General features: G+C 43.2%; 4 protein-coding genes across 8 annotated transcripts; 1 reads left to right on the top strand and 3 right to left on the bottom strand.

The window, feature by feature from the left end:
- Positions 1–10,856: 10,856 nt before the first annotated feature.
- dnai3 (dynein axonemal intermediate chain 3) lies at positions 10,857–50,005 on the bottom strand. 2 transcript variants are annotated; one of them, XM_079506831.1, is made up of 24 exons: positions 49,865–50,005; positions 49,232–49,306; positions 49,070–49,117; positions 48,414–48,473; positions 43,212–43,396; positions 42,531–42,635; positions 42,235–42,390; positions 40,576–40,775; positions 39,774–39,890; positions 38,977–39,167; positions 37,843–37,967; positions 36,803–36,892; positions 34,840–34,932; positions 32,173–32,292; positions 25,961–26,034; positions 25,526–25,676; positions 25,150–25,246; positions 20,284–20,408; positions 19,956–20,019; positions 19,040–19,170; positions 18,013–18,217; positions 17,391–17,482; positions 16,401–16,523; positions 10,857–12,222 (listed from the first exon to the last, which is right to left on the bottom strand). In XM_079506831.1, exons 2-24 carry the CDS (start codon positions 49,278–49,280, stop codon positions 12,007–12,009), a joined length of 2,817 nt encoding a protein of 938 aa, XP_079362957.1. In that variant the 5' UTR covers positions 49,281–49,306; positions 49,865–50,005; the 3' UTR covers positions 10,857–12,006. The 2 variants fall into 2 exon arrangements, with proteins under 2 accessions (XP_079362957.1, XP_079362956.1); XM_079506830.1 differs by having other exon boundaries at positions 32,173–32,295.
- Positions 50,006–50,238: 233 nt separating this feature from the next.
- Positions 50,239–58,019, top strand: mcoln3b (mucolipin TRP cation channel 3b). 2 transcript variants are annotated; one of them, XR_013790495.1, is made up of 15 exons: positions 50,239–50,448; positions 51,248–51,459; positions 52,090–52,257; positions 52,834–52,987; positions 53,598–53,676; positions 53,810–53,906; positions 54,225–54,324; positions 54,455–54,567; positions 54,702–54,851; positions 54,958–55,059; positions 55,502–55,624; positions 56,036–56,242; positions 56,335–56,471; positions 56,583–57,694; positions 57,734–58,019. XR_013790495.1 is itself a non-coding variant. In XM_079506834.1 (14 exons), exons 1-14 carry the CDS (start codon positions 50,367–50,369, stop codon positions 56,620–56,622), a joined length of 1,764 nt encoding a protein of 587 aa, XP_079362960.1. In that variant the 5' UTR covers positions 50,239–50,366; the 3' UTR covers positions 56,623–58,019. The 2 variants fall into 2 exon arrangements, 1 of the variants encoding a protein (XP_079362960.1); XM_079506834.1 differs by having other exon boundaries at positions 56,583–58,019.
- A 303-nt stretch (positions 58,020–58,322) lies between these two features.
- Positions 58,323–81,409, bottom strand: LOC306927154 (G-protein-signaling modulator 2-like). Of its 3 annotated transcripts, none has more exons than XR_013790493.1 (16): positions 80,963–81,409; positions 71,274–71,495; positions 70,749–70,884; positions 70,013–70,152; positions 69,080–69,203; positions 68,411–68,526; positions 67,136–67,291; positions 66,798–66,906; positions 66,014–66,176; positions 64,870–64,940; positions 64,211–64,396; positions 62,528–62,690; positions 60,042–60,227; positions 59,816–59,913; positions 58,611–59,230; positions 58,323–58,370 (listed from the first exon to the last, which is right to left on the bottom strand). XR_013790493.1 is itself a non-coding variant. In XM_079506833.1 (15 exons), the coding sequence occupies exons 1-15, from the start codon at positions 80,986–80,988 to the stop codon at positions 59,063–59,065; spliced, it is 2,082 nt and encodes a 693-aa protein (XP_079362959.1). In that variant the 5' UTR covers positions 80,989–81,400; the 3' UTR covers positions 58,465–59,062. The 3 variants fall into 3 exon arrangements, 1 of the variants encoding a protein (XP_079362959.1); XR_013790494.1 differs by having other exon boundaries at positions 59,816–59,931; positions 80,963–81,400; XM_079506833.1 differs by lacking the exon at positions 58,323–58,370 and having other exon boundaries at positions 58,465–59,230; positions 59,816–59,931; positions 80,963–81,400.
- A 1,914-nt stretch (positions 81,410–83,323) lies between these two features.
- Positions 83,324–89,201, bottom strand: LOC306926159 (fetuin-B; the record flags this gene model as incomplete). Its single annotated transcript, XM_079505422.1, has 7 exons — positions 83,324–84,151; positions 84,712–84,792; positions 86,367–86,474; positions 87,278–87,444; positions 87,754–87,841; positions 88,024–88,134; positions 88,977–89,201. 7 exons carry the CDS (start codon positions 89,199–89,201, stop codon positions 83,636–83,638), a joined length of 1,296 nt encoding a protein of 431 aa, XP_079361548.1. The 3' UTR covers positions 83,324–83,635.
- Positions 89,202–144,179: the final 54,978 nt, after the last annotated feature.

Consider the following 144,179-nt stretch of genomic DNA (forward strand, 5'->3'; position numbering starts at 1 on the left):
ATACGGACACCTTTCAGCAGCAAATGGTTTTCACCATTTTGTTATGTGTACATACAATAATATGCTCATATCACATTTTTATGGCTGTCACGTCGGCCTACTAGTACTACTACAGTATGATGTTCCATGGAAAGCTTCAGGGTACATAATGTACCCATGAGTGCAGTGTGCATGCCTGCAGGCCCTTCTTTGTTTTATATCCCTTTTTTTTATATCAGCAGCACGCGCCCTCAGTGAACCTACGGTACAGAGTACAGACTGGAATTTCAGCGGAGACGGAGCCAAGCATCTCATTGACAATCTGAAGGAAGGTTCATGTGATTTTACATCGTATAATGTTCCTGTCTGTCAGGCACCATTAGTCTCAAGGTCTTATTGAAGTTATAGACACAGTTATGCAACCATCAAAGAAAGAACTATTAACCTGTCTCAGTGCAATGGGTTAACTGAAACCAGGTAACTGTGTAACAGTAACACCTATTACAAATGTACAGAAGTCTTCCTCAAATTGCTGTATAATATTTATATACAGCCATTTGATGGTTAAAAAATATACAAATAAACCCCTAACCCTGAACAAACACTGTTTGGTTTGTTCTACTGAAATCCCATATGAAGACACAGAGGTAGACATAATGTCATGGAGCCTGTTTAGTTACTCAGCTATAGCCGCCACTTAATATAAGCCTGTCTGTCTGTGAACTGAACTGAACTTTTGTTCATTTCTAATTTGGGAAACAGAAGAGTAGAGACTAGAGAGATACGAGTATGTCTCTTTGGGTAAACATCCTTGACAGCCACCTGCATGTGAAACCAGACCTTTTCTCCCCTCCTCCTCCATTCTATCCCCTTATTGTCTCTCTACTGCCCTTTGATTCAGTATCAGTGCTGTAGTAGTAGCCGACCACTGGACCACACTGAGGTCTGCCACTCTGCCTACACAAACACCTCCCTTTTTCTGACATTGTTGTTATTTCTGTTCTATTTATTACATTTCTTTCAGCTTTACTGGACACTAGTGTGTGCAGAGGGACAATAAAGGTTTGATTCCAGGCCTTAGCAATGTGTCGAAGGTTTATGAGCAAGACTGACGATGTCAATGAGTATCATGGCCAGTATCATGGTCAGTATCATGGTCAGTATCATGGCCAGTATCATGGTCAGTATCATGGTCAGTGTCATGGCCAATATCATGGTCAGCATCATGGCCAATATCATGGTCAGTGTCATGGTCAGTATCATGGTCAGTATCATGGCCATTATCATGGTCAGCATCATGGTCAGTATCATGGTCAGTATCATGGTCAGTATCATGGTCAGTATCATGGTCAGTATCATGGTCAATATCATGGTCAGTATCATGGTCAGTATCATGGTCAATATCACGGTCAGTATCATGGTCAATATCATGGTCAGTATCATGGTCAATATCACGGTCAGTATCATGGTCAATATCATGGTCAGTATCATGGTCAATATCACGGTCAGTATCATGGTCAGTATCATGGTCAGTATCATGGTCAGTATCATGGTCAATATCACGGTCAGTATCATGGTCAATATCATGGTCAGTATCATGGTCAATATCACGGTCAGTATCATGGTCAGTATCATGGTCAGTATCATGGTCAATATCACGGTCAGTATCATGGTCAATATCATGGTCAGTATCATGGTCAATATCACGGTCAGTATCATGGTCAATATCATGGTCAGTATCATGGTCAATATCACGGTCAGTATCATGGTCAGTATCATGGTCAGTATCATGGTCAATATCACGGTCAGTATCATGGTCAATATCATGGTCAGTATCATGGTCAATATCACGGTCAGTATCATGGTCAGTATCATGGTCAGTATCATGGTCAATATCACGGTCAGTATCATGGTCAATATCATGGTCAGTATCATGGTCAATATCACGGTCAGTATCATGGTCAGTATCATGGTCAGTATCATGGTCAATATCATGGTCAGTATCATGGTCAGTATCATGGTCAATATCACGGTCAGTATCATGGTCAATATCATGGTCAGTATCATGGTCAATATCATGGTCAGTATCATGGTCAGTATCATGGTCAGTATCATGGTCAGTATCATGGCCCCTCATGTGAGAGGGGCCATGTATGTGTACAGACATGTATTTTCTCTCCCTGCAGGGAAGTAGGCTAATAATTAGGCTACATAATAATCACATACTAACAGTCCTGTTTAATGTAAAATCTGATATTTGGAAATCGATGAGATGTTTTGGAAATCTTATAATAAGCAACGCAAAACATAATAAAAAAAGAAAATCACACCCGTGTGAAGTGAGGGGCGATCTTATCATCGTACATCATACATCAGTCATTGCATAACTGTGCCTATAACTTCAATAAGACCTGGAGACTAATCAATAATATGTGTAGGTGAAGAAATCACACCCGTGTGAAATGAGGCGCGCTCTTATCTTTGCTCAGACACATATGACGTTTGTGTAGGACAAACATAGCCAATTTGCTCGTCCACATATGACGTAAATTCTCCCTTCATTATCAATGAGAATTGAATGTTTGTGAATGACGATAATCTACACTAATAGCTGAATATAGGAGGGGCTAGCACCCCTCAAAAACAACATGTGGAGATATAGTTCTTCTTTGGCACAGATTGGACTGGCAGTTTGTGGGAGAACACACACCCACACACCCTCTTACACACCCCCGGTGTGTAAGGACCTTTAGGCTTAAGATTTCTGTACTTCATTGACTCCGTATACTATATGAAAAACAAACTCTCACTATACGGCGTATAGTGAGAGTTTGTTTTGGCCCCAGGGCAAGAAGGTATGTGTTTACAGATGTGACATATTGTACGTACATCATAAGCATATGGTTTGTGGTGTCTGCTGATTCACGTCAGGATTACCATTGCATACAATTAGGTATTAATTTCAAAGAAATACTGAGCATGTTCGATCTGTCAGTGAACATGTTCAGGTATAAGCTTTTGTTGATTCAAGCTATATGTATCCCCAATTAATACATTACTAACCATGCAATTGTTATGAACATGTGCTTGCTAAGCCTATAAGTAATTGCTGGGAACCTGTAGGCAACAGCCCTGGACAGACATTCCATACATGCACTGCCCTTCAATGGGAAGGATATTAATCACATTTTACCAAAGTCCCAGCCTTTCTGATGTGTTTTTTTTTGGGGGGGGGGTCTTTTGTTCCCGACAGGCTGGCCCCTGTACTTGGCAGCTCATCTGAGGGCTCCGGGGTAGATCTGTGACGTAGCGATGACAGATCCCCCTGCTAGAAGCCCTGTTCTGGACCGCTATGATGATGAGAGTACCAGAGGGAAGGCAGGTCGGAGGGGAGAAGACAAGGAGAGCGAGAGGTGAAAGTGAAGAATGGAGGGAAGGGGAAAACAGAAAAGCGGCTCCTTAGATGCCAGGGGCCAGGCCTCGCACAACATGCGTAGGTGCACTCTCTCCACCACCCCACTGCCCTCCACCTCCATTGCTCTGTCACTCAGGACTAGACTATTTCATTTTAATAAGGCTAATCCCTCTTAGAAGTAAGCTGCTCATCACCTCTCTCCCTCCCTCTCTCCCTTTCTCTCTCCTCCAGAAGAGAGCAATCTCCTTTCAATGTGAGGACAAGATGAGGGTTTGGGTTAGCTCCGCTTGATAGGAGAGAAAAATGTGAAAGGTGAGACTGAGGAGAAGCCTTGATGGCAGCTGTGCGATGGCTCAGTGAGAAGATTGGGGCCTTCCCCTGGTTTGATAACTTTGCAGGTGGCACACCTTCACCCATGCTCAGTGATTCATCATCCATCTGTCCTTTAGCGTCATGCTGATGTGAGACTGAGCGATAGCTTTGTTCTCTGTAGAGGAAGTGGAGCGATACTGTTGGTATTTTAGCATGATATGAAATCAGCTGCGGCCTCTCTGAGTTTTCCTCAACCTCTCAACAGAACTGCATGGTTTCTGTCTTAAGGGGTAAAAAAGAAAGAAAGAAGATAAAAAAGAAAAAGAAAATGGAATGACAGCTTCTCAGGGAGAAATTCCCCTGAAACATTGACCAGGAAATAGGGAGCAGCTCCCCTTAAAGACGAGCTGAAACGACAAATGTTTTTCAAGCTTTTAGGTCATAATTCAAGGTTCAAGGTTGTTACATTTTGTGTACAGATCATGGTGACAGACTGCTGATTAATTTGTTTTATAGCTGGTTTATGTTGATATGTGCTATTTATGGTTCTCAGCAGGAAACCGATGGATTGTGCAGTCCAGGTAGGGAATGAGACATTACCCCAGGTGAAGGAGTTTAAATATCTTGGAGTCTTGTTCACGAGTGAGGGGAGGATGGAGAAGGAGATCAGCTGTGGCAGGGGCGGTATTGCAGTCGCTGTACTGCACGAAAAGAGAGCTGAGCCAGAAGGCAAAGCTCTCTGTCTACTGAGCAATCTTCGCTCCTACTCTCACCTATGGTCATGAAGTGTGGGTCATAAGGTCGCAAATACAAGCGGCCAAAATGAGTTTTCTCTGCACCTCCCTAAGCTTAGAGATAGGGTGAGAAGTTCAGTCACGCGAGACAGACTGGAAAGGAGCGAGCTAGGTGGTTCGGGCATCTGGTTAGGATGCCTCTCGAGCGTCTCCCTAGTAGGCCTAGGCCCTCGATGCACGTCCCACTGGGAGGAAACCCCACCCCGGGGCACAGTGGCGTGCCGTGCACAGATAGACACTAGGGGGTGCTAGAGCACCCTGACGTCTGCATAGAATATCTGGTTGGGGCATGCATTTCCAACTTGCATCGTTCCAAGTACCCGCGTGACCGACTCAACACCGGGCACGCGTCCTGTGCGATGCACATGCAGAGTTTGAAGTCAATCGGTCAGACAATTCTCAAGATGCATTCAAGTATAGGTATACACAGATATTTTATAGTAAGCTGTTATATTGAGCAGAAAATATTGTGTATATAATCAGATATTTAATGTTATACGTTGTATATGTTAGATGACAGATTATTTATTGGAGATGCAAAATGCACCAAATGCATTTGGTGGGTGCCCAAGAATCCAAACTGTTCAGAGCTTTCAAATTAGAAAATGAAGGGAGTCAAGAGGGAACATTCCAAAGCAGTGCCCCAGCCACCTGATCTCTTATGAGGTCAGGGGTCAACTAATGAAATCTACCACCAACCTCTCCAGGGTTTTAAAGACAGACACAGCTTTAGGATACATGGTGAAAACACATATTGCATGACCCCAAACTTACTTCATTTTTGCAGGATAAGTGGTTTCAGAGAGAATAGTGCCTATTCATCACATAACTGTACATATTCTGAAAACGTCTGTTGTACTTCACCCTCTTCAAAATAAATTGCATGTTGATCTCTCTCTATCTCTCTCAGTGGCAACCACTCATATTTGTCTCCACCAGGCCGAAGGCATGGGGAGAGAGTATGTTTTACACTCCGTCCGTGTGTGTGTGAGGGAGTCTGTGTGTGTGTGTGTGTGTGTGTGTGTGTGTGTGTGTGTGTGTGTGTGTGTGTGTGTGTGTGTGTCCGTCCGTCCGTCCGTCCGTCCGTCCGTCCGTCCGTCCGTCCGTCTGTTACCAGCTAATCTCCGGCACCGTTAACCCGGTCAGTGCCACATTTTGCACACACACTCCCTGGATGCCAACAATGAACCTCTGCCCCAAATTTTCCAGAACGGCCTTTTATAGCGCCACCAGGAGGCCGACTTTGGATTTTTTTTTTTGATATTTCTCCTCCAGATTCTGTCCAAGAATCCCGCAAATCGTTACACACTATCTCTATAGTCATGTGTTCAAAATCAAGACGGATCTGTCCGATATTTCCTATTCCATCCTAATTGGCTAACATTGGCTTTCAAAGTTTGCAGGATTGTCCCGTTTTGAACAAAACGCCTCAAATCATGAATGCAGCGTTCAATTTACATGAAATCTTTCACTGACTTTCCTACTAGGCTGAGGAATATATCCAACCCTTTTCACATTGACCTGTTATATCACCACCAACAGGTGGATTTCTGCAAAACACATTTTTGGAACAAAATGCCTCAAATCATCCAATTGCCATCCCAGGCGTAAGAAGAAATGGCTCCCTTTTCACATTGGCCTATTATAGCGCCACCAGGAGGCCACAACCTGACCTGCCCTGGTGGAGACCTGTGCCCCGAGGGGCACTTTATCTAGTTTGCCTTTGTGTCATATGGGCTGTTTCACGACATAGCCCGGAGCGAGCAGTCACACCATGTGGCCTCAGATGTTGGTCGGAGGAGGTGTGTTTGACTGTGCTGTTGTGTGTTTGCCCCCAGCAGTTGGGGTGAGCTAAGATGAACATGTGTGAAATGTGCGAGTACCCGTGCAAAGGGAGATTTAGAAGACCCCACCCCATAACCCCCTCCTCCCCAGCAGGAGAAGCTAGGAGGCCAGGCCTGAACAATGCCCAGGCAATGGCTTAATTCAGCTGGCCAGATTTATAGCCCCTTCTGTCCAGCACCTGCTTGCATTGTCTCCCAGGATTTGGGGTGAAAACCTTCAAGAATTGGTGATAAAAATTGGAATGTAGCCCTCCTCCCCCCCCCCCCCCCTACACACACACGCAGTGCCACGCACGCACGCACGCACGCACACACGCACACACGCACACACACACACACACACACACACACACACACACACACACACACAACTCTTCTCTTCTCTTTTACGTTTGGGAAATCTCGTGGGTTTAGAGATGAAGAAATCAACTGCGGAAGGTCTGACACTATGAATACCCTCCTCACTAGCGGGGTCAGTGGGTTTAGGGCCGTGCTACTGTTGTGTGCTGCCTGCCTTGCACACTGATTGTCAACTGAAAAACAGTCGTACGACAAAGTCGTATAAATTAGGCTTAATCCAGCCAGGGAGCACCTGCAACAGCGAGGGTGAATCCATCGCATATTACGGTATATGTCTGTTGCCTTGCAGAAGGGAAAGTGCACATTCCTGAGTTTGGTCTGGGAGAAAGAGTGGGGCGCCAGAGAGGAGAGGGGCCCGCAAACAAAACTTCCCAGAGAGGTCTGAGGAGAGGAGCGGAGAGGAGAGAGGCCCCTTTTGTCACCATGGCCTTGTTGGTGCCTCAGGGGCCATATGGACGCCTGGCCTGGTTTGCGCTCTCATAGGCAAAGCCCTTTCCTTTCCCCCTCCTCTCGTCTCCTCCTCACACCACTCTGTGACAGGTCTGTCCTCGTCAATGAGTTATGGAGGGAGTGAAGTCAGCCATGTGCCGTTTAATCTGTTAGACACTGGCGTATCACACTTCCGTTCAGGAGGGCCCCCCATCCTCTGTTTTCTTTCTCTAACGTTTTCCCTTCTCTCTCTCTCTCTCTCTCTCTCATTGTGCACCCAGTTTCCACTGTTATCTCATTCTCACTCTTCACTTTTTGTCTCCACCAGGCCGAAGGCATGGGGAGAGAGTATGTTTTGCACTCCGTCCGTGTGTGTGTCCGTCCGTGTGTGTGTCCGTCCTTCCTTCCGTCCGTCTGTGTACAGCTAATCTCCGGCACCGTTAACCCGGCCGATGCCAAACTTTGCACACACACTCCCTGGATGCCAACGATGAACCTCTGCCCCACATTTTCCAGAACGGCCTGTTATAGCGCCACCATGAGGCAGCTTTTCACATGTTTTACCTAAAACTGCACCGATCTGCGTGAAACGTTGCATGCACACTCCCTAGAGGCCAAGGACAAACCTTTGACCTGCATTTTCCGCATCTGCCTTTTATAGCGCCACCAGGAGGCCGACTTTTGTAAAACACATTTTTGGATATTACTCCTCCAGATTCTGTCCAAAAATCTCACAAATCGTTACACAGTATCTCTATGGTCATGTGCTCAAGTCGGATCTGTCTGATATTTCATATTCCATCCTAATTGGCTATAATTGGCTTTCACAGTTTGCAAGATTGCCCCGTTTTGAACAATAGCCTCAAATCATGAACGCAGCATGCAATTTACCTGAAATCTTTCGCACATTTTCTTACTAGGCTGAGGAATATATCCCACCCTTTTCACATTGGCCTGTTATAGCGCCACCAACAGGTTGATTTTTGCAAAACACATTTTTGGAACAAAATGCCTCAAATCATCCAATTGCCATCAAAGGCGTATGAAGAAATGGCAATCGGTACACATGATCTCTGTAGTCATGTGATCAAGACGAGTCTGTTGGATTTCTCAGATTGTACACTGATTGGCTAAGATTGCCTTCCAAGGTTTTCAGGAGTGGCCCGTTTTGTACAAAATGCTGCACATGTCCTGCTCATCCAGAATTCTATCCTCAGAGATGCTATGAGTGATCTGGCTCTGCATTTCCTCAACAAAATGAAGAAAATTGTTGCAAAAACAAATAAAAAAAAACATCTCCTAAACATTTTGCCAAACATCACACACACTCCTATCCTCCTGGTGGAGACCTGTGCCCGGAAGGGCACTTTTTCTAGTTATATTTTATTCCATCCTGATCCTCTGCCTTTCTCACTCACCAGTGCTGCTCACACAAGCACAATTATTATGCTCTTCCGCCTTGCGGCTTTTCAAGATGGAGTGCCGTGATTCCACCCACACACACACACAACTTGATCATCAGGTAGGCTACTATGATTATACTAGGTCCTAGTAGGCATATATCTAACTGCACACTTTTTTTAAAAACAAGTTAACAACTTCCTCCTAGTAACTAGGAGGCGATGTTTTTCAAAAAAAGTTTACAGAAAGTGTTAAAATGTTTTTTTTAATGTGGCCACACCAACCAGTTCATTAAGCATACCTGGGTTTCACCTTAGCACCACCCAACTGAACCTCGCCCACAGCTGTTGTTGTATGATCATGGGGGAGGGGTTATGATGTCACAAAATGTGGTGTATTTACTATTTGACACATACAAAACAGGACAATTACAAAAATCACGGCACATACAGTTTCCTCCCCATCACCCTTCACAATCATCTCCCTTCACCATTCACATCTCTCCAGTACCAATACTGCAATTTAGAAGTAAAAGTACGGAATTGAAAATGTACTTGAGTAAAAGTACAAAAGTATCGTCATCAAAATACTTACTTAAAGTACTAAAAGTAAAAGTACTCATTGTGCAGAATGTGCCAATTCACAAGTTCAAAATTTGTACAAAATCTATTGAAAATAGCAGATCTACAAGCTCACAAGCTCATTGTGAGCATTGTGAGCTTGTAGATCGTCTCTTTTCAAATGGCCGAAACGAAATGTATAGGGTTGAAGTGGTTAATGTATGTTTTCTAATCAAAATTAAAATCGCCAAAGTAACTAAAGTTTTCAAATAATTGTAGTGGAGTAAAAGTAAAAATGTTGGCTCTGAGCTAGTAGTAGAAGTAGAAGTAGAAGTACTGGAAATTGAAAATGAAGTGAGTACCGCTTCAGGTGTGGGTAGACGTTTGACACAGCTGCCAGTGGAGTGCTGAGTGAAAGTATTATTTTTGACAATGCAACCTATCAGTTTTCTTAAGTTTCAGGGGCTATACTGCATTGGTTATTTTGATTACAAAGTGAAGTGAAGTACAGACTAGTATTGTAACAGAGAGGTCACTTCCCTTTATTTATTGATTAATTGCATAAGCACATGAGCACAAGGTGGGCTGTTCCGTTTGCCAGTGTAATTTGGCTGGACCAAGTCAGAATGGCAGAGGGGGGTTGTAGAGTTGCTAAGCATATTGTTGTAGTAGTGCATTGTTGTAGTAGAATCATTACTGGTGTAGTTCAGCTCAATGTGTGGGCGTGGCATTCTCTTAAAATGTAATAATTGATGTAATATGTATATTAATCTACCCCTTGACATGGTTGAGTCCAATGTCGAAACTAATTGCTCCAGCTGAGTATAAAAGGCTGCCAGCAACAAACATATTCATTTGGTGGGAGGATTTTGTTGGTGTAATTTCCGTTGGTGAATCAAGCACTTTTTGTTGCACTTTACAAGCGCCTCAGTACTGCTTCCAGATGCAAAAATGGCCCATCTAACAAGTACATAAATGAAGATCCTGATGACCACCATGCAGTCAGATCCTGATGACCACCATGCAGTCAAGCAACACTGCTGAGATCCTGATGACCACCATGCAGTCAGATCCTGATGACCACCATGCAGTCAAGCAACACTGTGGAGCGTAGTGCTACAGTTATACTGTAGGCCAGTGGTTCCCAAACTTTTTCATGTCAAGGACCCCCAAATTGACACCAATTTCCCCCCGCGGACCCCCATTTGAAAAGATATGCCAGGGACCCCCATAAGAGAAGATTTTTATGGCTCTAGCAGTGATTCTCAACCTGTTTAATTTCAAGGGCACCCAGTTTGACATGCATTAGTCTACGAACCCCCATTTAATGGCATTTCTATCTCTGGGACCCTCAATATTGTAAAATCAATGTTAATTTAAGAGTATACAAATTTGTACACTGAGTTACAGACCCATAAAGGTCCATTTGGTTCCTAATTATCATTTAGCTGGGGACCCCCTGGAACTCTCAAGGACACTGAGTTACAGACCCATAAAGGTCCATTTGGTTCCTAATTATCATTTAGCTGGGGACCCCCTGGAACTCTCAACTCTAGGGGTCCCCGTACCCCACTTTGGGAACCACTACTGTAGGCTACACTATTTACCCCTTGCAGTGTTTCTGCAGACTGAAAAACAATGTACCTTAAAATTGACTTTTTCGCTCCACTGATTTGGGGGGGATAATTTACGATGTGTCAGTCGTGTAGAGTGCCCTCCCTGTGCTATAGCACTGGGATGTTTCACAGAGTGCAGCAACAGCATGAATCAATGGTGTTTAATCAATAGCAGGCGAACAGGAGCCAATTAATATTTCATATGACAGCCGAGCCGTGAAACTAAAGCACTGTGAATAGATTTCCTGCCAAGTTCAGATCCTTGAGATATTCCAGAGTGTATGTTATCAGCGTGACTCCAGGGGAACAATGGTGAACAGGGGACGAATGGATGGCATTACGCGGTAATCAGATCTCACGTGGGGACATGAAAAGTCACTCGCTGATGCTGAACCTTCACCCCAACACTGTCTAAACTGGACATAATATTCCCACAATATGCAAAATACTCAAAACCTTGAATTACCAACAATAATCTTACTAATATGTCAATGTCATTAGGCAAAACCTTTTTTAACAGAAAAACAAAACAAAAATCACACTTGTGTGAAGTGAGGGGCACCACTTTAAACTTACATCGTACTCTGTTTTGTTCTCTAATTCGAAAATACATAGACTTGGCCACATGACGTCACGTTGGGTGCTGTTTTTTTAGGTCATTAGATGTCTATAGACTTAATTGGCTGCCATATGACGGAATTTTACGAAAGCCAGACGTTGGAGGGGCTAGCACCCCTCAAAAACATATGATACGTAGCTTGCGGAGTTAGTTCAGGCAGGCATACTTGGCTCCATGCTGTGCTCAAGGGTGCATACTTATACTCAAGGGGTTAATATGCTGCATTACCATGTGGGTGTATTCAGTGTTTGCAAGACCCACATGTCATTTGCTGATGTGGCAGTCAGCTGACCAATTGGGCGGAGTATTTAAGCTCCCCTAGACTGCATGCTCTTCCTGCCTTCCGTCTGCATATGGTTCCTGGTTTTTATGTGATGTGTGCTCCCACCACCACCCCAGCACCACCAGGGCCCTGCTATTTATGTTCCCCATGGGGGGTTGTTATTGTATATCTATCTCCCTGCTCTTAATGTTTAATGATGATGTTTAATTGTGCCTAGCAGGGACACTTGTATTCTCATTCTATAGGTTAAATCTATTCGTGAGTTATCTGACTGAAACTACGACCTAGCATAGCGTCGCATCCCGACCCTTTGTGAGCTCGTAGATCGACTATTTTCGTTGCGCAACATCGGCTCACAGTCACACAACTGAGTAAAAATCAGGCTTAAAGGTATTCACAATGTCCGGTTGTGTGTGTACGTGTGCATGTGTGCATGTGTGTGTGACGAAGACTGCAAGAAGAACAGGGAGAGGTCAGATGTGCTATTCAGTGTGTCTGACGGCAGAGCCATGTCCCTGAGAATGGCCTCCTCCAGACTGCAGTAGTCGTCATACTCCTTAGAGATCTCCTGTTCCATCTGTTCCAATGACTTCTCTGGCACGATGGCCTCCTGCACAGAAAAGGCAAGAGTGAAGCTGGATCAATTATTACTTATCTTAAGTAATGAAGTGGTTAATGTATCTTTTGTAATAATAATCTAAATCTATAAAGTAACTACTAGCTAAAGTTTTCAAATAATTGTAGTGGAGTAAAAGTACAATATTATATTTGCCTCTGAGATGTAGTGGATTTGAAGTAAAACTACTGACATTTTGAAATACTCCAGTGAAGTAAAAAATACCTCAACATTGTACTCATACAGTACTCAAGTAAATGTACTTAGCACTTTCCACCACTGCTTATCTTAACCACTTTCAACCTTGCTTCCCAATTTGGGTATGTCAATACTGTACAGTATATGTCAACATAAAAAAAGATTGTACAATATTGATCAACTATTTCTCTGTATGGCAACGTGTATAGGGCTTACTTTAAGTGGTTAACTGCACATGAAATGTTAACTATTAGAATATACTGGAAAGACAATCGCGTAATGGCTACTTTATACAGTACTCTGTCGGAACCAAAAAGAGGTTTTCAAATACATTTTAGTTGAAATGTATATTTCAAATTAGTCATAATGTATCATAAGATCACGAGGGTAACAATGTTAGTTCATGTGATCACATTATCACAGCTGAAAAGCACAACTAAAATAAATTCACAGAGGAACACAAATGCACACTCAAGAATTTTAATCAATTCTCGAGATGCAGTGCATTCAACTCTGGAATGTAGTGTTTGTTTGACATTCCTGAGGTGTCTTGTCATAAAGTATTTGACCTCGTATAGTAGTTAATTAGTGTGTTCACAACTTCAGCTGAAATTTGCCAAGCTATAGTTGGGACTTGGGAACAAGAATGAATGATTGCTGTTTTGCTTGAAAATATGTGACTTTACTATACTCATGTTCAATCATATTGTCAAGCTCTGTGAGATAAGTAACTCTCTTTTATTTCAGAAGACCACGAGAAAATTACAGAAACAACAAACGTGGGAACAAAAATAGAACCTGTGTTATTTCACATGACTAACTAGTGCATGGAATATTAGGATAATTATTCATAATCAAGCTTGATTTATACGACAACTGTGTCACTTGCGGAAATAGCAAGACAAATAGCAAGCCAAAACAAAGTCTGGCTAAAAACACACAACAGTGAACACATCGAATTACCAATTGCTTCTAAAAAGCTTCTAAAAACATACCCAACTAGAAAAAGTGCCCTTCTGGGCACAGGTCTCCACCAGGAGGATAGGAGTGTGTGTGATGTTTGGCAAAATGTTTAGGAGTAATATAATCATGTTTTGTGTGTGTGTGTGTGTGTGTGTGTGTGTGTGTGTGTGTGTGTGTGTGTGTGTGTGTGTGTGTGTGAGACACAGCTTGGCCTGTTGTAGCGCCACCATGAGGCTGATTTGAAAACTGTCAAGTGGCATTTTTTCCTCAGCCTAGTGGGAATATGCATGCACAGTTTCACCGAAATCGGACGCTGCGTTGAGTAGTTGTGGCGATTTGTACAAAACGGGTACCAAGCGGGCTACTCCTGAAAAGTTTAGAAGCCAATCGTAGGCAATGAAGGTGGATTACATGACTATGGAGAGCATGTGTACCGATTTGCGTGAAATTTGGATAACATCTGAAGGAGTAATATTAGAAAATGTGTTTTACATATGTCGGCCTCCTGGTGGCGCTATAAAGAGCAGATGTGAAAAATTCCAGGCAAAGGTTTTTCCTTGGCCTCTAGGGAGTTGGCATACAAAGTTATCCACAAATCCGTGCAGTTGGAGGTAAAAGCACTTTTGGGCCAGTTATAGCGCCACCATGAGGCTGAGTTGAAAATGTTCACGTGGCATTTCTTCCTCCCTAGTGGGAATGTGCGTGCGCAATTTCACAGAAATCACACGATGTGTTCATGATTTGCAGCATTTTGTTTGAAACTGAACACTCCTGCGAACTTTGGAAGCCAATCTTAGCCAATCAGGATGGAGTCTGAGAAATCTGAAAGACCCGTTTGGTTGAATGGCTCTAGAGAGACTGTGTACCAATTTGCGTGATGTTTGGACAAAATCTGTAGGTGTACTGTCCAAAAACTTGTTTTGCACAAAGCGGCCTCCTGGTGGCACTATAACAGGCCGTTCTGGAAATTTTGGGGCAGAGGTTCATCGTTGGCATCCAGGAAGTGTGTGTGCAAAATGTGGCATCGACCGGGTTAACAGTGCCGGAGATTAGCTGTTCACAGACGGACACACGGACGGACACACGGACGGACACACGGACGGACGGACGGACAGACGGACGGACACACGGACGGACGGACGGAGTGCAAAACATACTCTCTCCCCATGCCTTCGGCCTGGTGGAGACAACTAACAATACTTTACCCAACTAACAATACTTTACTCAAATGAGTAGACAGATATACAAAGAGGACATACATTTCCTACCAAAATGACGGTCCAAAACAATAGCAGCATTATAATGTATGCTGAAAGTCATCCCAGACTTTAAAGGTCTGAATACTCCAATGGAGATGTAGCCTCAGTTGGTTTAATAAGGGAAAAACAACATTCGGATAAACTATCAGGCATCGGCTGTCAATAACCACGCTCTCCATAGTACTGAGATCAAATAACCATCTGAATGAATTAGTTATGAGAGAGAGAGAGAGGGGGGGGGGGGGATGGTCTTTTCCTCCTTTTAAAGTTTCAACTTTGCAGAATTGGCCTCAGCACTTTTGACTGGGTCGATAGAAGCCATTATTCCGAAGAGAGGAGAGGAGTCATGCATGCAAAGGTTGTGAAAGTGGAACGCAAGAGCTAATTGCAAATTTATACTGGTTAATGCAGAGATTTGTTTACAGCTGCCGAGGGAATTCAGGCAGCCCTCCAGTCCTACTGTCTGATGACTGGGCTGGCATCACCGCAATAAGCCTGAGGACTAGTATGAGTCATATTGACATCAAATATTCCAATATGTTTTTTTTTACCACAGAATTTAATATCAACAATGTTGTAACAACATTTTTGGATGACTATTGCTATTGGTTCTATCAAGACATTTACTCAATAATATTCCGAGAAAAGATCATTAGTAATGTGGATATGACCAAACAGGTAGAGGGGATTTGTTGTTCATTTCACTCAGCTAGAAGTGAATTAATACATTCAGTAGATTATTATTATTATTATTATTATTATTATTATTATTATTATTATTATTATTATTATTATTATTATTATTATTATTATCATTATTATTATTATTATTATTATTATTGCGACCGGCCAGCAAATCTACATCTCACCATCTTCGATGGCGGCCCCAGTTATTAGTTATTAGTAGAGTTCTCAACAGGGCCGAAAATTAAGGCCCGGCCCTACCTGGGCCCTCATCAAACCCTGTACACTCAAGACACGCTCCATATATGGCCAGTACAGAATTCATTCCATATGTTGATCTGACCCCCCATCCCAAAGTGCCAGCGCTCGCTCAGCAGTCTGCCGTCACCCAGGCGGATGCGTGCACGTAACTCGCCCTCAGGGCATCTTACTGGTTATTATTACCAGTAAGACGCCGATTACCAGTAAGACAACCTCGCCCTAAAGGGAGCTTTGGCATGGGGGGTCAGATCAACATGGAATGAATTCTGTACCGGCCATATAAGAAGCATGTCTTAAGTGTACAGGGTTTGATGAGGTCAGATCAACACAACACATGGAATGTCAGAACAGGTCCGCTCCATATACAGTATGGAGATCTAAAGGTGGCAGCGGGGGCAGTGTCTTGAGTGTACAGGTCTCTGTTTATTTCGCCATGTGTGGTGTACCTCTGTTTGCATTATGTTATTTTGTAAAGTCCTTGTTTATTAGTCCACCCCTGGTTTCCTGAGTACACTCCCTGGGTCCTCCTGACATTTCCCAGTTCCGTTCCCTGCTGACCAGGTGCCCCAACAAACCTGTAGGCCTTCCACCCGTGAATGACACTCAGTTGTGTGGCCAAGCTGGAGGCACCGTCGGAACTGCAGCCTCAGCTAAATGCCTAAATTATCGGGGACTTGAATAACAAGAGTCTCCACGGTGGTGGGCAGGAAACGTTGTCCCCTGCTCCTCCACCCGAGCACCCAGAAAAGACAACACTTTAAGTTATATATCACAAATAATACCATATGGATCAAATCCATTTCTCACCGTCTTCTTTCGGATTTCCTCAGCCTCCATGTGCCTCTTCTCCTGGGCCTGCATCTTCTTCCTCTTACTGAAATACAGCAGCCTGTCCACGTCCTTCTCAAAGTACTTACTCATACTCAGCTTCTGCAATGCAGAGAGAGAGAGGTGTGGGGGGGGGGGAGAGAGAACATTAGTAGCATGCAAGAGAAAGGTCTGCATGTACTGTATAAGTAAATGAGATCAGGACAACGCTGATACTGCATTCACATTATTACTGGCAACAAAAGCTAATAACAGAGTGGCCGGCGGCTACATTGCTGCAGAGTCGCCGCTGAAGTGTGAAGATGACTTGTAGCCTGTTAATTTGTCACCGCTAGAGTGAACGGAGAGTATGACGCAGTATAAATAATGAAATGATGCTCAAATCTATTTTAATGACATCGTCCTGCAGTGGTTGATGAGTGGCTGAATGCTGATAGCATTCCACCTCTCTCGATTTGTTCATGACGAATGTATATCTGAAAAATCACACCGGTGTGAAGTGAGTGATGCAACTCCGTGTGGAGTTCCAGACCCACAGGAATGCGCCCAGGGGGGCGGCCCGGTTCCGGAGAGCCGCCCCGGGTCCGAAATGGTTGAGAAATGACTGTTACCTTGTGGGGGTCCCCAGGGGGTCCCTCTACTGTACTGTACTGTCACTGTACTGTACTGTCACACCCAAAATCATCATCAGTTAATATGTGTGTGCGTTAGGCTGCGCAACAATGACACTTGGTGGTGAAAACCAACCAAACGCTATTTTCGTGCTCGGACGGACCCAGCCAGCCAGGGACAGACCCAGGCAGCCAGCCAGGGACACACATAGCTGTCTATAGGAGTGGTTGCACCACTCAAAAAACACGACTTTCCCCTCATACAGTATTATCCTACTCTTTATTGTCAGAGTTTAAGAAATCCTGATCTGTTACGGGTGTCTTTTAAGTGAAACAGGGGGGGATTGGAATGTCTAACCTCATTACTGGAGGGTCTGCGGAGGGTCCACGGGATCTCAAGTATGTGGAGCGTTCCAAGTTCATCAGACGCTGCCAGGAGGTGCTGCTTGGCTGTGTTAGACAAGTGCAAGCACGCACGCACGCACGCACGCACGCACGCACGCACGCGCGCGCGCGCAGGCACACACACACAGGCACACACACAGACACACACACACACACACACACACACACACACACACACACACACACACACACACACACACACACACACACACACACACACACACACACACACACACACACACACACACACACACTTGTATTACTATACTGGTGAGGGTATCGACATTTTAGGATGGTGATCCTAATTTATGAATGCCACTTTAGATGTTGCAGTTTTTTACACCAACACTGAAGCCAAATAGCAGATCTACAAGCTCACAGTGCGTAACGCTGTGACGCATTGTGAGCTTGTAGATCTGCTATTTTCGGTGCACAACACGGGCAAGCAATTAGATATAAATCAGACACGCACGCACGCACGCACGCACGCACGCACGCACGCAGAATGATTTTCGTAGCCGCAGCAGAGGCAATAAGTGACGTTCAGAGGCACCAAGGACACAGGGAGGACTCACAGGAGACTATGCAGGGTTTGATGCAGGTGATCTTGACCGGGGAGACGTTCTGGACCTGCGACGGCTCGTGGGACTTCTCCAGCAGGTCCCACACCTCGACGTTGCCGTCCTCTGTTCCGATGAAGAAGACGGCTGGTCGTGACTGGGACCAGTAACCCACCGTGCACATCTCCTGGGAGCACGACGACCGCATGACTGGGCCCACCTGCAGGGCGGAGGGATGGTTAGAAAATGTCATAACAATTTACAATTTAGGCATTTAGCAGACGCTCTTAAGCGACTTACAGTAAGCAAGGACAAAAACATGGTCATACATCAAATACATAAAAATAGTCATCAAGAAGCATAAGCAAGCTAAGAACCTAACATCCATCTAACAGTAGAATAACTACTGTAGAATATACTACTGTACAAGGAACCTATATGAGTACACGCCATAGAGTGCTATCTCTACATATAATGCTATCTAAATTACACAAGTTTAGCCTTTGCATATGCCTGTAAGGTCGCTGAGGCTAGAGCAAGTGCTACGGCAAGTGCTACGGGCTAATATGGAGTCTGAAGAGGTGAGTTTTCAGACTACGGCGGAAGATTGGGACTTTGGGAGTGAGTCTTATTGCAATGGGACGTTCATTCCAGAGTTTTGGAGCCAGAAGGGAGAAGAGTTTGGGACCTTTGGAGCGTTGTCCCGGCTGTTTTAGTGAAGGTCCTGCCAGCCTCCCTGTGTTGGCTGATCTGATCTGAGTGAGCGGGGGGGGGAGGGTTGTAGGGTCAGCCTTATCAAATGGGTTCAAGCCTTATGTGCTATCCATTTAATCTTCTATGCCTCCAGGGCTCAAATTACCCCAATGGCACGGAAACAATTTAATTTAAATTTAACCTTGGAGGTCAAAAGGGGGTGATATTTTAGAGTCGCGGCGGTTTAGAAATCTCTTGTTTCTGTGCTTTAGAAGTCGTGCCAGGGTCAGTGGTTCAGATGTACTGAAATGCGATGCTTAACGTTGCGGCGGCCGGTCGCTGTCGTTACCGTGACTCCCTCCTTCCAGATGGCAAATGTCCAGCCGCCAACTGTTAGAACGATGTCTTTGAAGAAGGGCGATCGCCGCACGGTGTTCACTGGCCCGTCGTGGACGTTGAAACAGTGAGTAGGCTTGGTACCTCGGAAAGAGACAGAGACGAGCGCCGAAAGGGAGACAGACAGAAAGAGACTATAAAATATAATGCTGTGTAATTCCACACAACCTCAGCACAGACGGCAAATAAATCACACTGGTTATGGACAGTAGTATTCAAGAGGGAATAAATCACAGACAATGAGACAAACATGGATATACAGAGAGGGAGAGAAAGACATGCTGTGTCTACAGTATGTGTTGATCAATGTTGAATTGTACAATATTTTTGATGGATGGTATGCCATGTGTACCAGACACCCTGGCACTCAATGTAATGACGTACTGATAATGTAATAACTGCATGGCCAAATAATAAATTCATTTTAAGGAAGCCTGTACAGTACAATGACATTTCCCATGAATGCTTAGATGCTTATTTTTCCCATCATGAATCACTAATCGAGAGCAAAACATGCTGAGAGCAGTTCATTACAAAGAGCAATTTACCTTCTATGTCCAACTAAATGACCTACGCAAACTGTGTTATGACAAGAGGCTATTTATAATCACATTCCTTTGGCATTCTAAAGCAACATGAGGATATCAACTTAATGATAGTTAAGGTTGATTGGCTCAATGTCTGTTGGAACTTGGGACAGGATATGATTGGTGTATGATGTATAATGCATTGTCCTTTTCAAGAGACAAATGTTCTCATGAATACTATTTACCTCAGTAAAATAAATCTTATCTATGCTACCCAAAACTAACTGAATGAAGCCTCAAACACTATAAACACACTAATAAGTGTAGTCCATGCATACTCACTGTGCAGTCTCCCTGTGTCATTGTCTTTCTCCAACTTCCAGTCAGTGTAAACAAGCCCGCCTTCCTGTTAAATATTGAAATGTAAAACATTAGGATGAACACTACAATTTTAAAAAGAGACTTTTGCAAATGTAGTATGCAATCCCTTTGATTTACTAATAGATATAATGTTGCATTGTGGTTTTATGTTGGGTCAAGTATTACTGTATGCGTTAGATAGCTCAGTCACTTGACACCAGTGTAACTGAATGATATAAACAAGCCAAAACAGTTTAACGACAGCTTAATGTTGCAACACGAGCTGATGCTGATCTTATTGAAGGATCACCTCAGTCCCGACATAGAGCTTGGTGTTGATGTCTTCCAGAGGTTTCAGTGTTTTGGCTGAGGGCGCTCTGAGAAGGCCATACTCCGGGGCCACCTCTGACCTCTCTGCATGCAGGTGGGCCCTGTCTGTTAGGGAACATGTGACGGGAGGCAGGGCATGAGGTCAACATAGTTTAACAAATGCTCTTTCAGTGTAGGTATAAATACACAGATTGTATTTATTCATTTATGTATTAGTTAGTCAATGGAGACTTCACCAGGACACCAATTAGTATAATAAATGGGACACAATAATGAATTAGATATATAAAAAAAGTGATTCTATATATCCAGTTTATGCAATACTTAATACAACATTTGATATTGTTGGAGAGATGGATGCTTGACACTGTTGTGTTAATATTTTATAGTTGTAAGACTGTGTTGTGACAAAACACAAAACCGATTCTAAATAGAAATCAGGACTATTTGACCATTACTAGCGAGAACAGAGGGGGAGTAAGGGGAGGACCTGAAGGTGGGGTGAGGTGCGAACTGGAAAACCAGTGTGCAAGAGGGGCAAGAAGAAGAGAAGGTGAAGAGGGCGGGAGAGATATGGAGAGACGGGGAGAGCAAGGTAAAGGTGAATGGTGAGGGTCAGCGGTGAGAGAAGTGGCCTTTTCCCTCACAAAAGCCCTACTGTCTGTCAGGGACAGTGCAGGACAATCCGTTCACACCCCCTTATCAGTGGGCTGTTCCCGACCACATCCCACCCGGACTCCGTTAGATTAGCTATCAGAGGTCAGATCAGATTACCCCATGCCACACACTCTATATGGACACTTTCCCCTGGTTAAGATGTGTAAAGATACAAATACAGCCAACATAACGGATACAACCCACGTCTTTACAAATGTTTTGCTAAAGGCAGATTTGAAAAATGCAGGGCAGACTTTTTCCCTTAATTGGCCTCTACCCTCTAGGGAGTGTGCATAAAAACTTTTACGCAGATCGGTGCAGTTATGGGAAAAGATGCGACTGGCCTCTTATAGAGCGATATCTACATCCTGGGCCCATTTTAAACAGATTACTATCTAGAATATCTGTGCGGTGGCAAGCTGGTCTTCACCCTTGGCCTATAGCTTCACCAGATTTTATAGACTGGATGTGACTCTGACTCCCCTGGCACATGCAGTTCTCAGTGTTCGCAGTTCTCACAAGCAAGATATCTCACCGAAACACCCTCCTTGCATGATAAGCGAGGAAGGAAAATGCTTATCTTGAATAACGCACCGGGCCACGGAAGTGCCTTATGTAGCACAAACATAAAGGGGTGGTACCCTGCTGACGCCTGGTGCAACCTTGATCCAGCCAAAGAATTGTCTGGATCGCGCCAGGGGGCGCTCTCCCATAATAAATCCAAATAACCGGTCGATATCGTGTCTGAAGGGAAGCAGGGAGGCGGTGGTGTTTACCAATATGCGATATGAGTCAAATGAGGTTTAATCACAAATGGATTCATTAAAAACAAAAACAAAAAACATTACACCGCTCCAGGGTCACTGAAAAATGCAGCCGATTTATTGCCTGAGTAAGTAAGCATATTAATTCTATAACTGCCAGCCTCCAAAGCTTTGTTTATGGCAGCAGACCCTCAGCCAGACAAAGGCAGGTCTCTTCTTGACCAGCCGAGACACACAGGAACATCTTTTGGCCCTGAGGGGCCTCGGGTAGATATTACAAACAGCTGACAGTCAACAAGGCTAATGCTCCACGACTATGAGGGCCTTGTCTGGTAGGTATTACTTAATAAAGTGCTATGAAACCAAAGGAGAGACGAGAACGGGATAAGAAGGGGCAAGAAGAGAGAAAGTGGACTTCGGGGCCTGCTTCACTGATCACGGAGCTCACTGATCCAAAGCAGAATCCAATACCCTATGCACACACGCTTAGATTACAGACGCGCGCGCACGCACGCACGCACAACCACCCACACGCACGCACACACACACACACACACGCTTAGATCGCACGCACGCGCACACACGCACACACACACACACACACACACACACACACACACACACACACACACACACACACACACACACACACACACACACACACACACACACACACACACACACACACACACACACACACACACACACACACACACACACGAACGACAGGGCTGGTCTGTGGTATATTTTGTTGACCCACCTTCACAGTATCTGAGTGTATGTGTGTGTGTGTGTGTGTGCGTGCGTGCGTGCGAGTGTATTGCTGAAAGCAGGAAAACAAGTAGAAGTAAATATACAATAGACAATGCAAAAACCTGGACACTGCAACCATCAAATTAGGTGTATTTTGAGTTTTAACCCTTTTGTCTCTGAATCTAGGCTGCATCCACGGTGGTTGAACAGAACGTGGATGTTCTGGGCTCATTTCAGAGTTTATGCAGCATTGCGGTTACAATATTAACACTTCTGAAGACAAATAATGTTTATTACACAGACTTAGAGTAATATTTTGCTTCCTGATTGAAACGGAAACGGCAAAAGCTGCGGTGAAGACGCAGAGGTGAGGTGAGTGACGTATAATGGGCGACAGCACAGGCATTTACAGAACTTCCGCATACTCTGCATACGTCATGGTCTTTGGCTTTTCGTATCGGACCTGAGCTGGTGTCCACAAAAATGTGCGCTCAACTGACTCACATGTATGTTACAATACAGCAAGCCATCGTTCATATTTGTGATCTAATCTCTGTTCTGGCGGCAGGACTGGTAAACTGGAAGGTGAGTCATTCTTTCAAAAATGAAAGTGTTGTGTTTCGAGGTGATAAAGACAAATGCGTATATCTTGCCAATGCCAACTGAAAGGACTTTCCTGCTCGACTTCACTTCTCTGTCAGGTCAATTACCTACTGTAGACAGCTCCTAAAGCAGAGCAAATAAGAGCACAAGCTTGAGGAAATGGGGAACAGGCCTCGACAGAGTCCGTTTTGCCTTGCGGAGGGGTGAGAGAAAACGCACACAAAAAAGCCACGCAAGGTTATTTAGTCCTTTACAGAGTCCCTGCGTAAGTTACGTCGCTAATGTAGGCTTGCGTCGGTCTATAATGTGCAATCAACTATTCATCCACTAGATGGCAGCTATGACAGATTGTACAAACTGTACTGAAACAAGTGCCAATTTGTTATGAGTTGAGAAACTTGAGATGTAGTTGAAACTGTACTCGTTTTACTAAACTACTAAACTAGAATAAACTTGTTTATTCTAATTGAATTGACCCAGTTTTGCGTATTTTGCTAGTGATGTAATCAATTAATCATTTGGCACCAGCTGTGTAAAATTCCATAGGATTTTTCTTTTAAATCCTTTCATGTACTCTTTAGGCTGCATATGTTGCGTTCACACGGGGCAGATGAAATGATGCAGTCTACCATTCATTGTCAAAGGAAGCCATGCGACATGAAGTTCATTACTAGTGGATGATCATCTGCAACGGAAAACGTTGGTCACGTCTGTCACCAAATGGAAGCATAGGAGATATAGGAGGATGGAAGCATAGGAGACGATAAATGATACACAACTATCAGAGCTTGTACACACTCTGTTCTCCACTGTAATTCCACAGAGTTCTCGTCTGAACACTGCGGCCGCAGATTCCATTCGGGACTGATAATCACCAAGGCTGGACTGGGTCAAAACCTCATCCCTGACATTTGGCCCAAAAAAATATTAAAGCAAGGGGGGCGGCCCATTCATTGGGCGGCCCACTGGACATTACGTCAAGTGGCCAGTCCAGGCCTGATAATCACCGACGAGTTTGCAAAGCTGTGCCTCGAACGATGATGTCCTGTTTAACTTTCAATGTGATCTATCCATGCCGATCGTGTTTACGTTTACAACTCAAGGTGCCGGCGTAAGTGTCATCCTCTTTCAGAAAGAGGGGGTCGAGCAGAGGAGGAAAAGCCTTCTTGCTCTCTGCTGCCAAAGCTCGCCAGGGGTACTTTCCTCTGCTTGCGTCGAGGACCGCTGCTTGCGTTGCGTTGGGGGTCGTTCCCAGACTGACGGATGACGCAAGGGAGGGGACGCAAGGGGAGGAATTTCTCTCACCCTCCGTTGCTTAGTGCTTTCTGCGTCGATTACGTTCGACTCTGTAAAGCACTTTACCTGCACATCACCATTTGCAGCATATGAGTATGTGCACACAGTATGTGATTGCATGTTGCATGTTTCGACAATGAGTCAGTCAGTCAGTCAGTCAGTCAGTCAGTCAGTCAGTCAGTCAGTCAGTCAGTCAGTCAGCCAGTCACAGCTGCACAACAAGGCAGGTGCTCCGTTCTGTCTCTGAAGGCTTGTCTATGGCCTGGGGCGCCCGCTGGCCAAGTGGTCCAGGCGCATGCCACATATAGGCTTTATAAAACATCTATGAAGAAGTGGGGCCTGGCAGACAGTGCAGCTAGCCTGAGCAGACTGTAGAACACATAATCACCACCTGTCCCCTGTACAGACCACCTTCAGAGGCCATCCTCTGATAAGTGGGACCCGAGACAAGGGCGTGGCTACACGACACTGAGTTTCTGAGATTCACGAAAGAATTAAGAACACACTTTTCATTTACACAATGGGCTATACAAATGCATGGTTTTCCCACCTTATTATGTGTGGAATGCGTGGAATGGCAATACGCATGTTAAATGAAAAGTAAGTGATGCATGTTTTGAGAATGAGAAAGTTGGGCAAGGTTAGGAGGTGGGGCCGGGGGCCAGAGTTGGAAATGTAAAGAATGGAGGAATTCCCACCAGTGTGAATACTAAAAGTAAGAGCAGAGGTGGGAGAAGGAGACAGATATAAACACAATACATTTACTCCCTCACCTGCATTGCTACCTGTATGACTGTCACAGCTGTTGTCTTCCAGGCTAAATTTCAAAGGGCTGTATTCCCCACTGTTATCAATCTTTGGCAGAGCAACCTGCCAAGTGTGATGAGAAGAACAATTTTAACTTCTCAAGTATTAACAGGTACACACACGCACGCTCACACACAAACCCGTTGTGTCAGGTTAATCAACTGATCAGACATATACAGACAGACAGACCGAACGAACAGAACAGAACAGAACAGAACAGAACAGAACAGAACAGAACAGAACAGAACAGAACAGAACAGAACAGAACAGAACAGAACAGAACAGAACAGAACAGAACAGAACACATGAATGACTGGCTGGCTATACAGTAGTATATCATACCCGGACTAGTGGTTTCCAGATCAGGTCCAGGTGTCTGAATGTCTCGGGGACACCGTGGGGATTCTCCAGGATCTTCTCGTCAACCCTCTGCTTCCTGTCTGTCACTGGGGTGACCCTCTGGGAAGCCCGGATGTCCCAGAACATCACACAACTTCAGGAGGAGAGACATGGAGACAAAGAATGGAGGGAGGAAAAAGAGAGACAGGGTGGCAAAGAAACAACAACAACACAGAGAGAGCATGAGAGAATACTGTACAGAGGACATCAAATAGAAACACAAGAAATATGAGAGACTGGCCAAACATGAAGACAGATGATAATATTTCAATCAGTATAATGAACAGGCATACTTGTACATCATAATTCAAATCAACCACACATCACTTGCATTAGTTGTGAGCAGACAGTTCTTCATAATGATCAATGTCTCCTTACCAGTCGGGGGCGCAGGTGACAAGTTGAACACATACATTATTGTTGTTCTCGACCGGTACCCCCATCCTTGTCACCTAGTATATGGAGAGGGTTAAGGAATCAGCAAAATCGTAGAACCTACTGATGTTAGGCATCAATAACAAGGCTGTTGCGTAGATTTATGTATGTATGTAAGTACAGTATGTACTGTATGTGTATGTTCCCTGGAGGCACTTTGATGATTGCCTTGTTTTACTTAAACAGATGACTGTCTGTGTGTTTTATGACTCTTTGATGTATGACAGTAGGCCGCACGGTGACAGAATACAAGCTTTTTACGAAACTCCTCAAAATCCCAACCAGCCAAACATCTCAGATCAGTGGTGCTTTCATTGGGGGCGGCGGTGGCTCAGGGGTAGAGTGGCCGGATGGTAACTGCAAGGTTGCCAGTTCGAACCCGGGCTCCCCCAGAGTTAGTGTCTTAGTGTCCTTGAGCAAGACTCTGAACCCCTGATGTGCTGGTTGGCTGGCCTTGCATGGTTTCCGCCCCATGGTTGCTGCATGCACCTCACTGAGCCCCATGGTTGCTGCATGCACCTCACTGAGCCCCATGGTTGCTGCATGCACCTCACTGAGCCCCCATGGTTGCTGCATGCACCTCACTGAGCCCCCATGGTTGCTGCATGCACCTCACTGAGCCCCATGGTTGCTGCATGCACCTCACTGAGCCCCATGGTTGCTGCATGCACCTCACTGAGCCCCCATGGTTGCTGCATGCACCTCACTGAGCCCCCATGGTTGCTGCATGCACCTCACTGAGCCCCCATGGTTGCTGCATGCACCTCACTGAGCCCACCATGGTTGCTGCATGCACCTCACTGAGCCCCATGGTTGGTGCATGCACCTCACTGAGCCATGGTTGCTGCATGCACCTCACTGAGCCATGGTTGCTGCATGCACCTCACTGAGCCATGGTTGCTGCATGCACCTCACTGAGCCCCCATGGTTGCTGCATGCACCTCACTGAGCCCACCATGGTTGCTGCATGCACCTCACTGAGCCATGGTTGCTGCATGCACCTCACTGAGCCCATGGTTGCTGCATGCACCTCACTGAGCCCACCATGGTTGCTGCATGCACCTCACTGAGCCCCATGGTTGCTGCATGCACCTCACTGAGCCATGGTTGCTGCATGCACCTCACTGAGCCCCATGGTTGGTGCATGCACCTCACTGAGCCCATGGTTGCTGCATGCACCTCACTGAGCCCAACATGGTTGCTGCATGCACCTCACTGAGCCCACCATGGTTGCTGCATGCACCTCACTGAGCCCACCATGGTTGCTGCATGCACCTCACTGAGCCCACCATGGTTGCTGCATGCACCTCACTGAGCCCAACATGGTTGCTGCATGCACCTCACTGAGCCCACCATGGTTGCTGCATGCACCTCACTGAGCCCCATGGTTGCTGCATGCACCTCACTGAGCCCCATGGTTGCTGCATGCACCTCACTGAGCCCACCATGGTTGCTGCATGCACCTCACTGAGCCCAACATGGTTGCTGCATGCACCTCACTGAGCCCCCATGGTTGCTGCATGCACCTCACTGAGCCCACCATGGTTGCTGCATGCACCTCACTGAGCCCAACATGGTTGCTGCATGCACCTCACTGAGCCCATGGTTGCTGCATGCACCTCACTGAGCCCACCATGGTTGCTGCATGCACCTCACTGAGCCCAACATGGTTGCTGCATGCACCTCACTGAGCCCACCATGGTTGCTGCATGCACCTCACTGAGCCCAACATGGTTGCTGCATGCACCTCACTGAGCCCCATGGTTGCTGCATGCACCTCACTGAGCCCAACATGGTTGCTGCATGCACCTCACTGAGCCCCATGGTTGCTGCATGCACCTCACTGAGCCCACCATGGTTGCTGCATGCACCTCACTGAGCCCCCATGGTTGCTGCATGCACCTCACTGAACCCACCATGGTTGCTGCATGCACCTCACTGAGCCCCATGGTTGCTGCATGCACCTCACTGAGCCCAACATGGTTGCTGCATGCACCTCACTGAGCCCCATGGTTGCTGCATGCACCTCACTGAGCCCACCATGGTTGCTGCATGCACCTCACTGAGCCCAACATGGTTGCTGCATGCACCTCACTGAGCCCCATGGTTGCTGCATGCACCTCACTGAGCCCAACATGGTTGCTGCATGCACCTCACTGAGCCCCATGGTTGCTGCATGCACCTCACTGAGCCCACCATGGTTGCTGCATGCACCTCACTGAGCCCCATGGTTGCTGCATGCACCTCACTGAGCCCCATGGTTGCTGCATGCACCTCACTGAGCCCCATGGTTGGTGCATGCACCTCACTGAGCCCCATGGTTGCTGCATGCACCTCACTGAGCCCCATGGTTGGTGCATGCACCTCACTGAGCCCCATGGTTGCTGCATGCACCTCACTGAGCCCACCATGGTTGCTGCATGCACCTCACTGAGCCCACCATGGTTGCTGCATGCACCTCACTGAGCCCCATGGTTGCTGCATGCACCTCACTGAGCCCCATGGTTGCTGCATGCACCTCACTGAGCCCCATGGTTGGTGCATGCACCTCACTGAGCCCACCATGGTTGCTGCATGCACCTCACTGAGCCCCATGGTTGCTGCATGCACCTCACTGAGCCATGGTTGCTGCATGCACCTCACTGAGCCATGGTTGCTGCATGCACCTCACTGAGCCCACCATGGTTGCTGCATGCACCTCACTGAGCCCACCATGGTTGCTGCATGCACCTCACTGAGCCCACCATGGTTGCTGCATGCACCTCACTGAGCCCAACATGGTTGCTGCATGCACCTCACTGAGCCCACCATGGTTGCTGCATGCACCTCACTGAGCCCCATGGTTGCTGCATGCACCTCACTGAGCCATGGTTGCTGCATGCACCTCACTGAGCCATGGTTGCTGCATGCACCTCACTGAGCCATGGTTGCTGCATGCACCTCACTGAGCCATGGTTGCTGCATGCACCTCACTGAGCCCACCATGGTTGCTGCATGCACCTCACTGAGCCCACCATGGTTGCTGCATGCACCTCACTGAGCCCACCATGGTTGCTGCATGCACCTCACTGAGCCCAACATGGTTGGTGCATGCACCTCACTGAGCCCCATGGTTGCTGCATGCACCTCACTGAGCCCACCATGGTTGCTGCATGCACCTCACTGAGCCCAACATGGTTGCTGCATGCACCTCACTGAGCCCACCATGGTTGCTGCATGCACCTCACTGAGCCCATGGTTGGTGCATGCACCTCACTGAGCCATGGTTGCTGCATGCACCTCACTGAGCCCATGGTTGCTGCATGCACCTCACTGAGCCATGGTTGCTGCATGCACCTCACTGAGCCATGGTTGCTGCATGCACCTCACTGAGCCCCCATGGTTGCTGCATGCACCTCACTGAGCCCACCATGGTTGCTGCATGCACCTCACTGAGCCCCATGGTTGGTGCATGCACCTCACTGAGCCATGGTTGCTGCATGCACCTCACTGAGCCCACCATGGTTGCTGCATGCACCTCACTGAGCCCCCATGGTTGCTGCATGCACCTCACTGAGCCCCATGGTTGCTGCATGCACCTCACTGAGCCCCATGGTTGCTGCATGCACCTCACTGAGCCCCATGGTTGCTGCATGCACCTCACTGAGCCCACCATGGTTGCTGCATGCACCTCACTGAGCCCATGGTTGCTGCATGCACCTCACTGAGCCATGGTTGCTGCATGCACCTCACTGAGCCATGGTTGCTGCATGCACCTCACTGAGCCCCCATGGTTGCTGCATGCACCTCACTGAGCCCATCATGGTTGCTGCATGCACCTCACTGAGCCCCCATGGTTGCTGCATGCACCTCACTGAGCCCACCATGGTTGCTGCATGCACCTCACTGAGCCCCCATGGTTGCTGCATGCACCTCACTGAGCCCACCATGGTTGCTGCATGCACCTCACTGAGCCCACCATGGTTGCTGCATGCACCTCACTGAGCCCAACATGGTTGCTGCATGCACCTCACTGAGCCCAACATGGTTGCTGCATGCACCTCACTGAGCCCCATGGTTGCTGCATGCACCTCACTGAGCCCAACATGGTTGCTGCATGCACCTCACTGAGCCCCATGGTTGCTGCATGCACCTCACTGAGCCCCATGGTTGCTGCATGCACCTCACTGAGCCCAACATGGTTGCTGCATGCACCTCACTGAGCCCCATGGTTGCTGCATGCACCTCACTGAGCCCCATGGTTGCTGCATGCACCTCACTGAGCCCAACATGGTTGCTGCATGCACCTCACTGAGCCCAACATGGTTGCTGCATGCACCTCACTGAGCCCCATGGTTGCTGCATGCACCTCACTGAGCCCCATGGTTGCTGCATGCACCTCACTGAGCCCCATGGTTGCTGCATGCACCTCACTGAGCCCAACATGGTTGCTGCATGCACCTCACTGAGCCCAACATGGTTGCTGCATGCACCTCACTGAGCCCACCATGGTTGCTGCATGCACCTCACTGAGCCCACCATGGTTGCTGCATGCACCTCACTGAGCCCCATGGTTGCTGCATGCACCTCACTGAGCCCACCATGGTTGCTGCATGCACCTCACTGAGCCCATGGTTGCTGCATGCACCTCACTGAGCCCCATGGTTGCTGCATGCACCTCACTGAGCCCACCATGGTTGCTGCATGCACCTCACTGAGCCCACCATGGTTGCTGCATGCACCTCACTGAGCCATGGTTGCTGCATGCACCTCACTGAGCCCACCATGGTTGCTGCATGCACCTCACTGAGCCCAACAATAAGATTTGCTGAAAAAGCCTGGTGATAATGACATGTCATATTATGGGTTTCATGTGGTTTCCTCCAATACCATCTGTCAGTGTCTGTCAGAGGATTAATGTCACAACTCAGAACTGAGTCAACTGACCCCATGTGGTATTTTGACAAGGAGCAATATTTATAAATGTCAGCAGTGCCACTGATGCCTATTAAGGCAATTGGAGTCAGCCTGTACATCAGAGCATGACACAACACAGCCATCTACCCAGCATCTTTTGATGAAATGACCAGCGTTTAATTTGCTGTGGGTCTATGGGGGGGAGCATGCCTCTGCCCCCTCTCTTGATTTGTTTCACTGGTGGGGATATGACTGAATAAAATACAGTGTACATGCAATTCATTTTGGGAAAATATGTTTATATTTATGTTTGAATTAAAAAAATAATTAATACAAAAATATGTTAACCACATTAACCATGACATTCCTAATGTTTTCAAGATAAAGAAATAGTAGCATAGTCAGTGTAGTATAGGGCCTAAGTGGGTTAAGAAAATGCAAATCGAACCGTGATTATGACCCATCATATTTTTCAATTCCAGTTATGTTCCATAAAGCACACTTTAGTGATTCACACATTTCCCAAACCACATTCCTTTTCAGTGTTGTTGTATAGCCTATCGCCACTGGCTTCTCACCTTTACCACCTCCTTTCATGTGGCCGCTGCCCGCTGGCACCCCACCTTCTGTCAAGATCTTTACTGTTTATGGTTAAGGAGCTTTTAAGCCTGGTTGGATTACAACCACTGAAGTCATTATCCCAAAATTAGATGGAGAAATCATTAGGGGCGATAAGGGACCTGACCCTTTTAAGTCAAAAGTGTTTTACTATCAGCGAATGAATTAGGTGTGAAGGCTGAAAAGCATCTGTTACTGTATGTGTTGAGTTGCACTTGGTGATTAGGAGACGTTGTAAAAGTGTTTACTAGAGATATGATAAGACAAAGCCAAGTGGGCCTGAGATCAAGAAATCACTGAACAATGTATCCAATGTTCACCAGGATGTAGAAGCAGTACTAAGTAGTCCTACAAATAATACACCTTATCACTAGTATATATGTATTTATACTCGACAGTAAAAAAAATAAAAATAAAAATCTACAAAGATATTTATATATATATGGCTAATTCTACTTCATATCACATCTTCCCCTGACAGAAGAACATATTGAAAGTGATCTAATAATCTACTGTAACATTCCATTAATGACTCACGCACCAAGTAATCAGAGTTCCTTCCATCTACAGTAATATTGCTCTCTTGACTCTCCAGGCCCCTTCAGCCCTTCTCCCCTCCACTCCCAATACGACCCCTGTACCTCAAAGGTCTCCGGCAGCCATTGGACATCAGTAATTGGTGCTTTGTGACTGTTCTCAATGGCAGAGACGGCACTGTAGCGCACCACAGGGGTCTCGCTTTCTCTTTTCTCTTCAAAGTCCTTCTGGGAGGGCAGACACAAAGAAAGGATGCAGTATTGAATGTTACAGCATGGATGGAGAGTTGGAGACCTCTGACAATTCAGTCCTAAAATGGAGAGGCTTCCAAAAGTGGTACCATAAAGTACCTACCCCACCTTCCTCATCATGTTTCCATATTTAACCACTTTCAACCTGGCATTTGGGCATGTAGGTGAAAAAAAATCTATACAAAAAATTATATTAAATATTTGTTTTAAATACAAGACCACAACACATCGCAATGTGAGTTGCTTTTTTGTGCTATTCATCATAGGATAAAGTAATGTATATATTTATAGGGATTAAGTTAGAAAAACACTAAAATAAATATTTGTTTATAACCGATCCTTCAAGTGTTTAACCTGTGTAAAATATTCAAAATACCAAATAGTTTCGTCTAACTGGGTATACCATAAAATTGTGCTGTGACCATAGTTTCTTTCCAACAAGACTCAAGACAGGTACAGTATAGCGCAAGCAAGCACTTGCTGTGGCATTGCTTGCAGCTTGGAGTGAAAAGTGGAATTTCTACAATGGCCATATTTATGGCACTGCCACTGCCATATGGAATAAACAGTCAAAGAGCAAGCCAGTGATGGAGTAGATTTCTAGGCACAACTATTACACATTGTCAAATTCACTAAGTGGAAATACCAGCTCAGTCTTTTCTAAACAGCGTTCTCTTGTTGAAAGTCTAAATCTCTGCATGTGATTCCAGTTTGTACTTTGGCTTTTCTGCTGCATGTCACTGTGTCTGCTTCTCATTAAAAGGGATCACTGGCTAAAATCCACCCTAGTGCACTGGAATTGGTGCTGGGTAACTGTGTGTGTGTGTGTGTGTGTGTGTGTGTGTGTGTGTGTGTGTGTGTGTGTGTGTGTGTGTGTGTGTGTGTGTGTGTGTGTGTGTGTGTGTGTGTGTGTGTGTGTGTGTGTGTGTGTGTGTGTGTGTGATCTGTGTATATATTGACTACTAGCTGGGCCATGCTGTTGCTGTTGAGCACCTGTTGTTTGATATATCATGTATGTACAATAAGTGGGAACAAAACAGAAATGTACCCTAGCTGGCTTTCTTCATCTGATAAGTTAGCAACAGGTGCTATTGGAGAGCACCGTTCTGCTGCTCTAGGCGCCTAAATAATGGCTTTTAGAAGATAACACTGCCACTGTTTGCACTGCAAACACACAGGGTGGGAGTGTTGGTCTGATTTGCCCATGTTATCTGCCGTGGGATAGCATATATGGGGGGGAGACAATTGCCTTGTGTAACAGCTGGACAATTTGAGCAGATGATGTTGACTCCGGAGAATGAAGAGTAAATAGGGGCAGAGAGAATGGAAGTGGCTTCTGTGTGTGTGTGGTGGGGGTGAGCGAGGTGAACCGTGAACGAGGAGGATGGGATGCAGACGAGAGACAGCGAGACAGCAGGGAAGTGTGCCAGAGAGAGGATGAGGGAGGAGAAAGATGGAGGGACGGTGGGAGGTTGATAAAGAAAGCGAGAGAAGGAGGGAGAGACAGCTGTTCCAAAGCAGAGGCAATAAAAAACACACAAAGCAAACGAGGGCTGGATGATGGTGGCATATGTGTCTATTTAAGCACAGCAGCCCGGTGGAAGATGTCAGCGGAGGTTAGGCTTTGAGGGACAGTACTAGTTTACTGAGGGCCGTCTTGGGTGGTGCAGTGGGCACATGTCATGCACTTGTGATTGAAAGTCACTTTCATGTAATCGCAATGCTGTGGGTTCGACTGTGGTAAATATGACCGCTTGACACATTTCATCTCCTGACTTTCTCCCACCTTTCCGGTCTTACACCACCCGGGAAAATGAAAAGTAAAAATACAAATACTGATTCATAAGGGGTTTACCGACGGTGACTATTATTACATGCAATCTGTCAAGCAGCTGAACTGTTTGGGTTGTTGGCATTTAGATAATCATACATGCAATAAATACACGACCACTTGTGTTGTTGATTTACTTGAGGTTTTGAGCAGAACCCAGATCAGTGAGGTCCTTCTAGTCTGAGTGAGCAGTTTATGCATGGACCGCTAAAAACAAAGCAAATCAGTGTTATTATTAATACTATTAGGCTGCCTGTAAACTGTGCCGATAGGAGTGATTACAATCCTTCAACTACAAAGTAGCAGAGACGAGGCACATGGCCATTAGTAGTTTAGTTGGAACTAGTTGTGACAGCTGTGGCTGGCTTGAAAAGGACTGTCGGGCACTGCATTCCCATCTAATGAAAGGCTGGGGATGAGGAGAGAGACCAGCGTATCATCAACGCTCCCTGTCATACAGCACCTTTGGAAAGCACAGCCTGTCCTTACGGTAAATATACCAAAATTCAAGTCTTTAATAAAGCCATGATCCATATTGGTATATAAACCAAAGCAACATCACCAGCAGTCGAGGAAGTAGAGTAACAGATGGCAACAGCACGCATGCCGGATGCTGTTACGGGTTACGGCATCACTGTGCACCCCGGGGCCATTCAAAACCAACTCATAGGAGGATGTTGGGTACTTACGAAAGCGTGGGCATTGACAGAGGTGTTCTTTCCACTGCCAGCTTGCATCCCCAGCAGCCGTTCGCTGTGAGCGGAAATGTCCCATAAGACAACCTGAGACGACAAACAATGCAAAGTCAATTACTGGGGATCAATTACCTGCAGGGAAACTGTAGCCAAGCACACATCCTGCCATAAAGCACATCACCCATAGTCCCATACTGTATCCATCCATCATAACTACACCTTGTTTCCGTATGGAAACAATAGAGAGCAGATTATGAATAGCATATTGATAGGGCCTATTCTCTAAATGTAATTCATATTTTTGAGGGGCGCCTCCCATATACAGGTTTAATGTTTGTTTTTAGTTCAAGGTTTGTTTTAAAAACGTCATTGACAATAGAGAGAATTTTTGTCTGTTTGAATGTTTGTTTTGTCTCAATGTTTGTTTTACATCATCATGTTGTAAGATGATAATAGAGCCCCTCACTTCACACAGGTGTGATTTTTTGTTATCTGTTACCTTGAAATGAGAAAATCACACTTGTGTGAAGTGAGGGGCGCTCTTATCATCATACATCACATTCCGTGCTCAGCCAATCAAATCATCACAAATGTCATTCCGGCCAATCACTTTTGGCGTCTTTCTGCCCTCACTTTTATCCTCAATATGTACTTTGCTCAGCCAATTAAAACATCGCTATGGGGTGATCAGCCAATCAAATCATCGTGTTTATGTTCAGACAAACAGACAAAGCTGGGCATAGGAGGACTAGCGTAAATAATCTATTATTATAGGTATGACAGTGATTACTGTATATAGTGTAGGAGGATCGGACAGAGAGACATAATCTGTGTCCTGTTCAGTTTAACCACTTAAACTGGTGTCCCCCATGGGGTCTGTACTCTGTACATGGTCCCCTAGTACAGGGGTTCTCAACGTTTTTGGCCGGGGACCCCCGGAAATGCTTTGGCAATGTCTCGGGACCCCCGCCCCGCCCCCTCCCGACCCCCAATATAAATTGACTGCTACAATAACCTTAAACCATTTTGGGCGGGAACCCCTTTTGGTGTTTTAAGCATTGTTATAATTTAGCTATTGAAAAATAGCAGATCTACAAGCTCATAGCGCGCCACCGAGTGGCGCGCTACGAGCTTGTAGGTCTGCTATTTTTGAAAAATCGTGAAAATAAAATTAAAAAAAAAAACCCGTGGGTCGCGACCCACGGGTTGAGAACCCCTGCCCTAGTAGGCCCTTTTCTTTTTTTTTTTACCTCTAAAGCAGTGTTGTTTTTGGCAGCACATTTTGATTTTAGTTTTAGTCATAGTCTCTTGAATAGTTTTCATTTAGTTTTAGTCACATTTTAGTCACCTGGAATGTTTTAGTGTTTGTCTAGTTTTAGTCTAAATCTACAGTTGATTTAGTCGACTAAAATGTATTTTGATGTCATCGTAACGACTGTTGTTTACACTTGCTGAAAATAGCCGATCTACAAGCTCACAACGCATCGCGCTGCGACGCGTTGTGAGCTTGTAGATCGGCTATTTTCAGCATGCAACCAAGTGTAAAATTACTTATACTGGATCTCTTGTCCACTAGTCCCTTCCTAACATTTTAGTCTAGTTTTTATTTGTTGACGAAATTGTCAGTATATTTAGTCTTAGTTTTATTCATCGTAGCTTAGTTTTAAAAGGTAGTCGACGAACATTCTTCGTCGTTTTAGTTGACGAAATCAACACTGCTCTAAAGTAAATCTCTTTACTGAAAATAGCCGATCTATAAGACAAGATCTCCACAACGTGTTGTGAGCTTCTATATCAGCTATTCTTGGCAAATGTTCACCTTATTTTGCCTATTATAGGGTCTATATCTATGTGGTTAAGAGATGGAAAGGGAGACAGCGAGGGAAGGAGCAACTGAGAGATAGATAGACAGACAGGTAGCTAGACAGGCAAGCAGGCAGAGAGTGTAGGTCAGCACCTGGCCATTCATGCAGCCGCCAACGATAATATTTGGATCCGAGGGGCAGAACTCAAAGGCAAAGACGTCGTCTGGGCACTCCAGCAGCAACTGTGAGCGACACAAATGAGAAACCCGCACACACATTGCAGAGATATTACATTTCAAAGTGGAGACTTTCATGTGTTGGGTCTCTGCCATCTCAAGTATTTATTTATTCTAGTCCATACAAAGTTCAGCTTTTAATCCTGCAAGCCAAGCATATACGCCATGATCCTATTTCACCAGACGTGAAAAAAGACCTTGCAGGATTGTTTTACAAAAGCATTCATTTTTCAGTGCTATGCTTTCATTCTTTTGGAGATATTTAAGTCAGCTGCAAAAATGAACTCCAGTAGTTTAATCCTTTAACGAAATCTTGAACTAAATAAATGTCCCCCCCGCCCCCTATATAATGTCTCTCGTTTCTCTATCCAGGATCTATTGCTATTCTCATAGTCATTACAGACAGTGAAACCTAACCGTGATGCATGCAGCAGTGCAGAGCGTGCATGCACAACTCACATTACTCAGTGAGTAGTTTCGCAGTTCATTTTTATTGATTGAGCACCTCAGTTACTTTTGCCAAACCAAACAATGGTGATGAATGACAGCAGAAAGCAAATCTTTCAAGCCATTTCTTATGAAAGGTCATCTGAAAGCAGATCTGACATGAGAGAGAAAGAAACTGGTTGTAAGCTGTCAGTGAGGATTTAGCAAGAGAGAGAGAGAGAGAGAGAGAGAGAGAGAGAGAGAGAGAGAGAGAGAGAGAGCGGGAGAGAGGGAGAGAGAGTAACTGCATGAGCAGACAAATCTACGTTTTAACCCTGTGGAGTGCATTTGATCTTCTCATCACTGTCTAACAAGGGTAAATAGGATCTTGAGTGTGTTTTGTGTTTTGGTCCCATAGACACCCAGATCAGATCTGAGCCAAGAGAGAGAGAAAAAAAAGACGAAAGAATTAAATCCTTTGTGGCTGTGTAAATATAGACAGTGAAATGAGAGAGGAGTGATTCTCATACCTGCGGGTTGATGGGGTCTGAGAAACTCCAGAAGAGAATGAGGGAGGGGTTGAGGAGCAGCTTGGTAGAGTGGTCGATCCGCTCCTCAAAGGACACTCTCTCTGTCATGGCCACTGCTATCACACCTATAGCACAGCCGAGAGCCGACCACACATCATCGTCAATTCACTGGACAGAACACCCCACTACTATACTCCCACCGCAGTCTTCCTCTCTTAATCTTTCTTGGGAAAGTGGAAAGCGTTCTTGTTCATTTCACTCATTGGAATTACTCACGACCTCTGGTCTCCTAAAGGAACGGCAGGGAACCCACATCACACATACAGGAAGTTATGGCTGTCTTGGTTTTGTCAGGAATTATGGTGTGAAATTTTGAAATCCATCTCATGTGAAAACGTCATGGTAATTTTCCAGCATGTACTTAACTGTATGCCTACTGGCGGAATCACATTTTCTATGTAAATAAAACGCTAGAAATCAATGTACAGTACCAGGACATCGTGATGATAACGTTGACAACGTTGACGGATCCAAGTCAAGTAGCCAACCAGCATGGAGAGTCAATAAGTTCTTTCTTGACCCATGACAAACCATTCCCAGGATAGTAGTGTGCTATAGTTTTTTATAAAGGCGCCATATAGATTGTATCTAGTAGTTTTTTAAATGTACTGTATGGACTGGTAATGGACATGGCTGAAAACATCACAGCTCTTCCTTTTATTACAGTATGATTAGTTTTCTCTGACAGCTATTGCTATTCCCATCCCATGGGAGAAAGAATTAGTGCCATTCCCATGAAAAAGTATTGCACCAAGAACCCCATGACCACCGTGCCTTCAAAAGCATTTCCTTGCTATGATGAGGCATACACAATTGTGTCTTTAAATGCCCAAAAATACATTTCCAGAACAGCTTCTTTCCAAGCGCTACATGTGCATCCATCTCGAATAACAAATCTATAATGATACAGTATATTGAACCTTTTCCAAAAACGGGCACATGGCAGTGCGCATTGCACCACAGCACTTTATCGACAAGCTGTCTCCTACTGAGCATATATTCTGGAAGTACTACCTTTTTATTTGAGCTAGTAGTACGAAAAGAAAGCTTTTGTGACCTGCATGTGTACCTCACCGTTGATGGTGGGGTGCCATTTGATGTCGCTGATGGTCTTCTCCTTGCTGTAGTTGAGGTCTGTGAAGGACTGATACTCCTTTAGGTGAGTGTCAGTCTTTCCTCCGAAGCCACTGTCCTCCTCACTCAGGGCCTTCAGGTCATCGAAGAATACATCCATAATCTCATTCTGCTGAATAGCTATATCAAACCTGCAATAAAAGATTGACAGTCTCATTTGAATGGTGAGCAGACTATTTTCTTCCATTTAAATGTCTTGAGTGTGAAATGAGTAAAGATTTTCTATGTGGATCATGATCTTTTATTTCAACAATCTGTACACACAGTTATGTACATAACACAAAGGGGATAGGGTGTGGTGAGGCCAGATGTCAGTGATTATTATTATGGAACACTCTCTGAGTTACAGACCCATTAGGGTCCATTTGGTTCCCAACTATTCCCTGGCTGGACCCCATGTTGAGAACCACTGTTTACAAAGCTTACGGTAGGCCTACACGGCATTGAAACCACAATGTTTCACCTTTGCAGGCATCATTCTATAGGTCTGGCAAGAATAGACAAGCACATCAATACAAAATGTTTTGTGGCTGGCAAGGTAAAATGGTCTGAGTATATCCTATACCTGTGAATATCTTGACACGGCTCCGATTTTAATAATGGATGTTCATTGGTCCCCTTGAGGCACGTGCAGTAAAGTATACCTTTTTGAATTGGCTTTCACTCAACCCATACATTAAAATATTGCCCCTAAGAAGCTGAAGGACACCATCAATCACTGAATTGCTCCTTTTTACCTAGAGGCCACAGAGTTGATGAAATTCTTCAGATTCTCAGATTGAAGTAGCCTTTCTTTTTCTTCCTCGCTAAACTCTCGTGGCTCATACTGGGTGCACATATTCTTTGGATATTTCCTGTAAAAAGGTACATTTGTTTAGTAAGAATAGTAGAGTAGGAATACAATTAAACAATATAGATAGACAGATGATCGTATTATTAATGCTATCGGGTGAACATAGAGATTATAGGACTATGACATTCAGTTTGAGGGTACAAAAGCAGGAATAAATGCACTGTATATGCATTGCAAATGTCTTAAAGCTGCATTACATAAAAATCATGTCCTATGGCCTGGGCCGTGGCTCAGCGGTCCAGGCACCTTGGCCGGTAGTCCAAGCCTGGCAGTGTGCCGCGGGTTCGACTCCGGATCCCGACGGCCTTTACTGCATGTCACTCCCCCATCTCTCTCTCCCCCATTTCCTGTCAGCCCACTGTCTGTCCCTCTATAAAAAATATAAAATAAAGGCGAAAGCCGCAAAAAACCCCATTTAAAATCATGTCCTATACCCGGGATCTGAACTCCGGTCTTTCAAGTGGGAGACCAACCTTTAAATACTTGATCGTCCAGGGGAGACATAGATGTTAACAGGGCTACACCATGAACCAGGGTCTAAAATGGAATAGTAGGGAGGCCTCTTCCAACCACTGCAGATGTGCTAACTAGTCATATTTAAGCAATAAAACCAGTATTCGATGAAATATGCAGATGATGTTTAAAGCATGAGCATGCGTCATTATTTCCAAGCACACTGACGGTACCACTGTGTCTGCGTGCTGGAGCTTTGGACGGTGGAGATGGCCTGGACCCCACAGTGCCTCTCCATCTGCTTGATGCTGAAGTTGGGGTCTTGGTAAGGAGTACACTCTATGAAGCCATCTTTAGCATCTGCCACATTCCGGTCAGAAAAATGAACAGGCGCACCAAACTCCCTCCTTATCCTGGAGAACCTGTAGCTCAGCTGATTGGAGGCGAAGAGATCGGAGGCGTAAAATGGTACGGAGACAAATGGGAAAATAATCAACTCATTGATTAATGAATCAAAGAATTAATCCATTCAAATAATGATCATGAATATAGTCTTTTGCACTAAACGCTGCATTGTGATTTGTGTGGCTTCATTCACACAAAGTAAGATAGCTACAGACAGGAGGACATGCCGTTAAACTCTACGGCTGTGCTGCAAAAAAGTGTTAATGTGGCCCGGACCGCTACGGCACCTAAGCTACATTCAATGTAGCCTGACAGCGTTGCGGGTTCGAGTCCTGATCCCGACGGCCTTTGCTGTGTGTCGCTCCCCACCACTTTCTCCACATTTCCATGTCAGCCTACTGTCCTATCAACAATAATGTCATAAAGAGCCCCAAAAGTTAAACAGGTGAACTCTCTGACACTCCCTCCCTTGTCAATAATAGAGAAAGAGCTTATCAGAAACCCCTTTAATAAGGGCATCATTTCTGACTTATACTCTATGTTAGTAGAATTCTCTCCCGAATCCTCTGAATCCAAATATAATGCATGGAAGGCTGATCTGCAAGAGGAATTGACACTGGAAGAGTGGAGCACGGCCTGTACGGAGGCTCAATCCCAGACGGGTAACACTCGGTTAAAACTATTGCAATATAATTGGCTGATGAGGGTGTATATCACTCCAGAGAAATTAAATAAATTTAGTGCAGATATTCCAGATACTTGTATCAGATGTGGTAAAGACAAAGGTACACTTTTCCATTGTCTGTGGGCATGCCCAAGAGTGAAAGAATTCTGGGGAGAAGTAAGGAGGGAGATTCAGAAGATATTGTTGATAAATATTGAGCTTGACCCGAAACTGTTTCTATTAGGTCTTTATCCACCTGGCCATAAGATTCAGAGTAGCGAACAAAGATTTCTAGATTTATGTTTACTACAAGCCAAAAGGGCTATAGCTTTATCGTGGAAAAAGGTAGGCAAACCCAGTATTGCTCAGTGGTTTAGGGAGCTGTCATTGTGTCTTCCTCTGGAAAGAATCACTTATACGCTGAAAAATAAACAAGAGATGTTTGATAGGATATGGGGACGGTTTATCCAGTATATTACGGTTAATGATTTGTCTTATTTAATGGTTGAAACTGAAAGTGTTTAATTGTACTCTATGCAGCTATTTGGTCTTGTTGTTGTTACCAGTCTAAGTGCCCTTATTTTGTTTTAATATACTGTATTTATATGTATGTACTGTATGTTTGTTTTGTTTGTTTTTTTTGTTTTTTAAGTAATTGTACTGTCTGTATTATGTATTGTGTATTGTTCTGTTGTATTGTCTGTTTGTTTAAAAAAAGAAAAATGCAATAAATATATTGTTAAAAGCCCCAAAATAGGCCCAAGCGGTTGCCTATCAAATAGTGACACAAAGTGTTAATGTAACTCTTCTTACTGTCCAGTACCTTTGATCTTGACTCTGTGACAGATTCGCCCTCTATCTCCAGCTCACTGCCCAGTGATATCCATGGCTGGGGCTCTGGGCTCTTCTGGACAAACACTTCAGACACCTCATCCTCAACAGCCTCCTCATCTCCAGCCTCTAGAGCAGGGCTGGGCAACTATTGGGGATGAAAAATGAGATATTCAGATTGCTGTTGAGAGCATTACATAATATGCTATTAGCTAATAGAAAACCTCATGTGCTGTAACTAATGTTTAGCATTATTAGCATCATCAGCATCACGCTTGCATGGCTTACACCGAGAATTCTCTCCTTGGCCTCTGGCGTGAGGACCAGGTAGAAGCTTTGTCCATATGTGAAGTCCGAGTCAAACACCAGGAGGATCTCATCTTCTGGGTAATCCTATACAATACCAACAATACATAGATGATACATTCAGCATACGTTATATTATAAAACATATTATATATATACACGCACGCACGCACGCACGCACACACGCACACACACACGCACGCACACACACACACACACACACACACACACACATACACACACACACACACACACACAAATTTATATTTAACATTAATGACCCACACCAGATTTATGTGTTGCAGACCGTGTCTCGCCCCGAAAATAGACAGCTATATTCATTATTTCATTAATAAGCTTTTCTCCGGCCATTAGTTCAAACATTTTTTATTTTATTTTTAAGTTTGATGGACTTGTAAAATATAATGTCAACATAATTGATACATTTTATTTTTTTCCTTTTTTGCCAAAGAACACCTGTAATTGTGCTCTGGACAACTAGTGGTCCGTGGACCACTGGTTGAGAAACGGTGACCTAGATTGTCCGAGTGAGTGGGATGCTAAACTCGTTCCCATGGTCCTCCAACATTAGGGTCTGTGCATCTTCAACATGGCTTAGGGGTTTTGTCTGAGTGGTACTGTGTGACAATGGATGAGTCTTACCAGCACAATCTGCTTCACAGGGCTGAAATCAGACACCGCCGCCCTCGTCTTCATGTCCTGTACTATGTCGTCTTTTCTCAGCAGCTTGTAGGGGTTGTCCCCTGTGACGTCCTCGTCGGCACGACAGCCAAACAGCTCCTGGGTGGCTGAGGTCAGGACCATGGGGAGGATGTCATCGGGGTGACCTTGGTGGTACAGGAAGCACTCAAGCTATTATTAAAGGTATATTCAGTGATTTGACTTAATTCAAATATCACTTATTTTTTCTTTTTTTCTGGATAATCCTCCCTACTATAGAGTGTGCTGACCATATAAGGAGTTCCTCCCTGTCCCCAGGGGTCAAAAAAACCCTAGTTTCAGTTTTGGTGGCAGGTGGCAAAGCCTTCATCCAATCAGGATGAGAGGGGCCTTCCTCCAATCATGATCGAGTGGGGGCAGGCCTTGGTGCACATGCTGTTGGCCTGTTGCACTTCCCCCCACTGTAGAGCGTGCATGTGCACATTTTGTTACCGGGGCGGACTGGGTGGTTTTCCAAATCACCCAAATCACTGAATGCTCCTTTAACGTTTTCTATCTTTCCTTTTCTTCAATAGGAAAATGTATTACATAATCTACTTGTTAGATAGGCTACCGCACAGGTACCCTAGACAGGTGGGCTCATGGAATGGCTGTGATATACTCAAAGGTTATCGGGATTTTAACCTACAATACATGGTTTATGCATCCCAGCATGCTAAAACACCTGGATGTCACAATTGTTGCTTCTTTTTTCCCCCCTTTTTTTTATAATTTTTATCCCACGATTTTGCAACCCATTTTTTCACTCAGTGTCAATTATCTAATCTGTAATCCTGGGCGCTACACTTCCTCTGCTAACCTGGGGGGGCAGCGGACTGACCTCATGCTTCCTTCTATGCATGAGGAGTCCAAGCTTCTTTTCACCTGACAGGGGAGAGTTTCCCCGGCCGGACGTAGCGCGTGGAAGGAACGCGTTATTCCGACCAGTTCCTTTCCCCTCCATCAGGCGCCCTGGCTGGCCAGGGGGAAGTAGTTTAGAGACCAGGATTACTGCATGTTTTTTGTGAGGGTACCTACTCTAGGGGACACAGGGAGAACCTGCAAACTCCCCACAGAAAGGCCCTTTCGCCTCGGGTATGGGCACTGATGACGCGGAGGAGAGAACACGCACCCAGAGCCCACAGCGTCCCCAGCGGGAATCAAACCCAGGACCCTCTAGCTGTGAGGCGACAGCACTACCGACTGTGCCACCGTGCCCCCTTTCAATTGTTGCTTCTGTCTGTTCCTTTGTTTTGTTTTAATCATAGCACGGCATTTCAGCTTCTACAGTAGTTTTATCTTTATTTAAACAAGAGGTAAAAAGAGGTGGTTACAGAATCAGAGCATCTCAACACATATAACGTATGCTGAATGAAGGTAAGAGATTGGAAATCACACTAGAGAAAACAGAATGAGTTATGCCTGATTTATAATCGGTTTCATGCCATGTCGCACACACGAACATAGATGATCTATAGGAGGGCTTATGAGCTTGTAGATCTGCTATTTTCAGTGCGCAACTCTGCTGCGCAACTAATAAATCAGGCTTAACAGACATTTTACAGCACAGAAAACAGTTAACATATGGCAGACTGAAGAAGTGACTACAGATATAAAACACATAATGTACAATAACAATAACACAAAAAGAGAGTTAAATATGTATATACAAAACTACTGCACACCACCGACAGCAACCTTATACGTACAAAGGGGGTGCCGCATAATGCTTAGCCTTGAGAGTCACCCAACCTACGCAAAGTGGCAGAGTCTCACGCCTGCTTTCCTGATCAAACATACAACCTCTGTGAACCTCATCTTGCCCCTCCCTGAGGGATGGACCACCTTGCAATATATACATTACCTGCAATATCATATAGACTGGATCCAATGACTAAAACTAACAATTTTGTGCTGCATTATATTTTTACGTGGGTCAAGATATGGATCTATAATACATAAACTCAATACACATAATCGGCCCAGTTAGGACATTCGACCAGTATGTTGCACTAACGTAAAGGTCCATGAGAGAACTGCAGCCACCGTTTCAATAAACAATGTATGGAGATTCCCTTGGATATATAAGCATCGGCTGGGTCCAGTGCACGCTACAGTAAACAAGGCTTTGCATAATGATAGTTTTCATCCCGCTTGTGGTCTCTTCAAAGTCTTTCCATAAGGTTGCTCAGGGGACGCTGGGAATGCTGAAGTACAGCTTAAGTAACCACTTCCCAACTGGGTGTGTCAGCCTTTTCTACGCAGACCACTAAGGGCCCATGCCAAATCATTGTAGTGGAAACTCACACCCTTCATTTCACACAGTAATGTGTCAAGTTTGGCACTTCTATTCATGGGAAATATTTGCTCGAGAGAATAAAGACAGGATGAGGTGCAATGTGCCACAGCCTTGTATAACACCCTTCAAAAGTTATCTCACACACACGCACAGGGGATCTATATTAGTCTTAGGGCCTGGTTTGTGCTGCGCAGACCATATTTTACTAAAAACATACAGTCTGAGACAATTAATGTTGTTTATAGCCCTGGTAGTGGTGGGCTCTAAGGATGGCTGGATGGCAGTCTTTGGTCCCAAACGATATAATCTCGAACATTACTGCTGGGACTGCCATGGAGATTTCTGGGCACCTTCATGTTTCCCGGGAGATTAATCATAGGCCAGACTTTCCATTTGCACACAAGTTATCTCTAAATCTAAAGGGCAGATTGCCATGAAACTTGATGCACACATTCACGTTCCCTGGAAGATGACCTCTATGTATTTGAGTGACCTCCTGATATTTCCTTTAGCACCATCATGTGTGTGTGTGTGTGTGTGTGTGTGTGTGTGTGTGTGTGTGTGTGTGTGTGTGTGTGTGTGTGTGTGTGTGTGTGTGTGTGTGTGTGTGTGTGTGTGTGTGTGTGTGTGTGTTTGTGCGTGCGTGCGTGTGTGTTTACAGTATGTGTGCGTGAGAGTGAGAGTGTGTCTTCCCATCTTAGCTGCCACCACCACCACCACAAAGTGACTTTAAGAACTCTTCTATTACCATTTTTACAACCAACCCACGTAAAAGCTATATGACCTAATCTGCGGTAAAAAGATACACTGTTCGTTTGACCCGTATTTGACCAAAAGCATATTTTCAGGGCCGGCCCGTTGAATATAAAAGAAACCCCAACAATGAGGAACCGCAAGTGAGTAGAGATATAGTTTACCTGTAGACATGTGCATGTCCAAAGGCTATGCAACCGTATACATGGGCTCACAGCAGAAGAATGCATATATGTTTCCTATAGCTCTCATAGATAGCTCTGATGATTGGGCCGTGTCATGCTCATTACATCACCACTTCATAGTAAAACAGGCTTGTGCCTTAGGCCAGTGGGATCTCAAACATTGTCATATGGGGACAACCAAATTAATATGAATTTGGCCACAGGCCTCCATTTTAAATGATTTTGTTCCAGGTACCCCCATAAAAAAAAATGGGTCAAGATTTCTCTAGGTTTTGAAGAAACATTTTTTTGCAGATCTATAAGCTCACAATGTGGCACAGTCTCTAGAGTTTATCTTCAGTGGGTGACATGACAATGACAAAGAACTACTCACAATGTTTTTTTGTTTTATCATATAGTCTTGACTTGTGGATAATTAAGTTTATACAAGTATAATTCAATATTTGTTTGAAAGGGTTTAACTGCATTTTAGGTCAATATTATTTTTAATTTATTATGGTATGTGGTATAATAATCATCAGACAAAGCAGGTAACTAAACGTCAAAACATCTCAATTTACTATTTTCATCTTGTTCTAGTAGTTCACCTTATAGTGAAAACTGACTGGAGATCAACTGTATTGTTTTCCCATGACTCTTTGTGTTAAAACACTCTGCCGGCCTATTCAGAGAGCAGAGTTCAGGTTGCTAATGGTTTATTGAATTTCATGGGAATCAGTAGAGAAATGGTATCACTGGACAAGAACACTGCAGCTGTATGAACCAATTTAGATTAGAGAGTTTATAGCAGACAGCTTGTTACTGATCCACTCGACATCATAGCAGGCCAGCTGGGCGCAAACCTTTTATTTGCATTATTGTGATTTCAACTTCACTGGACCTTTGGCATCTCATTTCCTTTTTCATTCCCCTCATCTTCCCACTCTTCATTATTATAGTGAGTCATGTTGTTGATGACTTCCTTTAAGTCATCACGTTGACATGACATACTACACAGTAAAACACGTGTTAAAGGAGTAGTTCACACACACAATTACTTATTTTCTTTCAAAAGACAGGCCTCATGAAGACTTGAATTCATGATTGTTTTGTTTGTGTCGCATTCCTGAGCCAATAATGATTGGCCTAGGAATGTGACAAAAGACAAACAAAATCTCAAGGCTTCATGGGGTGTGTAATTGATAGGAAATAAATCATTTTTTTGGGTGAACTACTTCTTTAAGTAGTGTATTATTTTATTATTACTAAATGTTTACGGTATGTTAAAAAGTGAAATACATTTTGAAAATACATTTTCAGGTTGGGATACCAATTTCATCCAATCAGGAGGAGATATAACTCCACAAAGATTATTATCAACTGCATGTTTATAGTGTTCTAGGTCCAAATTGGTTTTATTGAATCACTGCAACGTCACTTACTTATCCTGTATGATATGTTTTTTGTATTATTATCCAGACCTGAAAATGTATTTTCTGATAACTGAAGAGACTGTTATTTAACACTCTATATTGATGATTACTACTGGAATATAGAGCCATTTAACACTTATATCAACAACAACAACAACAACAAATATCACTTACACCACCTGTAACTTAACTCTGAGTGTACAAATGTAACCCTTATGGGTCTATTTGGTTAGCCTACATTTGTACACTTTTAGAGTTACAAATGGATAAAATAACGGGGGACTTTACTGTTACACGATTGTATTGTTCTGCTTTTATTGGATATAGCACAGTGGAAGCAGCATTATTGTCAACCAGAAATACATCTACAGTCAGACATGTGTAACCAGTAAATATACTGGCTGGTTTCACATGTAAGCTACATGGGAAACATAGTCCTAAATCAGATTCAGGAATAAAGGAGAATAACAAAGTATCATAAAAGAGGTTTCCTTACCATACTCTGCAAGACTCCCCATGCCAGAAGGTGGTGTAAGTAGTACATCTTCCTTTTTGTCTAAAGTGGAAAATAAAAGGAAACCACCTTGGTATTAAAGATATTTAGTAGTATATAACAGTCCATTTGAACACTGAGTTACCTAGACCTTTTATGGTCATCGAGGGCTAGCTCTTTAGGCCTGATATGTTTCTGGTAATATTATTGTCCACTCATTTTGTATATCCGTGGCAAACATGCATTTTGACAATGATGACCTGCATTTGGTTGACAGTGCGTTTTTATTTTTGATAGGCCTACAAGCACACACAACCACTTGACAGTCAGATACAATTGTACTTAATGATACTTAATTAAATGTAATGCTTAAGATAACTATATGAAGTATTTTGTTCTACTGAGAGGCTCACCTCACACCTAAATGTATGCTATTGCTACAGGCCCTAGACCTACTAAATCTCAAAAGAAAATACAAATAAATCTATAATCATACCAGGGGAGACATGTAAGCAGTATGATATTGGATGGTTCGTGTGCTCTTTTCGTAACCAGGAAAAAGGGAGAAATTAGCTACCACCAATAAACTAGGCCTACTGTTTTTCTATATGTTAATGTTACAGTAGAGAACATCAAGGCTTCCATTCCTTACCACTTACCAGACTCTGCAACACTCTCCATGTCAGAATAAAAATCTTCCTTTTTGTCTGAGAGTGAAATGAAAGCAAGACACCTTTGTATTAACAATATCGCTTTTAATTGGTAATTGTTAAACGTAATTAAATGTGTATAAATGTTAATGTTATAGTCAACTTGCTCACTTTTGCTTTTCCTTGCACTGACAGCACTCTTTCGTATCTTGGAGGGCATGTTTGTTCCTGTAGGAGGCTTGACTACTGTAAGGGGCAGTAATGACATAATGTTTATCTAGAATAGTCATTCTAATAATGAATGATCCTATCATATATTTTTTATACCCTCTTCTTATGAAAATGAATACGTTTTTACACCCAGCAGACTACCCCACTTTTGTAGTTTTGATACATCAATTCCCAATGCAAGAGCGACATCTTGTGGTATATAATAGAATTTCATGGCCAGTTTACACAAACAGTAGGCTACTTCGACTTCTAATTAAGCTTATATTGCCTTGTTTGTTTGTTTGTTTCTTTAATAACGTCACAAAGTTACACGTTGCTAACAAACAACTGACCTGTCCACATGTTGATACAAACAATAATGTTAGCAATAACAACAGAATAGTAACTAAAAACGCCAATTTCACGAGTTGAGGGGTCTGAGTAGCCCCCTAAACAGTAGGCCTAAACAGCACTGTTTACAGTTAATAAGACCTTAATAAGACCTCAATAAGACCTTTTTCAGAAATACACCCACACTCACAACAGAGAACATAGGCTATAGGCTACGTGGTGCACTAATAAGAATTATGTTACCCCTTCAGATCCTTGCAGTTGCAGATGCAGCACCGTCGTGCCGAGATCCTTGGAGTTGTTTAGTGTGGTTGCTATAGTTACATCGGTAAATTATACTGACAGCTTCAACAGCCAATCACGTCCACCATTAAACTAAGGCACGGCTTGATCTACTTAATTTTTCATGACCCTTTCACTTGCCTGTCTGTGTCTGGTGAGCTTTTGTGGGAAGAGACAATACAGCTTTCAGAACAGGTGCAGCACAGTTGAATATGGATCAATACCAACCGATCAGCAAGTGAAACCCATAATTGAAGTTTTGAGAGGAGTCAGAGAGGACTGGACAGAACAGAAGGAAGGCAGGATCCACAACAGGTGCACAGGTGGAGGCGATCAATCAAATTGACTAACCTGCTACGTCACGTTATAAGGTAAGTGTTACCCACACCACACCACTGTTAGTTATCCACTGGACTGGTGCTGTCAGATAGTGTAGAATAATAGATGACTAGGATTAGACGCAATGGTAGATGAGCATCATGATGATAAATTATCTAACCGCGAGATGCTGTTTATTATTCAGCACAGCTCACACGGAAGCTCAGGTAAGACTAGTGTCCGAATCAATGATTGATGATCAAATAAATAAGTCCTGAAACTTAAGACAAACACTAGTGGAGGTAAAGTTAATTATAGCCTACATCTTTACATTTGCAAAACAACAAACAGGCCACGTTCAACACCAGCTTTTCAGGCCAAGGAAGGACCTCAGTTAGTTAAAAGCAGGGACCCTCACGCTGCACGTACAGCTTATTACTTTGAGGAAGCCTCCCATATGCAACTTGATGAGAGGCTTTCTTTCAAAGTTATCATCATATTTAGCTGATCACTGTCTCACCAATGTCTGTTGAGACTGGGAGATATGAGACCATACCTTGGAAGTATTCCACAGGTTGTTTTTAGTGGATCCAAGTGAACCTGCAGGTGTATTTGTTTGTTTAAACACATCTTGGCTAATATATGTTGGATTAATGTTTGTGTATTTTCAGACATTTACATTAAAGAACTGTTGAACACTGCAATTTAAGCAACAGCCATACCTGATACAGCTGGCTGCCCTCTGGCATTTTAATGGCAATCTAAGTCAACAAAAAGATCAGTTTCTGTACAGCTATGTATATAGCCTACTAGTAACTTATTAACCATTTTGAGGGGTATTTACTTGTTTTTGATCCCACCACAGAGCTACATTCTATATTATAGAATGTAGCTCAAATAACTAAATGTAAACACGTAACATTATAGCCTAGATGTTTAAGCCACGTAGTCCCTCATCACATCATGTCTCCCACATTTGCCTATTTCCTCAAATTGTAATGTCTTCCATGCGTCATGTCATTTCAGACATGGAGGAGTCCAGTGACATGTACTCATCAGTGTGTGGGACAAATGGCCTCCCCGCCTCCTGGGAGAACCTGGACCGTGAGAACGTAGAGAACCTCAGGAGGAAGATCAAATACTACTTCATGAACCCCTGCGAGAAGTACCAGGCTCGTGGCCGTAAACCGTGGAAACTCATCCTGCAGGTCATCAAAATCGCCATAATCACAGTTCAGGTAGTGCATTCTAATGTGGTTTGAGCAAATGGGTCTGTGACTGCTGTTTAGAACAGTGGTCCAGGGACCCTCGGGGGGGTACCAAATGGACATTTACGGGTCTGTAACTCTGGCAAACATGGAACCAAAGGAAACGTTTGAGAGACACTGGTTTAGAAGTAGGGATGTACTGATGAGACATTTTGGCTGCTGTTATCGCCGATAACCGATGTCTATGACCTCATTCTGTATTAAAACATTATAATTTTGTCCATTCTGAAAAAACACTGAATTTGAAAAAAGCAATGCCTCTTTATTCCAAAACTAGAGATGCACTGTTATTGAAATCTTGGCCCATATGCCAACATAAATAGCTTGAATGTAATATTTTTATTTAAAAATGTTCAAACTTTTGAAAGCTTCTCCAGAAAACACTGATAGAATTTGCAGCCTTCATCGTAACAGGCTTTAAAAAAAAAAAATCAACCTAATTATTATAAAATATATCTGCTAAAACCGATATAATATTATGGATATTGCATTTTAAGGCCGATAACGGTAGATACCGATTTGATGACTATCAATCCCATCCCTATTTAGAAGCATAAGTTGAAGTTGTACGTGTTACTGACTCAATTGTTCTCATGCCAGTTGGTGTCTTTTGGACTGAGCAACCAGATGGTTGTCACCTTCAAGGAAGAAAATCTGATGACATTCAAAAACCTCTTCCTGAAAGATTATGTCGATGGAGGCATGGCCACATATTCTCTCTACAAACAGACTGATGTCTATGACCATATCTACTTCGTTATTGAACAGGTACTTGGAGGCAATATTGTTTGGTTTCTTGTTATTGGAACTACAAAATGATGTCATGCTTGTTACTTTTTATTATTTTTTTACACCCCTTGGATGTCAAAGTCTGCAAGTAGTTCCTTATTCCTGAATCTTTATGTTTTGGTGGCGTGACAATACGAACCTTTTGTTTTGTATTGTCGTCAATTATTGATGGAATCGTATTACTTCAGGAGCCGAAACCCCTATAAAGTTCTAGGACTTTGACCTGGTCAGTGGTCACTTCTCACTATAGGCCTACGCTAAAATTACGGTTGAAGTGAATTATGCTCAGATAAGATTATCTCAAATAAAACTACTCTTCAGGATAAAACAATTATTCTGTGGATATCATGTAGGTAGGCTGTCTTTATCTCAGGTTAAGTTTGAAAGGGCATGCTGTAAAATCCTGAGTGTACATTTTTTTTAAACAAATTGATCATAACACTGCATATTTTATGGTGTACTCCTGCACAGTGGCCATCGTGTGTTTTATTTACGCAAGTTTGATGACAGTACTGTACATGCCATCTGAGGGGTTTCTATCATTGAAATTTGTAGTATGGACGGCTTCGCAACATCTCTGTAGGAAATCATGAGTATGAGATGAACGGTGGAATGTACACCCCCATGTCTCTGTGTCAAGCATACTACAGCAATGGTACCATCTATCCTGGAAATGAGACCTTTGAAGTAGATGCCACGGTGGAAACTGGTAGGATATGGATATTTATTAGTACAGAGGTGCTCCGATCGATCAGCCACCAATCGGTGATCGGCCCATTTTCACTGCAAATGACTCAATTAACCCGATCTGGAGAAACCGAGATCGGTATCGGCCGATTGTGAGAAAAACAATCGGGGATCGGTCCCAAGAGAGAGAGCGAGTGCATTTTCCGGCACATTAGTCTGACACCCTAACCTCACAGGGAAGCCACGGGTGATTTTTAACCGACAGTGCATGTTGGGAGCCACGGGTGAGTTTTAACCAGAGATGCTGACGCCCTACCCTAAACCCTAACCCCTAACCTCACAGGGAAGCCACAGGTTATTTGTAACCGGCAACGCATGTCGGGAGCCACGGGTGAGTTTTAAACAGCCACGCATGTGTCTTACCGACAACGTGTGTCTTACAGGAGCCACGGTACCGTAAACTGCCACAGTGTTGCGGCAGGTGCCGGGGAAGGTGGGGGTACCCAAAGAACCTGATCGGAGCACCTCTATTTATAATTGATGAAATACTTGTTATGTATGCATATAGCCTAAAATGAAATAATGGGATAAGTGAAATAAATTATTCCCATAATAAAAATCCGGCCTCCTAGACTGCCTGCAGATTTATCCAATGTCCCATCAGTCTGCCAGAGATGCACTACCGGTACCTTTTGAACTACCTTTTAAAAGGTTGGTAAACACTTTATATTATTTGTGTGTATGTGTGTGAGAGAAACTGGAACATCGTTATCGGTTATTGGTGTATTAAATCGAGTGACAATCCCTGTCTGTCCTAACTTGGCCTGCCTGATTTGACTTTCAGATTGCTGTCTGTGACGATCACATTTCTCCTCAAGGCTATAAACCTGCAGACAGTGAGACACAGAGAGCTGCCAGATTGCTATGACTTCAATGTGACGGTATATCACTTGACCCGTCTTTGTGGCTCGAGTTCATTTGTTTCCACGTGACGCAGATTATTCTCTTGCTGCTTTACAAGTAACAATAGTTTTGTGAGGTATTTACTATTTATACATTCGTATACAATGTGGTATGTACGTTTCATTGCATAATCCATTTAAGCTAACTGGAGGACAACTATTTGAGGGCGCTTTCATGTGTAAGTGTGTGGAGCTACAAGGTTTGGCATGTGAATGTTGAGCAATGGGGTTTGCCTGTTTGAATGTAATCCTTTGTAAAATGATCTGCTTCCCTTTGAATACCACTTTGGGTAACAGATCTTTTTCAACAACCAAGCCCACAGTGGCAGAATAAAGGTTGACCTGGACAATGATGTGGAGATCAATGAATGTAGAGACTGGAAAGTAACCGGGGTATGTAAGTATACACTAGTGTAAGAAGGCATCTGCGGTCTGGCAGCATTTCCGTGTTTTTTATGTAATGTTGCAGTCTTGATACTTGCACATATTATAAAGAACAAAAGTAATCAACATTTCTGTGTTCTCAGATGCTAGAAGCATAGTCCAAACAGTCCTGTTTGACTGCTTCATCATCATAATGTGCGTCATATCGCTAACCCTCTGCACTCGATCTGTGCTCAATGGGCTACAGCTACAGTTTGTAAGTTAACTAAACACGCATGAACATAAGATGGTAGTCACTCCATGTTGTGATTTTTACCACCCCTCACAATGTTCTCTACCTTATAGCAAACTACTTGTTACATTGTATTTTTTCCCCTCTATTCTTCATAGGAGTACACAATCTACTACAGGAACCACAAGGGTAAAGATGTCTCCTGGTCAGACAGATTGGAGTTTCTAAATGGCTGGTATTTAATGATCATCTTCAGTGACACACTGACCATCATTGGCTCCGTTCTCAAAATTGAGATTCAGACCAAGGTGATTCAATGTTGTTTTATTATTATTAGGGCTAAGCTAACTTCTAGGTCCAGTCATTTAAAAATGGATGTAGTAACAGCCAGTCACTGATTGCACTGTCTTTCAGGCACTGACAAGCTATGACGTGTGCAGCATCTTTCTTGGCACAGGCACCATGTTCGTCTGGATAGGTGTCATCCGCTATATGGGCTACTTTAAAAAGTACAATGTAAGACTGGGTCTTTTTTTATGTTTGAGACATTTTTGATATGTTTGCTCCTTTGATATTCCTTTTGAGTGTCAAACCCAAAGCACTCAAATCAATAACCGTATCAATTGCCATAATGATTAGACTAAGGATGTTCACACACTAAGCAGAATACATAAAGACAAGACTTGGTGTGTTCACTGTTCAGCATACCTTTTATAATACTAGACCATAATAAAGCTACTTTGATATAAACAATGCATGCGTTTTGTTCTCAGGCGTTAGTTTTAGCTTTTCATGATTGTTCATTCTCATATAGGCCTACCGATATGACATTTTAATGGTACACCTGTAAAAAATCAAAAGAAGCTTAACATGCAGTATACTAGACACTACAGCTCTGTACTGTATGGGGATCTAGTTCTCTATAGTGTTTTGTTTCTGTTCTGTGAATATCTCCCAGACTCTCATCCTGACGCTAAGGGCTGCTTTCCCAAATGTTATACGTTTTATCTGCTGTGCTGGGATAATCTACCTGAGCTACTGTTTCTGTGGATGGATTGTCCTTGGCCCATATCATGAGAAGGCAAGTAGTGTTCACTATTATTAAATGCATAGATTCTAGAATGGGGACGCTAGGGTTCAAGTAGTTAAGCATTCCTATTCCATTGTCACATGCCACATCCAACCCGGTTTATGCATTTATTCCCAGCTCCATCTGTAGGTTCTGGTTTCACCTGGTGGATTTAGTTTTCCCTGGGTGGGTTGTGTTCCAACTTCTTCTGCTCTGAAATGAGTCTTTCCCAAGATTCAAACTCAATCTACTGCTAGGCCCCCCCTCTCCCCGGTCAGGGTAGATTAGGCTTTTGGGCTTCAGGCTGAGTTACTCTGACAGGACCACAATAGAATAGAAGTCCAACAGAGCTGATGCAGTACTCTGAAAATGAAGCAATGATTGATGACCCTGCTGACATTATTTCTCTTTTGTTTGACCTAGTTCCGGACCTTGAACACCGTGTCAGAGTGTCTGTTCTCACTGATCAATGGTGACGACATGTATCCCACCTTTAAGAACATGCAACATAAAAGCAGGCTGATCTGGATTTTCAGCAGGGTGTACCTCTATACCTTTGTGTCTCTCTTCATCTACATGATCCTGAGCCTGTTCATCACTCTCATAACCAACACCTATGACACCATCAAGGTAAAACATAATGAATTCTAGACAACCATTTAAGCCCCATTTCCTCACGTTCCAAGTTTGTATGACAAGAAGTTTTTTATTTATATCTTTAGCAACAACAGGAGAGTGGAGATCCAACATCTGAGCTACAATGGTTCTTGTCGGAGTGTAAAGATCAACCAAAATCGGGGGTATACAGAATAAAGGACAACACTAAGAGTGGCTGCTTCTTTAACTGCTGCAGGCCTAGGTATGGATAAAGGTCATGTGTTACTTGGTCGAAAGATTGCTTTCAAGGGGTTGGAAATGTAGTCGGGCTTTTTTCTTTTGTCAAAGTGTCAAACATTTTTTTTCTTTCCAGATGCAAGGAACATGAAGAGAGGATGACCTCTGAGGCATGACATCAATTCCTCAATGTACTGGGACAGCAGTTTGTGAACAAGGCGGGCGTGACTGACTTTTCATAATTTAGTTGAAGCTTCAAAGTGATGATATAGTCTGATATATTCCTCACAAGCATCAGTATAGTCTCCATGATGCTCCTCAAACACCACCTCTAGATACATGTGTTGTGCAGAAAGATATACACTGCATGGTTTTGTCTTCTCCTTAAGCTTCCATTCATTCAGCATGTCCAATGTTGTGATGTAGTTCTGAAGATCGCGAGTCTCAGCGTTGAGCCTGTCCAGTTTGTCCACATTGTTTCTTCTGAATCTCCAGTTCATACATTTGTCTTTTGTTATCAGCCGTCTCCCTTGTGACTCTCCAATCCACGTTGCTTTGGCTTCAGTGGCATTTAAAATCATCCCGTTCAACTCCAGCAAGTTCCGTTTGTAATTCATGGATAGTCGTCCAGGCTTTTAAGCATCTCGTCTGCTTGAACTTTCCCTTTCAACTTCTGCTGCTCCTCCAGATAAGCTCGGTGAATATTTGAGTACAAGGCTTCTTTCATTTCATGTGCCTGAACCTTGGCTCTCCTTCTGAAGAATTTCTCTGTTTTACATGTTCTATATACTGTATACTCATCTGCACGCACTTTAAAGAAAGGCCCGTCTTCACTGACTAAGCAATATAATACCTGTTTGAATGTGAATACTGAAAGCCTATTGAAGCATAGTAAGTATTCTTTGAACCGTTTCAGATTTTAAGCTCCAATCAAGCTGTGTAATTAAAAAAAAAAGTAAGGTCGAAGTGCAATAAATGGCACATACCCATTGTCACTCATTTATTGTACTTGTATTGCACTATTGATTTTTATATTCTAAATCTGGGCCATTGGTTTGGGTCTACATGTGGATTCCATGCCATTCTGTACAACTAGGCTTTATTGGTTACATGTGACCAGATTTGACTGAGGGCCTGCCATCGTGCAGCCTCCAGCTTTTCACCTTATCCAAAATGAGTTAATAACACAGGCAGACTCTTCACATACTAGAGCATGTCTGAAATAAATGTCAGAGCTGAGATTGACATGTAAATATGAAATAAATGCTAACGTAGGTGTAATGTTAGAAGTGAACAACCAATGTCAATTTGAAGCCATGATTCCATGCTTTCATACGACATGAAAAAACAAATTAATTCAATGGCAGTCCCTCAGTCAAATTTGGTCACAGGACATCTATAATCTAGCTGGGTCTACGTAGTTAGGCTGGCAAAGAATCACATGACACTTTGCTACAGTCGGCAAGCTGGCTTGCTACCCAGCCACTAAGACTGCAGTGTTGCCTTTCGAACAGGAGAAACCTACTGTATTCCATAAATCAAGGTTGAATAAAATGCACAATGGCTAAACATCCGCAGTTTTTCCAGATAAATTGAGTTTTATTTCTTTCAGAAGTTGTGAATATAAAAAGACATTTTCTCCCTCACATTTTTAATTAAGAAAATCCTCAAGGGTTTGAGCTGGTCAAAAAGGCCAAGCCCCTTTGAACAATTAATTGCACATTTGTGTCTGCATAATTGTATATGGTATTTTCTTCAAAAGAAGTCAACCACAAAACAAATCCAAGGAGTGGAAGATGTAACCTGACTCCGCCAGATGGGGCAGCAGAGAGTGGGAACCCAGTGTACTCTCTGCTGCCCCATCTGGCGGAGTCAGGTTATGGAAGATGGGTCTCAAATTGAATTTCCTAGAGAAGTGCAAGGACTGTCTAAAGAGGATGAGACGCGAAGACCGTACGGGCGACGCCATGTTGCTTATGGTGCTCCATGGAAGGAAATAAACATGCGCAATGGGCTATATGCAGCCAACACTTCCGTGTTCAGCTTCCTTGGTCTCTACTGCGCATGTTTCTTTCCTTCCATGGAGCACCATAAGCAACATGGCGTCGCCCGTACGGTCTTCGCGTCTCGTCCTCTTTAGACAGTCCTTGGAGAAGTGATGAACATGTCCTTCCTTTTGCTTTGAAGGATGCACTTGGGTACTTCCTGAAAGGCTGTGGTTTAATCTTCACCCTGGTTGTGATTATAAATCTTTGCCATCACTTCTGATCTCAGGATACAGAATGAAACCCAAAGAGATACAAACTACATCCTCTAGGTTTGGTGGTTGATCCGAGTGGCATAATTTAACTTGCATAGTTAAGAGTAGAGGCCTTAGTGGTGCTGAGAAAACAAAACAAAGGCTACCACATAAATTAAGTGAGAGTTCTTTTGATTATATAGTCTAAATGTCCATTACACCAAAGGCTCCGGACTGTATTCTTCATAGCATCCCTGAAAGGCATCGGTAGTAGAGATGTAAGCTGAGTGATGTAATGACATGTATGTCAGGAAATAAACGATGGTAGAGCTTTTGGAAGAACAGGAACACTGGATGGATGTAAAAGACGTGCCAGGTCAGTCTGGTTTGGACTGAGTGGAGCCAGGCTGCAGTGGCACCCTCTGCTCTTCTATCCTACTGGCCTGTGAGCGCAGGATCAGGTTGAAAAAGTCCTCATCTGGGACTGTGAGACCCCTAGTGGGAGGAGGTGGAGCAGCACATCGCTGGTCATCTAATCTGGAGCTCTGAAAGAGAGGGAAAGAAGTATGAGCGATAAGAAGCAGCCTCAATGAACATGTTAGATGTCTGTACATATTCTATGTTATGATAGAACAAATATTTTTTTTCCGATAAGAGTGATCGTTTTCACCTCAGGAATAAAGAAAATACCGGTACTACAAAAAATGCTCAGTTTTCACATTTTAGTTTTGTATCCAACAACCTCTACAACGTATCATTTTGCCATTTCTTTAATACTTATGCTGCAATATTGTTTTATTTTCATTATGATTACTCCTTGCGCTCTCGTAAATCTACGGGTTGCTCTGCAAGTGACGTTTGACAGTTTAATAAAGGGTGGTTAGAGCAGGTTAGAGCGTTCAGAATGAGACGCATCTTTAGAAATTACATTTTGAAACCACCTCTGAATTGAGGCTCAAGTCGGAATTGTACAAATCGGATTCCATGTGACTTTTCTGTCCACACTTCATATAACAAATCATATTCCAATCTGGAAATGGCATAAATCTGATTACATTTAGGCTGGATTTGGCTACCAGTCAAAACGGGGCCTATACTAAGAGACACTCAGTCTTGATGTAGGACATTACCTGGCACTTGAGAAGCATATCAAAGAAGACATCATCCCCATCTGGGTGCTCAGAGTCGGCCTCGAGACGCTGGCAGAGGGAGGGTATGTGGGGAGGATCTGTGTTGGAGGAAGGGCCTTGGAAGGCCAAAATATGGATGTTAAAAAAAAAAAAGAAAAAAAAAAAAAGGCAAAAAAAGGAGATAACATTAATGGCACAGCGTACAAAACCCCCGGCCTTTAATTACCTTGTGCATTGCCTGGATTTGTGCTGGAGGTGGGCGGTGTGTGAGGCGGTTCGGAGATGCTGAGTCGCAAACCAGGAAAGTGACTGAGGCTGGCCCTCTGGTCGTCTCGACGACGGGCCTGGGAGCTGGCCACCTGTTCCAGGAAATGGCCGGGTTCCTGGGACGGCGTCTCGCTGCCCAAAATACCTACACACCAGAGATATCAATTAAGTTGTTAAATGCCTGAAAACACACATTTAACATGAATCTAATAGGTAGTGGTATGGTCCCTGCTTCATCTCTCTCTCAGCTTGGCCTGAAAAACGTTGAAGACCTTTGCTTTAGGCCGGGGGCACTACTAGAGAGTTACACTTAACCACTTCAACTTGGCATATTTTGTAACTAAACATTTTAGAAAATGATTCACATGGTGCGTTCGTAAATCCACGCTGAAGCTCTGCTGTGGAATCAGAGTGCTCTCATCAGAATTATTATTTTACTTTATTTGTTTATTTTGACGGGACAAGCATATTAATTAACATTACAAATAAATGCAATGTAAATACACCGGAATTAGCAAAGATGCTAAATTTCATCCGTAGTCCCCCGACATTGAACACTAACCAAACTGACAGTTAAGCAATTTAAGAAATGACAATTGCTTAGCCAGAATGCAAAGAGAAACATCATTGCCATGATACTAAATAATGTTTCTACCCTTTTTACAGTTTCTACAAAACAATGAGGAATATGAAAATGTTATTTTGCAATAACAACAAGAACACACAGAATACTGCAACAACAAGAAAGCACTCAGGAGTGAAATTACGAATGAACTTAATGTATAATCTGGAACATTATGCACACATGGAAAGAGATGAGCAGAGGGACACAAAAACTAAGAAGTTTGAAATTAGAACATGAACAATTCAGTAAATAAATACAGTAAGATATACATTAGCAAGTATTAAAAGTATATTGCCGCACAACTGCAGATGATGCATTCATATCATACAGGAGTAACTGTAAAATCATATTTGAGTGGGATTTGACAACTTGCACTTAGTGCTACTTGACCTCAAAGAATGCTCATGTTCTACATGCAATGCTCTTGCAGCCATATTCCACATTTTTCAAAAATGGCAAGTTTCTACAAGCTCAACATGTTGTGAGATTCCTCTAAGGTGCTGTCCAGACAAGGACGTATTTTGCGTTACCCGCACAAGTACTTACCCGATAGCAAATAACAACAACAAAAAATAAATGATAAACGATTGCCATTACCAGGGATGGAGCTAGACTCTGATACAATTATTTGTTAATGCACTGCCCTTTCTGCCACACGGAGACAGCGCCCCCAGAGTGACAAACTTCGGAGACGCTACTTTGTCATCTCTGTGTGTACAGCGAATGCCGCCTATTTGCTGAAACAGTGACGCATTGTCCCCTTGCCCCCTCCAAACTAACCTCACGTCACCAGGCTTTCCACCTCCAAAACAACTGATGGCTGTGTCCATAATCAGCCGGCTTTTTACAGCAACAGGATACGTACGTTTTTAGAGCCTTTCATAACCACAAGCTCACTGGTATTAATTGCTTAATGGTTATTGATTAATGTGTATATTTTATGTGAATGAATGGTGTTGTTTGACCTGTAGTGTAAAGGGAAGCCTTTAATATTGTTTGTGCATTTGTTCATGAAGTGCTAATGGTTTATTTCACCATAACCACTTACATAAGTATCACAGCTATTTTATATTTGCACATGTCTATAAATCTCTTCTCCGAAAATAGCCGATCTGCAGCCCATGAGCTTGTAGATGAGCTATTTTTGGAGAACAGATGTAAAATAAACATGGGCCATGAGATATGTCTGCAGATTTTCACTATGGAAGCCTTACATGTATAATAGCTTCTCTGACCCAACAAAGCCATTGATTCACCTTCAACTATATCGTCGATCTCTGCTGCATGTCAAGACGCCATCTCCACTGTCAAGTCATCTCCATTGTCTTTCATGTCATGTTGTGTGTAAAGGGCCTTGCAAACGGGGAGCGATAAAACGCGCCTAGAGTTAATTTTCAATGAGACCTGCATTTTTGCTCGAAGAAGACAACGCAAGCGTATTTACATTTTTTACGCTTGTGTTGTTGCGCCCCTCTTCAACAGCCCTGGAGGAGACCTGTCGTTGAGCCAGGCTCTAAATGCATATTTTACAATATAGGCTACATCAACATACATGTCTATTCTAATATAGCCTATACTACTACAGCTTTCTCTGGTATCCGGAGCGCTACCGCTCTCGTCTGGACGACATGCATAATTAACATAACCGCAATGTGGACGCTCGAAACGATGCCGGCTGATGCCGGCTACAAACTTGTGCGGGTAACAGCCCGAGCCGTTCTCGTGTGGAAAGGGTCTAAAGTCAGAAGGTTTACATTTACTCCAAAATGAGGGGAAGGCAGAAGACGAGGTCAGGCAGATTCAGAGGAGGCTAAACTCACACTTTCTCTCAGCTACAGGTGGGGTGGACGAGGGGGAGGGGGTGGCAGGGAGGTGGCTCTGGCCATTCAATAGGGAGCACCTTTGGTCTTCCATTCTGTTGCTCTGGAAACGTGACAGGAGGTCAAAGAAGTCATCCTCACCCAGCGTGTCTGCCGGTCTCGTCTGCAAATAGGTAAACAGTTTTAGTAACAGCAAAAAAAACAAACAGAAAAAAAAGCAAAACACCACACAAGCTACCACATATAATATAAGACAAACCTGTCAGCTATCATACGTCTGTGTGAGCCGACAACAGCCATGCAAATATTTTTTAAATAATTATCGGTATTTCTGCTTTAATACAAAATAAAGTGTGAGTGAGAAAGGTGTCAGATTCTAATTCTTACCAGTTGCACCACCAGGGCACAACAACTAAGCAAGATTTTAACATTAAGAGTGCTCTTCAATATTTTTTAAGTATTTTCTGCAGGGTTATAGATGAAGAAACAGTCAGTGCCCCTACACAACTGATAGATACATTCTGCATCAGAGGTTTGCATGTGGTCCCTGACCATGCATTTACTAGTAATGTAGGAACTTGGAAGATTTGTTTTTTATCAACGACTAGTTGAGAAAGTAGTAGTAGTAGTGCACTACTAAATGACCTGGTGATGTATGATGATGACACGTCAATGTTGTCATTTACTGGGAAGTCGGATGTCAAGAACTTCCACAGAAAAAGGAGTTAGAATTGCAAGGGAAAGTGTACCGGATTGACTGGTTTGGTTGAGTCACCCATATGTGATATGATATAACCAGCAATCACATGTGTTTGCTTGCTCGTCATATATAAGTTGCAATGAATCCGTTCAAGTGAGTTAAATATGGAAGGTTAAGAGAACATAATAGGGGCAACCATGGGAAAGGAATGGATCAGTGGTTTTCTTTCTTTCTTTATTTATGTTTGCTCTGGACCACTAGCTTTATGTTAGTTAAATAATGCCTGTTAACTTGATTTAATTCACCTCAAATTAACCAATTCAATTAAGCCCTCAATATTTCATTCCAAGCCCCCCCCCCCCCCCAACAGAACAGTGCTCCCTAGGTTAATTCTTAGTCTGGGTGGTGATCCCTGGTTCATAATCAGTTGAAAACTCCAGTTCTACGTACATGATAAAGAAAGGGGAGAGTGGACTGTTAAAACCTGGTTACAATTTACAACCTGGACTACTCCTGTCCAGGTTACTCAGACCTACATGTGTCTGCTTGCACCGTTTAACCCATTAAGACCTGAGGCCGATTCTACAAATGCCTTCTAAATCAGTGGCTCTCAAACTATTTTGTGTCAAGGACTATTGTTGGTTGTGGCTTGTGTTGTGCATGTTGGTTTGCCGCGATTGCGGGAGGTTTGGCTGCTGCGCTGGTACAACTGTATCTGGGATCGACGTTCAATTGCCTGCTATGTATTCTTGATGAATGTTGGAAATGTCAAAAAATAGGCAAAAAAAAAAGGAGGAAAATAGGCCCCCCCCAAAAAAAGAGTCAAATAACCGCATAAATCTCATACCTTAGCTTTTACTGAATTGATACCACTGGATATACAGGTAATGAGCTTGTAGATCTGCTAATCTGGCTATGACTATAATGAGTCTGACTTGCCCAACATAGGACTCCAGGTTGAAAGTGGTGAAGAAATACAGTACCTTAGGTGAAGCTGATCTGGCCAGCTCAGGAGATGGAGGCGTGTTGCTGTCTTCCTGCTCGTCTTTGGAAGGAGATTTGCTGTTCTTTTGCATCTTGCTTTTCAGGCGGTGGAAGAGGAAGCGTTTGGTTGAAGCCTTGATCGAGTTATGTTTGGGAGATTTGTTGAAATCATCTTCATCTTGTTCCTGTTCATTGGTTATACACGAAACTTGATCATGTTAAAAACAAAGAACATCTGAACACGGTATGTTAATACGATTTTGATTCAAACAAGAGCTACTGTAACTCACTACTCTACTGTAGTGAGTTGTACATATATTATTCTTCCAGTAGAGCCGAACAAAGTTTGCAAATGTTTTACCCTAAATCAGCCTCATATGGCAATAACAGAAATATGAAACAGGCAAAGGGACTCTTTTTAAATATAAAAAAAAGCTAAATAAAAGCTTGTCTTTTAATCCCTGACATGTAATAATAAGTGGGAATAATAGAGTTCATAATTTAGTCATGTCTTCGTGACATGTTCTTGATTGCATTTTGTGCATCATTAATTTCTCAACATGTTTGCTTATAATATTGCATTGTACGTATTATCCCTTGAGTAGAACTGTGCATCGTGTCTACATACAGCAGGAATATGGAATGGATGAATACATACAGCAGGATTTATGTCAGGGCTTGGTCCCAAGTTTTCTGTACTGTCTCCTTCCTCTGACTGGCTTCCGACACCTGAAACAAAGACACCACACCCAGACCGTCAGGGGAACATCACTGCTACAGCAGTATGTAGGACTGCACCCAGACCTCCGTCAGGGGAACATCATCACTGCTACAGCAGTATGTAGGACTGCTGTAGCAGACCTCCGTCAGGGGAACATCACTGCTACAGCAGTATGTAGGACCACACCCAGACCTCCGTCAGGGGAACATCACTGCTCCAGCAGTATGTAGGACTGCTGTAGCAGACCTCCGTCAGGGGAACATCACTGCTCCAGCAGTATGTAGGACTGCACCCAGACCTCCGTCAGGGGAACATCACTGCTACAGCAGTATGTAGGACTGCTGTAGCAGACCTCCGTCAGGGGAACATCACTGCTACAGCAGTATGTAGGACTGCTGTAGCAGACCTCTGTCAGGGGAACATCACTGCTACAGCAGCATGTAGGACTGCTGTAGCAGACCTCCGTCAGGGGAACATCACTGCTACAGCAGTATGTAGGACTGCTGTAGCAGACCTCCGTCAGGGGAACATCACTGCTACAGCAGTATGTAGGACTGCTGTAGCAGACCTCCGTCAGGGGAACATCACTGATACAGCAGTATGTAGGACTGCTGTAGCAGACCTCCGTCAGGGGAACATCACTGCTACAGCAGTATGTAGGACTGCTGTAGCAGACCTCCGTCAGGGGAACATCACTGCTACAGCAGCATGTAGGACTGCTGTAGCAGACCTCCGTCAGGGGAACATCACTGCTACAGCAGTATGTAGGACTGCATTATTCTTCAACATATGCTATTTTTGTTCTATGCACCTGCCCAAAGAATTGTTTTTATTTAAACTATGAAATATAGGACAAAAACTAGAACTACTACTGTAGATTTGATTAATAAACCATGAGCTAAAATATAGGACATTATGTACTGCTATATACATTTATGTAAGAAACCAAAATCATGGGTCCAGGGTTAGTAGCTAAGTAAAAGAGATAACCCATTGTACGCTCTTGGAGTTACAGACCCTTAAGTGTCCATTTGAACCGGTGTTGGTCCCGGGAGCAGACACTGAGAAATGACACATTTACCTGCGAGGGGGTAGTAACCCCGGTGGCTCGACAGAGCAGAGCTGTTAGTGTTGGTGTTGCAGTGACTGTTGAAGTGACTGTTGGTGTTGGACTTGAGGCTTACAACCAGTCGTAGGTCCGACAGATTCATCGTGGCTGTCATCTCGCCACTTTTGTCTCCAATCTAGAGCAATGACATGATGAAATGTTGATGAAGCCTTGAGTAAGACAGCAACTGAAACGTCAATACAGGAAATTAGACACACTGCTGGTGTCAGTGCCACTGCTTACAGTTGATTTAGGCTTTTCTTTCTTTTTTCAGTACAGCAATTTATTTCATTTATATTCTGCAAGATGGTGTCTTTTGCTTAAAATAGCAAATGAACAAGCTATGCTGTTTTTGGCACATATAACTATAAATCAGGCTCACGGTCTTGAGAATGAAAAACTTTTTAGTTATTGCCACATTTTCACAAATGCTCAACTGAACACTACCAATCAAACTAATAATTTCTGTATCAAGATTAAGAATGTGTTATTGTGAAAGTTTCTGTGTGTCATGGAGCTCTCAACCTTTCCCCACTTCTCAATGTCATTAAAAACAAACACAAAAGTGTTCAAATTAAACACAATGGCACAACATAAGCATGATCGTTGTCACCTACATGCAAAAGCATGTAGGTTATTTTGTCTGTTTGCACTTATTTTCGGTTCCCTGTTCTCCAGATGCCCACCAGGTGGGGTTGTGGCACAGCTGATTCTGCTCTCCTACAGAGAATGCAATGAATAAACAGTCAACAATCACCTCTCTGGCAATTTCCAGATGTTTCTCAGCAAAGTGCATGGCCTGCTCGTGATTCCCCAGGGCAGTGTGAGCATTTCCGAGACTCCAGCATGCTCTGCCCTCTCCAACCCTGCAGATAGACAGAAAGGGGAAATGAGTCAAGTAACTCCCAATTTGGGTATGGGTAAAGCAAACAATGAAGGCAGAAAGGGTTACATACATACACTGTACAGTAACTGAATAGTGAAAGGATTCAAATGAAAATAGGGAACCTGTATGATAGCCGTGCAATGTGTTCAACACTAGGGTCCTGAAGTAACCCTGGAGCAAAATTAATCCCATCCACCTGTGGCATGTACCTGTCTTTGAGGTCCTGGGCAATGACCAAGTGTTTGAGGTGGTAATCGATGGCCCTCTCATAGTCCCGGAGTAGTGTGTAGGTGTTGCCCAGGCTGTAACAGGCCTGGGCTTCCACTGCCCTGTCCTTCAATAGCCTGGCTAGCTGCAGAGTCCTCCTAGGGGGCAAAATTAGGGGGAGGGGGAGAGTAGAGGTAGGTCAGAGGAATGTCTTGGGTGGGGGCAGTGCATGATCAGAGATTTTGTCTTTCTTCCTCTCCCTGCTGACTAGTGACTACAGAGGTATTGCCTGTGTATAACTGTATATAGTACAGATAGTAATGAAGGACAGACATTTTGAAATGCTGCAACTAAGAACCACAATAACAAACTATCTTTACACCTGGGAAAAACTGAATCCATTCTCTTTGGATCTAATAGTAATCTCAGCAAGGCAAATGGCTTCTTGGTTAGAGTGGGTGACAATGTTATCACACGTAAAGATGAAATTACCTACCTAGGTTCCATCCTGGAGGATAATCTTTCCGGTGATAAAATGGCCACCAACGTAATCAAAAAAGTCAACCAAAGAACAAGATTCCTTTACAGGATCTCCTCACTGGTCGACAAAAACACCTTGAAGACCTTAACAGGAGCCCTTGTACAAGGATTCTTTGACTATGCATGCACCTCCTGGTACCACAGCACCTCAAAGGCCCTTAAAACTAGGCTCCAGACCTCCCAAAACAAACTGGTCAGGCTCCTACTTGGCCTCACCCCCCGAACCCACCTCACCCCTGCCCACTTTGACAGACTGGCATGGCTTAGGGTCGACGACAGAGTACAGCATCTTGCAATGGGTCTGGTCCACAAGATTCGATACTCCACCAAGATACCCATGTACCTGTGTAGATACTTCCTTAACGTTAACGAAGTCCACACCCACAACACCAGAGGGAGTGCACCCCCCCCCCCCCCCCCCCCCTCACTGTATATGTTTCTTTTCCCTTTTGACCTCCATTATGATGAATTCCTGTACTGTTCTTTGTCTATATAGAAGTGTCTATTTGTACGTCTCTAAATGTTTTGATGAATTGAACATGGTGGACCCTGTTGTAAACAAGTGTAATGCTTAATTGGGTCATCCACACAGTTAACAGCCTTTGTATTGAGTTTGTGCTTGAAATGTACTGTAATTCTGCAAATTGTTAATAAAATTTTCAATCAATCAATCAATGCATTGAAAATAACCTGTCAATCTTTACCACAAGGGGAGAGAAGAAGTCCTGTAAACTCACTTGTAATGACGAGCAGCCTTGTCAAACTGGGCCAAAAAGATGTAGGCATTTCCAAGGTTACAGTGGGCCCTCCTCTCAGCAGATTTATCCCCAAACTCTTTAGCGATCTGCAGGCGCTGCCAACCAGGGAAAACAGTAGGGTGCACATTACAGTCTACCACTATGGTCAATATAAACTAGAAACATTTTGAGGTACGAAAGAAGGAAAGAAATGCCTACATAGCCACTTGTTTTGGGGGGGATAAAATACTAAATGCATCTGGATAATGTTAGTGATGATGATAAAAAGAGCTAAATTAAAGGGAAAAGGTTTATTGTAATGTAACTTTAAGCAAAAAGAACTAGGTTACACAACAATGTAATGGGTGTTGGTTAGGTCAGGTTCCAAGACTTTTCCGTGACAAAGAGCACCGCTCACTTAGGCATACCTTCAGCCTAGTGTGAAGAAATGGCTAAAAAACGCAAAGCTTTGAATATATTTCTTTGAAATATGACGTCCAAAATAGGGACACCAGGTTGAAAGTGGTTCAACTGGCACAATAATCTAAAAACAAAATGTTTGAATACATACATTTTTAAATATGCTATATAATAATTTTCCTCTCCTTTCCAATTACGGTAGCTGACATTGCAGGTGTGCAACAGACAACACATACATGTAGTACCAACCTTTTCGTGGGCAGCCACTGCGTTTTCAAAATCACCAAGCAGGTAGAAGGTGTTACCCAGGTTCCCATATGTCCGACCCTGAGCAGCATGATCACACAGCTCCGTCACCAGGGTCAGGTTTTTTCTTCAGAAGCACCAACACAAAGCACACAACTATTATCACATAATAACTACTATGACATATACGTGTGTTTTACAATAGTTTTGATACGTTCATATTCAGAACGTTTGCATTATAAACTATATAATAAACAACATTCAAAAATGCAAACAGCTCCATCCAGCATTGGGGGTAATAATTTCCCCCATTTGAAATCAGACCGAGTGACTGAATCGCACCCTTCACTTTATATATTCAAAATGTTTAATGTAAAGGACATTGAGTGGATCACACACCAGCCCACCTGCCATTCTGCTCTCAGCCAATCTGGTTTCAAGTCAGTGAATTGAGTATGCTACATATTAATGCAATCCTAGCTCACTGATTAACAAGCAATCAACAAGCTTGCAACAAGTCACAACACAATAAGTTATAAGGTTGTCGATCTGTTATTTTTGAAAACTTTTGAAAATAATAATAAAATAATGATAAAATAATGGCCAATATATTGGTGAAAAATAAAATGGGTCTTAAGTGGTTGATCAGACTAATCGATTTATTCGTGTATAATTAACCCATTCTGGGTGTGAACCCCTTTTGGTGTTTTAACCCTTCTGGGGCGGAAACCCCCTTTGGGGTTCTGTACAGTATGCAGGATTTAGAAGGCGTTTTTAGAATCGGCCTCAGTCCAAAATGGGATTGCTTTTGCATTGATATATCCTCTTTTTTATGTATTAAAAAACAAACCACTAAGAAAATAATTGATAGTTGGAGCCCTAAATCAAATCAAAATCAGATGTTTAGAACTGGCGTAAACACTGTCACCAACTCACTCATAGTACTCTGTGGCTTTCTTCAGAGCGATCCTGGCTTCTTCTGGGAACTCGCCAGGCTCAGCTCCAATCCAGCAGATGCTCTTTCCCTTGGCGTGGTAAACATTCCCGAAATTATACAGCGCTCGAGCCTGTCCAACCTACAGCATGCACACATGAGATTTTCACTGAATAAGAGTAACCAACATTGTAATTATACACTTAAAATACACTGACGCCAGACCCTCCATTTGCAAGTGGGCTGGCAAGCTATTCAAGATGCTGGTACGCAGCTGTTCCACAGTCATGGTGTGTCTGTGTACCAAAACTATTCCATGGCTGGATGCCATGTTGTGGTATGATTTAAAACAACATCACAGGATCAATTTAATTGTAAAAGCATAATCAAAGCAAATTGGGCTTCTAACCACATGTCCATATTTTAAAAAGAGCAAGATTAATGTGCTTCTTTTAGTTTTTCCACCTTTTACCACATTGCTTTCAGCGTGAATGTTAAAATGACTGAATGCCAACACATTCACTCAAAGCACTCAATTACAAACCTAGAAACCACAGAACTGATGTGCTTCTTCTCTGCAGGACATGGAACATGGCTTGATCAAATGGCTGTTATCTGAACATTATCTGAATTTGAACATCTAAAAAATATCTTCCTAATCCTAAACTAATCCTAAACCAATTGCATTAATGACATTAACTAACATGGATTATTTTCTATAATTTCTATTATACTCACCCTATCATACATGGATCTGGTAATTTCCATGTGTCTTTGGCAACAAACTACTGCTTCATCAAACCTGCCAAGAAGCTTAAATGTGTTGCCAAGATTACCACTGGCTTTGGCTTCTCCAACATCATCCCCTATCGTCCTGGGGGAAAGACAAACTATGATTGATATGAAAAAATGACATTGCACTGGTTTCAGATTACAATGATTACTCTCAGTTACACAACACGATTACTCTCAGTTACAAACACGATTACTCTCAGTTACAAACACAATTTCTCAAAATGCACAGTTGTGTTTCTCGAAACACAACTGTGTGAACAACAAACTATTTATCTTGTAATGAAAGTAAATCATGTCAGCGGATACTATTTATTGTATAAGGTCACTCATGACAATGGCAGTGTTTAGCTAACTGCACCAAGGTTGTGAACTTTTTCTGAAATACGCGTTTAATGACAGGAAGCTTGTGGGACTGTTTACAGCAAGTGCAAGGTTACCCAGTGAAAATAAGGTAGTGGAACTGTTTACCTGGTAAGTGTGAGGTCATGTCGGTGGTACTCCAGTGCTTTACCATACTCCTGTAGGTGGAAGTAGGCATTGCCGAGCTGGCTGTAAATGGCACTGAGGATTTGAAGGTCTTCTGTTCCAACTTGGATAGCAGACTCAAAGAAGGAGACGGCAGCACGGTAGTCACCACCCTTACACAGCCTCTCACCTTCTAGAGCTAGTTCCAGACACGATGCTTCCATCCTGCAGAGATGATGATCAGGAGGGAAAGAGTACTCAGTGTAGCTGAAAGCATGTACAAGTCATTTATCCAACAACAAAACAGTTAACGACGGAAGCAACACAAAATGTAATACTGAAGAAAAACCATAAAGAGAAAATAAATCTTCAGTAATACTTCATTTGATCACTGAGCCGGGAAGACAGGTAACATTTCAAATTTGATACATATTTGTGAGAGTTTGTAAATGTAAGTACAGCTCAGATCACACACTGTACTTTTTCTGACTTTGATAGTATTGGAGAAACGGGAACCAAGCAGTGAGTAGTAGGGGAGTCACATGCAGCATATAGTCCGCTCGACTCCGGGAGTCAAGGTCACATTCAGACCTGTACTTCGGTAGACTCTGTGCGACTGGGAGGTGAAGTTGCATCATTCTTGCATTTTTTATTTGCTGGGTTCGCGTGTCAAGTCAACCGCAGCAGGGAACCACAGAAAGGAACTTTATTAATGTGTTCATTTAATTCATAAACTACACAGTGAAATCTATGGTGTTAAAAATATACTTGGTAACATGGTCATCGGGCCTGGACGTTACTGTGAGTGTGTGCGTGCACTGTTCTTTTGGGCACATGGCGGAGGCACAGCGGAGACGGGAGCGCAAAAATGAATCAGACATTTACAATGTACTCTCATTGAGTTCCGGTGTCCTCATTTGACCACGTCTATCCACGGTAACGCGCTTTGTAAAATATGCCTTCTGCGTCTCCAACTGTGTTTACTCCTCATTCATCTGCCACATTGTTTGCTTAATTTACTTTATTTGAAGCAGACTGCATTCCCACCTGCAGTGAATCGAAGTCAGGTGCACTTGGAAGCGAAACGAAACCCCTGTTTGTTTGGGAAACTAGAATGCGATTGTTTGATGCGCGCCAGAATTCAAATGAGCCTTCACACCTGCCAAACGAAGCACACTTTCCGACAGTACGCAGCAGGATTTGTTTTAATCACAGTATAACATCCTGGTGTGAAGGCGACATTAATCATTTAAATTAAGGTCACAGAAATATCAAAGGATATACAATACATTTTGTTTGAAATCTGTCCAAGGAATCAGTAATAATTGTCATCGGACAGAAAAATACTGTACTTATTCTGAGTTTCCTGCAATGAATACTGAGCCAGCCCGACAGCTTTTAAGACATGCAGGAGGGGTGTCAGAGCAGAGTCTGCTGTAAAATCCCCACCGTTAGCTCCTTTACCTCATTGGCAGCATTCATGGATTCGTGCAAGTAGACATTTGGCAGAAGACAGTTTTTAGACAGTTTGTAACAACAAACAAGAAGAGAGGCTAAAAAGGATGTTCCATTTCCTGTGTAAGGGAACTCCAAAGAATCCAAAAATACCTTGGAATGAAAATGTATGCCTAAGGTTTCACCATGAACACAAAGTAGTAGACTCAGACGTGTTTGTGGCGAGGACCAGCATCTTATATCTTACACGCCCTTCCTGTGGAATTTAAGACCGTTTCTTTTTTTCCCCTCCTTCTGCCCATAAAAAAATAAAATACAAAATAAATCAAAAACAGTTATTCTACAACTCAGTCAGAATTTAAAACAATTCCAACAACAGGCTACGATGTGACGCTCACATTGATCCCCTAGACAAATTTGCAAGTGCTACAGAGGCCAAAAGGATTACATAAGAGGTCCTATCACAAACACATCATACTGGTGTACAGTCGTGGTCCCATGGCACTACAAAGGCTCAGGAGTTGATAAGGCGTCTTAAAAAAAAGAAAAAAATCCCATGACATGCTTGTCATTGGCCGTTTTCTTAAGACACCTCTTGTGAATTAAACTGGCAGACAGATCCCCCACAACTCCTGCTCCATCCATGACACGCGTACAGTACAATTCAATACATACAACAACATCTCCATAGGAGAAGTACTGTGACAACTGTAGACTTGTAATTTATAATCTTTCATAGTTCATAGTGAAAATGTAGGATGCACTACTACGGTAGAACACATTGCGATTCCAAGACACAACTAGATAAAGTGCCCCTTGGGGTATAGTCTCTAGCAGGGCAGGTGAGGTTGTGGGCTTGTGGCCTCCTGGTGGCGCTATAAAAGGGTGGGATATATTCCTCAGCCTAGTAGAAAGGTCTGTGAAAGATTTCACGTAAATTGCATGCTGCAATCTGGAGGAGTAATATAAAAAAATGTGTTTTACAAAGGTGCAAAATTTGGCATCGACCGGGTTAACGGTGCCGGAGATTAGCTCTACACAGACGGACGGACACACACAGACAGACTCACACACGGATGGAGTGCAAAACATACTCTCTCCCCATGCCTTCGGCTTGGAGGAGACAATAAGTCCTACCAAAATACGATACAACTTAAAGTTAATTAATATCTCACTACAAAAGTACAAATAGATCAAATTTCTGACCCACATACCTCTTGGCTGGCCCTGAGCCTCTTGGTCTGATACGTTGTAGACAACGTGATATGATAGACATCTCAAGCTTCTGAATCACACTCTCGTGAAGATAAGAAAAATGCAGCCCACAGCTTCTCTCCTTGATGAGCATACGCAACATAAAGGCACACTACCACAGTGACACACTAGCCCATTAAGAGTTTTCCTTTTCTGCTGCCGTCTGCTGCCTTGCCAACCTGCAGCAAAACAAAGGACTTAATCTGCTGTGTACTTCCAACTCACCTCGACTGTCAGTGAGGAGGCATAGTCTTGTTAATTGTGGCTTAACTGTGGTTTATTCCATCGTAGAGGTGGCCAGAGAGAGACGGGGTGGTCAGATGGGTTTAGTGTGGAGAGAGCTATCATTCTTGACACCTACGCCCACAGTCAGTAGCATGTGTCTCTGAGCCACCTGATGGTGTGTCACTTCCAATTAGCTCTGAGGATGAATAGTGATTATAGTGGCTGCGGGGAGTCCTAATGCTCTTGGAAACAACAGCCGGGCGGCAGTGGCTCAGACAGGAGGTACAACAGCCGCTTGGGAAAAGGTTCCCGGTTCGATCCCAACTCCCCCTGTGTTAGTGTCAAAGTGTCCAAGACACGGAACACCCAACTGTTCCCGATGAGCACGTTGGTGCCTTGCATGGTTTCCTCCACCATCAGCGGGTGAATGCGTGAATGTAAATTGCATGTTGTAATGCGCTTTGGATAAAGGTGCGAAATATAGTAAATGCACCATTTACCATTTAATTTGACCATGTTATTAACAGCCTGTGAAATCATCATACAGTCACTCACCGCCTGCCTGCCAGGGTGGGAGGGCGCATTTACTTTGTCCTGGGTTTGTCATCATTATACTCCTGTGTGATCATATACGGTATAAGATCATTCAAAATAATAAAAATCACACCCGTTTTAAGTGAGGGGCACTCTAATCATCGTACATCATCAAGAATGGTGGTCCCTGGCCTGGGCCGTGGCTCAGCGGTCCAGGCACCTTGGCTGGTAATCCAGTCTGGCAGTATGCCGCGGGTTCGACTCCCGATCCCGACGGCCTCTACTGCATGTCACACCCCCAGCTCTCTCTCCATTTCCTGTCAGCCTACTGTCTGTCCCTCCATAAAAAATAAAAATAAAGGCGAAAGCCAAAAAAGAAACAAAATATAAAAAAAAAAGAATGGTGGTCCCTTATTGGCCAAGGGTTCCCACCGACTTGCTCAGACACATTTGACGTAAATTCTCTATTCATTGTCAATGGCATTTAATGTTGTGTTCAGACAACACAAACATGAACTCTATAGCTGTTTATAGGAGGGGCTAGCGCCCCGGGCCTCAATAATCAGGAATCAGCCTAACATCAGCATGTATTGACCAATCTAAACAAGGTGACTCAATAAAATACAGCCCACCAACACTATGGCACTCACTATGGCAAAGGTAATTAGATTCCAGACCAGTACCAGATGGAGGACAGAGAAACAAAGTCACTCACGGCATTATATAACTCCCTTGCCATGGACGTAAGGGTGGCACCCTTATGTCCATGGCAAGGCCAAGTGGATTTCTCTACGTAGAGCACCCGGTGCTCTACGAGTCTACGTAGAGAAATCCACTTGTCCCAATTAACTAGGATGACAAACACAAGGTCCCCTCCAGGAGAGCTAAAAACACTCTAGTCAGTTCCTTATCATCATACTATAATTAACCAAATGTCTGAATGAATGTCTGTCTGTCTGTCTGTCTGAAACACTGCCGTAGCTCCTCACTGCCTGCACCAATCACTCCCACTTTTCACACAGGCATTGATCATAATAATATGGAGGTCTTAACGAAGCCCTTTTTTAAATTTTACAAATTATTGATTAATAATTAATTTATTAGTGCATTAAAATTACCCATCCACTTACATGGGAAAATGCGAAAACTCACATCAAGTATTTTTCAATCAGAAACCGTCAGAGCTACAGTCACAACACTTGGAGGGGAGGTTCATAATAATTATTAAAATGAATGTAATAAATAATTACATCAGTCGGCCTCATGGTGGCGCTATAACAGCCCACTTTACATTTCGCCTTATAACTCTTGAACCGTAAAATCAAATTTTCACTTTCCCTGAATTCCTTGGGTCATGACTCATCTCCCCATATAGGCCATGCCCATTTGCGTCAGGATAGATTTTTCTTCAAAACACACTTTTTGCTCTTCCACGTACAGCTTTTGTGCAAATCTCACACAAATCGGTACACATGATCTCTGGACCTATCCGATGAAAACGCCACAGCCAGAATTGTCATAGTCCGTATCGTTCGGCTGTAATCGGCGTCCAAAGTTAGTGGGAGGGGCCTGTTTTACAAAAAAATGACAAATCACCAACGGAATGTCCAATCCACCCCAAATTTCATTCACATGTCACGGGTGGTTTAATCAACGGAGAGCCCAAAGCAATTACATTTTCAGCCATAGGGGGTGCCGCAAATGCGGAAATTTCAAACGTTTGTTGCAAAAACATGCTTTTGGGGAGATAAAGCGCTAAACGTTTATTGCAAAAACATGCTTTTGGGGAGATAAAGTGCATGCTCCGGCGAAAACAGCTAATCTACAAGCTCACAACATCACAGGTTGCAAAAGCCATGAGTTTTATCAAGCCAGAGCTCAGAATTGTGCACATTTTGGACACAAATGCACCTATGCTATAACTTCATCTGTGCGACTCACAAAATACATTTGGGAGTATCTGTGCGACTGTCCATACTGTAGTTTCTGTGGTGCATGTCAAACTGGGGGGCCTTCATACTTTTCAAATGGGGGTCTGTGGGCTAATAAGTGTAAATGCTGTGGTCCTTGCCATTATTTCCCTACCATGCATTTGTACGAATAGTTTCATGTTATAGTGCTGTTTTTATTCATTCAAAAAACACACTATATATTATACAAGTTAAAATGAACGGCAATTAAAGATATTTATGGGGGGCAATATCTCACAACGGGTAAGGACTAGTAAAACTAATTAAAGTTATTTTATCATGTTACATAACATGACATTAGCTCTTTGGAGTACTTTACCTGTTTTGTATGTTATTTACTCGTTACAACAAGCTGCCTGAAACTCATCGTGACAGTGGGATTAAACAAGCGGTTTGAATTGAATCTCAGATGACATCAACACAGTAACCTCAATTGACATGATGCCAGCTAGTTCACACAGCCCACAGCTAATGTAGCATGGCTACATTGGCTAGTGTAGGAGCCAAAAAGGGTGTGCACTGGATTGAATTATTGATATGTGAGGGGTAGAGGCTGTGGGTCACCTCCAGCGGCTATAAATAATGGCACTCACCTGTCTCACCACCTGCTCACCTGATGGCTGTTTGAATTTGGAGGTAGGGTGAGCTGGGAGAGCTATTTTGCTGACCGCATTTTGCATTTGATTTGTATTTTTGCTCACTGTTTAACTTATTATTTATTGCATATTTATTGGCAAGAATTGTAATATTTGGTGCACTGAAAAGAAGTAAATCATTGAGATTGTTTTGACACGAGTCTTTTTAGTTGCACGTTATTCCGGTTTTTATCTGCCGGCTGATCAATTCACTGGGGATTGCCATCGGCCGCTACAGCTAGTCTGGCTACAATTCCCCTCTGTAGTACAGCCGAGGCAAATTGGGGCTTTTGTGACCTTTATTGTAAAGCCCTTAAGAAGTAATTGTAGGCAGTCTAGGCACCAAAGCTGCTAGTAGCCACTATTCAGACCATCCATGTCAGTATCTATAATGTACAGTACAGAAGACAGGGTGACTGCATCAAAATGGAATTTATAGGGACAGGAATTCATACCAATGTGCTACTGACTTGACTATACATGCATCCAGTAGGATGTGGAGCTGAGTGACTTAATTTAAGAGTGATTTAATTTGCAGTGAACTGGAAAGATAAATACAGTATAAGACTAGGGTTTTACTGTGACAAACAACAAGATGTTCAATATGGCTTCCTGTAAGTAGTAGGGTGTCAAGTCTGTCAACACAAATATTCCCAAAATATTATTGGCCATTCATAAATTCTGCTGAAAGGCTAATCTATGTAAACTAAATTTATAACCAAACGATCACATAAAGAGTCTCATATCTACTCTGTATATTAAATTCTGACATGATAAAATATTGACATGGTCCAGCCCAGCCTATCATGACTGGCCTTGTAAACAGTAAACACCGGTCAATAACTAACTGGTCGGGGCGCCCGCTGGCCGAGTGGTCCAGGCGCATGCCATAGGCTCTGGGCTGACAGCGTGTCGCGTGTTCGAGTCCCGTTCATGATGACCTTTGCTGCATATCTCTCCCCTTCTCTCTCTCCCTCTTTCCTGTCTATCTTCACTTGAAACAATCAATAAAGGCAGAAAAGCCAAAAACAAATCTTAAAAATTGGCCAATGAGGTATCATCTTACTTAAACAAAGAAAGGTAGATATACTTAAGAGAACATACAATCTATAAATGGATAACTATAATGTTATCCATATAATATAATATCTGTATAAAAAAGATTTACATGTAGATTTGTATAATAAAACAATGACCAGCAACAGCAATAATGACATTGTCAAACCTTTTCTTCTTAGAAATTATCTAACTAATAAAACTAATAAAATCATTCACGCTAACAAGGAGACGCCATACTGCAGTGAGTATTAGTATAAACCAGATACTTGAATTGTAATTGAAGCTAAAATGAATATCAAGGAACTGAGAGACAATAGAGGGCTATAAGACTTCCAACACATTGAAAGAAATAAGCAATGGTCAGCTAAAACAAGGCTTAATGTTAATTGTTGGGGTCGGCAGTGGCTCAAGGGTAGAGTGACCGGATGGGAACCGCAAGGTTCCCAATTCAAACCCGGGCTCCCCCAGAATTAGTGTCGAAGCAAGACGCTGGACCCCTAAATTGCTCCTGATGTGCAGGACCAGGTTGGTGCCTTGCATGGTTTCCTCCGGCATCGGTGTGTGAATGGGTGAATGTAATGCACCATCTCTGTAAAGCAACTTGGATAAAGGCGCTATATAAATACACCATTTACCATTTAATAGTCATTGTGTGTACAATGAAAGCATAGCCTAGTCCTGTCGAATCTCACACCTGATTAACTAGTTTTTTTTAAAGTTTTGTACAACACCAGGCAGAGAGATGCATAGTCAAGTGCCACTGCCTACCTGTGGCGCGCATGAAGTTTGTGCTCCCTCGCCTCCCTGTCCAGAAAAGTGCCACTATACATGACAGTATATTGGGCAGTTCAGCAGTCCTAGTGACACCCTGAATAAACACAGCCAGAGGACACACATGAGGCATCCCTGTCAACGGCAATGCACACGACAAAATGAGTGACCAAAGTGACTCTGCTGCTTTCGAAGTAGACCGATCTCAAATTCATTGAAACTAAGCCTTCCGAGTGAAAGTTGAACACCACCTCCAATGGCAGAGTGGGAGGATCTAGACTAGAGTAGACCTTAACAACACACCTGACACCTCAATCCCTCTCTATCCCACCTCACTCTAGAAATTGGAGATGAAATACGAGAAAGGATGTGTTCACCGAATGCCGGTAAATGACAACTCATGGCATTACCCAAGTTACCCAACCAACACAAACAGATGAAGGAGTAATAGACAGACACCACTCTGACACAACTCAGGGCCACTGATGTAACTGCATGTAATATTTCAATTCAATTCAAACTAAATTTTGTCCCAGTGGCCAATTTACATCTGAACTAAAGTCAGTAGACTCTTATAACGTACTAACAGTCCATCAATACATTTACTATTAGCTGGTCACAGCCCTTAACAGGAAATGTTTCTGTTTTGCATTTGGTCATCTTGTTTCATATCGAGTAAACTCACTCAGAAATAGGGAACTTATATAGGCTACTGTACAAAACTGATAGGATGAATGAATTGACAAAATAATATCCTGTTCTAACAAATAGTACTATGGAGGTTCGACTTACAATATGTTTCTCAAATCTCAACCCTATTTTCCTTCAGGGTTGGGGTAGCCCCATATGTGCCCTCTCCCTACGCTCATTCTGTAGATTCGGAGTACAGAAACTCAGAAAGTTCACATGAGGTAACAAAGATTATGTAAAGTGTGGTGGCCTGTGCTGCTCCTGTGTGACAAATGTGAAATATAAATAATTCTCTCCTATAGCTTATAGACTCATCTTGACTATTTTAAAGTGGTATTATGGTGATACTGGACTGGAGTGGAGTGGAAACGTTGAGTGGATAGTTTGCAATTTGCATGTTAACCAAATAACCACCTTATTTGACCGGGGGGCCGCGGGGTCTGTGTCCCCCTGAGGTCAGGTCCAGGGTAGCGCGGTCCCGGCGGCGGCGGGGGTAGCCTACGTGTCCCAGTCTACAGACCTGCTTAAATTATTGCAGAATGTTCGCCCCAAAAGCCAAGGGATGCTCGGGTTCAAGTGGTTAAAAGGAAGTTGGAGTCGTCCCCTAAACCCACAAAAGCTCCATTGAGTTTGACCAAGGTAAATGAAAAACATTTTTACACGAGGTGCTCAAACAAGCAAGGACCTATATTCTAATCTATGCTATGGGATCGTGGTTAATATCCTGTAGGATCAGATAATGCCGCTGACATCAGTGACTGATGACATGTTTGGTATGAACTTTTACATAATTCCTCGCGATTTTCCACACAGTCAGTCAACGGGGACGTTGGAGCCAGAACATGATTCCACACGTTCTTTCACTGGAAAAACTGGTGTGAAGACACTAGTTTATTGGTGTACAAGTTTGTACACACTTCTGTTCTCTAGGTTAGTCCACTTAAAGTGAACTTTTCAATGTTTTTGGCTGCGGCTCCGCATCGCAGTCATGGTTCGAGTTGACAGAAACCTGAGACAGCATTACAACAGATGCCTGACAAATACAGAAACTTAATAGTAAACGTAACGTTTGCAGTCTACAAACAAAACAAAATCTTACCTCACGGAGTGCGCGCGCCCGTCCATATGAATGTATGCCTTCAAGGACAAGCTAGGGACCAGGATGATAATAACTCAGCTACCTAGTTAATACGTTTGGCTTCCATGCAGATGTTTAGCAGTTTCTTTCCAGCCAGTTGCCCACCTTAATAAAGAAACGGGTATCCCAGAGAAGCAGAGCTAGAAAACAAGCCAGAAGCGAAGCCACGCCTTGAAATCAAATCCAGCCACCAGCTAGCCTAGTAGTTCTATTTCTACAACACTGTGATCCGTTCTTCTTATCGATTAGATTTTGGGGCGGCTTTGATTTATATTCTATATTTAATCCTCTTCTAAGAGTTGCCGTCCTAATTCCTTTAGCGAATGAATCATAGCAACAATAAGCCAACAAAAGCATATATTTAGTTCGTGCATCAACTACATATTAATATTCACTTTTAAATAGTTTCTGATCTCCGAGTCTGCACTTTACTGGGGAGAGGAGTGTCCCCAATCAACTAAATCAAGCGGGTCAAGTCTGCCCTCTACAGGCCTGGTTGTATATTACACTCACGGTTGCATTCATGAGGCCCCTTACCTGTTTAATCAATGGCCCCATTCACAGAGCTTTTAGCATTTTTTTCAACTTTCAACTTTTACATAGTGGTATTCCAAATTATATTTCTTTGTCATTATGTATTCTTATTAGGCTATTATTATTGTGCAACAATGATGATTTCTCATCTTATCTTTCTGTTTTTGTCTAAATATAAATTGGGTACCTATAGAGACAGATTGAGTGCTGGCCTGTGCTTAGATTGTCTTTCCAAACTGGAATGCAGCACAAACTTCAGAGCACTCGTTTCCCTGCAGCCGTTGTGGCAGTTTGCCAGTCAAAAGCAGGCCTCATCAGTCACCAGCGTGCCTGCAGCAGATGTGGACATCCGCCTCCCTAGATGAATTCTGGTCTTCACTTGTGTCTAGTGGTCTGATCTTCAAAGGGAATACCTCCCCATACCATTAACTCCATAGGCCTGCCCTACAACACCAACTTGCCTGTGTGCCAATATAGGCCTATCTGTCATTTCTCACAGATAAAGTCCACTAGGATTTGTAGAATGACATTTTGGTACCAGAACCCTCCAGAAATCCTCTAGAGCACATTCTGCAGATGCGCTATGCACATACATCTGACATAACATTTTAAACTAACACGCAAGGATTGAAAGACTTTTAAATATTCATTTGGTCACCTGTCTCTCCTCTGCAGTGCTGGTAATGTAATCCTGTTAATTGGAAGGGGCCAAGCACTGTAGAGGAGGAAGGGTGTTTGTTCATGTTATTTTGCATGTTTATTGTATGTTTGGCACCTGAAACATTTATTGAATTGTATTTATTGAAAATTAGTTTGAAAAGCAGTATGAAATTGTGGATCAGCTCAGGGGCCTTGGTTTGCCTGTTGTTTGAGTTATTGATACCAATTACTGTGATTTGGCTTGGTTTGTCCCACCTGTTTAAGAGCAGGTATGCCGCAAGTGAGAACTGTGGAGATGTTCAGTTTGACTAGCCAGGAAGAACATCTGGGGAGAGCTGCCAGGGCCTCATGGAAGGCATAGCCTGTCAGCAGTCTTCTTAAGTGTAGCTATAAGTGTTCATTTCTGTTTCCTATTTTTGGAACGTCGTTTTGCCAGTGTTTATTTTTGTATTTGTTGCCAGCTTGCACTGTCTAATGAACGTTTGGAGGTATATAAAATACCCCAAAATATACTTTGTGGAGCCTTGTGCCGCCAGCCAGCCTTTCCACAATGTCCATCATAGCTTTGCGAGTTGCAGTGGTGGAAAAAGTACTAACAATTTTCAAGCTTGTAAATCTGCTATTTGTAGAGCAGATGTATTTGTACATTTCTGCCACTTCAAATGTCCGAAATGTATATAGGGCGGTGGTTAATGTATGGTTTGTAATAATAATCAAAATATATAAAGTAACTAAAGTTTTCAAATAACTGTATGGGGAGTAAAAGTATAATAATATAATATAATTATTTGTCTCTGAGATATAGTGGAGTAGTTCTAAGTAAATTACTGAAAATTGGAAATACTCCTGTAAAGTAAAAATACCTACACCACTGGTGAGTTACCTGTGTGAAAACATTTGAAAGGGGCAGCCGGCAGCTCATACAACAATGAGGCACATCATCACATTGTTATCACATAATCACATATCTTCACAGTACATACAGTCACAATCCAGTAATGACATCAAGAGTTTAATTAATTTGTTCACCAATAAACACTTTTATTGAATAGTTAAGAAAACTTATGTAGATGTTTCACTAATAGTGTTTTCTTTTTAACAAGTGGTATAACCCCTCAGGCAGTTTTGATCAAAACATAATTGATATCAAATGTGCTTCAAATATGTGCCAGATATGTAAAGCTCTGCACAAGTACTGAAACAATCCTTTTCAAATATATATTTTGCAATATTAGAATTAGAACCACAGTAATAGCTAGTAATATAATTATAATATTGCTTTAGTAGAAATATCAAGACAACAATTTTACATGAAGGCAAATGGTTAGTTATTCAGTTGCACACATTTTCTGCCTTAGAGGGGAAATGTAAGAAAAGAGCTTTAACTGCCCCCCTTTACCTTTCTTATCTTTAACCAACTTTGCCTGCGTGTAACACCAATTAGACTGTAGTATACCTGGAAGGACCAGGACAGGAACGGAAAGGGGAAGAACCAATGGGGAAAACGGACATGAAGATGGGGGAATGAGGTGGCGCTGCTTCCAGCAAGGCCTGCCTTTTCTTGCGATATGCCTTCTTGTAGCGGAAGTTAAGGGGGGGACGCAGTGCCACGGGGGCCCCTATCTCCTCAGAGGATGAAACAAAAGACAGAGATGGTGGCGGTTGTGGTTGTCGTTCGGTACTTAAGTCTGCGCTTTCATCTGACTCGCTGGACGAGGAGCTTAAAGGGTTAGATGGCTTGGAATGAACTGGCGGTTCAAAGGGCACAGGGTCAAAAGGCACTGGGACAAAGGGTGCTGGGACCTCTGGAAGAACAGCAGGGGGCAGTATGGGATCAGATGGAACAGGCTGGGGATCATTTCCCTGGTCATGAATCAGAGATGGTTGGGTCGGGATCATGAGGTCAGGTTGAAGGTCATGGCCCTGAGGCTGCATTGGTCTGAGGATGTCAATGTTCTAACGAAGAAGGGGAGAGAAGCAAAAGCAAAGCGAGCCAATTATATAACAACGTTATCCCTATTCCAGTGGGATTAAACACAATGACAGGTGCACTATGACATCACACCCCAACAGTATGGAGGACTAGATAAGAAAACATAATAACTTTTTGAGGGTGATTTACTTATTACTTAAAAATGGCAGCTGCTGTGTAACCACAGCTGGTCAATGTTCTCTCTGCTGTGCTTTCACGCCCACTTGCTGTAGTTGAGACCTATGTTTCTCATTGGCTGTACTGACAATCTATCGTCCTGATTGGCTGCCTCGTCTCTAGGCAACCACACACTTTTTGCCACTAGCCGACCTCTCAGCCATAAGGCAGCAGCTGGTAATTAATGTCATCAATTCTTGTTTTTTTATAATTGTTTTTATTTTTCAGAGTTATCAGATTCAGCATTGTACATAATGTAATGTGGTTGATGCTTTACATGGCTACTCTAAATGAATAAGAAACAAGAAAAAATGTATACGAAGCAGCAGATTGTTGTGGAACAAAGACTGACAACCATTGCTTGTACCTGTACTTTGTACATCTCACAGGACACCTGAACATCAGGATGGATGTCCCCACGCATGGAGCCTGCACAGAAACCCGCAGTCTGAAAAGAGAGGATTGAAAACTAAACCACCTATGTCAAGAAATAGCAGGTACAAAATGCTTTTTATTCAGCACACTTGCAGCAGGGGGCAGCAGTGGCTCAGGGGTATAGTTGCTGGACGGGACCCAGTTCGATCCCAGGCTCCCCCAAAGTTAGTGTCGAAGTGTCCTTGAGCAAGACACTGATTGATTGATTGATCATTTTTAAGATGCAAACAGTACAGGGTACAGTAAAGCACATTTGGTCCAAAAGGACAGCACCAAAGAAAGACCTTGTGGTCTTGTTTCCATTCGGGTCCCATGCATACATTCATTCACAATAACAATAATAACAACAACTGAACACCTGTAATTGCTCCAGATGTGCAGGTTGGTGCCTTGCATGGTTTCCTCCACCATCGGTATATGAAAGTTTGTGTGAATGCGTGCACAATCCTACTATAAATGTGCCACGTCTCTGCGTACGTGAATGCGTACGTGTGTGTACGGTTGTAATGCACGTAACTCGACAACCGTTTGCCCCACCGACTTCACATTTGACACACGCAGTCCACACCCCCACAGGGAGTGCAGTGCCAGGTATCGAGTCAGTCGGACCCACGGTTCTCCAGAACCACCACAAAAGGCTCTGGTCAGGCTCTGCCAGTGGGCCTAATGAGGCCAACTCCTTTCACCTGGACCAGGCTCTGCCAGTGGGCCTAATGAGGCCAACTCCTTTCACCTGTGCAATTTCCAGCCTCTGCCTCAGCCAATTGAGGCTCAACCAATCAGGCTCTGTCAGTGGGCCGAATTGATTGCCAAGTACACTTTTCAGTTTGCAGTCTTCACACATAGGCACACAGGCACATACACAGATCTCCATGTGGGACACCGGCTGACAGTTAAAACGGGTGCTATGACAACGTGTCGTATATCATTAGGTTCCCAAGTTGCATCATTCCCAAGTAGGCCGGTGGCCGACTGCGACGGGCACGTACAGGTCCGTACATGTCCAGAAACACCACAAAAGGCTCTGTACTGGTCAGGCTCTGCCAGTGGACCTAATGAACCTATATCCCCTCACCTGTGCAATTTCCAGCCTCTGCCTCAGCCAATTGATTGCCGTGGCAACCCCACATGGCCGTCGGCCACACCTGCCAATTGATTACTTAACCATGCATTTCCCATGCATTTTTTCCATAGACGTTTCAGAAAGTATTTATTTAAAGAGCTCTAAGCCTCGTACAAAGCCAATCATTAGAAAGAAGAAAAACAACAAAAAGTGTTGTACCCTGCCCTTTTCTTCTTCTTTCTAATTATTTGTTCAGCCCAATTTTATTTATTTATTGTCACCATCCGAGTTGGGTTTACAGGTCTTTAAATAAATACTTTCTGAAATGACCAAAATGAATGGGAAATTCTCTTCCGAGCCGCTCGACGGGGGCGGGACTGCGACGCTCTATACTGTATAAACGTTGTATTATGATTCAAATCTTAGTGTTTTGCCCACTATTTGAGGTAATATCGTGATGGCCCATCAGTGGGCCCTGGACCACAGGTTGAGAGCCACCACTCTACTGTATGCTGTAGGCCTACCTCTGTGTCAGATTCCAGTGAGATACGTTGACATGTGCCTGAATTCGTCAGTCCTTCTGGGCACTCCTGGACTGTGTACTCTACAAAGCTGGCCTTCACTGGTATAACCTGAAACACACACACACGCACACACACCACACACACACACACACACACACACACACACACACACACACACACACACACACACACACACACACACACACACACACACACACACACACACACACACACACACACACACACACACACACACACACGACAATGTGCTTTTCTGTTAATGTAGTTTCCGATTTTGAATCCCAAATTCAGAAACAACCAACATTAACTTCAGGTAGGTGTTCACCAATACCTACCTACCTGATTAAATTACTAGTAGTAATAATGTACTATGTCACAGTATATGGGTTTGTAAATCAGCTGCTTTGGTGGCAAACAGTAAAAGTACATTGAATATCACATATAATTATATAATCAGTATAATATCAGTACATGAGTGCAGTACATGGTTTCCAACTGGGGCCTTGGCCTGTGAACATACCTCACCAGATGTTTTGAGGGAGATAGGCGAAGGAAAGAACATGGAAAGAACATTTTGGATAAACAGTACCAGGAGAATATTTGAAATCCATCTTATGACGTTAATGTTTGGAACAGACTCCTAAACAAAGAGTATAAAAGGGCCAGAATTTAAGATGTGCATGTGGCTCACTACAATATTGAGTATAGATACTCCGTCCCTCTTGCTGCTCAAACCTGCTTGCTATAGGTCTCATGCGTATTAATTAAATACTATTTGTAAGTTTGATCAACGGGACTGGTCTGGGTCATTTAATCTGGTATACACCCCTGGGTCTTCCAGCATCTTCCCTCTACAGGTGCAAGACGGTATAAATGAGGTTTAATTGTACCTGTGATGCAGCTCTAGTGATTGTCTTCACCCCCAGTTCTGCCCCTAGTGTAGACTGTCTCTTATAGGAAAGCAGTGTGACTGCCGCAGCATTCACAGCGTCAGGGCTGTCCACAGGCAACAGGAGAGGACAGGTCGGACATGTCTGCTGTAACGTCTCTGGGGGGTCTGCAGGTGGGCACCGGAGTCAGGGAGGTTATTCACAACAAATATAATCACCTGCTGCAAAATATTATCATGTACCGTAATTTTTGATTATCCCAACTCTATTCATGTAATCTGATTATTAGTTATCCAGTCCTCTTTCATCCAATATCCAGGTTGTTTAAAATGACAGGCAATTAATAATATTATCATAATCTATGGCATGGGTGGGCAGCATTTCCATAATAGTGATGATGCTATATTGTTTTGGCATATGGTATGGGGCTTTGCATACAACTATTTGAATCTGTGTTCATGCTGATGTTACTGTACCTGGGACCAGAGTGCAGTCATAGCTGTACAGGTAAGAGTAGCCCTCTGCTGTATGGAGAATGGTTGTGTTACAATTTCCAGAGATTTGCTGCAAACAATAGGACCATTAGTGAAGTGAAGAGGAGACATAAAACAATATACTGTATGAAGCATGTCTGTTTTTGAAACACACAGGAAATGTGGTCTTTTAGGTCAGGACACTGAGTTGTTTAAACAGGCAGTATGGTGTTAAACAACAAACAACAACAATCATCTAATTGTATATCCTACCGTTTCCATGAAAGCTCTGATGTCACAGCGTTTCCATGGTTTAGGGTTGGCGACATGACACTTTGTCTCCAACACGTCTAGGTCCAAGTAATACACGTTTCCAGCTGGACCCTGACGCACGCACGCACACGCGTACACACACACACACACACACACACACACACACACACACACACACACACACACACACACACACACACACACACACACACACACACACACACACACACACACACACACACACACACATTTTAACCATTTATTTATGTCCACACAAAGGATATGCATACAAGGACACAAATATTATAGGTGCAATAGAGTTACATCTGCAAAGTCATGGCATGTGTTTTCGTGATACAACAGGCATGTCACACAGTACTCTCTGGGTATAAGTAACAGACACACACACACACACACACACACACACACACACACACACACACACACACACACACACACACACACACACACACACACAGTATAATGATTCCAATAGAGAGCGAAAGGTACTGTATAGTGATGGCAGGCAAATACCTTGCTAATTTCACTATTAAAAAGTTAAAACGCCAGCTTTCTATTCCGCCTGACAGTACTGTCCAGGCAGCAGGCATTATGTTTAAATAGTGTGTGTCCCTGTCGTGAGAGACACTGAACTGAGGTGACCTGGCCAGTGGCAGCCATCCCAAGACATTTGAAAGAGGATGCAGAGACACATGTTTCTTCAATCGTATTAATAAATGTATCAATTGTATACACATTATTTTAAGTTTGTTGTTAGTTGTATAGACACTTTCTATTGAACAGTAGCTACATTTCTATAAAGATATCTCTTTGGTTTACTCTATCGTAATATGAGGAAAGAAAACAAATTAATCTTTTCTTGAATACGAACAAGTCACTGAATCCAACTTGGAAGATCATCAGCACTTTGTAACATTGCATACGGTACTAACCTGTGCATGCAGATGAACATTAGCAATACGGTTGAGGGCAAACTTGTAGCCGTCTGTCCGATCCTCATTGATGTACGTAACAGCCAGACGAGAGAGTTTCTCCACAGCTTTGTCATTACAAGGAATAGGAGCTAGTTCAATGGGAGCCAGTCCCACACCTTCACCATAAACGCACAGCTGCTGAAGGTATAACAGGGGTAATAATATCCAGGTTGATTTCTCCATGTTGGTTGTGGTTCACAGTAGAAGAAAAGCAGCTGGAGTTTGTTCTGTTCTGTTTGCATTTAGTCCCCGGGGAGTGTACTTTTGGAATCAAAACAGAAAAGGTTTTGAACAGAAGCCAAGGACAAAGTTTACGATGGCATCAGCCAGCTTGTGAATAAATTGTGAATGAATGTTGAAATATATACTTGAGGAAATCATTGGCTTAGACATAGTTTTCAAACAGACGCACATTATGTATAGTGTAACAAAAGGGTCTAATACATGCAGCCCATTTTTGTTATGTTGTGTTATTTCTATTTTGGCTAATCCCATTCTGTCTTTGAAGTCTACTTCAGGGAGTGAATAAAGAAGGCGCTGGAGCAATTTGGATGATTGGAGCCTTTTTATTTTAATAGCAGGGTGCAGAGCACAGTAATCTGACATTGAAATGTTGTCTTTTTCTCCTGTGCTCTGCACCCTGCTATTAAAATAAAAAAGGCTCCAATCACCCAAACTGCTCCAGCACCTTCTTGTCTGGCTTTCGGTTGTGACGTCACATGTCTATGGACTTTTTCACTTCACAGGAGATATACGTGTCTGGCTGTCCGCCCCTGAGACGCATCGGTCTATACTAGCACACCTTTCTCCTAGTCCATACTGAAGTTATGATAGATTGTCAAACTGTTGTATGACTGTTGGTAGGGCATTCCACATTTTGGTGGCATATAGTAGAACGTTTGCTTGAATATTTGAGCCTAATCTGGGTTAAACGTGATTTGTGGCGCTCCCTCTGGGGTTGTGTTTGTGAACGTCTAGAACGTTTTTGAAGTAGTTTGACAGGTAGGCTACGTGTGTCTTTGTGGTGACGGTGTAGTTGTGTATCTTGTAGATCAGGCCCATTGTAAGTTGCTGTACTCTGTCCTCTACCCTGAACCACCCTACCCTAGCAAAATTAGCAGGAGTTAAATGAGTTGTAGGTGTGAGGGCAGTAACCTGATTTTGTTTTGGATGGCTGAAGCCTTGTTTTTAAGGGGAGGCATACTATGGTCCGACGGCATTGATTGATTGATGGAAGTATTTATTAACAGTTTGTAGAATTACAGTACATTTCAAGCACAACTCAATACAAAAACTGTTACCTGAGTGGACGACACCATACAGCATTACACTTGTTTACAATAGGGTCCACCATTTTCAATTCATCAGAACATTTAGAGACGTACAAATATACACTTCTATATAACCAAAAACAGGAAATCATCATAAAGGAGGTAAACTGGGAAAAAACATAAACAGTGATCTCCTTGCTGAGATTTCTATTTGATCCAAAGAGAATGGATTCAGTTTTTCCCAGGTGTAAAGATAGTTTGTTATCAGCGAGCCAGGTGCAGATTCTACCGAGCTCAGAGCTGAGGGCCCTTTCAACCTGTAGTTTGTTACTGTCCGAGATCAGCAGTGCTGAGTCATCTGCGAACAGGAACAAGTTGCAGTCACATGCTGATGTCATGTCGTTTACATATATTATATATATATATATATATTATATATATATATATATATATATATATATATAACAGTAAAGGCCCTAGTATCCTTCATGGTGGAACGCCACGGTTCAATGGGATGGGGGTTGGGTGGGTGGGGGGGAGACAGTGTTCTGTTCACCTCCACCATCTGTTCTCTCCCCTCCAGGTAGGATTGTATCCAGCTTGTTAACCAGTATGGAGTGGTTCACGGTGTCAAAAGCCTTTTGGAGGTCCAGCATGACCATGCCGCAGTATTTGCCATGGTCCACCTTGTGTTTGATATGGTTTGATGTGGCGGTTCTGGTTGTCCAGAACCACCAATCCAACCACTATAGCCTTATATGGTCATATGGGATCAGTGTCCATATAAGGGCATGCCCATATATCCATATTTAGATCCCATGTATTTAGATGTACCGATATCTGTCGTCTTGTGTCCCCTTTATGCCCATATATGGATGTTTGAGACACTGAGGATGTGAATTGAATTCCCCTTGAACTATGTCTTCATCATGACAGCACGTGGACATGTATTGGAAAATAACCACCCGGACAATTGATGTGGTCTATAGATGTGGTCTATAGATATGGTCTACAGAAAACTCTAAGAGCCCGATTAAGCAAGTCGAAAAACCCATGCGGTAATACAGATTTTGGCCTCGCTCTGCGCCTTTTCGTATTATGGAAGCCGTGGTGAACGCTCACTCATATGGAATACCACATTCCTGAATATTTTAGCATTCGGGGAGTGTCCATATGTTCATTATTTTCGCTTTGCGCTATTTGCTATTAAGCCCCTTGACCTAAAAACACTCAGCGCATACCGATTCCACCTGGGTCTGACCACCTCTTAAATGCAAAACGCACAGTTTGATTTTACACTTGAGCGGCTCTGGAGTGTTGCCATGTCTGTTTGCTGTTTATTATAAGCGGCTTCTTTTTCTGTAAAGTTGCTTGTAAATATTGGTAGTTGTGGTTGCTTTTCTTGTTTCTAAAGTGCTTATTTGGGCTTTTCTCCTAATGTTGTTTAAACCAGTGATCCTCACACAGCGACATTCCCATGTCAAGGACCCCCAGATGAATGCATTTGCCCAACTAAGCCAGTGACCCCGATGACAGATTTGTGTTTTTAAATGTTTCAATACATTTTTTCAAAAATATTCCACAATTGTCACTTTTTTCAAAGATTACTTTTGAAAATAGCAGATCTACCAGCTCACAATGCATCACATTCATTCATTAAAACTATGAACTCTGACTGCAGGGGGATATATATTTATAATGATCATTATAACAATGTGCAAGAAAATATGTAAAAAGAAGGAAGAACTTTATATTTGTGGACAATCAAAATATGCTGGAAATTTTAATGTGGTGTCATTAAAATGAATTTTGATATGGCAGACTCACTATCTAGAAAATAAAAACATGGCACTTCATTTAAAATAGGTTGCAGACCCCTGTTATATGCGATTCTTTTGGGAGTATGTTTATAGACCTATTTACTTGTTTCTATGAGACATGGCAACAGCGGAGGCGAGCTTTCTGGCTTTCTGGCTTTCTGTTCAAACGTTGAGATTGTAAAGGGTCATATTATATCGCTCATTTCTCAACCTTTAAAAAAAATTAAAACATCTCCATAATCATTGGGAAGTTTGTTTTCATACGCTGTATCACACCCGACTCAATTCCTCTTCAATAAAATGCTACGAGCGAAGACCATAACATTGGGGCCGCAGCAATACGCATGGCGCACGTATGGCATTTCAACTCATTCCTTCGTCGTGACTCGAATGAAATAAAATAAACGTTATTTTACTGGTGTTTTTCAATAGAAACAAATAAAGAGCGTGTGTGCAACAGTGCATATACGTGCATGCACTATAGGCTATATTCCCTCCTTGTCGGGATGGTGAGCTCTTCACAGCCCGTTTATCTTTCATATTATTCTTATAATATTTGATATTATAAACACTCATGGTTCTCTCATTTCTCAACCGTTTTTTAAAATGTAAAAATCCCCACATTCCTTAGGAATCTTGCTTTCATTCGCTGTATGGTACATGGTTCTATTTTTATCGAATTAAACAATATCAAACAAACTTGTATGTTCTGGGGTTAGACGATTCTGGGAACATTACGCATGGATTGCCAATTTGCCAGCCAATGCTGCGTATCTACTCGCAGTTCCATTCCGATCTGAAAGGTATAGGTAGGTGCCATTTCAAAGGCTTAGTTATTCATTTATGAATCAAATGAACTAGAATAAAGATTTTTACAGCTGTTTTTCAGGCTTAGAACAGAAACAAATGAAGTGATGATGTGCGTATTTCAATTCAACTTTATTAGCAGACTCAGGTCCATAGGGATACATACACGGGGTTAACATACAGAGATACAACAGGCAATAAAAATCATAAAAGCATGTAAAAAAATACAAAACTTACATAACTTAACCCACAGGTAGAACATACAGGCATTTTAGCCAGTGTACCCTTAAACTAGATGTATAACGTGAACAGCTCACTGATGGGCTTGAAATCGCTACAATGATACTGTTTGTTGACACATCCAGCCTTTTCATAAATTTAAACATTAGATTTCTTAGGAGTGCTTTAAAAGTCCTCACTCCAGCAGTGACAAACATCTGGCTAGCACTGCCCCCTCTGGGTTGTTTAAGAAGTATTCTCATGGCATCATTATATGCAACTTGCAACCTGTGCATGCTAGACTTTTTATAACATGACCACAGGTCGGTGTGCAGTATAAAGCGGTGTGCAATATGCCTTGAACAAGGACACTTTCACTTTAGTGGAACAATGACAGAACTTTCTGGCAATAGTGTTTGCTTGAGCATACAGCTTCCAACATTGTCTGTAAATATCATCGTCATCTGTCATTTGATCCGTAATAAAATGGCCAAGATATTTATACTTATTCCAGACCTCAAGACTATTGTCTGATAGTTTAAAGATAGGAAAGTTAAGGCGTTTGTCCTCTTTAGTTCTACATATTAGAACAGCACTTTTGCTAGCATTATATTTTATATCATGTTGCACACCATATTTAGAGCAAACATCAAGGAGCTGTTGTAGACCAGCACTACTGGGACTGAGGACCACCAGGTCATCTGCATACATCAGATGGTTTACTAGTGTTTCTCCGACCATGCATCCTGTGTTACAGGTTCTCAGTTGAGCAGACAAACCATCCATAAATAAATTAAATAAGATAGGAGATAAAATTCCCCCTTGCCTCACGCCATTGCTTACACCAAATGGAGCTGATATACTCCCACCCCATTTTACCTGCATGGTATATCTCCTGCGCCGCTGTAATGCCTTTCCAATTAACACTGCAAGTTACTTAACAAAATAGAGACATAGGCCTACAAGCTATGCACATCATGGCTGTGACAGCTTGTGGATCTGTTCTTTTGAGGCATAAAGGTGACAGCATGCAGTGCAATAGGAATAATTAACCCAAATGTGACAAAGTCATGTCATGTCATGGTGCCAGTCTGCAGACATGTAATACCACTTGCAGAAAAGGGCGCATTCCGTATGAGGACATCAGCTGACTCGTAAAGAGAATAGTAGCCTACGGACATGTTCATTGGGTAAGCCTCAAAACTCCCTTAAACACTCCCATGACTAATTCAAGGCCGTTTTGCTCACACCACGGGGTGTCGAAAGCGCTTCTAACCATGCCCATAATTGTAATATGACATTGCCCACGCCTCCACCTCTTAAAAACTGTAATATGATATGTAATTAGATTTCACCTGCTTAATCGGGCCCTAATAGACTGCAGATATCCTCCAAGTACTGCGCCCTGTCACGCAGTCTCTTGTTCTCGGCCTCCAGTGTGTCGACACGCTTCTCAAGCGACTTCAGATACTCCTTTTTCTTCTCTCTGTGGCGTTTGGCTTGCTCCTTGTTCTTCTGCAGATAGAGCGTCCTCATGGCAGGCTCCTGGTGTCTCCTGTACATGGTGGCCATCTGAGGAAGACTTGAGCCAGGGCTGTGCACGGGGACCATCTGAGGAAGACTTGAACCAGTGCTTTGCACAGTGGCCATCTGATGAAGGCTGTTGTTGACCAAGGTTGCCACCTGAGAAAGGCTCGAGCCAGGGCTTTGCCCGGTGGCCGACATCTGAGGAAGGTGCGTAGTGGCCGCCGTCGTTCCCTGAGGAAGACCTGAGTCGGGGTAATGCAGTTCAAAAAAGGCATTGTCTCCTGTGGCGGCAGCTGACAGCGTCATCTCGCAGGGTTGCGTGTAATACTGCGCGGGTGCTGTATGCCCCGCCTTCATTCCCCCCTCAAGAGTGACGTAGGCAGGATACACAGAGTATTGTTCATGGTTGGGCTGGTAAGCAGGCAAAGGAGTAGATTGTCCTGATGCAAGGGCTGGACATGACAGATAATGTTTCATCTTCACAGCCGTTGTGGGAGAACGAGGGGACCTGCCCCTCAACTGTACTCTGCTGTTTCTGCTGCTTTGCTAGTGAGCTTAAATGAAGCAATAATGCAAAACCATAGTTTTTATCCTGTATTAAAATTGGGTTAAGGGAAGACCGGCCGGCCTCTGACATCATGCTTATGTCACTATGACCCAGCCATAACCATATAAGGTGTTCCCAATGCAGCCAAGCCCAAATAGAATGTGTTGTCTAACCATATATGGGCACAAAAGAGACCGTGCCCAATTGCTCATATACATATACTATATGAGCATATACTGATGACACCATATATGGGCATAAAAGGGACAAGGACTGACAGATACTGAGATCCGGAGCCACAGATCCGACCGCCATGCCCGCATGGTCATGTGAATATATGGGGCAGAGTCCGACAGACCGACTTCAAACTCACCGCTCGCAGTGGCAAGGACTCGAGGGAGTGTGGTGCAGAGCCAGGCGTGGTGCCCACTGCCCTCTGTCGAGTAGTTTGGATGTCCAGTTGTCCAGATCCAGAACCTCCAATCCAACCAATATGCCCATATATGGACATTCCAATATATGGGCATATTGATTACAGGTACATCAGGGATCTCCATATATGGGCATTAAGGGGACAAGGACTGACAGATACAGAAATCTCCATATATGGGCATAAAAGGGACACAGGTAAGACTGTGAAACTGTAGAACTGTGATTCAGATGAGAGGGCAAGAGGCGTCTTTGTCCTGACTCTTTAACTTTTATTTATCAGGCACAGAGGTAAACTAATTACTAAACTATAAGTGCTTTAGTTTGGAACAGCCTGCTACTATCCACCCAGATCTGGATTAATGAGGCAGGCCTTTCCAAGCAGTTCCTCTCAGAGTCAGGATGGAGGTGGAGCAGCAGCAGCAGTGTGTAAAAAGCGAATGTGTAAAAAGCTGAACAAATACGATTCAACAGTGGTTCCATACATCAGTGTGGCCCGGACTGCTTTGTCCTCCAAAGGAAAGCTGCTTGTGCTGTTCAGGTCGGACGATTGATGTCTCATGGTGCCTCGATGCCTCGTGCCTCGATGAGCCATATCCCTCTCACCTTCCTCCATACACCCCCATGCCCTTCCTCCTTCGACCCCCCCCCCCCCCCCCCCCCCCCCTTCCATACATTCGTCTTCCTCTTTAAGTGCTGCAATGCGCTGGCGAGCTCTGAGACTCGTGTTGTTGCTGCTGTACAAACAAACACTCACCTCTCTTTTCTTTTTCTGTCTGTCTGTCTGTCTGTCTGTCTGTCTGTCTCTCTCTCACTAGCGCAGCCATTCCCCATGGGAGATTTATTGACGATCATCACCTTGGTGTTCTTACCACCGTGAGCATGAAGTCACACAGACAAAGTGATGACTAGAGCCCTCACTGTGCCAGGCTTTGTCTGCCTCTTGGACTCCATAGGCCAGGGTTCTCAACCTGGGGGTCGTGACCCCTCAGGGGGTCCCAAATTTATTTTGGGGGGTCCCAAAATATATATAATCTTTGTTTTTGTTCTTTTTTGGCAACTGAATGGCTGGAAAATGGAAATTTAGAGTTTACATAGTACACATAGTACATGCATACATTTCCTTAATGGTTATCTGGTTCCAGTATTTATTGTCTGCACCAGGCCGAAGGCATGGGGAGAGAGTATGTTTTGCACACCGTCCGTCCGTCCGTCCGTGTGTGTGTCCGTCCATCCGTCCGTCCGTGTGTCCGTCTGTGGACAGCTAGGGGCTCCATTTTTGTCACCCCTTATCCCTAAACTTCTTTGCATTTTTTTACTATTTTGAAAAACATTTTTGAATAGTTCAACTAGCCAATCTACATTGACACGTTGTGAGCTTGTAGACTGGCCATTTTAACTATTTCAAAATAGTAAAAAAAGGCAAAGAAGTTTATGTTTATGTTTATGTTTATTACGGATCCCCATTAGTCCTCACTACAGTGAGGACTACTCTTCCTGGGGTCCGAACACTCATACAATCAATTTAAAACGTAATACAATGTATTTTTTTCATTACATAGTTAAAAACAAAACAAAAGAAAAACAATTGAAGCTTTCTGTCTTCATACATTCCAGAAAATACACCACACTACAACAAATCTATACAACAACTTTACAAACATTGTATATCCCATCAACCGAATCAAACACTCACCAATCTAACCAAACACTATTTCTTTCCTAATCACTGCTGCCTTCAATTTCTTTTTAAAGCTTGATTTATTCTCTATATTAATAATATGAGGCGGGAGCTCATTCCAATGGGCTCCTGCTCTATACATTGCTGTTCTCTTAAGTGCATTTGTTCTAGGTATCAAAGGTGGAGTAAAGTGACGACCAACAGCCTGTCTGGTGGCATAGCTATGTCTAGTATTGGTGGGTTGTATCTGTAGAAACAACTGTGTAGGTTTACCAGAATGATATATATTAAACAGAAATGTCACAAGGCTACAAGCCAACCTTTGATCCACTCTCATCCATGACAGGGCAGCATGCATCCACTCAACACTAGTTCTCCCAGAACAGTGCAGAGCGAGGCGTGCTGCCCTGTTCTGAGTGAGCTGAAGTTTTTCCAAATCCTTTTTTGAAGCACTAGACCAAATTGTTGGGCAGTAATCAAGACTGGACAAAACTAGTGATTGTAATACAAGTTTAACAGTTGAACTGGTCAACAGATGTGCTCCTCTTCTTATCATTGAAATGTTTCTACTCATTTTAGATACCATTTTACTAATTTGCATCGACCACGAAAGAGTTTCATCAATAATCACGCCCAACAACTTGGCCTCTTTAACCTGTTCAATAGCAGTACCTTGTAAAACCAGACTCAGTTCAGGATTAGATCTCAGCATATGTCTAGAACCCAGCATAATACTCTTTGTTTTTAAAACATTCAGTTTTAGCCTATTTTCAATGACCCAGTTAGAAACCAGCATTAACTCCTCTTGTAACAGCATATTAACAGAAACAGAATTTTCATTTGATACATACATTGTAGTGTCATCTGCATAGATTTCCATACATGCACTTTTTAGTACATGTGGTAAATCATTAACAAAGATTGAGTAAAGCAATGGACCTAGGCAACTTCCCTGGGGGACGCCACATTGAGGAGTCACAATCTCTGACAATGTACCATTAAACACTACACATTGTTGCCTGTTGACCAAATAACTTTTCATTAATTCAATAGCACTTTCTTTAAAATGATATGCCGATAACTTCCTGAGCAGCAACTCATGGATAAGGGGTTTAGCGGTGACAAAAATTGAGCCCATAATCGATCACAGCCACACTCTGCAAACACACTCCCTGGGTGCCAGAGCTGAACCTCTGCCCCAGGTTTTTCCCATTGGCCTGTTATAGCGCCACCAGGAGACCAATTTTGCTAAACACATTTTTTGACAGTACACCTACAGATTTTGTCCAAACTTCACGCAATATAATAATCTTTCAGATTATTCAGACTCCATCCTGATTGGCTACGATTGGCTTCCAAACTTCGCAGGACTGCTCCGTTTCCAACAAAATGCCGCAAATCACGAACACGTTGTGTGATTTCCGTGAAATTTTGCACGCACATTCCCACTAGGCCGAGGAAGAAATGCCACTTGAACATTTTCAACTCAGCCTCATGGTGGCGCTATAACTGGCCCATTTGTGTTTTACCTATAACTGTGTAAAACCTTGTATGCACACTGCCTAGAGGCCAAGGAAAAACCTTTGCCTGCGATTTTAAATGTTTCTCTTTATAGCGCCACCAGGAGGCCGACATAGGTAAAACACATTTTATTATAGTACTCCTTCAGCTTTTATCCAAATTTCACACCAATCGGTACACATGATCTCTATAGTCATATGATCACAACGGGTTTGTTTCATTTCTCATATTCCATCCTGATTGGCTAAGATTGGCTTCCAAAGTTTTCAGGAGTGATCCGTTTTGTACAAAATTCCGCAAATCATCAACGCAGTGTCCGATTGCGGTGAAACTGCATGCATATTCCCACTAGGCTGAAAAATAAATGCCACTTGACATTTTTCAAATCGGCCTGATGGTGGCACTATGACAGGCCCAGTCGCGTCTTTACATATAACTGCACCGATCTGCGTAAAACGTTGTGTGCACACACACACTCCCTACAGCCCAAGGAAAAACATCTGGCCTGCATTTTTCAATTCTGCCTTTTCGAGTGCCACCAGGAGGCCCATTTATGTGCAACACTTTTTGAGTGGTGTAAACCACTCCTACAACTGTCTTTGTTAGTTTACGTGTCTGTCTGTCTGTTCGTACCAAAAAATGAGCATGGTTGCTATGGTCACCCAGTTCACACGGGTGTGATTTCATTACGTCAGACATTACGTCAGACCACAGCTGATCAGTCTATATAAGACCTTACACCACTCAGTTCACACGGGTGTGATTATTTTTATATATTCGTACTTCAGATTTTATCCAAATATCAATTCTGGTGGAGACCTGTGCTCTGAGGGGCACTTCTTCTAGTTTATGATGTATTTTCTCTATTATTAAGGTTATTGTATATTGTGGTCAATTTGTATTGGTGGTGGGGAGGGGTGTGGGGCAGGGGTCGCGAGACATGGCCAAAGCATTTTCGGGGGTCCCCAACCAAAAACGCTGAGAACCCCTGCCATAGGCTCGCGTTCACTTGCACCTCTCAGGAGACTCTGGGGGTATTGCTCATTTGTACGATCTGTATAACTTGCTTGGTGCCCTCTTGCGAGTGCTGCAACAGGGGTTGCTGGCTCCTGTTACCCCACCAGTCTTTCCTGGAGGTCAGCTGTCTCTCCAGCGTCACCGACCTTCCTCGGTTGCCACTTTCCTGGAAGTCACTGGTTGTCCAGGGAGTTAAGTTTGTAAAAACATCAAAGATGCGATTATAATCCATTTCTAATGGATAAAGCCTTGGCCTGCAAGTTTGAAACATATGTTTCTGATCTATCTTATCTACTTTTGAAATCAAGCACATTCATGGCCATGAACTGTATACACCTTCTATTTTTCTTGTTGTTGGATGGTGATGTAGTAGTGGTCCTCTACACTATTTGCTGTGCCTTGATTGTGCTGCCTCCCAGTGTTTCAAATAGGAATATGGAACCAGAAAATAGCCACCACAGCTATGCCCTATATACGTTTTCTTTTTTTGAGTGGTGTAAACCACTCCTACAACTGGCTTTTGTGTGCAGAAAAAATGAGCATGGTTGCTATGTTCAAAATAATTTCTGACGTAATTAAATCACACCCGGGTGAACTGGATGACCGTAGCAACCATGCTCATTTTTTCTGCACAAAAAAAGCCAGTTGTGAAATCACATCCGGGTGTGATTTCATTACGTCAGATCAGGCTATATAAAACCTTACACCACTCAGTTCACACGGGTGTGATTTTTCATTTACAACCAAAGGCCAAATTTATGCTTCAGTGAAAAAGTGTCATATCATGTGACACTCGACAAAATAAATGTTGTAAGATTGCTGAAGCGTCGATTATTAGGCACTGAGTCAATGTAGATCATTTCAGAGTTTTCCACAAACCCTCATTATGACAGCGACACTTCACCACATAACTTGTTTGTTACCAAAGGTTGGGCAGAACTCACACTTCTGCTGTCTACTTCGTGAAGGACGTCGACCCCTTCAGGCCTGATTCTCATTTCCACCTAGAAGCCTCTGTGATTGAAAATAGAATAAGAGGACCAGCCAGAGTGTCCCAGTTATTCAGTCTAACATCATTTTAGATGACTAAGGCTTATGCTCAATTCATGCTCCAAGTATAAATCAGGCTTTAATTTATAATCCTTTGGCACAACAGTGTCACTTGCCAATGAGATTGAGATGCAGTTAGCTTGGAAATCGGGTCTTGACTTCTTGTCAGAAGGGACACATTTGTGAATTAAGCTATAAACCCTGCTGTTAAGTACGTGAAGGTACATTACAAGAATGGCAATTCCAGTCACACGCTCCGCCCCCAAAGAGGTTAGGTTTAGGACGGGTAAAGTTTTACTGAGGTTAGGTTAGGGTCAGCTATTTAGAATGCTCATTTGTTCATTGTATGGTTACCGTGCTGCTGCTGCATATGTCACCACCAAGTATGAGTCCGGCTGCTCTCTGTATCTCTGCTTGTGTACAGGGTAAAGGATACAACAGAACTCCCAATGTGTGTGTGTGTGTGTGTTGTGGGTTGTGTTGTGTTGTGTTGTGTTGTGTTGTGTTTGGCTGGCTGGCTGGCTGCCTGGCCTTGACTGGTCTAAAAATGCAGTACACTAATGCAATATAGCATAATGTACAGTAACTGCATGCAATGTGATATTCTATACACAGAACCTTCACACAGAACCTTTACTTTCTACCCAATTCCAATTTGGAATTTTACTTTTACTCCACTACATTTATTTGAAAACTTTAGTTACTAGTTGATTTTGATTATTATTACAAAACATACAGTAACCACTTCAGCCCTCCAGCGCTGAAGCACTCGGCCCTAGTGGTTGGAGCGTGAACTGCAGGCGGACCCGTGGATTCCGGACGGTTACACTTCCGCATTTGCCAACCAAATTGCGACGCATTGTGAGGGTGTAGATCTGCTATTTTCAAGAGATTTTTATACATACTTTAAGTACATTTTGGATACGAATACTTTTGTAATTTTACTCAATTACATTTTGAATTCCAGACTTCTACTTGTAATGAAGTAGTTCTACATTGCAGTATTGGTACTTTTACTTAAGTAAAACCACCACTGCTTACTGGCATATGGCATTTATCTATCTATTTATTTATTTATTTATTTATCTATCTATCTATTTATTTATTTATTTATTTGTTGTTTATTTATTTATTTAAAAAAAAGATATTTGACGCTCATTGTCACATCACATGACGATAATGATTCCTCTGCTGTAATGTGAGCGTCTCACCAATAGATGTCGGTGTGTGACTGTGTGTCTGTATTGAGTGTTTTGGGGTAAGTGGATAGTGATGTGTGTTGCTTTACAGATTGTTCCCCAAGGCAGAACTGGGTAAGTTATTCAGAGAAGTCTAATTAACAACTATATGCATCTTCCTGTTCTCATGTAAAACGCTCTATATATAGCTTTTGATTTGGGTATTTTTCATAACTTTTCTAAAGGTTGGCAATACACTGTGACTGTGTATCATTTCATGATTGTGGGCCCGCTCAGCTGCCATAGGGTGACCAGAAGTCCCCCTTAATTGCGTGTTACTTACAGGCCCTAATTTCCAAGACTTTTCAGGTGTCCGTTGTCCCACAAATTGAGACCTTGTCCCATATTGTGACTGTAACTATTAGGGCATTTGAACACTTAAGTCTCAATATTTGGCTTTCTGTTTTAAAGCTCTCTTTTCGAGCAAGATGTTTTTTTAAAAGCCTGTTAAAATAAATATCCCTTGGCTACAGTGGTCAATTAAGTCGACCACACCCCCATGACCAAAATTATAATTTGAAAACAAATTCATGATAAAATGCCACATTATTTTCTACTTGGTCTGTGTCTCATGGGAGGGCTGTGGGCAGTTCAAAAACCTGCGTCCACCAGTGACATCATCGATGGGGAATCCAAGCCAGGGGCGCTGACAGGTGCTCAAAAGTGCGGGACAATTTATTATTAAAGATGGAGTGCCACAATTTTTGTATTTTTCCAGTTTTTCATGTGTCTGAGGTGACCGTACTTCATTAGACACCCTGGAGTCGTTTTTATGTGCAATGGTGTATTCACTTTGTATTTAGGGTTTCTTCCTGGAGGCTGAACCCTTGACAGTCAAACGGGCCAATGAAATAAACAGTAATATAGTGACATCACATTATCAGCCCCTCCCCTAACCCCTCCCCCTTTATCATACAACTACAGCTGTGAGTGCGGCTTCAGTTCAGGTGGATCACCACCCATCACCACCCACCAGGCAAACCAGGCATACTTAATGAAATGGTGGGGGTGCCCACATAAAAACAACATTTTAACAAATACTATACACTTTTTTGAAAAAATGATACCTCCTCCTAACATTAAGACCTGACGATCATGTTTTAGGGTGGGAAAAAAATCACGGCACTCCATCTTTAATATTTTTGGGGATGGAGTCTTCGGGCTCCTCGGAATTTAATTAACTAACTATAAGCACAAGCTGGTTAAAGACTACATTGTAAATATTAAATGATAATGTCCTGACTTTCTATTTAATAAGGGACATTCAAGCTCATAGGCCTACTTGCAAAAGTTCAGAACCTTATAGCCTACATGAAACATTGGATTGCATAAACATGCACTTAGTAATAAGGAATTAAGTCAGAATAATTAATGAACATATTATAGATAATAAATTATATGATGGACAAAATGATGGACCCAAACCCTAATGGACCTCTGAATGACATTATGACAATGACATTCAATCGCATGTTTTCACCTCGATGAATAAAGTAATCCATGATCACTCACACACCATTGAGTCCATGGAGGTTTGATGCGTTTTGTGCTCTCTCGGCTTTCACTTTAACTGACGGGGAAATAGCCTAACTTTCGCTGCAGTATTCAGATCTGATCCCTGGTCAGACAGCCAGTCACATGATGCAGCAGCACTTGATCATTCCGAGCAGCCCGAGCCCCTGCTGTTGTCACACTTACTACAGCCAGCATATACAAAGAACGATGATTGTTGGGTATTAGCTTGTCTGATATCTTCAGAGAGCAACTCCAGAATGGTCGTTGCAGCGAGAGGCAAGCCCTGACGATTGTGCAACAAAATGGGAACAGTGTTAACTAGAAAAAGTGCCCTTCTGGGCACAGGTCTCCACCAGGAGGATAGGAGTGTGAGTGTGATGTTTGGCAAAATGTTTAGGAGCAATATAAACGTGTGTGTGTGCGTGTGCGCGTGCGTACATGCGTGCGTGTGTGTGACGTGGCTTGGCCTGTTGTAGCGCCACCATGAGGCTGATTTGAGTCAAGTGGCATTTCTTTCAAAGCCTAGTGGGAATATGCATGCACAGTTTCACCACAATCGGATGCTGCGTTGAGTAGTTGTGGCGATTTGTACAAAACGGGTACAAAGCGGTCTACTCCTGAAAAGTTTAGAAGCCAATCGTAGCCAATGAGGGTGGATTATGAGAAATCAAACAAACCCGTCTTGATCACATGACTATGGAGAGCATGTGTACCGATTTGCGTGAAATTTGGATAAAATCTGAAGGAGTAATATGTGTAATATGTGTTTTACATATGTCGGCCTCCTGGTGGCGCTATAAAGAGCAGATGTGAAAAATTCCACGCAAAGGTTTTTCCTTGGCCTCTAGGGAGTTGGCATACAAAGTTATCCACAGATCCGTGCAGTTAGAGGTAAAAACACCTTTCTGCCAGTTATAGTTGAAAATGTTCATGTGGCATTTCTTCCTCGGCCTAGTGGGAATGTGCGTGCACAATTTCACGGAAATCACACGATGTGTTCATGATTTGCAGCATTTTGTTTGAAACTGAGCACTCCTGCTTGCTTTGGAAGCCAATCTTAGCCAATCAGGATGGAGTCTGAGAAATCTGAAAGACCCGTTTCGTTGAATGGCTCTAGAGAGACTGTGTACCAATTTGCGTGATGTTTGGACAAAATCTGTAGGTGTACTGTCCAAAAACTTGTTTTGCACAAAGCGGCCTCCTGGTGGCGCTATAACAGGCCGTTCTGGAAATTTTGGGGCAGAGGTTCATCGTTGGCATCCAGGGAGTGTGTGTGCAAAATTTGGCATCGACCGGGTTAACGGTGCCGGAGATTAGCTGATCACAGACGGACGGACACACGGACACACGGACGGACGGACGGAGTGCAAAACATACTCTCTCCCCATGCCTTCGGCCTGGTGGAGACAACCAGCGCCGGGTCGGGAAAATAATTTAACTAGTCATCTCCCAATAGTGCGGGGCCTTCTGACCCCCCCCTCCGGCACCTATGATCCAAGCTAATAGAAACTGCAGGCTTTCTATTCCTGAAAAGTTGCAATGCGATAATGGAAGCCATCATTCTCACGATAATACAAATCTAAATATATATATACATATTTTTAAATCTTGTTTAAAAATCACACCTGTGTGAAGTGAGGGGCGCTAATATATTAAAGTCTATCTCATGTTGATTAGGTGATGTAATGGTGATGTAAAACAAACGGTGCAAACACAAACATTAAACGCCATTAACAATAAAGAGACAATATGACGTAATGAGGCACATTATGACGTAAAATTTCCCTTGTCAATGGCGTTTACAAAACAACATTGAACTAAAGACAAACATTAAACCTGTGTATAGGTAGCCTGGCTAATAAGCCAGACTAATATCACACAACACTGTCGCGGTATATCAGTCTGGGCTGGCTCCACTTGGATTTCATTTCCCGGGGAACATTTTCTCTTTGACGCAATTGGTCAGAGCTACTGTCAGTCAAAGGTCTCAAGCATTGAACGTCACTGTACCAAAGCCCGCCTATATTGCATACCGTGTCCCGATTGGTCCGACCTGTTCTCTGCTGTAGGAAAGAGGCGTGCTACTGAGCCTCGCCAGACCGTAATCCGCTGGTAGGCAACTTTTTTTGCCAACGGCTGATTCGGTCTGGTTTATTAACCAGGCTAGTGTATAGGAGGGGCTGGCGCCCCTCAAAAACAAATCTGCCTAACGATGATGTCACTGGTGGACATGAACAGGTTTCTGAACTGCCCACAGCCCTCCTATTAATGAGACACAGTAGTGGAATAGAGTAGAATGTATTTTATCATGGACATTAGTGAGGACCAGTTATATGAATGATAAGTTGAAAAGTGGTGAAGTGGTCCTTTAAGTTATACGTTTCTAACCCCGTCCCATAAAAGTGAAATTTCTGTCCCTCAAATGAACAGTTTGGATCTGGTCACCCTTAGGTCAGAGTACTAAAGTATTGTTTCCTGCATGACGCACACGCCTGCAAAAAAACGAGAAAACAAAACAAAAAAACGATCTGGCCTCTATTCTTATTCAGTATGTTGTATTATAGCTGCTTTGTTTATCCCTGAAGCCGATTAAGAGTTGGGTGAAACAAAAAAAGAATAACTCAAGCATTTATTTGAAGCCAGATATTTGCCGCCAAATGCAGTAGCATATTTAGTGGGCTTGAGTCTGTCCAAGGTGAGAAACTGAAACGGTGGACTAATGGACCAATGGATGAGCACGCTCACAGGCTACCCAACAGAGACTGAGAAGCTCAGTCAGACTAGTCAGCATAACAAATGCAGCTAATATCAGAGAGGAGAGTGTGTGTGTGTGTGTGACTGTGTGCATGTGTGAATGCCAGACATGGCGTGTGCGTGTGCCTGACAACACTTTGCGCGTATTGGCAAACATGGTTGGTGCTGGTGGTTTTTGTGTGGGTGTGTGCGTGCGCAAGCATAGGCCAAAGTACATTGGAGACAAACGCGTGCATCTACAGTATGTGTGTATGTGGGCAAGCAATGCAGCAGTGCTTGTGTGTTCGTGTGTATTACTGCCAGACAGTTTGTGTTGCAGCAGAAAGCACAAGGTCTGTGGGGGAGAGATAAGAATGCTGGATCTGCTCGGAGGACTCGTTCTGGTAGCTCAACGCCAGACCCAAGTTATATAGACCTCTTTTGATGTGAGGACAGAGTAATCTGCTCTCTGCTTGCTTGCTTGCTTCCAAAAGATGTCATCCTGTAGAGATACTAAGGCGATACAAAGTCACTGTTCGCCACTGCTGCTCCCACAGCACAGCATTCTGAAGCGCTGACACATCTAGAAAAGAATAGTATGAATAATTCTACTAGAAATATGGCTTAAACTTTTCCCACAATTAACCATGGGGGATGATGATATTTTAGGTTTTGTTATATTAATCCAATTACATCTGATTACCATCAGCACAATTAAGACAAATCTGATTATCATCAGATTTTACCACTTAAAGTTTAAGTCTTAAACCCTTTTGGTTGAGCGGAGTCCCTCAGGGCTCTATACTATAACCCCAGAATGAAGGCTGTGGTTTAAGTGGTTAATTGGATAATTTAGCATGACATGGAATACATGTTCTTCCAGAGACCCATTGGGAACCAACCGGTGGAAAAGAGATCTCAGAGTTGTAGCCTATACACTCGGTAGCCTAACTAATTTAAAGTTAAAACAGACTAATTCTCAAAAGGATTGAGCGGCTTTTATGGCAGCTAGACCGACACAATTAAGACAAAAGGAAACCATGTAATTCTAGAAACAGCCGCAAGGGTGAAATGCAACCCCTAATTGCACTACCAAGCAAATGTGTTCTGGTGCCATTTGCACATACAATATTGAAATGGCTATTCACAAATGCCAGTGCACTGCTAATAGCCGCATGCAGTTCGAGTGAAAATTATTAGCATCTTTAGAGAGTTGGGTTGGTGTTAACTGAAGCACACGGATTATGCATCCAACAAATGTAAGTGGCTTACAACCGGGCACACATCAAAAGTCTACTGTGATTGTGAGTGTGCTGCATCCTTCACAACAATAGCCATGAGCACCAGTCTGCATCTTGAGGAACATCCGCCTGCCTCATTTGCGAGCAGATGATGGCACTGGACAGGCATGTCAGACAAAAAGTAATTCACCAGCATTTCCAATAATATGTTGTTTCATTTGGCCTGTTTTGATCTTGTAAAAGTATCGGCAACAATTCCACCTCACAATAATAAACGTCAGTCTTATTTTTGTGGGTAGTATAGTGAAATTTGAAAAGTAATTCACAAAATATGAAAAAGACTGCCTTGGCACGCAGCTAATATCGCAAACTACTAGGCTGATCAGCGTCAGATTTATTTTATATGTTGTCAGCAGGCTAAGGAGGCAAGGATCTCATTAGTGTCAATGAAGAACTCTGCCGCAAACAAATGGGTTATCTTATCCCACTGGGATTTCCCTGCAGTGTTGGGTGAGAGATATGGCTTACCCAGAACATGGAAGTGTCTCTGGTGTGCTTCACTCTTTGTTGGCACACAGACATTCTGTGAACCATTGAAGGCCTCTGTTTTCCACTCTTAGTTTTGGTTCGGTTTGGTTACACACACAGTTAACTCTGTTTCCTCAGCCGCAAATTCTACCAAACCATCCACAGAGTTCCATGTTTTTCAGCGGATAAGTTTGATCCATATGACACGGGGAATGATCCTTATGTAGCAAGGTCACTGACACTCACAGTGGCAGTTCTGCTGACAGGCTGCCATGACATTTTACAGGAAAACATCAAAAGCTAGGCTGCTGTAAAATCTTCATGGGTGAATTCACGAAGAATGGATTATGGCTGCTGAGGTAGCACCATGAATTGCATATCACTTGCAACCGAGTAACTAACTAGGTCTGATTCACAAAATAAACAGCATTGCGCTATGATATCAAAGCGCAGTCGAGTGCAATTTGCTGTGTGTGTGTGTGTGTGTGTGTGTGTGTGTGTGTGTGTGTGTGTGTGTGTGTGTGTGTGTGTGTGTGCGTGTGCGTGTGCATGTGCGCGTGCGCAAAGAGCGAGTGAGAAAGGCCAGAAAAAAAGCTCACGACAACTGAAACTTGTTCACCCCCAAAGCCTATTTATGCACTCATACAGACAGGCCCCTTTGATGTTAGCACTTAAAAGCACCACTAACTCAGCCTTGAGGATGAACTTGGCATAGAGAGGAAGCTTGGGATATGTCAGTGTGTGAATGTGTCTGTAGTGTGCACATGTCTATTCCTAATATCTAGTGTATGTTTGTGTACACACGTGTACATTTGTGGGGAATATGTGTGCAATGCACAAATGTACTGTGCATCTACTGTATATCACATTTGTGGTCGAACATGGTCTGCTCAATTAATTTTATTTAGATTTTTTTTTATTAACTTCTGCAGGTATAAATTCTCTGGTAACACTTGCTATGCATCCCACGTTTATAACGCATCATGAACACACTTACAGATATTATAATCTTCTCATAAACATGTATAATTCATTATATTCATAAGCGCTGATAAATAATCATTATACTTTATAAGCTTAATCATAACACATTATACACTTTATTATAATGACTTATAATATCAAGTATTATAATACTTCATAACTTGCTATGTATTCCATGTTTATAACGCATTATAAAAAATCTTATAAGACAATATCATTTTCTTTCTGTATTCACTCTAATTAACCAATACATCATTATTTTGCTATGATTCCATGCTTTCATAGAAAGAAAAAAAAACACAATGGCAGTCAATCTAATAAAAGTATAGTCACATTTTGCCTTTCAATACTTGAAAGGCAACACAACAGACTACACTAGAGTTACATACGTTAGGATATTTGCTATTGTGATATGGCTTAAGTGTTATATAAAAATATAAAGATCGGATCGGTAAAGATCGGTATCGGTATGTCTCAAAATCAAATGATCGGAATCGGATTGGAAGCAAAAAAACGTGATCGGGACATCCCTAATAGCAAGTGTTACCATATTGGTGTCCCGGCTGTTGGAGCTGTGTATGTATTTGTAACACACATTGTTCATGAACGGTAATGAGGGTGTTAATTTGGGTTTTCTTGGGGTAAACTTTACATATACTATGCTATGCACCTGTAAGTGGCTGAGTATAGGGAGCTTTTATTTTCTGCTAACTGGATTTGAATGCCGCTGTTTAACCGTTTTCTTTGTTCGTTCACACAACAACCTTTTGTGCTAATCATACTGCAAGCAAGTTGAATTTGTCTGGAGTGTGTTTTGAAATGAACAATTAAAACGTGGTCATGGAGTCATTGTGTGTGTGTGTGTATGTTTAAAACCATATGCCAGACAGCCTCCCTTCTAACCTCTCTAATTGTTTTCCAATCTAATCCTCAATATACAGGCTTGCAGCAGTACAGTGAAAGTTGCAACTTGCAATTACAGTAGGCCATTGTCAGTTATGGTTCCAATCATAAGTTTAAGCCAAAGATGAAGTCACTCAAGTAAAAGCCCCTTATGTACTGTAGTAACCTATAGTTAGTCACTGAGGGTGACTGCATTCATTTGGTATAATGTTATGCTTTTCATGTCTGCATCCGAATTATATGCTGGTCAAATAGTCATTCTCTGGTATTGATTTGTTCATAGTCCACTGTAGAAAAGTAAGACTTGTCTTCATTCTCTTTCCCCTTGTATCTGGAATGGGATAAGTCTATAGTTAGATCCGACTTCACACACGACTAGTGCACGATAATGAAGTCAATAAAGAGAGATCTGCACAACACCATGCTGCTCTGTGACATTTATTATGTTTGTGTGTGACAGGTCCCACCATTACTGTCCATTACAGTAATAATCTAACAAGTCAGAGTGTCTATCATGAAAACCAGTTATTTTTGGTGAGTGGCAGTGGTAAATTAGGGCCCCTCAGATCAGTGTTGCTCAATGCCTGACAGAGAAGTGGTGTGAACTAATAGAGACGGAGGGAGACACAATAAATGATTAATTTGAAACAGGAAGTGTGTGTGTGTGTGTGTGTGTGTGTGTGTGTGTGTGTGTGTGTGTGTGTGTGTGTGTGTGTGTGTGTGTGTGTGTGCGCGTGTGTGTGTGTGTGTGTGTGTGTGTGTGTGCGTGCGTGCGTGCGTGCGTGCGTGCGTGCGTGCGTGCGTGCGTGCGTGCGTGCGTGCGTGCGTGCAGAATAGATTGCAGAAAGTGTATGCACGTGCATGGAGTTTCATGGCAAAAAAGATGAAACAAATCTATGCAGTCATTTAAATGCGCACGCACGCACGCACGCACGCACGCGTGTTAGTGAAGACGAATATCCTTCGGGACAATAAAGATTATTTATTATTATTGCTGAAGGTACGCTGCGTCGCTGCCCAAGTGACGTCACTCATGCGACTCCTCCATGTCTCTCGCTGTCACTCAAGTGACTACTGGCCAATCACAGCACGTCTTTTCCAGGACTTATGTTACGCACGCGGAAGCTTCAGCTCATGCTTCACAAGGAATCTCGGTAAAATTGTGCGTTCAATTTTTGCCTCAGAGCCGGAAAGGGATATGTCTATGGCCTCCCCCCTCTCCACAAGGAGGGGAAGTGCACTAAAGCATTATGGGCATTGTAGGAATTCAGCAATCCAGTCAAGCCCTAGTCAAACAGACTAGACTTCATTATTTTTCTGGCCATAGGGTACAAATTTCAAATTGTGCTACAAATACTGAGTGACTGCAGTTTCTTCCAGCGGTGAAATGTCCCTTTAAGTGCTTTAAGTGAGAAAGCCCTTTAGAGCCACATGGAACACGCTCACGTGAGTCATTTCAACACATCATGTATGTTGTTAACCCTGTGAAGCCGCGCAGTAGATGTCAATCCAAGGGCCTACCACTCCACTCTCTTGATATGTTGTTCCCCAACTCTTGGAGAGTATTTAGGCCTTTTACTGGAGGTCCCAGCCCCTAAAATGACCCCAGTAGGAAGTGTTGACCTTTACTGAATTGCTTCAGTTTGAGTTCATTTGAGCACCTAAATTCAGATTTGGGCACCGTAGCATGTGGTTTTTAAGTGGTGGGCCTCGGGTCATCCTAGGGGCTAGAACAGGGGTGCCCACACATTTATGACGTGAGATTTACTTTCAAAATGACCAGCTCAACAAGATCTACCCACTGAAAAAACAAGTGTACCATTGCTGAAAATAGTTTAAATATATAATGTACCTGGGGGGGCTTTGGAATAGGGAGAAAATATGACAGGCAGTTTGCTGTCATATTTCCTCCCCGTATTTAACTTAAACGCCCAATGCATTCTCAATGGCAATAGCACAAACTTTGGCATGCTACTAGTCCTATACATACTTACACCTAGAAACCCCATTCAAACCTATTTAGGTTCATCTTACGGTGGACATGTTTGCCTGAAAAGAAATCTTTGAAATGTTTCATAGTTTTAGAAATATAGTGCTTTCAAATTTGAGAAATGTATAATGGGGCTCAATGGCAGCTCTATGGCACGTCAAAAAAATACTTTCACCTAGAAACGCTATTCACACATTTTATAATTCAGCTTACTGTGGAGACACATGCTGGAACTTTTTACTTTGAAATGATTTGTAGTTTCTGAGTTATTTAACTTAAACGCCCAATGCATTCTCAATGGCAATAGCACAAACTTTGGCATGCTACTAGTCCTACATACTTACACGTATAGAAACCCCATTCAAACCTATTTAGGTTCATCTTACAGTGAACATGTTTGCCTGAAATGGAATCTTTGAAATGTTTCATAGTTTTAGAAATATAGTGCTTTCAAATTTGATAAATTTATAATGGGGCTCAATGGCACGTAAAAAATCACTTTCACCTAGAAACTCCCTTCACACATTTTATAATTCAGCTTACTGTGAAGACAAATGCTGGAACTTTTTACTTTGAAATGATTTGTAGTTTCTGAGTTATTTAACTTAAACGCCCAATGCATTCTCAATGGCAATAGCACAAACTTTGGCATGCTACTAGTCCTACAATGTAGGACTTTCCCTGGACCTTCTAGCCGCTAGAAGGTCCAGGGAAAGGCCTACATACTCTCCAAGAGTTGGGAAAGAACATATCAAGAGAGTGGAGTGGTAGGCCCTTGGATTGACCAGTGGATGCAATGTACCCCACTTTGAGGTGTCACGTTTTAGGCCTAGATTTAGGGTAGGATTGAACCAGTCGCACTGTAGCCATACAAAGGCCTATAAGGGTTCCCAGATTGTAAAATGTTGTTCCTCCATCTTGGGAGAGTATGTAGGCCTTTCACTGGACCTCCTAGCCACTAAGATGACCACAGGCCCACCACTTAAAGACCACATGTTAGGGTGCCCAAATCTGAAGTTAGGTGGTCAAATTACCTGAAACTGAAGCAATTCAGTAAAGGTCAACGCTTCCTCATGGGGACATTTTAGGGCCTAGGACCTCCAGTAAAGGGTAAAATACTCTTCTCCGTTGTGGGAACAACATATCCAATGATGAGGACCCCAGGCCCAAAGGTGTCCCCCTGGCAACTGTTTCAACTTTGGGTCAGCCTACATGTAAAAGTGCCCAAAGTTGAAAGAAGGTTGTCAAATGAACTGAAACTGAAGCAATGGTGTAATTATGCCCAAATCTGAAGTTAGGTGGTCAAATGAACTGAAACTGAAGCAATTCAGTAAAGGTCAACGCTTCCTCATGGGGTCATTTTAGGGCCTAGGACCTCCAGTAAAGGGTAAAATACTCTTCTTGGTTGTGGGAACAATGAGGGCCCCATGCCCAAAGATGTTCCCCTTGCAACTGTTTCAACTTTGGGTCAGCCTACATGTAAAAGTGCCCAAAGTTGAAGTTCAGAGCTTCAACTTCAGCTACCCAGTACCCAAGGTTGAAGCCCTTCAACTTTGGGCAGATCTACAAGCTCGTAGTGCGGCACCAAGTGCCACGCTACGAGCTTGTAGATCTGCTATTTTTCAGTGGGGTACATTTAATCACTGGTCCTGAAATGGCCTATTGACGTGATGAGTTAATGGGTTAGAAACCATAGCATTATGCCGTACAGTTGATGCTGCATATTACCATTCACTACGTGGTCCCAAGAGAAGCAGCTCTGCCATCCTTGAAAGGGAAACTGCAAATGCCTCGTCGTACACAATGAAATCCTCTGTGTTCATTTGACTAATTTGACTTGTGTACAAATGTTCAAAATTAACCTTTAAGGGTCCGTTTGGTCATGGATAAATGAGCATTAGCACTTTTACTGTGTGTACTGTTTGTTTTCTTGAGGTACATGTTTAGTTTTTTGTTGTTGAGCATATATTACATTACTCATATTCATGCCATTTTGCATATTTAAGTTGTGTTAACAACATGTTTACTAGTCATGGTGAAAACTTGTGACTATGCTGTGATATAATCAAAGCATGATGACATCAGATGAATACAGAGGGGGGTTCTTATATTATTTACAGCATCCTAAAAAGCTATAGCAACGTTTCATTGATGATCCTGCATGTACTGTATAATGGCACTGAACTCTGCAGGATACCTCCACGTGCGGATCCCTAGCATAGCTAATCCCTATGCTTTCACATCTGGCTACTGTGGCTAGCACTTTGATGTGACAGGTGTCCTCTCTACATGATACGCACGCACGCACGCACGCACGCACGCACGCACGCACTCACACGCACTCACACGCACACGCACACGCACACAGAGAGAGAGAATACACTTCATAATCATTTAAGTCAGAGTTTCACTGGTATCTTGGTAAATGGTAAATGGTGCATTTATATAGCGCCTTTTATCCAAGGTGCTTTACATAGATTGTGCATTACATTCACCCATTCACACACACATTCACACACCGATTGCGGCGGAAGCCATGCAAGGTACCAACCAGCACATCGGGAGCAATTTGGGGTTCAGTGTCTTGCCCAAGGACACTTCGACATGTAGATAGGAGGAGCCGGGATTCGAACCGCCGACCCATGGATCATTGGACGACCTGCTCTACCTCTTGAGCCACAGTCGCCCCTCTATACCTATCTTATCTCTATACCTACAGTGCCTACACACACAGTAAAGTAATTCTCAACCAAATGGCAGACCACATCTGACCAAAACATTATCTAACAATATAAGACCTGTACTGATTAGAGAAATGAATGTTGAATGAATGTAGTTTAAATGTCAGTATATCGTTTGATTTATAACCAATCGAAAATACAAATGAAATTTGTATTTATCTGTTGACGGCCACGGGTAGCTCTGTGGTTGAATAAAATCTGCCAACCAGGCGCGTAGCGTAACATGCAACTGAAACTGGTTTTGCTGACTTAATTGTTAATGGGGGACCATTTATAACAAAGGCCGAAGGCGGCATGCTGTTGTTGGTGTGATTTTGGACACGTTGGCTACACAATAGAAATGTGCATGCACAGGGTGAGGGCAGGGTGAGGGGCTGCCCATGTCACTCCGAGGTGAGGTACAGTTGGGTGCCACCGATATTGTCCCTTATCATTTGACCCATTTAGGCCTGACCTCAACATTTTAAAAAATCCTTCTAAATCCTCCAGTTTTCTGAAATAAATATTTTCACGATTTTTCAAAAATAGCAGACCTACAAGCTCGTAGCGCGCCACTCGGTGGCGCGCTATGAGCTTGTAGATCTGCTATTTTTCAATAGCTAAATTATAACAATGTTTAAAACACCAAAAGGGGTTCTCGCCCAAAATGGGTTAACTGTCCTTTTGCGCAGATCACGCAAACCTCAGCAAAAAGAAAAGGACAATATCGATGGCCTCCAACTGTAGAAAGTGTTTAACCGTTTTCTTTGTTCGTTCACACAACAACCTTTTGTGCTAATCATACTGCAAGCAAGTTGAATTTGTCTGGAGTGTGTTTTGAAATGAACAATTAAAACGTGGTCATGGAGTCATTGTGTGTGTGTGTGTGTGTTTAAAACCATATGCCAGACAGCCTCCCTTCTAACCTCTCTAATTGTTTTCCAATCTAATCCTCGATATACAGGCTTTCAGCAGTGAAAGTTGCAACTTGCAATTACAGTAGGCCATTGTCAGTTGTGGTTCCAATCATAAGTTTAAGCCAAAGATGAAGTAGGTAGAAAGTCTGGTGATGCAAGGTTACTGCCAATGTAGGCTATCTTTTGTTGTTTTTCTTGTTCTTTCGCCCCAGTATTTCAGAAGCTATAGACTGGGCAAGATTTCAATTGAAACTGTGGGGGAGGGATGGGGCAAGGGAGAAAATGGGGGAAAAAATGGTATGTTCAAACTGTTTTAACTTGTTGAAGCTTTCTACCAATAAACATATATTTAAAAAAAAAAAAAGATCTCAATTGACTGGGGCTGTCACTGTGCCCGAGTGGCCCAATAGTTGACAGCTCCTCCATGGCCCTATTGACGACTAGACAGAGGCAATGAATCATGTTTAGTGACTGTACCTATAATGGAATGGAATACTGTGTATGTTGTGACAGGATACAAACCATACTAGGCTGTATAATAGTGTGTACTGTATCTTGTGACATGATACAGCATACGTAATACGTATACTAGGCTGTGCATGTTTTGTTTTGGCTACGGTTGAAGGTCTGTACATATGGTACATTATACATGCATGTGAGATGATGCGACTCTTTTCATTCTTTCATTTTTTCTGCAGCGAATCTCCACGCAAGCCCTGGTCTTCGCTGCAGCCAAATACCAGCCTGGTGTACAAGCTGACATGCTAAAAAGGTTGATACTGCCATTAGCTATGCTCTACGAGTCTACGGAACTGGTTGCCTGAAACCCACCCCAGTGTTCTATACTTGCCAGTCCTAGAGGGAATTTCCCCAGCCGGCCTCCGACGTGCTAGTTTGCACAGAAACATGACTGGCATATTCTGCATGACAACACTATGACAGACAACGTTGTCTCTAAACAGACTCAAGTCCCGCCACCTATACAACCAGGCGGCACAAAAGATGCTCAGTTCGATCCCTGAGGAGTACCTGTCTACAAAGCTATGGATATCAGCACACGTTGTCACTGCTATATCTGGGACCCAGGAGACGGCATCAAAGGCCTGCCACGCCGGCAATGGACCCTGCTGAACTGACTGCGCACTGGGGTTGTCTGCTTCAAAACATCTATGATAATCACCTGCCCCCTGTATAAATCGGCGGCCAGCCTCTTTGATATTGGACCTGGGACAAGGGCGTTGCTGCATGACAATGAACTGGACATGTGATGATGGTACACGAAAAAAGAAGAAGGTATAAAAAAAAAGCCACAGTGATTATCCCAGACTGCAACAGCGAGGCGTTTGACAGGGAGACACCCTCAATGTTTGACCTTGGAGGTCAAACCCCCCAATATATCAAGCTCCGCTTCTTCTTCCTATACAGCTGTGAATGCTGGATCCTGAAGCCTGCTCTACAGATTCCTGGCCACTTTGCTACACCAGAATGCTATATGCGGTACTAAACCAGGATGAAAAGGTTACCAACAAGCATCAGCTGGAGAATGGGGCGAACGAGAGAGGGCAGCTCTATCTCTCTATCCATGGGTTCCAAAGTTTGACACTGGCCATCACTTACAAAACTGATGAAGTCAAGTAGAAGACGACTCAAGGTAGGAACCTTTTTTGCTTCTGCTGCTGCTGCTGCTGCTTGGGTCGGATGCTGTGTGTGATTCAAGCTGGCCCTACCTGTTCAGTTCCTGTCTCTGGAATTGAATGCGTGAGTTGTAACAGGGATCATTATATGTGTACGTGGCTCTTGGGTCACTTCAATTATCCTGTGTGTGAGTTTGGTATTTCCTTTTAAGATCAAGCTCGAGGTTTTGGGCCTTGATAGCTACTAAAGCCATGAATTCCAAATGTTTATTTGGAATGGAAGAGTGATGTGGATCTACAATATGTCTGCTGTGTTGTGAAGATTGTGATCTGTGACTAGGTGGCTGATATTGGTTCATGACTGGCTTGCTGGCAACACCTCTGCCATTATTCTCTCTCTCTCTCTCTCTCTCTCTCTCTCTCTCTCTCTCTCTCTCTCTCTCTCTCTCTCTCTCTCTCTCTCTCTCTCTCTCTCTCTCTCTCTCTCTCACACACACACACACACACAGGATAGGAACCTTGTTTATAGTTTCTTTGCTGTGTATTGTCCCATGTTTAAGTGAAGCAAATGTGGTAAATGTAGCTTTTTAGACCTGTTGCCATGGAGTTGTCATAGAGCTGTTTCCCATTGGTACCTCTGTGTCGTATACGGACGTCGTGACTCGTTGGGTTGTTTTCTGTGTGTGGTATGTCTTCCGTATTGATGGTGACGTCACAAAGAGATCCATGGCTGTGTGTCTATATGTCGTGTCCAGAACATAACAGTACAAGTACAGTTCAGATAGGTGCATTATAATTTTGGCTATTGCTTAGAAAGCTCACAAGGCTAAAAATGCAGGGAGCATGTGGTTAATAAGCAATTGTTTTTTTTTAGATCTTATAGGATATTTTCTGAACATGCAGTATGTTGTGAATATGTTGTAACACATGATCCATATATATAGGCTAGTTGTATTGTGCATAATTTAAATCTTCAAAATGTGATGTATTTTTACTTTTTTATGATGAAAAAACAATGACTAAAACTAGACTAAAACCTTTTGACTAAAACTAGACTGAAATGATCAAGGATTTAAATGACACAAATATAACTAAAATAGTATAGTATAGTAATAGTATAGTATAAAAAGTATAAAAAGTATTTTTGCAAAAAATGATCTGGGTGGAACTAAGCACTGGACTTGTATAGTGTAACTAAACATGTATGCATGACGCACGCACGCACGCACGCACGCACGCACGCACGCACGCACGCACGCACGCACGCAGCCACGCACGCAGCCACGCACGCACGCACGCACGCACGCACGCACGCACGCACGCACGCACGCACGCACGCACGCACGCACGCACGCACTCTTTTAGAGTTACTCCTTTTTGGTGTCCTAAAAAAAGAAGCAACTTAATTAGATTAGTGTGTGTGTGTGTGTGTGTGTGTGTGTGTGTGTGTGTGTGTGTGTGTGTGTGTGTGTGTGTGTGTGTGTGTGTGTGTGTGTGTGTGTGTGTGTGTGTGTGTGTGTGTGTGTGTGTGTATGTGTGTGTGTGTGTGTAGACTGTGCGCGTGCGTGCGCAGACTGTGCACGTGCGTGTGTGGGATGGGGCTGCAGTGCAGCGACAGCGTAATTAACAGAAAGAAAGTCTTTGATCTTAATGAGGCTCTTCTACAGTCATTAGGAAATAAACAGATTTGGGGGCCTATACGATAAGCCGCGGATGTGGATGTGGTTAAGTGCATGTCTGTGTGCGCAACTGCGCATGTGTGTGCCTCTAGTTGTTTGAGTTTGTGAGATTGTGTCTAATTTGTGTGTATAGAGGAAAAGTCGCCTAAAATAACCTCACTCAAAGGAAAGTTATAGACGCTAATAAACAAAGAGAGAAACTTTTCTCTGCTACTCTGCATCTGCTCTAATAACTTTATTTTTATTTTGTTGTGGGCCTCAGTGCAGTTTTAGAGTTTCACTCTAGAAATCATCATCATGCAATCATGCAATCTAGTTAACCATTGTTTCCCTCAATGTTGTGCCATCAATCATTTTCAGTATGCTTGAAATCTTTTTGATCTTTTTATAGGCCAACCAGGAAGTTAACATGATAATTTCCGATGAAATATTTGTATTAGGTTTGGGATAAATGAAGAAGACTTTCGGTATGATATATTCACACCTTCACCTTCACAGTTCACACTTTTTTTTACTTTTGTTTAGATATTAACTGGTATGAATGTCAACAAAATGTGAAAGTTTCTTGTGTTTGTAGTCGTAGTCGTTAACGTTATCCTATCCTACTGTCTCACCCACCAGTGAGGAGCCCCCACCGGGAGGACGAAGAGCATTTGTCTTACTCCTCTTGCCGAACACTTCCTGCTGACAGATTTACGTGCACAATAACCATATGGTTTGTATGCTGTGTTGCTGCCGTTATTTTGCAGTTATCTATCAGCTCTTCTCTTCCGCATTTGACGTGCCTTATTAAATGTATGCATCATTTCCTATGCAAGCCCTACATTTGCATATCAGGCCGCAGGAATGTAGGGGTTGGACAGTTGAAGGACAACACATTGATGCCACGTGCAATGTAAAACTATGAAAAATATGCCAGTGAAAGGTCCCATATCATCATCCTCTACCATGGCCTGGTCTGACTCTGGCTATATCTTAAAATGTTTTACTCAAACAGGCTGTTTTGATTTTCTGGCCATATACTGTATACCTAACTAGGGGCTAGTTGTAATAATCCCACGCAGCAGGGAGATAAACTTTCCTTTCCTCCTCCCTGTCCTGTCATGTTTACGTGTGCTATGTTAAAACTAGGAAGTACCGTACCTTAATATGTTCTTTTTAGGGTTTTGGACAGCAACGATATAGTGTATACTAGCATTTGTTTAAAATTAAAAGCTAAACTCAAGGTTCTTATGGATTTTTGATTCATTTATTCGATCCCCATAGCTTATTGTGCATCATAGCAGCTACTCTTCCTGGAGAGTTCCTGGAGTCTATTTATGGAGTCTTTTTATGAAAATATCAGGGATACTATACTGCCTGTAACTTTAGCAAGCTGTCAGCTGTCAGCTATACCAAAGAAACTTGGACTAGAAATCTTAGACTTTGTTAAAAGAGGCTGCATAGTGTGGGTTGTGCATATGAGAAGGGTTCAAACTTCAAAGATATACTGTACTAAGATGAAAAATAATCAAGAATCGTTAAGGATGTATTTTGTCACTCACTTATACAGGTACGACTAGCAACATTTGGGAATTGGTATGCCCTCAGAACTGTACAAGAGTAAAAAAAAAAAAAAAAGACAAGACAATATAGAAATATGTCTAGAAAGTGTGACGAGCACTGAAGACCCATATGCTCCTTTTTTCTCACAACTTTGTTGTTCTTTAGTGGCCATTGTTGAGACGATGCTGAATTCTAGATGGACATATCTGTCATGGAGATCAGTGGATTGTGCCGAGCTGGGGCTTCCTCTGACCCTGTTTTCAGCACTGTGGTACGTTTGAAACAAGATGATTAGAGAGAACAGGCCACGATATCAAACGGAATAGAATAAGACTGCATATTCGACAATCCCATATCACATAGAATAAAGTATGACTTTAAAATCAGAGCTGAACAGAAAATAAATGAATAAATTAAGCGTGGCACCACAGAGAGGATGATTGGCATCAAAGTATAGTACTAGAAATGGTTATTTTGGCTAACCCTTATAGAACAGTGGTGTGAAGTACATTTACTTAACTACTGTGGTTGAGTACAATGTTGAGGTATTTCTTTTACTTTACTGTAGAATTTCCAATTTTCAGTACTTTTACCACTACACCTCAAAGGCAAATATTGTACTTTTGCTTCACTATAATGATTCAGCCATGCATTTTTCGGTTTTATACATTTGAAAACTTGTGAAAGAGGACATTCTTCATAATGAGTACTTGAACTACATTTGGTACTTTTAAGTACGTACATTTTGATGCTTTTGTACTTTTACTCAAGTAAGAGTATTTCATATTGATCATTTTACTTAAGTAAAACACTTGAGTACTTTTTCCACCACTGGTCCAACTATATTGTGCCCGTGAGCCACAGACATGCCTTTGCTCCAACAACACTGTATTATGACTCTCTCTCACGGAGTCACCGGGGCACGGTGGTGCATCCGGTAGCACTGTAGCCTCACAGCTAGAAGGTTCCGGGTTTGCTTCCCACCGGGGTCGCTGTGGGCGCCCATACCCGAGGCGGGGTTGGCGAAAGGGCCTTTCTGTGTGCATGTTCTCCCCGTGTCTCCTATAGGGTATAGGTACCCTCACAAAAAACATGCAGTAATCCTGGTCTCTATACTGCCTCCCCCGATATGCCGGGGGCCCTGATGGATGGGAAGGGAACTGGTTGGAACAACATGTTCCTTCCACTCGCTATGTCCTACCGGGGAAACTCCTCCCTGTCAGGTGATAAGAAGCGGCCTGCTCACTCCTCATGCATTGAAGGAAGCATGAGCTCAGTTCGGGGTTCTCCCCAGGTTGGCAGAGGGAGAGTAACGCCCAGGATTACAATTGAATTTAGGCATTGGCAAAAAATGGGTTCCAAAATTGTGGGATAAAAATGTAGTAACTAATGACTCTCTCACAGAAGCTCAAAACCTTTAGTTACTTAGTTTCCAGGATGCACTGCAGCAGGCAATGTGTTTATATTCTAGTTGATCATTAACGTAATAAGGCAATCTGGGGAATAAAAGTTCTCCACGTAAAAAAACATCAACAACTATTATTTATACACTTTCAAACAGTTTATAAACTGTCAGTGCTACAAATGCACAGATGTCGCAGCGGTGCAATACTTCCTGAGAATGTGACCTTTTGCTCTTTTCCAGGACTCTCCGTGTTTCAACTAACTGGAGAATTTGGTCCTGACAGCATCTGACAACCTCAGACAGTTTTCTCATTATTCTGTTGGCATTTAGCATTTAGTTATTCCATCCACTTCTAAAACCTCATCTGCTGACTCAGACACTTAGGCACACAACGCAGTCTATACTCTGTGCCCAGCAGCTGCGTTAACCCAGACTCAAACAGACTGCTCAATGGGACATTAAAATGATCTGAAAATTCTGGAGCGAGAACAACTAAATAGACTTCAGAAAGCTGAAAAGTTAGTGCAGTGCAGTGCGTTCTGTTGTTGTGCTTTACATTTTAGAGAGGCTACATAAGGTAATTTATGTTTTTATGAGAAACACATACCTAACACAAATATACGTGTGCACACGCAACTTTTTCTTTTACTGCAGCTGGCTGTGACGAAATTTCAGCGGGCAAAATGACCTTTTCTATTGCAACCCAATCCCTAACCATGTCTTTAGCTTCAGCCATAATGATCTCATATAGGAGAAGTGGGCCCCTATAGCCTTTTGGTACCCCTAGGCACTGGAGATCTGTAGATGGTGTTGCTCCCTCCCCCACCCCCCAAACGTGTAGATCTGTAGATGGTGTTGGTCCCTCCCCCCACGCCCCAAACGTGGGCGCACCACTTAAGGGCTCTTGGCACATGTGCATGCCATCCTCCTATTTTACGCTGCATAATTCATCACCCGCTTCATTCCTCCAATCTGAACTCCAATACTATCACCTCATCTGATTTTCACACCAAACCACTAACGGGAGACACCCATTGTGGTTGTTGAATAAATTGATATTTTTCATGTCGCTCTCTCTCTCTCTCTCTCTCTCAACCACTCGTCAGCATTCTGAGCCATACAGTGAAACTAACAACATTGCTGTTATACAGTTGGATCTTCATGGTTTTTAGGCTGTACTGTACTGCTCAGATTTCCAGATGGTCTCTGGAGGCTTGAAAATGTGCTGCGAAGCTTTCCCCGAGCCTTATGCTCATGTCCTTGCTGCATGCATTGGGCCTCATGCGCCAATAAGTTCCTAACTTTTCCTCTTACATTTCTTCCTAAGTGAATTCCTAAGAGAAGTCCAGTCAGATTCATGAAACGTTCTTAAGTAGGCAGAATTGTTCGTAAGCATGTTCTTATGATGATGAATCCAAATCCTCGTAACTTGAAGGGGTGTGCCAGTTCATTCAAATTATCATAGGTAGACGCCCCACATATCCTAATTAGCATCCTAATTACCATAGGGAACCGCCCCACCAATCCCATATAAGGCATTGGGAATTCACTTTCCTACCTGTGTTCACCCAGGTGGGTGTAGTTTTGCATGACTCCATGGCCTTGCCTGCAGTCACACCTGTGTGTGATTGCAGCTCACAGGACCTCACACATAGAAATAAAGTTGAGTGAAGTCAAGAATACCTAAACTAAAGTCTAAATATGGTGGAACACCAGACTCCAAACATTAAAAATCAATAATACTGTGGAGGTACTGAAGTGAACAGAAATGTTCACATTTTCAATATTTCAATATTTTAATATTTTCAATATTCATGAATGTATTTTATTATTTATCTCACAATAGTCAACTGGGGGGGGGGGGGGGGTGATGGCGGGGGGGGGAGGGTTATGTGGTGGGTATGGTGTGTTTGTTTGGGTTGGGTTGTGAACTCTAAACCAGTGGTTCTCAAACATTTTCATGTCAAGGACCCCCAAATTGACATGCATTCTGCAGACCCCCATATGAAAATATTTTCTTCTAGGGTAATGTTTTGAAGATTTATCAAAATGTTTTGAAAATAGCCGATCTACAAGCTCAAAATGGGCAGTAATGGGACGCGTTTGTGAGCTTGTATATTGGCTATTTTCAAAGTATAAAATGGGATTAAAGTGGTGAAATATTCCATATTTTGCTGTGGACTGCCTGGAACTTCCTCAAGGACCCCTTGAGGTCCTCAGACCAAACTTTGAGCATCATGCAGATGGCGCTGTTTTTCCTTTATGTTTTCAGATTGCACTTAAGAACGAAAAAGGCACCCTAAGAGTGCTCCACAGTGTGCGTAGATTCTGTTCTTACCTACGAACAAATCACAGCTAAGAAAAGATTGAGGGATCCCAAAACCTTCTTAAAAACTTCCTAAGTGGGTCTAAGAACAAATTTCCTCTTAAGAACTTCTTAAGAACGGTTGGCGCATGAGGCCCATTGTCCTTACTGAGAAGACCTGCCAGTCCCAGATGTGTGACCTCCTCAACATAGTCAAGAGAGTTACCATCCACTGTGACAGTGAAGTGACAATTTAAGGACTTTTAAGACCTCTTAATACCTAAAAAACAAGAATAACTTGTGTCATATAACTGCCAGGTGCAGCAAAGAGACTATAGGTTTTATCTCCCATTGGCTTAGCCTTAGAGGATACGGCTTCGCGTTGCAGCGTTCAGACTATGGGTTTTATCTCCCATTGGCTTAGAGGCGCTAGAGGCAGCCAATCATGAAAAAGTGTCAACTAGGTCATCACTAGTCTCAACATCGACAGTATAGCCAGGTTGCACCTGGCTAAAAAGGAAAGAAAACAAAGTACATTACTGCATCAAAACTAATCTACAAACTATACTATACAAACTGGTCAAACATTTGCCAAATTGTCAAATAATATAAGAAAGAGGCAAAAGTCATGCGTGCGTGCGTGCGTGTGTGCGTGCGTGCGTGCGTGCGTGCGTGCGTGCGTGCGTGCGTGCGTGCGTGTGCATTATAGGGTGGTCTGACTGACTCCCAATAGATGTCATTATCTTCCATTTGCTGGCTCTCATCTCAGCATGAGTGCAGAGGTATTTTTTTGCATTATTCTGTCCTGTAGAATCGGTGTGTGTGTGTGTGTAGATATTATAGTGTGTGTGTGTGTGTGTGTGTGTGTGTGTGCGTGTGTGGTGTATATGCATTACATCCTAAAAGTCTTATATCTTCTCGTGGCCCTTCGTCAGGTTTCTGGCAGCTGAACGGTAAAGAATCTCATCTCCAATTTACATTTTCATCAACAAGTAAGCGGCGGTTCAGCGGGTGTAACGGCACTGAGGACATGCATTCACATACACCCTTTCATCTAGTTCAGGAGCTAGCCTTTGAATTAGTCCCAATCCGTTGCAGCGCTGTCTGTCATTCTGACAGGCACAGCCAGGGCTCATGGGTTCACAGCTAGCAAGAGTCGAGACTATACACAATCCTAGCAATGCTGTAGGATTTTGTGCAGCCAGACCATGATAAAATGGCTGTACTAGCACTCTTTACAGCGGCTGCAATGACAATACGATAAAGCCCAACAATACAGTACGTATGTTCTGAGCTACAGTCAGCACCATGGACAGCACCCCGCTCCGCTGTCGACTTTGAATGTGACTTACAGTATGGGGTGTTATTGCTCATCAGGCACAACTCGGCATTAGGGAGACGGTGCTTTCTAATGCACCACATGTCTCAGTATCGTCTCAATGCTTCAAGAAAGAGAAACGTACGGTGTGACACTCGCTATGAATTTGGAAGTGATGAAACTCCAATCCACTTGGTTACAGGTCCATTTGGTTTCATACTCAGAGTAAAATGAACACAGATGATTTTACTGTGTACTACAGTACTGTACTGTATATGCCTATGCCTTTTGACAATGTATTAGGGCCATCCACCATATTGTTCTAACCTGACACAATGTGAGTCACCAGGGAAAGCCATGCTGACATCAGGAGCTCCCCTCTTTCCTCCCTCTCCTTATCAGCAACTCTCTCCCTTCCTGGTGGTGATGAATACACAAGGGGGAATAACCCTGGAGAGAGAGAGAGAGAGAGAGAGAGAGCGAGAGAGATGAGAGAGAGAGAGAGAGAGAGAGAGAGAGAGAGAGAGAGAGAGAGAGAGATGAGAGAGGAGAGATGAGAGAGAGAGAGAGAGAGAGAGAGAGAGAGAGAGAGAGAGAGAGAGAGAGAGAGGAGAGAGAGAGAGATGAGAGAGAGAGAGAGAGAGAGAGGAGAGAGAGAGAGAGAGAGAGAGAGAGAGAGAGAGATGAGAGAGAGAGAGAGAGAGAGAGAGCACATGCACGCGTGTGTGCGCAGCGGGGGGATCAGCAAAATATGAGGGAAAGATAACAGACAGGGAGCACAACAGTGTGTGCAGGAGAGAAAGAGAGTTACTGAGCAGAGGGATATTTCACACGTGGTCTAATATTTCATTCTTAGCATCAGGTTGGAGGGTTGTGAGATTCCAGCCCTGCAAGGCGGACAGATTGACAGACTATTTGTCATCCGCTCTCCCAGCTCCTACATACTGTAAACCTCTGCCTAAATGACGGCCATGAATCCACCATATAAATCCACACTGCACGAAGGTGTGTGTGTGTGTGTGTGTGTGTGTGTGTGTGTGTGTGTGTGTGTGTGTGTGTGTGTGTAAAACATATGATAGTGAGTGATATTGCTTTGGCTGTATGAAAAACAAGGAGTGTGTGTGTGTACATTACTTTGCTATCAAAAGTAGAATGTAGGCTACTCATTATGTACTGTCCCGTTTTATGTTTTCAAATGTATAAACATCTTTTGAAAATAGCAGATCTAAAAGCTCACAATGCGTGGCATTCCAACACACCCGTGAGCTTGTAGATCAGTTATTTTCAAATGGCCGAAATGTGTGTGTGTGTGTGCGTGTGTGCTTGCGTGCGTACGCCGTGCGTTGCTTGTGTGTGTGTGTGTGTGTGTGCACATGCGCATGCACATCGTGCGCGTGTTAAATGTGTTTTAGGCCCAGAGGTTTGATGACACTTCTTCCATGGTAGGTCACAGGAAGTAGGCCATCAAACCATACAGGGGAAAAAATGATGTAAAAAAGGGTTGAAATTGCTCTGGCCAGATGGTGGAGAGACTATTTCCAAATTTGGATATTAATAATTGTCTGGCACGTTGGTCTTCAAAATACATCTTAATGAGAAAAAGGAAAGCTATTAATATTCCAGGTCCCCGGTGGAGCACTGATAGTGATATTCTCCCAAATAATGAGTTCAATGAACCATGGGACTGTGTGTTTAACCTTTGACCTGTGGTGTTCCCAGGAGGTCTGAATCCCCCTTTGTGTTCATTATGCTGCAGTCAGACAGAAAATATAGAGTTGATTCTCTACGAGACTCATATTGTGTACAGTACTGTATAACACACACACACACACACACACACACACACACACACACACACACACACACACACACACACACACACACACACACACACACACACACACACACACACACACACACACACACACACACACACACGCACATGTCTGTATACACATACAGTCTGTATATATATATATGTGTAAATTGTATGACTATACTAGGCTGCACAATATATCGTATCGTTATCTCGGTATGAACATGCGCAATCTCAGTATCGCAAAAGGCAACGTTATGGGCAACATAAATTCCCCCGCTCATTCACTGCTGAAGTGTGAGTGATATTGACTTGTTGTTATGCAGGTTTATGAATAATGCTTAAAGGTATATTCAGTGATTTCACTTAATTCAAATATCACTTATTTTTTCTTATTTTTTGGATAATCCTCCCTACTATAAAGTGTGCTGACCATATAAGGAGTTCCTCCCTGTCCCCAGTTAACCCCTGGGGTCAAAAAACCCTAGTTTCGGTTTGGGCTTTGGGTGGCAAAGCCTTCATCCAATCAGGATGAGAGGGGCCTTCCTCCAATCATGATTGAGTGGGGCGGGCCTTGGTGCACGTGCTGTTGGTCTGTTGTACTTCCCCCACTGTAGAGCGTGTGCATGTGCACATCTTGTTACCGGGTGGACCAGGTTCTTTTTCCAAATCACCCAAATCACTGAATGCTCCTTTAATGTTTGATGTTGCAGCACTTAAAATATAGAATATGAAAACCGAACGTTAATATTCTATATTGTATCGATATCAAAATATTAGGCATAAATACTGAGAATGAGATATAACATTTTGTCCATATCGTGCAGCCCTATACTCCAGAAGTGTTTTAAAGTGAAATTAATTTAATTTCCCAGGCTGTGGACAAGTCAGTGTACTGTATACTGCTGTTGCTTTGGTCCCCTTTGCACTGAAGAAATAACTAATTCTGCTGCCCTTCAGTTTCAGACGCCAGTAATGCATCAAACTTATAGACATTATTTCAGGTACCGTACAAGAGTTAACATTGTTTAACAGCAGACATACTGTATATAGAACCTACTGTGCTAGCTCACTCCGTCCTGCTTTGTATGCTAAACATCAACACACTGTGAACAGTCCTTTCCATGGCCAGATTTCTAATTGTGTGTGTGTGTGTGTGTGTGTGTGTGTGTGTGTGTGTGTGTGTGTGTGTGTGTGTGTGTGTGTGTGTGTGTGTGTGTGTGTGTGTGTGTGTGTGTGTGTGTGTGTGTGTGTGTGTGTGTGTGTGTGTGTGTGTGTGTGTGTGTGTGTGTGTGTGTGTGCGCGCGCGTGCGTGCGTGCGTGCGTGCGTGCGTGCGCGGCCATGCACACACACTTTTTTATTTCTGCTTAAAGTTAACCTTTTATTTCTTTATTTTTAGGTGCGCTATCCCCTCATATCCCCAGCTTTCCGGGTTTATGTGAACACAAACATTGTGATTGGCTTGTGATCACCCCGTATCGATGATTTGATTGGCTGAGCAAAGTACATATTTGAAGCTAAAGGTGAAGGAAGAAAAGTGAAGAAGGAAAAGTGAGGACGCAAATTGTGATTGACTGGAATATGATAATGCATGATGATAAGAGCTTCACACGAGTGTGATTTTTGTTTCTTTCAAATAAGCATTCAGTCATGAGCCATTCAGTCCAGTCACAGCTGGTCTGATTCAGCCAGAGCTTTAGTATGGCCATTGGCCACTGCTCCATTCAGTGGCCGCTATGATTGTTCCACGATCCATGGGCCCATCTTGATTTTTACAATCAATCTCATCACTCTATGGCAGCTACTCTCTTAACGTTAGAATGGTTACAATCTCATCTCGTTCCAGTTCAAGACTGTGTTGCCTCAATAGTACAAGCTGACCAAACTCAGTCCCTCAGTCCCTCTAGCCAAGCGCTACGCTGTGCTGGTTAGTATGGAGATTGGTGGCTGCATGGAGGTTAAATGAGGAGACAGCTTTCCTTTAGGGGAACAACCAGGCCTCTGTACTGGCTGCTCTCCATGTGAAATATTCACAAGGCTGGGGATGGGGACTGTGCACGGGGACCTTGCTGCATTATATCAAGACCGTGAAGGCACGTACAGAGACTTAACGCTGGGAGGAAACTAAATGATTTGAGTTTTCACATGCAGTCACTATACAAAACTCTACAGGATACACAATGCAAAGTTACACGAATGCTATGCTGGGGTGAAGACTCTGCAAAAATAATAGCCTACATCTACAAGATCGGCTATATTTGGTGCTGAGGGGGGAAAAAAGGAGGGATTTAGTATAGAGCCTGGGTTTAAGTTGTTAACAACATTGGCAAAATATCTGAAAGCCTGTCATAAATACGGCTGAAAGGTGTAAGCCAGTGGAGAATGTAGGCAGATAATCAGATCATCTAAAATGTATTATGTTTTGAAAAACCCTGAGAGTCATTCATTCTGAGCTCAGTGGTGTAGCATGATGCAACACTGCTGCAATGGAGACACACCAACACAGATCATACAGAGAATTACATTTATTTTCTAATGAAATCAACTAAATTATTCTCACATATTCTCACATTAGACAGATCTTCAGTGTTCGTTTTATACTTGAGAGTGTACAAATAGTCCCATTTTGGGTCAAATGCTTTGTAGCGCTTTCTGTGTAGCGCTTTCTTTGTTCCAGACATGATGTTAGCTGTCCGTTAGCTAATTGCTCAAATTAGCAAAGCAGCCCTAGCTTCTACACAAACAATGGGCTCTATGCACACAGAATAACTCTTCCTACTTCCGGGCCACTTCCCTACAGTACTTCCTTCACAGATGTTACCAATTTTGTGTGCAGTGGTTCTCAAACTTTTTAATTTCAAGGACCCCCATAACTCTGAGAGTGTACAAATGGAACCAAATGGACCTGTAAGGGTCCATTTCAGAGTTACACGTACGGGGCCAAATGGAACCCACTCAAGGACACTTCTCTGTTCCACCGGTTGGTCCCCAATCGGAACCGGTTCAGTTCTTTTTGGTTCTTAGTCCATGAGCCAGAGCTCCAAAATTGGAACGTTAATTATGAATTGAGTGGGCAAAACTATACCCATATTTAATTGTTTATAGGATCAATATAAGTAAATTAATATATGATAACCCTTCCACAGTAGTAGCTTTTTCATATTTTCCATTTTTTGCACATTTTCCTATATAATGCCTCATTTGCATATTTAAAATACAAATTTTAAATTTGTAATACAATAAATCATTGTCTTCATGTAAGTAATCAACTGGGGAAGTTTCATGGTGTTAACAATCTAATAGGTATGGTTTTGCCCACTCAATTCATAATTAACATTCCAATTTTGGAGCTCTTGCCAAAAAGAACTGAACCGCGGTTCCCATTGGGAACCAACCGGTGGAAACGGTCTTTGAGAACCACTGGTGTAGCAGAGTGTTTCCAGTGAGCCAACATGCACAATAGCAGCACCCTGACTCTGTTTGACCAGAATGGAACAGAACTTACAGAAGCCTTCATTATTATCATCGGTAACACCTGTGAAGGAAGTAGGGAAGGGGCCCAAGTTCTTTCCAAATGGCGTGTGTGCATGTGTGGGAAGGTTGATCTGTATCGCTGCACTAGCGAGTCGGCGACTCATATGGGCTGTGGCGGCCTGTCAGCAGGCGATGTTGGACAGGAGGAGTAGGACGGAGTCGTCTTCCCGGTGGGGCCCCTCACTGGCAGGTGGTTTTTTAAAATAAACTAAACTAAAATCAAATTGGGGAAATACAATTAGATAGAGGTGTGTGTGCATGTGTGCGTGCGTGTGTGGTTTCGACCTGTTACTGCCAACACCTGCTTGTCACACTGAGTTTCACCGGGAGGGATAACACATGCAGCGAAACACTCTATCCCTCCCAGTTCTTTGCTCTGAACATGTGTCCTGAACCAACCTGTTACTGTCACTGGTGCAGCCACAGAGCTCCCCCTAGCTCCCATGTTGGCTGGCTGGCTTCCCACTGTGTTTGTTGGAACGCACAGCCAAGCTGAAGTCACCTTGGAGGATTGGAACTGCAGTCTCCACGGTGTGTGGTCCACCCATTAAGACCTGAGACAGATTCTACAAATGCCTTCTAAATCAGTAGTTCCCACACTTTCAAGATCTTTCAACAAAAAAAAGTAAAAGGATCTTCTATTTTTTAATACTATGACACAGATGCTTTCCTGGTTTTGACGGGTTTAAGGATAATTCTTGTTGGAGTACAATGATGTTTCTTATTATTCGACAAACAGCATACAGACAGAGACCAGCAGTCACATGCAGGATGAGAGAGAGAGAGAGAGAGAGAGAAAGAGGGGCAGAGTTGGAGGGAGAAAGTGGTGATTTAACAAGAGTACGTGCAGTATAAATTATCCTAGCACAGTGACATTTATTTTCGTCTTGACTTCGTTCCAACAAAGTTCACTTTAATATCCCAATTCATCCCACAAAGCTGAGTTGAGCAAATCTACAGGGAAGTGAGCAGACATATTCTCTGGTATACAGTGCACTGTATACAGACAGGGGGGGCAATGGGGCAGGCTCATTGCTATTCTGAAACACAATGTTATGCAGAGAGAGACAAGGCCGGCATCAAGAGGAAATCTATATTTTTGACAAAGGGGACAGAACAGAAGTAGGGTGTTGATAGTGGTAGTACTGTACAGTATGTAAATATATGTGACATATAGATGCTGTATTATAGGTCAGTGGTTTTCAACCTTTTTCATATCAAGGCCCATTATTTATTTGGCCTTTGAGCCACGGACGGCCATTTGATGAGATTTAGCCTCTCAGACGCAAAACGAAAATAAATAAATAGGTAACCCTTAATTTTACGGTACGGTAATTACCAGGTAACTACCAGGTAATTACCTGGTAATAATAGGTAAGTACCTGGTATTACCTGGTAACAACCAGGTAGTAGTTATAAGTATTTACCCATGAATTACCTGGTAATTACATGGTAACTTCCAGATACATTACTCAGTAATTACTCAGTAATTACCAAGTATTACCCAGTATGTATAACTATTTACTGTATAATCTCCTGGTAATTATATGGAACTTACCATGGTAAATGACACACTGGTTGCCAGGTAATTACCAAGTATGTTCCTGACAATTACCAGGTATTTATACGTTTTTAGTATGTAATTACCAGCTAACTACCCGGTATTTACTCTGCAACCAGGCACGATACCCTGGTTGCAGGTACTATAGGTATGTAGGTACTATAGGTATACCAAGTATTTTCAACAACTACCAGGTATTTACTCTGCTACCAGGCAAGTTACCCAGTAGGTACTAGGTCATTACCAAGTATTTTCCTGACAACTACCAGGTAATAACATGGTAACTGTATTCACTGTGTTTACATGGGTACTACCCATGAAACACGTGGGTAGTAGCCTACCAGGAAATGACCAGTTGTTACTAGGTCATTTCCTGACAACTACCATGTAATTACCTGATAGGTAACCAGTAAGGAAGGAGGAACTGTACTGTAAAAGGAAGCGTGCTCTATTTCCATGATATTACCATGTACCTACCTGGCAATTGTAGATTATAATCCTCCCCATTACCCATCAGGGTGTATTTTGAACTTTGAACTTTGAATTTTGAACTGGCAATAACTGTTAATTACCAGGTATTTACTGTGAAAATTAACAGGTAAAACCAAGCAAGTTACCGTGTAAGAAAGGTGGAATTGTACTGTGAAAGGAAGCGTGGTTTGTTACAGTGAAAGTACAGGGTAATATTATGGAAACAAACCACGCTTCCTTTCACAGTACAGTTCCACCTTTCTTACACGGTAACTTGCAAGGTTTTACCTGTTAATTTACACAGTAAATACCTGGTAATTAACAGTTATTGCCATGGGTAGTACCCATGTAAACGTATTCTTTGTATTTTGAACTTTGAACTTTGAACTTTGAATTTTGAACAGGCAATAACTGTTAATTACCAAGTATTTACTGTGTAAATTAGCAGGTAAAACCAAGCAAGTTAACGTGTAAGAAAGGTGGAACTGTACTGTGAAAGGAAGCGTGGTTTGTTTCCATAATATTACCCTGTACTTTCACTGTAACAAACCACGCTTCCTTTCACAGTACAGTTCCACCTTTCTTACACGGTAACTTGCAAGGTTTTACCTGTTAATTTACACAGTAAATACCTGGTAATTAACAGTTATTGCCATGGGTAGTACCCATGTAAACGTATTTTTTGTATTTTGAACTTTGAACTTTGAACTTTGAATTTTGAACTGGCAATAACTGTTAATTACCAGGTATTTACTGTGTAAATTAACAGGTAAAACCTTGCAAGTTACCGTGTAAGAAAGGTGGAACTGTACTGTGAAAGGAAGCGTGGTTTGTTACAGTGAAAGTACAGGGTAATATTATGGAAACAAACCACGCTTCCTTTCACAGTACAGTTCCACCTTTCTTACACGTTAACTTGCTTGGTTTTACCTGTTAATTTACACAGTAAATACTTGGTAATTAACAGTTATTGCCAGTTCAAAATTCAAAGTTCAAAGTTCAAAGTTCAAAGTTCAAAGTTCAAAATACGTTTACATGGGTACTACCCATGGCAATAACTGTTAATTACCAGGTATTTACTGTGTAAATGAACAGGTAAAACCTTGCAAGTTACCGTGTAAGAAAGGTGGAACTGTACTGTGAAAGGAAGCGTGGTTTGTTTACATAATATTACCCTGTACTTTCACTGTAACAAACCACGCTTCCTTTCACAGTACAATTACACCTTTCTTACACGGTAACTTGCTTGGTTTTACCTGTTAATTTACACAGTAAATACCTGGTAATTAACAGTTATTGCCAGTTCAAAATTCAAAGTTCAAAGTTCAAAATACACCCTGATGGGTAATGGGGAGGATTATAATCTACAATTGCCAGGTAGGTACATGGTAATATCATGGAAATAGAGCACGCTTCCTTTTACAGTACAGTTCCTCCTTCCTTACTGGGTACCTATCAGGTAATTACATGGTAGTTGTCAGGAAATTACCTAGTACAACAGGTAATTTCCTGGTAGGCTACTACCCACGTGTTTCATGGGTAGTACCCATGTAAACACAGTGAATACAGTTACCATGTTATTACCTGGTAGTTACTTGGTAATGACCTAGTACCTACTGGGTAACTTGCCTGGTAGCAGAGTAAATACCTGGTAGTTGTTGAAAATACTTGGTATACCTATAGTACCTACATACCTATAGTACCTGCAACCAGGGTATCGTGCCTGGTTGCAGAGTAAATACCGGGTAGTTAGCTGGTAATTACATACTAAAAACGTATAAATACCTGGTAATTGTCAGGAACATACTTGGTAATTACCTGGCAACCAGTGTGTCATTTACCATGGTAAGTTCCATATAATTACCAGGAGATTATACAGTAAATAGTTATACATACTGGGTAATACTTGGTGATTACATAGTAATTACTGAGTAATGTATCTGGAAGTTACCATGTAATTACCAGGTAATTAATGGGCAAATACTTATAACTACTACCTGGTTGTTACCAGGTAATACCAGGTACTTACCTATTATTACCAGGTAATTACCTGGTAGTTACCTGGTAATTACCGTACCGTAAAATGAAGGGTTACCAAAAAATATTGTTGTCGTTGGATAAGATCTTGGGCAAAACGTTGATCAAAATAACACTTCTTCTACATTCTCTAATTGTGTAGACTTAGACTAGCTGGGGACCACCTGGAACCCCCTCAAGGCCCACTGCAGGTGGTCCCCATGCAGACCACTGGTTGAGAACCACTGCTCTAGATAGATCTTGTGAGATTATAGTTTTGAGTGAAAGAGTGAAAGAAAGTGCTTTATTATTGTTTCACTCTTACTATGACAGAATGATTGGCTACAGCAGGGGTGCAACCTTTTCGAACATGAAGTGCCGTGTCTTTATTTTCTTGATAGTCGGCGTGCCATATCGACATTACGTTTAATTATGACCACATCCAAATGATATATTTCCATCCGATTTTGATTGTTCATATACACATAGCAACCTTTATTTTTTTCTCTTCTTCTTTAGAAACATTTTCTTTCAGCATGTATGATTTTTGGACTTGATTATTATTTTTACCACTGTCTCCACCACTGTCAAGGAATGTTAGTTTAAATTAATGTAGAATTATGTGCAGGATGTAATTTGCATACAGATGTGAGTGGACTTAATTTAACTGTAAACCTTTTTTGTATAAATTCAAATTTACTCTCACACTTGTGCCAAGCAACGTTTCGGTCACTAGGGACCTTCCTCAGGCATCCTGAGGAAGGTCCCTAGTGACCGAAACGTTGCTTCATTAAATAAGACAATACTCTTGTGCCGAGCAGATACACAGTGTGCGGGTGTACCTTATTGCTTTCTTTGATAAAAGTAGAAGAGAAATGAGCCACAAAAGTAAACAAGACTAAGGGCCTATTTGCCGTTATCGGTCAATATCGTTATCGGCAAATAAAACTGACATTAACCGATGGCACTAACCGATATTTATCTCTTGTTGATAAGCATACATTTTGCGTTGGCTATGTTGGTGTGTTGGTTGTCTGCAGCCTACCAAGCTGTAGAATAAAAACAACAAAAACTAAATGAACATATATCGGATCAGTATCGGCTATCAACTAAATTGTTATTTTAACCATCGGTATCGGCCAAGAATTTCCATATCTGTGCATCCCTACCCTACTTATAAACTATGTTGATCTAAGCGGATAGTGCGCCCGATAAGTCAGAGCACGTTTACAAGAAAAGTCAGTGAGTGCATTCTCTCATTCCCTGCCTCTTTCTTTTACCTTCTCTTGTACTTGTGCAACCTCCCTCTTAGAATGTGTAGCCATCATCATCACATACTGGTGCTTCCTGTCTCTTCTGTCTCTGTGTCTCCGGGTCTCTCTCCCTCTCTCTCTCTCTCTCTCTCTCTCTCTCCCCCTCCCCTCTCTGTGGGATTCATATTGCCACAGGGTGCGGTCTTCTCTGTGGCTGTGAGGCCTTGAGCCATCATTTTCAAAGATGATTTCGAAAAAAAGAAGAGATTAAAAGGCAGAAATGCGTTTCTCGACAACCTCGTTGCCATGGCAATACAAAATGTCTCTCTCTCTCTCTCGCTCGTTCTCTTTCATGGAGCCAATTCAGCCAAATCACACATGTACTTTAGGTGTGGTCCCGAACACGGAGGCACTACTACCTGCTGGGAGTGTGTGTGTGTGTGTGTGTGTGTGTGTGTGTGTGTGTGTGTGTGTGTGTGTGTGTGTGTGTGTGTGTGTGTGTGTGTGTGTGTGTGTGTGTGTGTGTGTGTGTGTGTGTGATCTTTCAGTGCGTTGCCTCCCCCTTGCTGCTGCTGTTGTTACTTTTGTTCAGTGACAGTATGTGAATAAATAAGCTGTGCGATATCCTGTCAGGGATCCTGCCCCTATTGGTGAGTGTAAACCGTGTATCTCCTAAAGCTCAGCTTTTCACAAATCCAGGAATACATTTACATAAATTTCAAGAGGCATTTGCCTTTTTTAATGTTGATAAAAGTAGACGAGAAAATAAATTATCCTTGATTTAAAAAAAGGAAGGGAAGCAGAATCCATGGCACAGTGGCATGGGGGACGCAGAACCCATGGTGCAGTGGCATGGGGGACGCAGAACCCATGGCACAGTGGCATGGGGGAAGTAGAACCCATGGTACAGTGGCATGGGGGAAGTAGAACCCATGGTGCAGTGGCATGGGGGAAGCAGGACCCATGGCACAGTGGCATGGGGGAAGTAGAACCCATGGTACAGTGGCATGGGGGAAGTAGAACCCATGGTGCAGTGGCATGGGGGAAGCAGAACCCATGGCACAGTGGCATGGGGGAAGCAGGACCCATGGCACAGTGGCATGGGGGACGCAGAACCCATGGCACAGTGGCATGGGGGACGCAGAACCCATGGCACAGTGGCATGGGGGAAGCAGAACCCATGGTGCAGTGGCATGGGGGAAGCAGAACCCATGGCACAGTGGCATGGGGGAAGCAGAACCCATGGCATGCACAGTGGCATGGGGGAAGCAGAACCCATGGCACAGTGGCATGGGGGAAGTAGAACCCATGACACAGTGGCATGGGGGAAGTAGAACCCATGGTGCAGTGGCATGGGGGAAGCAGAACCCATGGCGCAGTGACATGGGGGAAGCAGAACCCATGGCATGCACAGTGGCATGGGGGAAGCAGAACCCATGGCACAGTGGCATGGGGGAAGCAGAACCCATGGTGCAGTGGCATGGGGGAAGCAGAACCCATGGCACAGTGGCATGGGGGAAGCAGAACCCATGGTGCAGTGGCATGGGGGAAGCAGAACCCATGGTGCAGTGGCATGGGGGAAGCAGAACCCATGGTGCAGTGGCATGGGGGAAGCAGAACCCATGGTGCAGTGGCATGGGGGAAGTAGAACCCATGGTGCAGTGGCATGGGGGAAGTAGAACCCCATGGCACAGTGGCATGGGGGAAGCAGAACCCATGGTGCAGTGGCATGGGGGAAGCAGAACCCATGGCACAGTGGCATGGGGGAAGCAGAACCCATGGTGCACAGTGGCATGGGGGAAGCAGAACCCATGGCACAGTGGCATGGGGGAAGCAGAACCCATGGTGCACAGTGGCATGGGGGAAGCAGAACTCATGGCATGCACAGTGGCATGGGGGAAGCAGAACCCATGGCACAGTGGCATGGGGGAAGCAGAACCCATGGCATGCACAGTGGCATGGGGGAAGTAGAACCCATGGCGCAGTGGCATGGGGGAAGTAGAACCCATGGCACAGTGGCATGGGGGAAGTAGAACCCATGGCACAGTGGCATGGGGGAAGCAGAACCCATGGCGCAGTGGCATGGGGGAAGTAGAACCCATGGCACAGTGGCATGGGGGAAGTAGAACCCATGGTGCAGTGGTATGGGGGAAGCAGAACCCATGGTGCAGTGGCATGGGGGAAGCAGAACCCATGGTGCAGTGGCATGGGGGAAGCAGAACCCATGGCGCAGTGGCATGGGGGAAGCAGAACCCATGGTGCAGTGGCATGGGGGAAGCAGAACCCATAGCACAGTGGCATGGGGGAAGCAGAACCCATGGCACAGTGGCATGGGGGAAGTAGAACCCATGGCACAGTGGCATGGGGGAAGCAGAACCCATGGCGCAGTGGCATGGGGGAAGTAGAACCCATGGCACAGTGGCATGGGGGAAGTAGAACCCATGGCACAGTGGCATGGGGGAAGCAGAACCCATGGCGCAGTGGCATGGGGGAAGTAGAACCCATGGCACAGTGGCATGGGGGAAGTAGAACCCATGGTGCAGTGGCATGGGGGAAGCAGAACCCATGGTGCAGTGGCATGGGGGAAGCAGAACCCATGGTGCAGTGGCATGGGGGAAGCAGAACCCATGGTGCAGTGGCATGGGGGAAGCAGAACCCATAGCACAGTGGCATGGGGGAAGCAGAACCCATGGCACAGTGGCATGGGGGAAGTAGAACCCATGGCACAGTGGCATGGGGGAAGCAGAACCCATGGCGCAGTGGCATGGGGGAAGTAGAACCCATGGCACAGTGGCATGGGGGAAGTCGAACCCATGGCACAGTGGCATGGGGGAAGCAGAACCCATGGCGCAGTGGCATGGGGGAAGTAGAACCCATGGCACAGTGGCATGGGGGAAGTAGAACCCATGGTGCAGTGGCATGGGGGAAGCAGAACCCATGGTGCAGTGGCATGGGGGAAGCAGAACCCATGGTGCAGTGGCATGGGGGAAGCAGAACCCATGGCGCAGTGGCATGGGGGAAGCAGAACCCATGGTGCAGTGGCATGGGGGAAGTAGAACCCATGGCACAGTGGCATGGGGGAAGCAGAACCCATGGCATGCACAGTGGCATGGGGGAAGCAGAACCCATGGTGCAGTGGCATGGGGGAAGCAGAACCCATGGTTTAGTGGCATGGGGGAAGCAGAACCCATGGTGCAGTGGCATGGGGGAAGCATAACCCATGGGATGCACAGTGGCATGGGGGAAGCAGAACCCATGGCACAGTGGCATGGGGGAAGTAGAACCCATGGCACAGTGGCATGGGGGAAGTAGAACCCATGGCACAGTGGCATGGGGGAAGCAGAACCCATGGCATGCACAGTGGCATGGGGGAAGTAGAACCCGTGGCATGGGGGAAGTAGAACCCATGGTGCAGTGGCATGGGGGAAGCAGAACCCATGGGATGCACAGTGGCATGGGGGAAGCAGAACCCATGGCACAGTGGCATGGGGGAAGCAGAACCCATGGCACAGTGGCATGGGGGAAGCAGAACCCATGGTGCAGTGGCATGGGGGAAGCAGAACCCATGGCACAGTGGCATGGGGGAAGCAGAACCCATGGCACAGTGGCATGGGGGAAGCAGAACCCATGGCGCAGTGGCATGGGGGAAGCAGAACCCATGCACAGTGGCATGGGGGAAGCAGAACCCATGGCACAGTGGCATGGGGGAAGCAGAACCCATGACGCAGTGGCATGGGGAAGCAGAACCCATGGTGCAGTGGCATGGGGAAGCAGAACCCATGGTGCAGTGGCATGGGGGAAGCAGAACCCATGGCGCACAGTGGCATGGGGGAAGCAGAACCCATGGCACAGTGGCATGGGGGAAGCAGAACCCATGGTGCAGTGGCATGGGGGAAGCAGAACCCATGGTGCAGTGGCATGGGGGAAGCAGAACCCATGGTGCAGTGGCATGGGGGAAGTAGAACCCATGGCGCAGTGGCATGATTTGATGGATACGACTGAGCATACAATGTCAGTGGGTGTGGTGTTGCAGGTGGATTCAGTCATGACCAATCAAATGCTCTTCGTTAACACAGTGTCATGGAGTTAGAGCCTCTGATATCTCTCCCAAGGTCAAACTGATATCCTTGTAAAGGGGGTGCAGATCGAATCGTCAACAATAAATCTATTAATGTACCACAAATAGATAGAGCACCATGAAGAGCAGATGATGTCATTAACTTGGGAGGAAATGACAAATGCAGTTAATATGTCTGGCGCTGGGCCCATGAAAAGCATTTATCAGACACAGTTCCATTGTGCCCAGCATATGAGCCAAGGCAAACAGAAGCCAGCAGTATGTGTAATCCATCCGTTATGTTAGCCTTTATGAAGGAGAGAGCTACAATATGGAGATGTGCCTTCAATGTTCTTGCTGCATTTAGAATGCAGTAGCCTAAACCAGGGGTCCTCAACTAGAAATGCTGAAGGTCCACTAATATTTTTTGAAAAAGACTAAGGTCCGGTCTGCGCGCCGAAAATCTTGATTAATGAATTAATTAATTTGATCAATGAATTAATGAATTGATTAATTTGATTAATAAATTAAGATTAATTTGTATTATTGCTCTTGTATTGCTATTGGAGACACTGGGGAGGCACTGGGGGGGGACTGTTTTTTTTTTTTTTTTTGCCCAGGGTCCACAGAGAGATGGTCTGCGGTCCGGTCGTGGACCGCAGTCCGCCAGTTGAGGACCCCTGGCCTAAACATTTGTCCAGCTAGTGAAACAGTTTTCATTGATTTACCTTATGCTGTATAGTCAAAATATAAAGATAAATATCTTCATATTTTGACTAAATGGTTGTAAATATCTTAAACATTTACACTCTTACACAGCTTCCATGTGTATAATGCTCATTTGGACCCCCCCCTTACTATACAACTATATAATGTAGCATAATTAAAAAGCTACAAAGAGATTATGAGCTCTATTCCATGGCATGTTGACAGCTAGAATAAAGGACTGGTGGGGTCATTCAGTTGGTTATAGGCCTCATCCTCAGGGAGCATGAATGCACTCAGCAGTTCACCCATGTGTGCAAGGGGGAAATCTGGCCTATGGGTGGCGCTAGAGGAAAGGCCACGAGGTCACTAAAATCAATAGCATTCTTCCTCTAGGGCAGTGGTTCTCAAAGTGGGGTCTGGGGACCCCCAGGTGTCCTTGAACGCGTTCCAGGGGGTCCCACAGCTACAAGATTCATACTTAACCAAATTGACTATTTTAGTACATTACCTGTAAATGTGAGAGTGTACAACTGGTAACAAGAAATGGTTCCATTTGGTTCCATCATGTCCACTCTCAGAGTTATGGGGATCCATGGCCTAATACCAAATCTCTCTTGGAATTAAAACGTTTGAGAATCACTGCTCTAGGGAACATTCCAGCCAGTAGTTTTCAAAATATCTCGTTTGGGATTGAAAATGATTGTTGTTGTTGTTAATTCTGCATCTGATGCTGCGATAAATGAAATGGTCATGTGAACACCTTTATCTGATTTCCTCATTCGGTGTATGGTTATAACAAGCAATTAATCATATATACATTTTAGATCATTGGATTTCTGCTTAATCTTTTAGAGACGTTTTGATACATGTGACCATACTGTATCTTATGGCATGCTGGTTTATTTCAGGGTCAGAAACATGGCCCGGTGCTGTTAGGAAATTAGTGTGCACATCATCGCCAAATTACTTTTACTCATACGCCTTATTCAGTAGAAGCACAATAACGAATATTTTGTTTTTAATCTATTTTGTATGCGAGAAGAGCTTCAGTGACATGTCAGAAGCAAATACAGAGCATAATGGTGTTGATGTGTGTCCCAATCAAACCAAGATTGAATCCACCTGTTGTGTTCCAAAACCGGGCCTTATTCTAATAACGATTATCTGGTTTCAGTATTATTTAGTATATGCATTTTCTTTGTTATTACGGGTATTGTAGCCGTCAATTTGTATGGGAGTCTGTGGGGTGGGGGTGCGTGATATGGCCAAAGTATTTTTGAGGGTCCCTAGCCCAAAAGGTTGAGAACCTGTATTTAGTCCAGGTGCAGGTCACCAAGGCAACAGTCAGATAGTAGGTTAAAACATCTTGATTTAAAGCTTTTTATTAATGGCGCAACATTATGACCGTAAAGGTCTTCATTAATGAATGCCTGATAAAGACCAATCACATTGAAACGTTGCACTGTTAATACGATTGTTTTGGGTGCTTTAAACCAGGGTGCAGATGTTTCAATCTTCTACCAGGTGTTATGTTAAGAACTGAAAGACCTTAATACAGCAGCAAGTTCACAGAGAGGTGAAAGCAACAGCATTAGAGAGTTGTATAAAATGGTGTCGAGCTAAATGGACTAACCAAAGCAAGCTTTATTACCTCCATTGAGAACATTTCCTGCGGTTGGAAAGGGCTGAAGTGGGCATAATACAAAGCACAGAGCCAAAATAACACTAGCAGTGAGACACACACAAAGGCGTATAGATGGCTAGCCTCCTTCAGGGCCATGCAGTAAAAGAAAACCCAACCATAAAATGAGATTGGGCTGAACTGCTTCCAACAAATAATCATGCCACTAATAGCATCTTAGGAATGCAACACATCTTACTCCTCTCGGCCGAGAGTCTGGGCTAAATATAGACTTCAGAAGCCGTTTGGGGGAGAAAAGGACAATGGCGTTCAGGAAACGGAGGGCTGGAGGAAGGTGAGATGGTATAGGGTGGAGGGAAACGGAAAGATGTAAATGAAGGAGGGAAGGTATGGGGGATGAGGGAGGACAGAACCGAGTTAACGACATAATGCAAATACGTATCTTTGTATGAACTGCATGAACGGTGCCCATACAAGTCATGAGCTCATTGATTAATCACTAGAAAAACACGTACGTGTATACGAGACTCCCAATTTCTAATTGGTGCATGGTTTAATGACACTCTAATAACAACATAGCAGCGAGCTGCGCCTGACATAGTCTCAATTTGAGAGTATGTCTCAGAAGAGATGCGAGTGTCGGCATATAATTTGCATTCCACTGACCTACAGTAGCATACACCTCATTATCTCACCTTGGATCTTGAGGGACTTTAAGTTCAGCTGTAGGCTACAATAAAGTAGCACATCGAGCTGTATGGACGGGCGGAGAGATGGACCGACAACCTGTAAACATATTATTTCGTGTAATGTCAGAGGTCCAACTGGTCCTATAGGTCGAAGAGGCTGGCTTCCGAGGGTCGTCTGTATAAGGGGCAGGTGGTGATTATATGGTCGGCAGGGTCACCGCACTTGCATGTCGCACTGTCCGCCAGGCCCCCACTTGAAAACCACCTGAAAACATAATGCCTCTGGCTGCTCTGGCGAAGGGATATCATAATAACACAAACATAGATGCTGATCAATTCCATTTGGATCACGCTGAGTGTTTCTGAAAAATAAACATTGGATGAGCGTCTATGGGCTATTTTGCCAAGACCATCTTACTGTAAGTAGAGGACAGGTGTTATTGATAGAGCGAGAAACCCTTACTCTCATACACTCTCTATCCTATCATATACGTATATAAACTCTAAAGTTTATGTAACAGATCTCTGTTAATGTTAATATCAACTGAGTCATTCCATCACATCTGATGGAATGACTCAAAAAAAATCGAACCTGTGTGAAGTGAGGGGTGCTCTTATCATCGTACATCATCATACTTCATCTCATTCCGGTCAATCACAATTTGCGTCCTCACTTTTGTCTTCAATGTTTGTGTTTACATAATGTTTGTGTTTGAGTTGACAAAAAAATGGCCATTCCTTTTCAATGGCATTTAATGTTTGTGTTAGGACAATGTTTGTGTTTACACGCACCCTCAAAGCTGGACATAGCCCCTCAAAAAAAAGAGAAAGAAGACGTTATACTATACTTCGTTCCTTGACTTGGCCGT

Source organism: Electrona antarctica, assembly GCF_951216825.1.
Source record: "Electrona antarctica genome assembly, chromosome: 7".
Lineage (NCBI taxonomy): Eukaryota > Metazoa > Chordata > Actinopteri > Myctophiformes > Myctophidae > Electrona > Electrona antarctica.

Coding starts and splice junctions, on each gene's coding strand:
- dnai3 (XM_079506830.1), bottom strand. CDS start 49,280: ATGCCCTCCAAGATACGAAAGAGTGCTGTCAGTGCAAGGAAAAGCAAA. Junction 19,171..19,955: donor TGACACAGGGAGACTGCACA/GTGAGTATGCAT, acceptor TCTCTTTCCGAG/GTACCAAGCCTACTCACTGT. Junction 17,483..18,012: donor CAAACCCTGCATAGTCTCCT/GTGAGTCCTCCC, acceptor TGTCTAACACAG/CCAAGCAGCACCTCCTGGCA.
- mcoln3b (XM_079506834.1), top strand. CDS start 50,367: ATGGTAGATGAGCATCATGATGATAAATTATCTAACCGCGAGATGCTG. Junction 52,258..52,833: donor TCTACTTCGTTATTGAACAG/GTACTTGGAGGC, acceptor TGAAATTTGTAG/TATGGACGGCTTCGCAACAT. Junction 52,988..53,597: donor AGATGCCACGGTGGAAACTG/GTAGGATATGGA, acceptor CCGGCCTCCTAG/ACTGCCTGCAGATTTATCCA.
- LOC306927154 (XM_079506833.1), bottom strand. CDS start 80,988: ATGGACGGGCGCGCGCACTCCGTGAG. Junction 70,153..70,748: donor CCAGATCCATGTATGATAGG/GTGAGTATAATA, acceptor TGCATGCTGTAG/GTTGGACAGGCTCGAGCGCT. Junction 62,691..64,210: donor CCAGATCAGCTTCACCTAAG/GTACTGTATTTC, acceptor ACCTATTTGCAG/ACGAGACCGGCAGACACGCT.